At 46.8% G+C, this 131,176-nt stretch overlaps 2 protein-coding genes and 3 non-coding genes across 7 annotated transcripts; 4 read left to right on the top strand and 1 right to left on the bottom strand.

Annotated features, from left to right (window-relative positions):
* Positions 1-18,970: 18,970 nt before the first annotated feature.
* Positions 18,971-27,330, bottom strand: SUB1 (SUB1 regulator of transcription). Its single transcript, XM_044292674.1, has 5 exons — positions 27,221-27,330; positions 23,305-23,377; positions 20,250-20,381; positions 19,761-19,869; positions 18,971-19,217 (listed from the first exon to the last, which is right to left on the bottom strand). The coding sequence occupies exons 2-5, from the start codon at positions 23,374-23,376 to the stop codon at positions 19,138-19,140; spliced, it is 393 nt and encodes a 130-aa protein (XP_044148609.1). The 5' UTR covers position 23,377; positions 27,221-27,330; the 3' UTR covers positions 18,971-19,137.
* A 42,918-nt stretch (positions 27,331-70,248) lies between these two features.
* On the top strand, positions 70,249-129,661 carry ZFR (zinc finger RNA binding protein). 3 transcript variants are annotated; one of them, XM_044276405.1, is made up of 21 exons: positions 70,249-70,334; positions 82,753-82,892; positions 85,859-85,940; positions 88,447-88,729; positions 90,365-90,503; positions 91,651-91,872; positions 92,380-92,624; positions 93,031-93,222; positions 94,612-94,888; positions 95,897-96,084; positions 107,400-107,519; positions 107,614-107,759; positions 108,127-108,277; positions 108,769-108,974; positions 109,337-109,487; positions 110,535-110,676; positions 114,467-114,564; positions 121,311-121,406; positions 124,979-125,090; positions 125,639-125,736; positions 126,690-129,661. In XM_044276405.1, the coding sequence occupies exons 2-21, from the start codon at positions 82,856-82,858 to the stop codon at positions 126,867-126,869; spliced, it is 3,165 nt and encodes a 1,054-aa protein (XP_044132340.1). In that variant the 5' UTR covers positions 70,249-70,334; positions 82,753-82,855; the 3' UTR covers positions 126,870-129,661. The 3 variants fall into 3 exon arrangements, 2 of the variants coding, with proteins under 2 accessions (XP_044132340.1, XP_044132339.1); XM_044276404.1 differs by having other exon boundaries at positions 91,627-91,872; XR_006387445.1 differs by lacking the exons at positions 114,467-114,564; positions 125,639-125,736; positions 126,690-129,661 and having other exon boundaries at positions 91,627-91,872; positions 124,979-125,008.
* LOC122925277 lies at positions 86,023-86,157 on the top strand. The gene has a single exon (XR_006387590.1). It is a non-coding gene; the product is annotated as a small nucleolar RNA SNORA66 (small nucleolar RNA).
* LOC122925278 lies at positions 92,803-92,931 on the top strand. The gene has a single exon (XR_006387591.1). It is a non-coding gene; the product is annotated as a small nucleolar RNA SNORA66 (small nucleolar RNA).
* Positions 108,511-108,643, top strand: LOC122925276. Its single transcript, XR_006387589.1, has one exon. It is a non-coding gene; the product is annotated as a small nucleolar RNA SNORA66 (small nucleolar RNA).
* Positions 129,662-131,176: the final 1,515 nt, after the last annotated feature.

Below are 131,176 nucleotides of genomic sequence, written 5' to 3'. Positions count from 1 at the left end.
TATAGAGGATCTGCCGGCTCTCCTGTGCGGTGTAGTATAGAGGATCTGTCAGCTCTCCTGTGTGTAGTATAGAGGATCTGTTGGCTCTGCTGTGTGGTGTAGTATAGAGGATCTGTCGGCTCTGCTGTGCCGCGCAGGATAGAGGATCTGTCAGCTCTCCTGTGTGGTGTAGTATAGAGGATCTGTTGTCTCTCCTGTGTGGTGTAGTATAGAGGATCTGTCAGCTCTCCTGTGTGTAGTATATAGGATCTGTCGGCTCTCCTATGTTGTGTAGTATAGAGGATCTGTCAGCTCTCCTATGTGGTGTAGTATAGAGGATCTGTCAGCTCTCCTGTGTGGTGTAGTATAGAGGATCTGTCGGCTCTCCTGTGCGGTGTAGTATAGAGGATCTGTCAGCTCTCCTGTGTGGTGTAGTATAGAGGATCTGTCAGCTCCCCTGTGTGGTGTAGTATAGAGGATCTGTCGGTTCTCCTGTGTGGTGTAGTATAGAGGATCTGTCAGCTCTCCTGTGTGGTGTAGTATAGAGGATCTGTCGGCTCTGCTGTGCCGCGCAGGATAGAGGATCTGTCAGCTCTCCTGTGTGGTGTAGTATAGGGGATCTGTTGTCTCTCCTGTGTGGTGTAGTATAGAGGATCTGTCGGCTCTCCTGTGTGGTGTAGTATAGAGGATCTGTCAGCTCTCCTGTGTGGTGTAGTATAGAGGATCTGTCAGCTCTCCTGTGTGGTGTAGTATAGAGGATCTGTCGGCTCTCCTGTGTGGTGTACTATAGAGGATCTGTCAGCTCTCCTGTGTGGTGTAGTCTAGAGGATCTGTCGGCTCTCCTGTGCGGTGTAGTATAGAGGATCTGTCAGCTCTCCTGTGTGGTGTAGTATAGAGGATCTGTCGGCTCTGCTGTGCCGCGCAGGATAGAGGATCTGTCGGCTATGCTGTGTGGTGTAGTATAGAGGATCTGTCAGCTCTCCTGTGTGGTGTAGTATAGAGGATCTGTCAGCTCTCCTGTGTGGTGTAGTATAGAGGATCTGTCGGCTCTGCTGTGCCGCGCAGGATAGAGGATCTGTCGGCTCTGCTGTGTGGTGATCCCCTTATAGGTATTTGTAACTTACCAAAAGACTATTTAACTTTTAGAAAATAATTAGGGCTTTACATCTGACACATATACATGTAGTGAAGTGTTGCAGTCATTAGTGAGATCTGTATTTGTCTTCAGAAGCTGATATATGACAGAAGTTGAATCAGCTTCCTGTTCTTGAAAGACGGATGACTTAAGCGTATAACAGTAATTTATTAATTTACTAATTGTGGAAAATGAAAAAAGCAGCTGGGACTTTTCATAGTTTCAGTTCTTTCATAACCTTTACCATACCCAGTTTCACCCACATCATATATTAATATAAATCCAAAAAAAGCATGAAAATAATCCCCAGCAGTACTGATGGCGCTGACAGAATGAGGGTCTGATAACTACAAGAGATCTCAGACCAACCTAAGGGCCACAGTACCGCCATACTGTACCTCATCACTTTTATTATTATTACAAAATAGTGAAGGCACCACATGAGTGGCTATGGATCCATAGGGATTTCATGTGCCATCATACCGGCCTCGCACATGAAGCTTAAAAGGGTTCTCCAGGAATTAATAAAATGAAAATACGTAAATATTACTTTATTATAAATATATTCTCAAATACCTTTCATTAGTTATATTGGCTTGTTTTGTCTGGGGAGCAATGAATAGGAGAAACAAAATGGCCGCTGTCCTATTAGTACATACAAAACCTGTCCTAATCACACAGCAGGACAAGTTACTTCACAACACTGAGCTAAAGAGCTGCCTCTTCCTCCTTTCTGCTCTGCTTGTCAGGGATTATGATTCTGAATACAGTTTAATATGATGTTTAGCTGAATCATTGTGGGAATGGAGTTCATGAGGAGACATGAAGTACAGAAAGGATGGACAGGACAGATTGTGGGGCTGTGGTAATGGAGACTGCATACAAGAGCTGCTGCTCATTAGCCACATCTGCTCATAAACTCAATTCCAACAGAGACTCAGCTAAAGATCTTATCATCTGTATTCAGGATCAAAATCCTGGACAGGTAGAGCAGAGAGGAGGATGAGGCAGCTCTTTAGCTCAGTGTTGTGAAGTAACTTGTCCTGCTGTGTGATTAGGACAGGTTTTAAGTGTGTACTAATAGGACAGCGGCCATTTTGTTTCTCCTAATGATTTCTCCCCAGACAAAACAAGCTATTATAACTAATGTAAGGCATTTGGGAAGAACCCCATTAAGAGAAACCGGAGAGAACCCCTTTGTCACATTCGGACAGGCGTAATTCAGTATCTGTAGCGTAGTAATAAAACCTAGAATTTGGCCCCCAACTAATATGTTCAACTTATATCACTGTTGGGTGCTATGGTCATTTATAGTAGGTTCATTTAAATCTGAGAGAGTCATTCAGATGCTAAAATGCAGCCACATTGCAGCTTAAGACCAATTGCACACACAGGTAATACAGGTCACTTTAAGGCCAGAAGTCTCAGTCAGCCCACAGGGTGAATAGGACTAGTGTTGAGCGAAGCGAGCTTCGGATACTTCAACTGAAGTCGCTTCATCCAAAACTTCCGAATAATACTGTCTCCGTACAGTATTAGAATGTATGGGCTTTGGTTCCGACTATGGTTCAGTTTAAAGTTTTATAGTGGTTTTCCACTTTAATAATCAACCACCGAAGTTATTCAACAAAGTCACGCGCGACTTCGTGAATAACTAACTTCGGCTCATCAAAGCCCATACATTCTAATACTGTACGGAGGACAAAAAATAAAAATAAAAATCCTCATCCTCGGCCCCTTTATCAAAACTTCTGTGTAAGTAGTGTGGCAGCAGCTACTGCTATTATTCTCCACTTGCATCCTACATTTAGCGCCTCGATGTGGGAGTTTTAGCTTTGTTTTGCTCTGGCTGGCAGTTTTAGCGTTAGCGGGTTTGTTTGGGTCACAATACATGTGACTAACATATTCTTTTGATAGGCTAAAGCACGCCCATCAGAGCCGGTGACGTCACCGAACACACTGCCCGGCAGTGTGTTATTGTAAACAAAATAGCCCTTGCCCTGCGCGATCTAGCATAGGGCAAGGGAGTGCATCGGAGCATGAGATGCTCCGATGCCAACATCAGGGGGGCTGCCTAGGTGAAAATATGGGTATGTCCGGGTTCAGCTCTGAACTCGGAAAACCCCTTTAAGTCCTACATCCTTCCTTGTGCACCCTTCAGCCTATACTGTGTCAGATGTCATTTGAATTTGAATAATTATACTATTTGTGTGGATTTGCGATACTTTGTTCCCCCCATTTTAATCTATTTTCAATAAAGCATCGATTTTTAGAGCCTTTTTCCTTCCGTGATACCTAATACTAGTATAAGACGCATACCTCTTTCTATCATTTGTTAGCAGTGATTCGCTGCGTGAAAATGTTTTCACATAGGAAAGAGAAGCCCCATAGCAGTCGTGTGGTCTACCTCCATTGAAGGTATGTGTTACTGTGGGGAGTGGGGGAAACCCCCCACCGTGCGGTGTCAAAGGGTAAAAGGGGATCAGCCTGGCCAAAAGGAGAAATAAGGGAGCAGGTCCCCTCCTACAGCGTCCCTAATCCTCTCCCTAACTCCTCACCGTATGAGCGGACCCCGATGGTAGGACGGCTCATACTCAGGGTTCCTAGAGACCCTGAGTCGCCCTGGTAATCCCTCACCAAGGAGCAGGGAAGAGATGACCTGTTCATCCCAGTCATGGAGATACAGGAGTCTCTATCTGAGGCGAGGCTGCAAGGAGAGGGGAACACATACAGTATATGGAGATTGCAGGTAAGCAAAACCAATAACACACTTACCTGCCACAGACACACTGACTGGAACCCTTGCACAAGTGCTGGTGTCCACAATAACATTAAATGACACAGCACACACCACAAAACCACACAGGAACCCAGGACACCCATAGCTGCAATAAACATGAGACAGGGGAATGTCTAGCAAACATGCTGGACACCAACCACCACCAGATATGTAACACCAAACTAGACATACAAACACCCTGAACATAACCAACTCCATACAAATAGGGACAGGAAGGGAAGGAGACACCGGGATGACATTGGTGACCACAAGGGTGGCCCTCACTGGACAGATGGCACACCCTGGACTGGAGCAGAGCTCCAGCACCAACCACTGCTGAAGTACAACTGACTCCAGCCAGGAAACCACAGAAGATGTAAGCCAAGTGACCACACCCAGTCAGGGAGTTAACCCTTACAGCACCAGACAGAGGGAGGCTACAACTTAAAGGGAAAGTGCACACACAAGCATACTAAACCACATGTTACCACTGGCAACAGCATGCGTGGTAACCATGTCATGGCAATCACCCAGAAGGCCAAGACTAAACTTAAGAGGGCTGTCACACACAAAAAAAAAAAAATCTACATTGTTCCACTGGATGTGAATACTTTTGTAATTGGATGTAAAAATGTAGTATAGCCACTGAGTAATTCAATAAAAATGGATCTGTATAGGACCACCTGCTGTTTGTTATTTTGCCTATTTCTCTGTAACACCGCTGAGGTGGTCGCACATGCTCATTTCCGTTCTTCAACTGCCACCAGCCGGATCTACTGTTATAAGCTGTGACAGTTACAAAGAAGAGAGATGCAAATGAAAGGGCACCTCCCCCAAAGCTGATATAGGGAGAGAGCAGAAAGGACACACTCCTGAACTGCCAGCTTGAAATAAATCTAGAAGAACTATTGGAGCAATGAATTGAGGCAGGACAGATGCAAAAAAACTATTATGTAGTGACAAATCAATTAATAACATGTTGAGAATGTATGAAAAAAATGTAGAGTAAGCTGGCCATAGTAAGATTTTGCATAAAGCAATAGAACTTACACATAGTTCAATAATTTTTTTATGCATATTAAGGGGGATTCATACAGAGTTTTGTGAAGAAGGTTTTAAGGCAGATTTTTCTGCAGGTTTTTCAGACAAAGCCGGAAGTGGATCTAGCAGGAAGAAAATTTCTGACCCCTTTTGAATCCAAAACCTTCTCCTAAGAACTCTAAGTGAGCCGCCCCTTAGGGTTCCTTCACACATAACAAAATTAAAAAAACACCTCAAACATTGATGGCATATCGCTAGGATATGCCACCAATGTCAGATAGGTGGGTAGTCCTACCTCTGGGAGCTCCAGAAGCGAAGGAGAGCGCACTGCGCATGCACAGCAACCCTCCGTTAAGTTCTATGGGAGTGGCAAAAATTGTCAAAAGGTGTGCTCAGCTGTTTTTGGAAGTCCCATAGAAACTGCAGGTAAAATAATCCACTGCAGTTATTCTTGTCTGTATAGGATGGAAATTCGGATTTCTCGTTCCGGGGTGCATAACTGATGGATAGGATCCATTTTTTAGTTTTTTTTAAAGGATCCCTTTTTTTACAGGATCCTGTTTTGTTTTTTCTGTTCTTGTGACGGATCAGAAGAATGGAAAATGAAACTGTGATGCGAACTCTCCCTTTGGGGTCATACAGACGACCGTTGGCTGTTTTGCAGTCTGCAATTTGCAGATTCGCTAAACACGGATACCGACCACGTCCATTTCACGGAACGGCTGGCTCCATAATGCAGACAAGAGTAGGACATGTTCTATAATTTTGCAGATGGCATGCAACAGACTTATGGAGTGCTATCCGCATCTTTTGCAGCCTATTAAAGTGAATGGGTCTGCATCCAACCTTCAAAAATTGCGGATCGGATGGGGACCCAAACTACACTCATGTGCATGAGCCCTTACTTGGAATTAGCAACCCTGAAGTTTCCCCTTCAGGGTTGCTAATTCCAAGTAAGGGCTCGTGCACATGAGTGTAGTTTGGGTCCCCATCCGATCCGCAATTTTTGAAGGTTGGATGCAGACCCATTCACTTTAATAGGCTGCAAAAGATGCGGATAGCACTCCATAAGTCTGTTGCATGCCATCTGCAAAATTATAGAACATGTCCTACTCTTGTCCGCATTATGGTGCTTTCAGGTGCTTCTCAACATTTTTTTATTTATTTTTTACAAACTCACCAAGGGCGTACAGAATATTTGAAGCTGGTGTAAAGGGTTATTAACCTGCTCATGGGGGAAACGCATTTTGACAATAGGGCCTATTGCGGGAAGTTACAGAGGAACGTCTGCTAAGTTATCTGACAATCTCTCTTGTGTTACTCAAATGCTGGACTCTATGAAACTTTGCTAGAGGATAAATCAATGTTCTGCAGATTTAAAGTCTGCAACGCAGGTCAATAACACTGCAGCTTTTTTTTATTTGCAGCGTGTGGATGGGATCTCTTAAAATATCATCCACATTGCTGGTTCTGTAAAACATTGTGGATTTGCCATACACAAATCCAGCGTTTGTCCTGTTTGTCTATCTTTCTTTTTTACTATCTATCTACTATCTATCTATCTCTCTATTTCTAGGGTGGGGGGGCTGCTGGCACTTGGGAAGGGGTGTGTGTGTCTGGAACAGTGGGGGCCGCTGGCACTGGTGGTGGGGGCTGCCTTTATGGGGGGCTTCTGGCACTAGGGGGGGGGGGCGTGTGTGGCTGGAACTGGGGGGGGGGGGTTCTGCTGGCACTGCAATGATGTTTGTGGCTGAAACTGTGGTTGCTGCTGGCACTGCGGGGGTGTTTGTGGCTGGAACTGTGCGGTGCTTCTGGAACTGCAGGGGTTTTTGTGGCTGGAACTGTGGGGTCTGCTGGCACTGCGGGGGTATTTGTGGCTGGAACTGTGCGGTGCTTCTGGCACTGCAGGGGTTTTTGTGGCTGGAACTGTGCGGTGCTTCTGGCACTGCAGGGGTTTTTGTGGCTGGAACTGTGCGGTGCTTCTGGAACTGCAGGGGTGTTTGTGGCTGGAACTGTGCGGTGCTTCTGGCACTGCGGGGGTTTTTGTGGCTGGAACTGTGCGGTGCTTCTGGAACTGCAGGGTTTTTTGTGGCTGGAACTGTGCGGTGCTTCTGGAACTGCAGGGGTGTTTGTGGCTGGAACTGTGCGGTGCTTCTGGCACTGCAGGGTTTTTTGTGTCTGTAACTGTGGGGTCTGCTGGCACTGCAGGGGTTTTTGTGGCTGGAACTGTGCGGTGCTTCTGGCACTGCGGGGGTTTTTGTGGCTGGAACTGTGCGGTGCTTCTGGAACTGCAGGGTTTTTGTGGCTGGAACTGTGCGGTGCTTCTGGAACTGCAGGGGTGTTTGTGGATGGAACTGTGCGGTGCTTCTGGAACTGCAGGGGTGTTTGTGGCTGGAACTGTGCGGTGCTTCCGGCACTGCAGGGGTTTTTGTGGCTGGAACTGTGGGGTCTGCTGGCACTGCAGGGGTTTTTGTGGCTGGAACTGTGCAGTGCTTCTGGCACTGCAGGGGTTTTTGTGGCTGGAACTGTGGGGTCTGCTGGCACTGCGGGGGGTTTTGTGGCTGGAACTGTGCGGTGCTTCTGGAACTGCAGGGTTTTTTGTGGCTGGAACTGTGCGGTGCTTCTGGAACTGCAGGGGTGTTTGTGGCTGGAACTGTGCGGTGCTTCTGGCACTGCAGGGTTTTTTGTGGCTGGAACTGTGGGGTCTGCTGGCACTGCAGGGGTTTTTGTGGCTGGAACTGTGCGGTGCTTCTGGCACTGCGGGGGTTTTTGTGGCTGGAACTGTGCGGTGCTTCTGGAACTGCAGGGTTTTTTGTGGCTGGAACTGTGCGGTGCTTCTGGAACTGCAGGGGTGTTTGTGGCTGGAACTGTGCGGTGCTTCTGGCACTGCAGGGGTTTTTGTGGCTGGAACTGTGGGGTCTGCTGGCACTGCAGGGGTTTTTGTGGCTGGAACTGTGCGGTGCTTCTGGCACTGCAGGGGTTTTTGTGGCTGAAACTGTGCGGTGCTTCTGGCACTGCAGGGGTTTTTGTGGCTGGAACTGTGCGGTGCTTCTGGCACTGCAGTGTTTTTTGTGGCTGGAACTGTGGGGTCTGCTGGCACTGCGGGGGTGTTTGTGGCTAGAACTGTGGTTGCTGCTGGCACTGCGGGGGTGTTTGTGGCTGGAACTGTGAGGCTGCTGGCATTGGGGGGGCTGAGGGCACTGTGGGAAGGTTGTTTGGAACTGGGGGCCTGATGTCATTGTGGGGGGCTGCTGGCACTATGCGGGGCTGCTGTCTCTGGGGGTGTTTATGGCACTTGGGGGGGGGGATTATGGCTCCTGTCGGATTAATTATTTAAATCATTTTATTATTAGGGTCGCTCCAAAAAAAAAAAAAAGAAAATAAATTTAAAGAAACATCTGCGGTGGGCAAGCCCAGATCTATATTTTAAAAAGTAAGCATTAAAAAATAAAAAAATGTTGATATATGAGGAAATAGTGCTCTACAAGTTCCTTTAACGTTATCTGCATTTTGTCTGGTATTCTGTTGCGTACAGATGTCCTCAAATAAGACAACAATAGACTGGAAAAACCCACCCAGAAGGCGACGTCGTATCCAGTGGCCGGTAAGTATAACATCAACACTTGGAGTTTTTACTGTTTGATTCGTTGCATTAATCAGTATGTGCTCTTATTATAGATTTCTTCATCATCTGCGGAGGGCTCTCCCGAAGTGGCCGGCTCACCTGCCGCATCACCAGCGTCCAGGGGAGGTGGACCAAGCCCGGACCGGGGCTGTCAAGAAGTAAGTATACATATATACAGTATATATATATATCGTAATTTTTATTTTTTATTTAAGTACAGTCTTCTAAAAAAAAATATTTTTATTTAGCAATCTGCACCTAGAGCCGCCAGCGAGGATCCCCCAGTCGCCTCCAGAGTCCGCGGGAATGAGCGTGGCGGTCGTAGACGTGTAAGTCTTGAATTAAGTAGTTTTAATTTGCATTTGGTATTAGGATTTACATTAAATTTTGTATTTCCTTTTTTTCAGGGTTCCGTAGGCTCCACCAGGGAAGATGAGGAGTTCAGGGTTCCGACCATCGATAACCTGCTCCTCATCCAACTGGTGGAGGCGCGTCCAGCATTATGGGACCACTCCGACCGCCACCACGCTGATTATCGTCGTACCCAGCGGCTCTGGAGGGACATCTGTGCTGAAATTTTCGAGACCTGGGGGGATCTAAATGCGGCGGCTCAGGAGAAATATGGTAAGTAAAACAATATGTATTTTAATACATTAAAATATTGTTCTTTTCCTTTCATCATGCTGATTTTAGTTTTTATTGTTTTTTTCGATAGTCAAACTGGTTACAACGCGTTGGCGATCTATCCGGGACCGCTTCAGGAGGGATTATAACAAGGAGGTTCAGGCCCCGAGTGGCTCCGGAGGAACCTCAGGGGCCACCTACATCCATACGGCGGCCCTGGGGTTCCTACGAAAGGTGATGGCACCAAGAAGGTAAATATTTTTAACAACTGTTTGAAAAATAAATTGTAAAGGGACTGTCTGAGACAGGGTAGCGTTTGGCTCCCCTGTTTTGGCCAGCCCCCCACAGTCAGATGGACAACTGTTCTCTCTGTCTGACTGTAAGGGGCTGTCTGAGACAGTGGAGCGTTTGGCTCCCCTGTTTTGGCCAGCCCCCCACAGTCAGATGGACAACTGTTCTCTCCTGTCTGACTGTAAGGGGCTGTCTGAGACAGTGGAGCGTTTGGCTCCCCTGTTTTGGCCAGCCCCCTACAGTCAGATGGACAACTGTTCTCTCCGTCTGACTGTAAGGGGCTGTCTGAGACAGTGGAGCGTTTGGCTCCCCTGTTTTGGCCAGCCCCCCACAGTCAGATGGACAACTGTTCTCTCCGTCTGACTGTAAGGGGCTGTCTGAGACAGTGGAGCGTTTGGCTCCCCTGTTTTGGCCAGCCCCCCACAGTCAGATGGACAACTGTTCTCTCCGTCTGACTGTAAGGGGCTGTCTGAGACAGTGGAGCGTTTGGCTCCCCTGTTTTGGCCAGCCCCCCACAGTCAGAGGGAAAACTTTTCTCTCCGTCTGAGTGTAAGGGGCTGTCTGAGACAGTGGAGCGTTTGGCTTCCCTGTTTTGGCCAGCCCCCTATGGTATACGGTAGACATAGCATAGAACATGGATGTTTTATTTAAAGAACAATTCCTAACTTTCCTTTTTTTTTTTCCTACAGAAGTGCCAGCAGCACTCGGGAGCCTGACTAACCTCCTGAGGCGAACCGGAACAGATCGCCAGCGCCAGTCCTCCTGTCCCTCATGCATCGGCTCAGGATAATCCGGGTCCCCTACCGGGTCCCTCCGCTCAACAAAGGCTCTTAGGTTTTCGTCAAAATTTGAGAGGCCCTGGTGAGCGGGCAGAGATCCGGTAGGCCAAATCGAGCTGATTATGCGAACCTTGTAGAGGTCGTTTCCGACGCTCTAGAAGGTTTTGCCCAACATCAGATGGAGTTTGGTGCTGACTTGATTCGCCGCTGGGAGGAGTCGGAGTCGGCGTTTCAACGCAGCCCAAACTACCATTATGGGCTAAGCATGATCAGTTTGATGGACTCAATGACGCCCGAGCAGTTGCATGAGTTTAAGATCATGCTAGAGAACGGGTCATGGGAAATCATGCACCGCCCCCAACCCCCACCCCCATCCCCATCCCACACCTATCCCCCATCCAACACCTACCCCCCATCCCACACCAGTGGCCAGTACCGCCAACCTTTCTCTTCCAACCCCCCCCCCCCCCGAGCATGTGTTTCCTTCTGCTTCTTTTTCTTCTCCTGCCCCGTATTTTCCTCCTACTTCTTTTCAACCTCCCTCCACCTCTACACATGCTCGGGTCCCCTCCTCCTCAGACCCTTCCTTTCTCCACACCCCGCAATTACACCCTGCATCCTTTCCTGTGGCCCGTAGTTTCACCTCAGTGGATCGCCAGGACAGGGGGGCTACCATTGCCAGCCCCAGAGCATCGAGTCCACGACAGTCCACCTCCCCTCACAGTTTTGAAAATGTATTTAAAAAAAAAATTATGTTTATATTTTATTTATTTACTGTATTAAAAATAAAAATAAATTTATACTTTACTGCACTGTGTCTGTGTTTTTATTGTCCTGTACAGGGAACCTTGGCACTACATCTGTGTTGAAATTAAAACTACCCTAGTCTCACTACTGTGCGTTTATTACAACACCCTTGGTAGTTTTTATATCAAAACAGCATTAGTGCCAATGTCGTAAGATCCATTAAAACCTGACCATCAATAATGAGCTATCTTTTGGCTCTTTATTGATCGTAGACCCTATGATTGGAAATGCTTGTTCATTGTTCAATCTTGTGCCCTTTCATATGAGCCCTTGTGGGAGTCACGGTCCATCAGCATCATCAGGAATTCATTAATAAATTGTGATTTTAACGTTTAATGATTTCCCGATGACGCTAATATAACTAGTGTGATTACCACAAGGGACACGCAAGGGACATACAGTTTTTAAAGGGGTATTCACATAGACAATGGGGGGATTTCACTTGAATATGCCCCCATTGTCTGATAGGTGTGGGTAACATTGGTAGGACCCGCACCTATATCGAGAACGGAGCGGGGAGCACTGTTGCTGTAGGACAAGAAATTTCCCATGGTATGTCCACCACCAAGCGCTAATCCCCGCCTCTCCCATAGAAATGAATGGAGGGCGGCAGCACAGTGCGACCTCATCTACTTTCTTGGCTTCGTTCTCAATATATGTGAGGGTACCAGCCGTGGGACCCGCACCTATAAGACAATGTAGGCATATCTTAAAGTGGTATGCCCCCATTGTATGAGATGAGAAAACCCCTTTAAGGCCTCTTGCACACGACTGTATGCCCCAAGAGACATACGGTCCGTGAGCGGGCCATATGTCCCGTAGTGGCATTGATCGTGCGCACGAGAGTACACAGCATCATAGTGTACAATCATCCTGTGCAAGTTGAGCTGCCCGCGGGGATATAGTCTTGCACTAATAGATCATATGAGTGCGGGACAATAGCCCAGTTTGCGGCACAACATGGTCAGCATCATGATGCTCTGTACTCCCGTACGCACGATCAATGACGATCAGGGACATATGGCCCGCTAACGAACACTATACATCTTTAAGTGCATGTAGTCATGTACAAGAGTCCGAAAGGTGTGGCCCATTATCAAAGTCGGACCAGCTTTGGAACTTCAACAAGATAGCCCTGGAGAAATATAGGAGCATTACAACCCTATAGATCTGAATACATGAAGATGGAACGTAGAAATGCTTTTCATTCCAAAACGGATCCGCTAAACGGATGACAAAACGGAAACCAACGTGACAAATGGATCCGTAATACAGACGGATCCGTAGAAACGGATCCGTCTGAATGGCTTCCGTTTGGCTCCGTTTAGTCAGTTTATTGACTGATCCGTTTGAAATGCCCTTCAAACGGATCCGTGAAACGCAAGTGTGAAAGTAGCCTAAGATGTACCCTAAAAGGACGTTTGAGCCACTTGCAGTATTTATAGGTTTTCATCAGATCAAAATTTAACTCAGTTATCCACAATAGCCTTATCTACTCCTGGATGATCCTAGATGGATCCAGCAGGATTAAAGAGGGTGGAAGGTATGGAAGCAGGTATTTGTATTCTATGAGAGCGGCCTCCCTCGGGCCCCAGGACCAATGCAGCCCAGCGCATGAGCAATGTATCCTTGTTCTGCACAATGAAGAGGGAGATGAGCTTGCCATCCTTTACACGCACAGTGACTATACACTCGGCACCCTGAGCTCAAGCAGAATGCTGGACATATGATTGTCTCTTTTATCCATCTAGCCAAGGTCTGTGTTGAGGACTCGCTGCCTCTGTTCCTTCCACCGAACTGAATGAAAAGATTAGCCGATTTTCTCCAGGATTCTGTTCTCTGAAGATATGCCAGGATTATTCTTCTGATGTCTAGACAATGGAAACGCTCCTCCTGTACCTTTCTGGGGGAGGCACAAAAGGAAGGAAGAATTATTTCCTGTTTTCTATGAAAAAGAGAGCCCACCTTTAGTAAGAAAAACAGATCCAGCCTTAGTATTATACGGTCGGCTAAGATCTTCAAGTATGGTTCAGCAATCGACAAGGCCTGAATCTCTCCTATTCTACGGGCCGTAGTTATAAGTACCAGGAATGAGGCTTTGATGGACAAAAGCTTATCAGATGGTTCAAACGGCATATTACGAAGGGCATTTAGGACTACATTTAAATCCCACACTGGAACAGTCTGTCTGAATGTAGGTCTCATCCTAGACACTGCCTTTACAAATCTTTTTATCCATCTATGTTCCGCCAACGGAGTGTCCAGAAAACAGGCTAATGCCGAAGTCTGAACTTTTAGGGTACTAGGTTTTAGCCCCATATCAAATCCCATCTGAAGAAAATCCAGAATGTTACCTATTGAGGGGAAAGCATTATCTGGATGATTAAGAGACAACCATGATTTAAACTTCTTCCATATCTTGTTGTATATGGCCGAAGTTACTGGTTTACGACTGTTCTGTAAAGTCGATATTACCTTGTCTGAGAGACCCTGCCTTTTCAACGCCTGCCTCTCAGGATCCAGGCTGTCAGATTTAGCTTCTCGAGTTCCAGGTGTTTTTAACCCCTTAGTGACGAGCCTATTTTGGGCCTTACTGACCAAGTGTTTTTCTTCCTTTTTTCATCGTGGCGTTCCAAGAGCTATAACTTTTTTATTTTTTCATTTATATAGCTTTATGAGGGCTTGTTTTTTGCAGGACAAGTTGTAGTTTTAAATGGTGCCATTTTGGGGTACACATAACTTTCGGATTAACTTTTTGTAACTATTTCTGGGAGGGAGATGGGAAAAACAGCAATACTGCCACTGCGTTTTTACGTTAGAGCAGGGCCGCGGCTCTCATGTGAGAGCTGGGTCCCCATGCAGTGCTTAGACTGGGTCGTCGTAATAAAGCGGCGGCCCAGCCTAAGGCCCCTAAGTGACCGTCGTAAAAACACGTATGGGTGGTCACTAAGGGGTTAAAGGACCTTGTAGAAGGAGATCCTGTCTCTTTGGAAGGGATATTGGATCTGCAATAAATATCTCCTTCAGAATTTAGAACCAACACCTCTTGGGCCAAGCTGGAGCGATCAAAATAGCGGAACTCGCTCTTAATTTCCAGGGATTAGTGTTAAAGGGAGTCTGTCACCACATTTTAGCATGTTAGACCGTTAAAATAGGGTTATGTGATCCAGCCAGAACATAAAAACGGTACCTTTGTGGTAGAAAACGGACTTTTCTTTTTGCCGAAAATGAAGTTATAAGATTATGTTCTGAGCCCTCTCAAGTGCCCAGGGCGGTCTCTCAATCCTCGGAGCCCCAGGCAGCACCTCCTAAACGGCTCATAACCCCGCCCTCCGTGCGCCTCTGCCCGCCCGTTTACTCCCCTCCCCTGTCCTTTTCCACTGCGGCTGTGCGGTCCAAATCGTAGCGGGCGCATGCGCAATGCGATGCCCGCTCCTGGCAGGGCATCGCAATACCTACTGCGCATGCGCCCGCTACGATTTGGACCGCACAGCCGCAGTGGAAAAGGACAGGGGAGGGGAGTAAACGGGCGGGCAGAGGCGCACGGAGGGCGGGGTTATGAGCCGTTTAGGAGGTGCTGCCTGGGGCTCCGAGGATTGAGAGACCGCCCTGGGCACTTGAGAGGGCTCAGAACATAATCTTATAACTTCATTTTCGGCAAAAAGAAAAGAGGGCTTCTTGTTCCTCCCTGACGTTTGAGATAGCAGACAGTGGTCATGTCAGAGAGTATTTTGAGGTGTTGGTCCTGAAATAAATGCCCTGCCGCCTTCAAAGTTTCCAGAACTGCTTTCAGTTCTCTGAAATTGGATGATCATTGACTGTCCTAGATGGACCATTTTCCCTGAAAGAAGCAGTCTTTCCAATGGGCGCCCCAACCTTTCTGACTTGCGTCCTTGGTGATTACCGCCGCTGGAGACATATTGCAGGGAACCCCCCTCTGTAGGTTTTTCAGATCCAACCACCAGGATAGGGAGCTCCTTAAGTTCTCTGGAAGGATAATTTTGGAATTGAGGGAGAGGTGCTCTCTGTCCCATCTTGATAGCACTGTCTCCTGTAAAGTACTTAAATGGAATTGTGCCCAAGGGACTATTGGGATGCAAGATGTCATTAGTCCCAGTATTTGCATGGATTCCCTTAAGGTACAATGTTCCTTTCTTCTGAAGGAGTAGATCCTTTCTCTTCTCTTTTCTTGTTTCAAACGAGGTAAATAAGAACGCTGCTCCTCTGAGTCTAGAAGAGTTCCCAGAAATATTTCCCTGGTATCTGGGTGCAGGTCTGATTTCTCGTAATTTGCTATCCATCCCAATTCTTTTAATAGGGATAAGGTCTGTTGAAGATGATCCTCCAGAAGCTGTTCCGATTTTGTTACGAGTAGAAAATCGTCCAGGTATGGCACTATCATTATGTGACTGCCTCAAATAGGCCGTTATCTCTGCCATCAATTTTGTAAATATACGTGGGGCTGATGACATTCCAAACAGAAGACATTGGAACTGATAGTGGTAGATTCTTCCTTTGATTCTTATTGCAAATCTCAGGTATTGTTAGTGCTGTTGATGAATGGGGATGTGATAGTATGCATACTTTAAGTCTATAGTGCACAAAAATGCTTCCGGAGTTATAAGTGGAGTTGTAGATCTTATTGACTCCATCTTGAATTTGTGGTATATAATCCATGTGTTCAGGAACTTTAAATTTATTATCGTCCTTAATGACCCATCTGGCTTTTTTTTTACGAAGAACAGTTTTGAATAATGTCCCTTGAATTCCTGTGGATAAGGCACCGGGATTATTGCTCCTAGACTGGCAAGTTTCTGTATGTCTGCTAGAAGCTGCTCCTGTAGAAACGTGGTCTTAAATTCCGTAATTTAAACATCATGGGGAGGACAACGGAATTCTAGTCTGAACCCCTCGCGGATAGAATCTAGAATCCACTGGTTGTGCGCAATTCGCAGCCACCTCTGCCAAAAGTAACGAAGCCTTCCCCCCACCGGCCCGGCGTCATTGTTTTCCTGTATTATTATTGGAATTTGGATTGAGGAGAAATCCTCTTTCTCCTTTAGGATAGCTCCATCTCCCCATCTTGCCTTTACCTCTAGGTGTTGTATTTTGAAACCAGAGCATTTCCGAAATGGCTGCAGCTTCCTTGACTTCTCCGGAAAGCCTTTCTTATCCGCTGCTCTTTCTGGAACAGTATCCAGGACTGGTCCAAACAGATAAGATCCAGAGAAGGGGATTGCACATAATTTATTCTTGGAAGCTATGTCCCCTGCCCATGACTTAAGCCAAAGAGCCCACCTTGCCGTATTTCTTAATATCTCATTTCGAGACGAAAACCGATAGACTCAGCTGAAGCCCTCTTCAACAGTGGTAGAGACTCCAATATCTCTTTAGAGGTTTTTAATTTGAGATGGTTTTCAAGCTGATCTAGCCAAAGATTCATTGCTCTGGCTACTGACGGGGCAGCAATATTTGTGCTGATAGACATAGCCAAAACTTCCCACGCATTCTTTAATAATCCATCTATCTTATGATCCATCGGATCTTTCATCTTAGATGCCAAAATCATAGTTTTTCCGCATCTTCCCACTCCTCCTTTATTAATTCTTTCAAATTTGAGTTTACTGGAGTTTCTTCTCTCTGGCCCCCAAACATCTCATCCTGAATAGTTTGGGACTGCTCCTCATCTTCTACCAGCATAGTTTGTCTTACTGCAGTTAGAAAGGGCTCTAGATCCTCGCAGGAAGAGGTACCTCCTTAATTCTTCCAAAGAGGAAGGGAAACGCTGATCATCTTCCTCCAAACCTAAGGGACCCCATTATAGTCTATGGGGCCCGTGGGCTCTTCTCGACTCAGTTATGTGCTGAATCCATTCGTTCCCTTTTCCTGCCCCTAAACAGGGCAGAATGTAAAGGCTGAACAGTGATGTGAACGAAGCCTTAGACACAGACGCCTGAACTTTCTCTTATCATAACTCAAGTCCGACAAAAAAAGAAAGGGAGAGAGGACAGGAAAAATAATTTATATAACCCGGGGGAGGGGAATCTGTACTAGCCTTTTGCTTTCCAGATACCTGGACCTCCATGATGCACAGACTGAACCCCTCAGCTGCCATCATATAAATGAACTTACCCATTTAGGTCCACCCCCCAAAGACGCATCACTCCTCCTCGTCCTGGGGGACTCATTCTATGGAAGAGTCAATGCCCATGCGAGGGATCACTAAATCAAGGCCTCCAGCATGCAACGACTGGCACTGCCATCTTCTTCCAGCCACCTGACCTGATCGGCAATCTCACACACAGATGCAAGCCCAGAGGAGACACAGCCAAGCCCAGAACTCCCTCAGGAGAAGCGGCATTGGCTTCCCCAATACCAAAGAGCTAGGGGTCCCCCACACCAACAGGCCCGATAAACATATTTAGATATTCCTATGCAGTCATGGGTCTATTAAAGTGTATTCCAATGATATGAGTACCCCCTGTCCGCATTTTAAACCATGTAAAGACAACTTTATATTCATCTGTCAATCACCTTCCTTTATGCCCAAGGGTCGGTTTTTCTCCTATCTTTGTGCCCAGCCGCACCCCAACTGTAGCTTCCTAGCGCCACCCAGCTAATTATTATTCACTGCGCTGGGCGGCTTTTACAGTCCCCGATCCTGCGCATGCCCAATAGAAACGTATGGGCATCAGCCTCACTTGTACCTTCTGAACATGAGCGCGCCTGCGTCCCTTATTCTATGCGGCGGCATCGGCATCTACTGCTGCGCCGACTCGGCAGGATCAGGGACTGTAAAAGCCGCCCAGCGCAGTGAATAATAATGAGCTGGGAGGCGCTAGGAAACGACAGTTGGGGCGCGGCTGGGCACAAAGGTAGGAGAAAAACCACCCATTGGGCATAAAGGAAGGTGATTGACAGATGAATATAAAGTTGTTTTTACATGGTTTAAAATGCGGACAGGGGGTACTCATATCATTGGAATACACTTTAATAGACCCATGACTGCATAGGAATATCTAAATATGTTTATCGGGGCTGTCAGTGTACCTTTAAGCAGGGACTCAGTCGCTTCCCTATCCCTGTAGGGACAAGAACACTGGAGAGTGGGGGCTGGGAGGGGCCTTTTAATCTCTCTTGCTTCCTGTCCCTACAGAGATCAATAGGACATCCTCCAGTGGTGCTGTCATGGAGGGACGTCCTGGAAAACATGGCTAAAACAGGTTGGATATTTACATGCAAGATCTCAGTTTCCCAGTTTAGGATAAGCATTGCCCTATGTAACTGGCAGCTGATCATCCCCATTGAATTAATGAGCATTTGGCCAAATATTCATGTTAGCTGAGCTCTGGACAGGTCTTTTTTTTCTTATTAGAAGAAACTAGACTTTTAAATCCTAGACAATTCCTTTATAACGGATGCCCAATGGGGCACTCAAGCTGTTGTAAAACTACAACTCTCATCATGCCCTGCTGTAGGCAGTCCAGGCATGCCGAGAGTTGTAGTTGGGCATGACTGCTTTATAATAAGTGAGCAATGACAGTGATTTGCGACACCCACCTTTCGACAATGGCCAATATCTCTCAGAAGTCACAGGTTTAAAACGCATCTCATCTAAGTTACTTTCATTGTATTGGTACTGGCTTTTATTGAATTGTCAAGATTTTACAAAACATTTCTAAAGAAAAAAAAAGAATTCAAACATTCACTTCAAAATAAGGACATGATCATCAATTTCTGGCCTACGCTGAGAACCTTTCGCTCCATTGTACTGTTAACAGTAATGAAATTTCCTACAGGAATTCATATAAATAACGTGATGCACAACTCTGCAGAAAACGAACACACATTGGATAAGCAGCAGCAGGAGGGTTTCTTTTCTCCAGTTGTAAATTGAGGCTCAAACTGCATTTCAAATTTGCCTTGTTTTAATGCACATAAAAATGCGTCATCATACAAATCATGTTGCAATCCAAAAGAATAATAATTTGTAAAACATAGTAGAAAACAAAGTTGCAAATGTAAAAAGAGTGCTTAAAACTAGAACAAGGAGGCTTCTCTGCCAGTGGATGGAGGGTTACAGTTTTCTTATTGCATCGTCAATGTCCGACATCTGTTCCTTCAGCTGGTTCCATTGCTCAGGGTTCAAAGAGATACCTGTAAAAAAAAACAACGATTTATCGGGCTGCGCTGGAGAGATCATCATACAAAAAAGCTACTGGGTCATTTATGGGAAGACACAGGGGTATTTCAGGATTGGATCCCTTCTAAAGTATGCCTCCTAGCGTGTGGTACCTATGAAAAGAATCACACTCACCCGCTGCCCACCACCCAAGAATCCCAACCCGGTTACAAACAACTCTCCCCCCCCCCTGTAGAGACACACAGGAGGTCAACAGTAAGGGCTCATGCACACAACCATAGCTTGTTTTGTGGTCCACTAATTGCGGATCTGCAAAACACGGATACCGGCCGTGAGCGGTCCACATTTTGCAGATGCCACGGAACGGACAACCGGATGCGGATAGCACACAGTGTGCTGTCGGCATCTTTTACGGCCCAATTGAAGTGAATGGGTACACATAAAAAAAAAAAAAAAAAAAAAAAAAAAGCAAATTGGATGCAGACTAATGTGCATGAGCCCTAATGCAATATTTTGCCCTTCAGCCCCAATCACAGTGGCATTGATGTACACATTACCTTTCCTTCCAGGCTTCATTTCTCCTTGGTTGTCCATAAAATATTCTCTGACGTCAATCAGAACTTTCCCCTTGAACTCACGAACAGAAACGTACCGCATTTTTCCAATCTGAAAAGGAAATTTTTTTTTTAAAACTTTGTTCATAGACATCTATGTACATAGTTTGAGAAGATCTATAATATGCCATCTCTCTCTCACTGATGCCAAGAATGAAGGGCCCACCATGCTGATTTCCAGCGGTTGCCCATTCAGTTTCTCATTGCACAGCAGCACACTTGTCATCTGCAGCAAGGCTCATTCACATGAACAGGCCGGCCTCAACTCCCATGTCCGGTACACATGGAGCTTACTCGACTATTGCAATGGTTTATCTCCTGCAAGAAGTTAGCCGAGCATGCATGTGTATATCTTCCAATTTGTTACACACAATTTCAATTCAATTCTTTGCGTTCACACAGCCAGGCTAAAGTTTTACAAAGGGAACATACCTGGAACATGTTATCCTCCTGGCTGCTACTGCTCTGTTTAGTGGAGGCAGAGCCTTTGGAGCTCTCTCCGGACTTCTGCTTCTTTGCTGGCTTTTCCTTCTCTGGTGGGGGCGGCTGCTTTTTTCTCTTTGCCTTAAAACAAAATAGAGGATTTAATGCAGCAATCTGTAATTAAACCCAGACAAGATGGCAGATGGGGGGGGGGGGGGGGGGGCGGACACACACACACACACACACACACACACCTGTTCAAAGAGGCCGCAGCGGTTGGGTAAACACTGCGTTCTCTAAACGATGCACCGGAGTAAGGCTAGGTCTACACGACGACATTTTGTTGCACCAATGTCACGCGACAATTTTTATAATGGCAGTCTATGGTGTCGCACTGCAACATGCGACATGGTGCGACTGCGACGCGACAGTCGCAGAAAATCCATTCAAGATGGATTTTTCTGCGACTGTCGCGTCGCAGTCGCACCATGTCGCATGTTGCAGTGCGACACCATAGACTGCCATTATAAAAATTGTCGCGCGACATTAGTGCAACAAAATGTCGCGCGACAAATGTCGTCGTGTAGACCTAGCCTAAGACTTTGCAAAATTTCAATACACATGCTTTTTTTTTGGTGCAGATTTTGCTAAATATATAAAATATATGTGCTAGCTTCACACATCATGCAAATATTTTGCTGTGGGAGGGGTCTAAAAAAACCTTACCAAAATCCACACCATGCCTATAATGTGGGGGTGATATTTTATGCCATGAATGAACAAAGGGCTTGCTAAAACTACATCCACTAACATTGTTCTGCTCTTTGTTGCAGAATTTCTGTGCAAATTAAGCAAACAATGGTTTTGCAGGAGCATGCGACGTGGGACTCCTCCAATACTGGTGGAGGATTTGGTAATTCAATACTAGCTCTGGGAGCTGGGTAACCTCCGTAAAGAGAACTACTGAGTATGAAAAGTCAGTACAACGGAAAATAGCTGATCACTGCACTCTATTTGTACTGACAATTCCGGCATCCCCCTAGAAATTAAAGGGGTCTCCCTGGGAATTTGATATTGATGGCCTGTCTTCAGGATAGGTCAGCAATATGAGACTAGGTTGGTCTGAATCTCTGATCAGCTAGTCAGAGGCTGCAGCACTCCGTGAGCGCTTAGTCCTGTTTGCTTGGCCATTGACGTCACCGCACATCGGTCACATGGCCTAGACGCAGCTCAGCCCCATTCTAGTGCAATACCAAGCACAGCTGATGTACAATGTATGGCGCAATGTATGGAAAGCTGCGAGGTGGCTGCAGCACTCACCCAGCTCCGAAAAAGCACAGCAGCCACTTCAAAAAGCTAATCTGCGGGGGGCTGACAACCACTGCATCTGATACTGAAGACCTATCCTGAGGCTAGGCCGTCAATATTAAGTTCCCCCTTTAAGGAAGCAGCAATGCACACACATGAGCAGCCTGCAGCTCCATTCATTTTGAGGGTCATCATGGGGTACAGAGCCCCCATTCTCATGATAGCCAGCCCCCCAACCAATCTACTAATGGACCATCAACCTGTGTATAGGGGATAACTTGACATAACCTGAATACCTCTTTAATAAAACTTGGAAATAAAAACTACTAACATGCTATATAAAATAAAAGTGGAGAACAAAATATGCGGAGGCGGTGTTCATATCATGTTTTTGTCACAAGTTTAACATCGAACGCGTTAAATGGATACAATACGGTATGCCACCGTATTGTATCCATTTAACGCGTTCGATGTTAAACTTGTGACAAAAACATGATATGAACACCGCCTCCGCATATTTTGTTCTCCACTTTTATTTTATATAGCATGTTAGTAGTTTTTATTTCCAAGTTTTATTAAAGAGGTATTCAGGTTATGTCAAGTTATCCCCTATACACAGGTTGATGGTCCATTAGTAGATTGGTCACCATAGGGTTTCATTGCAATAAAATACATCAGTTTAGCGTACACTTTTCATGGACTCCGCAGGACTGGGAAACCGTATACTAAGCTCTGCATCCATTTTTTTCCCTTATTAAAGGGGTTGTCCGAGTTATGAAAAATAATAATATAGCACTGAAAATCTGATATATAACTGAGCTAAGCAAGTTTTATGCAAAAAAAAATATTTTTCCTCATTTCCCTGGTTCTTTTCTGGCTCTTTGTTTACATGCAATAAAAACAATCTCTGCCCGTCCCCCTGCTCTGCTAAGGGAGTGGATACAAGAGCTGCCCTGAGTGACATGTCTGTCTGCTGGGAAACTCTGCAGCATGTTGTATGTGTAGGACTACAAGTTCCAGCTGTATAATGACACTGCTTAGGGAGTGGATACAAGAGCTGCCCTGAGTGCTGGGAGACTCTGCAGCATGTTGCATGTGTAGGACTACATGTCCCACCTGTATAATGACACTGCTAATACACACAGGATCTTCCCCCTACCTTCTTGTGTAATGCTCTCTCTAGTCATTCAGCTCCAGTGCCCAGAATTGTCCCTGCCTGCAGAGCTGTGCAGCTGAAAGGGTTAAGAATCCTAGCAAAGAGTAGATGGCAGTGAAGGGGGGGGGGGGGGGGCACAGTGAGTCTCAGGCTTGTAACAGACCTTTATCAGAGCAGAGAGAAGCTGACATCACAGGTCACGTGACCCTCAGTGAAATCTGAGAAACCAGCCACCGGAGATAGAGTGAGTGAATTCTGTTACATTTGCTTAGTTAGGAACATAGAAAGAACAAAAAAATAACTCGGATAACCCCTTTAATGTTAGGGCTCTATTCACACATCCACAATTCCGTTCCGCATTTTGCGGAACGGAATTGCAGACCCATTAATTTCTAAAATAGAACATGCCCTATTCTTGTCCGCAATTGCCTCACCTTTAGGCATATTCTATAAGTTCCGGCAATGTGCGGTCCGCAAAATGCAGAATGCACATTGGCAGTGTCCGTGTTTTGCGGATCCACAAAACACACGCAAATGTGTGAATGGACCCTAATCATGAGACAAAAACCATCATGTGAACACGTCCTAACAGACACTCACCTTTAGGTCAACCTCACTATCAGAATCACTTCCAGATGAGCTTGAAGAAACTAGTTCCTTTGATTTAGGCATCCTGAAAAATAAAATATATATATGAATTAAAAGGGGTTTACTGGACTTAAATATTGGTGACCTATCCTAAAGATAGGAATCTGACCACTACCGATCACGTATTGATGACCTGACACCCACCAATCAGATGTTGGAAGGAGCTGCTGCACTCCACTGCAGCCGCTTCCTCAGTCTGTGAGGTGACGTCCATTTGGGCCCAGGTTGCAATACCAACAACAACCACTATACTATGTAAGGCGCTGTGCTGGCAGAGCTGCCGGGAGCCTACATCACTCTGGTGAGCACGGAGGCTCCCTGAAACAACTGATCGGTGGAGGTGCCGGGACTCGAATCCCTGTCGATGTGATAATGATGACCTATCCTGAGGATCAGTCATCATTATCAATTCCTTTATAACCCCTTTAAATATTTCCTGTCATTGAGGCAAGGTAGTCCTAAAGCCTGCGTCCTCATGATGAGTTCCGACTCTCTGCAGAGAAGCACACGACTTCCGTCTCCATTATGAAACCTACACATGTTCAATTTGCATTGAACGAATAGTCTTCCTTATGTAACAGAAGCCATCGCAGCAGATTACAGCACACCCCCAGAAGTGCTTTCACATGTAATCACACCTGTAGACTCTACTTTATAGCCCCTTAGTTTAAAGGGGGTTATCCACCTTTTACAGACTGACGATCTATTCTTTGGATAGGTCATCAGCCTGTGATCTGTGGGAGTCCGACACCCAGGACCCCGTTGTTTTGCTGTCTGAGGAGGCACCGGCGCTCGCAGTAGTGCCCCAGCCATCTCGCTGCTCCCTGTAGGCCAGTGATGTCACGATTTATAGGTCACGTGACCTGGGGACAGGTCAGCTCCATTCACTTCAATGGGGCTGACCTGTGCGAAGGCCATTTGACCTACAGTCACTTGCCTACAGGGGAGGAGAAAGAAGGCCACGGCACTACTGCGAGCGCCGGTGCCTCATAAAGCAAATAGGCGGGGGTCCTGGGTGTTGAACTCCCACATATCACACGCTGATGATCAGTCTGTCTGTAAAAGGTGGATAACCCCTTTAAAGGGGTTGTCTCATCAAGGACAACAGGGGCATATCGCTAGGATATGCCCCCATTGTCTTATAGGTGCGGGTCCCAGCCTATAGTGAGAACGGAGCTCCGTAAGTGAAGGAGGGCGCAGCCGCCCTCCATTCATTTTCAATGGGGCTGGCTCGACCATTTCCGTAAGCCCCAGAGAAATGAATGGGAGAGGGAGCCGCGCATGGGCAGTATGCGCTCATTCACCTCTATAGGGGGCCGGCTTGGTGGTGGTTGGACCGGAGTCCTCCAGTCACCACCTTGTGGGGCTCCGTTCTCGATAGATGAGAGAAGCTCTATGACTCGCTATAGAGAAGAAATAAGGATTACATAACAGAAGACAGCCTCCCCCTCCCTTTAAATCACTGTCAGAGGGTGAATGAAAATGGAGCCTATAAACTGGATAACCCCTTTTAACTACATTTAAAGGGGTCTGTCACCACATTTTAACATATTAATGATATCCTGCAGTATCAAGCTTTTTGGTCCCTTTTATCCTCTGGAGCTTTGAAAATGAACAAACACTTGAGCCATATGCAAATTAGAGCCCAAAGGGTAGTCCCCAGGACTAATGATAACCCGGCACACCCCGCTACTCAACACCTCCTTCAGCTTTGTCAGCAAGTGCCTACATGAAATCCTGCACAGGCGCACTGCTGGACTGTCCTCGCACCTGCGCAGTCAGCGCCCTCCACAAGTGCAGAGAACTCGATGCGGCTGCCCACATAGGGCTACTGCGCACTTAGTACCCTTTCATGGACAGCAGCATCATCAAGTTCACTGCACATGTGCAATAAGCCAGTGCATGATGCTGACTGCGCAGGTGTGAGGCAAGTCCAGCAGTCCGCCTCAGCAGGATTTCATCTAGGAACTTGCTGAAGGAGGTGGAGAGAACAAGCCAAAGGGAGGTGCGGGGCTCCACATAGAAGGGCGAGCCCGGGCACCGTTAACCCCGGGGATAACCTCCCTCTTTTTAACAAATTTGCATATGACTCAAAAGTGTTTTCTTAGAGATACGAAAAAGAAAAAAAGACAAAAATGTTTGTGATGCTGTGACTTAGGGGTGGGCGATATAAATTTGTGCCACGATATGGATTTTGTGCATATCGCCAGACTGCGATATGACCACGGAGCGGTAGTGAATGATCGCGCTCTCTGCGCGCACCATGTTCTCCTGAGCCGATACAGTGGAGAAGGAGGGAGTTCCTCCCTCCCCACTGTGCGTGGCTGCCGCTGTCCACCAATAAGAACAGAGTAGGAGGGACTGTGGCCACTGCGCCAGGCACCAATGAATGCCTGAATACCAACGTAGCGCTCATGTGCCGGCCATATCCCGGCCACTATGACTGCACGCTGCGATCTGACGCAATTAACCCCTCAGTTTAGGGGTTAATCGCGCGGATCACAGAGTCCTGTCAGAGGTCGGGTGCCGGAAATGTTCCTCAGTCTCTACATTAGTGGCAGTGGGCAGTTCCGATCGGTTACCATGGCAGCCAGGACACTACTGAAGTCCTGGCTGCCATGGTATGTTAGTGAGCAGCATTATACTCACGTGCGCCGTGTGTGATGTGCAAAAAATGCTGATAGGATGTGGACCCAAAATATATGGGCATGTGCACGAAGCCTTAAAGCGCTTTTACATCCAAAGGACCATAATAGGCACTTCTATTAAGAAAACGCAGCATACACGCGGCCGATATCCCTGTACATTGCAGAATCGCCGTTTGCAGAACGCAAAATACACAGTCGTGTGCAGGAGGCCTTGCAAGCCGACAGGGTGCTCTACATCAGAGACCACTATAACACCAACCATAAAAAGTAGCAGATCTGCACATGTTTTCAGTTTCTGGGTGTTTCTATTCACTGACAGCCAGCAGTGAAGTTGAGGCAGTAAAATAAAGATTTTTAGAAACTTGCAAAACTGACTGAAACCTACTGTGCTCTACTTTCCACCTAAAATTCACACAATTTTTATCCTTTATTCCTCCCGTGTTATTTGCGCCACAATCTGCGACTTTTCCCCGGCCAAAGCAGGTCTAAAAAAATAAAAATGGCCAGACCCATTATTTTAAGCTTAGACAATGTTCTAAATCTACGCCTGCAAGAAAGGAGGCGTGGATTTAGACTGGCCAGGAGTTATTAAAACGCTGGTCTTAATAAATGTTAGCATTTTGAGAGGCGGTAAAAAGCACCCCTCCCCCTAACTAGAATGCATTGTCCCAGAGCCACCGCCCCCTCCCCCTTAAATAGAATGAGACCTCCCAAAGACACAGCTTCAAAGCACTCAATACAATGGAGGAATCCATTAGCTCCACAGATGGAGGGGGAGGGTCTGTGTACACGTGACTGTGCCTTGGTTCTGGGAGTCTACAGCACAAGGATGAGGTGTTGCCCATGGCAACCATATTACAGTACCCATCATGCCTTTCGCGGGTTTAATATGGTAGCTACGGACAATAGCCGGCATATTCTCTGTATAATCCCGCCGCCTCTCCCTCTCATTAGCGCCATTTTCCCTCTGCTGACAATATGGCACCTAGTCGGGAGCACAAGCCGCGGCTGACAGGATACATGCACGGGGCCTCCATCTATAGGGGGAGGGGGGTCTTCACTACCCTCATAGAGAGGCTGCTCCGCAACTAAACCTCCGCCAGACACTTTCCCGCCATAACAGGGCAGCGTTACGGATGCTTGCGGTCACTACACCCTCCACCCCTATCTGTCCTTCCCGTCACTCGGGGCCGCTGCTCACCCGCACACACAGCACTCACCTGTCTGCACTGCCTGAAGCCCGAATTACTAGAATACCGTCTCCGAGAGGAAGTGACGTCAGACCCCCGCTACACGAGGCGAAGAAAGAGCGTCCTGGCCATGCGCTGACGTAGCCACGTAACCGTCTGCGTAATTGGGGGGGGGAGAGATTACCCGGCAGCCATATTGTGGTTGGCGGTATTTAAAGTTGCCTACAGTTTACGTCTTGTCGAAAAAATGGCAATGTCTTTGCCAATTCAGTTTTGCAGCGCCCTATAGTGTATGGGCTCCCCGGAGCTTTAAGTCACGTGATAGTGGAACAGGAGGCGATGAGAAAGCCTTCTCCTAGCACCCCATACATTTGGTATTTAATTTGTACAAGCTACATTATATTTCCCAGTTTTTGGCCCACAGTCCCCAGGAGAGGGGATGGTGTATGCTGCCAATATATATAGATTTTTAAAACTAGACCACTCTTTTTAACATGCCCCCCCCCTCCCCATTTCTAATGGTGCCCGCTTAGGGTTGCCACCCGGACAGTCCGGTTTTGTAATCCTGTGCCCGGGTACAAGCCTTTCTCAGAACCGGGCACAGGATTAATTTCAAACTGCAGTGCAGACTGTCTGACTTGCTCGCTCATGGTCCTGACAGCTGGCGGCGAGTGAGCGGCGACGAGCTGTGAGTGGCCGGCGGCCTGGGATCGGCTCGAACCTGAAGAGGACGAGGCCACCGGTCAGGATGGAGTGAAAGCCGGAGAGCTGGGGGCTGCGGGTGGTCAGGAGCAGGAAGACGCCGCTGAGGGACAGCAGCAAACCCTTGCCCCACAGCATGGCGGCCGCACCGGGACTGAGCCGCTCTCACTCCCAGATCAGGCTGGATAACAATAAGAGGAGCCGCGGGCCTGCGCTCCTCCCGTCCCCGGCTCTTCTGCTGCGCTCCTTTCCTATCATGACACCTCCCCTCTCCCCCGGTCTCTGTTACCAGGCCCAGGAAAGCTGTCTGACTCTCACACAACACTCTACAGTCAGTGTGACGGCTCCCGGGGGATGAGGGCCACATTACTCTAACTGGGGGTCACTATGAAGGCATTATTCTTAATGGGTGGCACTAATGGGGGCATTATTCTTACTGGGTCACTAATAGGGGGCATTATTCATTCTGGGGCACACTAATAGGGCCATTACTCTTACTGGGGCACACTAATGGGGGCACTAATGGAGGCTTTAATATTCCTGCGGAGCCACAGTATGACAGTGACTTCACACCCCGTGTTAAGCGACGCCCCTACAACCACACCCACTTTGGGTGTGGTTTAACTTGCCCGTTATTTTTTGTTGGGAAAGGTGACAACCCTATGCCCGCTAGAGATTAGCTAATTTGTCAATAATTCGATTCGGCTAGTTCGCCAAATTTTCCGAAAATATTCAATTCGATCCAAACTTATTCACGGCGAATCGCGTTAAAAAACGTCTATTTCCTGGCTGCAGAGAGCCTGTATAGTGGTGTAGCACACTATGCCTTGCAGTAACACGCATAGGGAGTCTGCTGTGGTAGTGAAACAATACTGTGGGTCCGTATGACATGCAGATGACAGATGTCGCTCTTAGGCTGGTTTCACACGGGCGTTGCCGGAAAAGGTGCGGGTGCGTTGCAGGAACATGCACGATTTTTCCGCGCGAGTGCAAAACATTGTAATGTGTTTCGCACGCGCGTGAGAAAAATCGGCATGTTTGGTACCCAAACCCGAACTTCTTCACAGAAGTTCAGGTTTGGGATCGGTGTTCTGTAGATTGTATTATTTTCCCTTATAACATGGTTAGAAGGGAAAATAATAGCATTCTGAATACAGAATGCATAGTACAATAGCGCTGGAGGGGTTAAAAAAAAAATAATAATAATAATTTAACTCACCTTAATCCACTTGCTCGCGCAGCCGGCATCTCTTCTGTCTCTTTCTTTGCTGACTGCAGTCAAAGGACCTGTGGTGACGTCACTCCGGGCATCACATGGTCCGTCACATGATCTTTTACCATGGTGATGGATCATGCGATGACCGGAGCGACGTCACCACAAGTCCTTTGACTGCAATCAGCAAAGAAAGAGACAGAAGAGATGCCGGCTGCGCGAGCAAGTGGATTAAGGTGAGTTAAATTATTATTATTATTATTTTTTTTTTAACCCCTCCAGCGCTATTGCACTAAGCATTCTGTATTCAGAAAGCTATTATTTTCCCTTCTAACCAATGTTATAAGGGAAAATAATTAAATTTTATTTTTTAACCCCTCCAGCGCTATTGTACTATGCATTCTGTATTCAGAATGCTATTATTTTCCCTTATAACCATGTTATAAGGGAAAATAATAATGATCGGGTCTCCATCCTGATCGTCTCCTAGCAACCGTGCGTGAAAATCGCACCGCATCCGCACTTGCTTGCGATTTTCACGCAGCCCCATTCACTTCTATGGGCCTGCGTTGCGTGGAAAACGCACAATATAGAACATGCTGCGATTTTCACGCAACGCACAAGTGATGCGTGAAAATCACCGCTCATGTGAACAGCCCCATAGAAATGAATGGGTCAGGATTCAGTGCGGGTGCAATGCGTTCAACTCACGCATTGCACCCGTGCAGAAAACTCGCCCGTGTGAAAGGGGCCTTAGAATCACTGCACACTTCACTTATTTGGGCAGTCACGGGGCCAAAACTGACCAGATAACTCAAGTGTGAACTCAGCCTTACAGGTTGATGTTAGCGTCAGGTATAAAGAACCGTACAGAGACCCAAGATCCTACTATAGCGTGAAAGAGCGCACTCCTTTTATACCGTTGTCAGCTGACTCCACATAGATGTCTACAGAACCTGTTCTATTAAACACTTATACAAGTAGAGCCCCCGACAGAGTGGAGAAGGTGTCAGCAGTAAGTTTGTGTTGACGTCACTGATTATTTTACCCTTTGGCCTCATGCACACGACCGTTGTGTGCATCCGTGGCCGTTGTGCCGTTTTCCGTTTTTTTTCACGGACCCATTGACTTTCAATGGGTCCGTGGAAAAATCGGAAAATGCACCGTTTGGCAGCCGCATCCGTGAGCCGTGTTTCCTGGCCGTGAAAAAAATAAGACCTGTCCTATTTTTTTCACGGCCAACGGTTCACGGGCCCATTCAAGTCAATGGGTCCGTGAAAGAACACGGATGCACACAAGATTGGCATCCGTGTCCGTGATCCGTGGCCGTAGGTTTTAGTTTCATACAGACGGATCCGAAGATCCGTCTGCATAAAAGCTTTTTCTGATCTAAGTTTTCACTTCGTGAAAACTCATTTCCGACAGTATATTCTAACACAGAAGCGTTCCCATGGTGATGGGGACGCTTCTAGTTAGAATACACTGCAAACTTTGTACAAGACTGCCCCCTGCTGCCTGGCAGCACCCGATCTCTTACAGGGGGATATGATAGTACAATTAACCCCATCATATCCCCCTGTAAGAGATCAGGGCTGCCAGGCAGCAGGGGGCAGACCCCCCCCCCCCCCCCTCCCCAGTTTGAATATCATTGTGCGGCCCCCCCCCCTCCCCTGTTGTTAACTCGTTGGTGGCCAGTGTGCGCACCCCCCTCCCTCCCTCCCTCTATTGTTTTAATACATTGGGGCCAGTGTGCGCGCCCCCCCCCCCCAACCCCCCCTCCCTCCCTCTATTGTTTTAATACATTGGGGCCAGTGTGCGCGCGCCCCCCCAACCCCCCCTCCCTCCCTCTATTGTTTTAATACATTGGGGCCAGTGTGCGCACCCCCCCAACCCCCCCCCCCCCCTCCCTCCCTCTATTGTAATCATCATCGGTGGCAGCGGAGTAGAAGATTTTCATACTTACCTGCTTCTTGCTGCTGCGATGTCTGCGTCCGGCCGGGAGCTCCTCCTACTGGTAAGTGACAGGTCTGTGCGGCGCATTGCTGTCACTTACCAGTAGGAGGAGCTCCCGGCCGGACGCAGACATCGCAGCAGCCAGCAGCCAGGTAAGTATGAAAATCTTCTACTCCGCTGCCACCGATGATGATTACAATAGAGGGAGGGAGGGGGGGGGGGTTGGGGGGGCGCGCGCACACTGGCCCCAATGTATTAAAACAATAGAGGGAGGGAGGGGGGGGGGTTGGGGGGGCGCGCGCACACTGGCCCCAATGTATTAAAATAATAGAGGGGGGGTTGGGGGGCGCGCGCACACTGGCCCCAATGTATTAAAACAATAGAGGGAGGGAGGGGGGTGCGCACACTGGCCACCAACGAGTTAACAACAGGGGAGGGGGGGCCCACTGGCCACCAATGAGTTAAAAACAGGGGGGGGGGGTCTGCCCCCTGCTGCCTGGCAGCACCTGCCAGGCAGCAGGGGGCAGTCATGTACACAGTTTTTTTGTATATTCTAACCTGAAGCGTCTCCATCACCATGGGAACGCCTCTGTGTTAGAATATACTGTCGGAAATGAGTTTCACGATGTAGCTCATATCCGACAGTATATTCTAACATAGAGGCGTTCCCATGGTGATGGGGACGCTACAAGTTAAAATATACCATCGGATTGGAGAAAACTCCAATCCGATGGTATAACAGAACTCCAGACTTTACATTGAAAGTCAATGGGGACGGATCCGTTTGAAATGGCACCATATTGTGTCAACATCAAACGGATCCGTCCCCATTGACTTGCATTGTAATTCAGGACGGATCCGTTTGGCTCCGCACGGCCAGGCGGACACCAAAATGACTTTTTTTTCATGTCCGTGGATCCTCCAAAAATCAAGGAAGACCCACGGACGGAAAAACGGTCACGGATCACGGACCAACGGAACCCCGTTTTGCGGACCGTGAAAAAAAACGTCCGTGTGCATGAGGCCTTTCTCTGATCTGTCAGAGCAATAACCGCCTTCACTCAGTCAGCATTTGGTCAGTAATCCATCAGTATTGCTAATGCCCAAAAAAAACAGGAGTGGATCCAAAACAGAGATGACACGTGAACGGAATATTTGCATGTCTTCTATGTTTTGTACCCACTCCTGGCTACCAAATCATAAGCCAATTCTGATGCAAAATAGGGACCATGTCATGCAGGCCTTACAGCTGTTACACAGACAGGATCCGTTGTGCATCTCATTTTTCGTTCCTTCTGACAGATCAGAAGAAAGGTCAAATAAATGATGATGTCAGCCAGGCCGAAATGCAAAATAATGGCCCAGTAATAATGTGGGGAGAGTGGGAACAGCATGAGAAGACCACAGAGTGGCCCTATGACATAGTGTGGAGGTGAATTTAGAACATATAACTGCACCGCTGAACAGCAAATAATACTTTTTTTTTGCCACTAATACACGGCAAAAGGGGCTGTAATTTTGTCACTTCACCAAACAACGGCCAATAAGCCCTTTTTTCCAAACTAATACAAGCTAAAAAATGCTTTAGAACATGTAACTGCACCGCACAAGGGCAAATAAGACGTAGAAATATTTGCTAGTGATACACCCTGTTAATGGCTGTATCACACGGCACTTGCACCTCAATATCAAGCAAGGTTTGCTGGAATTACAGAGCTGTATAATGGCAATTCGGATCCCCAGTCAGTGCAGCAAGGTGTAATAGGATTGTTCCTATTACCCAGGCTGTACTGTGCACTCCCCTATTGGACCCTGTTCTCTATTTATACTGTGGAATAATTCCTCCCTATCCTTTCCCTATACTTCTAATGTTCTTTCCCTGAACATCTATTGAGCAAAATAAAACTTTTCAAGTTTTTCCTAGCACTGTCCCTAGCGCCTGCTGACGTCTCTCCCTGCACTAAGTGCACAGGAAAATGGCAGAATCCAAGATGGCTGAGGCTATTTATAGGGCTGTGACATCACAGGGCTGGCTGGCTGCTTGCATGGCATTATGGGTGATCCCTTGTTCCCAGAGTTCTTTGCTCCACGTCCTAACACATGCAGCAGCCATTTTAGGGACAAAATGCGATTCATTACCACGAAGCATGAGGAGATTCGGTGCGAATCAAATTTTTCCAGAAATTTGGATCGAATTCCACTTTGTCAACTTCGATTCGCTCATCTCTATTGCTCGCCCCTTTCTTGTGGCATCAAGCCTTCTGTATATACAGTTGAAAGCAGAAGTTTACATACACTATATAAAAAAAAACAATCACATAGCCTAAACAGGCTACCCCAGACCTTAAACTATAACTTTTAAAAAATCACTTAGGAAAAACAACATAAATTATTAAATAGTAATTTGTGAGCAATCAATGTGCGGGTTAAAGCTAGCTGATCATCACTGTGAGTGTGCTAAAAGCAATATGAGCTCGATGGTAGCTTAGAAGTATGTCATAGGACAGGCATGCTCAACGTACGGCCCTCCAGCTGTTGTAAAACTACAACTCCCACAATTCCTTGCTGTAGGCTGTTCGAGCATGCTGGGAGTTGTAGTTTTGCAACAGCTGGAGGGCCGCAGGTTGAGCATGCCTGTCAAAGGAGAATAGTGTGTGCTACAAATAGAGAGTTGCCGTAGGGAAGTGCACTCCCGACGGAAACCTCTGCACAAAACACAACATTGTAGCACCAACAGTGACCGTCAGCTAGTTTTAACCCGCATGTTGATTGCTCACAAATTACTATTTAATAATTGTTATGTTGTTTTTCTTAAGTTTATTAAAAGTTATATTTTAAGGTCTTGGATAAGAAAGGAAACCAGCCTGTTTAGGCCATGTGCTTGATCTATTATAAATCCTTTCCCAGATAGGGTCTCCTTTTTGGTGATTCACTATATAAAAATATCCTTTCCTGCTTTTCGTCAATTACGATTACCATAATAATTCTTATTTGCCAAATGCCAGAATAATGAGAGAGAGAGAGAATGTTTTAAGGCATTTTTATTACTTTTTGCAATGTCAAAAGTTTACATACACTAAGATTACTATGCCTTTAAACAATCCTGGCCTGCCCATGTGTTTGGACGCTTCTGTTAGGTTTGTTGGCAACGTCTGAGTTAGGCCTCTTGCCCACGAACGTAAGGGCTCCGTGCCCGTGCTGCGGACCGCGAATAGCGGTCCGCAATGCACGGGCACCGACCGTGGGGCAGCCGCATGCGGATCGCAGACCCATTCACTTGAATGGGGTCCGCGATCCGTCTGTTCCACAAATAGAACAAGTTCTATTTTTTTTGCGCAACGGAAGCACGGAACGGAACACCACGGAAGCACTCCGTAGTGCTTCCGTGGGGTTCTGTTCCGTGCTTCCGTTTTGCACCGCATCTCCGGATTTGCGGACCCATTCAAGTGAATGAGTCCGCATCCATGATGCGGAATGCACGCGGCCGGTGCCCAATGCATTGCAGAACCGCCGTATGCGGTCCGCAGCACGGGCACCTTAATTGGAGACACACCTGAGGATGTATGTAAATGCACACCTGATACACACGGCTTCTTTGTGTAGCATCATGGGAAAGTCTAAAGAAATCAGCCAAGATATCAGGAAGAGAATTGTGGACCTGCACAAGTCTGGCTCAACCTTGGGTGCAATTTCAAGATACCTGAAGGCGCCTCGTTCATCTGTACAAACGATTATACGCAAGTACAACCAAGATGGGAATGTCCAGCCATCATACCGCTCAGGAAGGAGACGGGTTCTGTGCCCCAGAGATGAACGTGCTTTGGTCCAACATGTGCATATCAAGCCAAGAACAAAAGCAAAAGACCTTGTGAAGATGATGGCGGAAGCTGGTAAGATTGTGTCAGTGTCCACAGTGAAATGAGTTCTGTATCAACATGGGCTGAAAGGCCACTCTGCCAGGGAGAAGCCATTACTCCAAAAGAAGCATAAAAAAGCCAGATTAATGTTTGCAAATGCACACAGGAACAAAGACCTACATTTTTGGAGACATTTCCTGTGGTCGGACGAGACTAAAATTAAACTTTTTGGCCATAATGACCATCATTAGGTTTGGAGGAAAAAGGCTTGGAAGCCTAAGGCCCCTTTCACACGGGCGAGTATTCCGCGCGGATGCGATTCGTGAGGTGAACGCATTGCACCCGCACTGAATCCCGACCCATTCATTTCTATGGGGCTGTTCACATGAGCGGTGATTTTCACGCATCACTTGTGCGTTGCCTGAAAATCGGAGCATGCTCCTCTTTGTGCGTTTTCCACGCAACGCAGGCCCCATAGAAGTGAATGGGGTTGCGTGAAAATCGCAAGCAAGTGTGGATGCGGTGCGATTTTCACGCACGGTTGCTAGGAGACGATCGGGATGGAGACCCGATCATTATTATTTTCTCTTATAACATGCATTCTGAATAATACAGAATGCATAGTACAATAACGCTGAAGGGGTTAATTTTTTTTTATTTAACTCACCTTAATCCACTTGCTCGCGCAGCCGGCATCTCTTCTGTCTTCTACTTTGCTGTGTACAGTAAAAGGACCTGTGGTGACGTCACTCCAGTCATCACATGATCTTTTACCATGTTGATCGATCATGTGATGGACCATGTGATGACCGGAGTGACGTCACCACAGGTCCTGTTCCTGCACACAGCAAAGAAAGAAGACAGAAGAGATGCCGGCTGTGCGATTAAGTGGATTAAGGTGAGTTAAATTTTTATTTATTTTTTTAACCCCTCCAGCGCTATTGTACTATGCATTCTGTATTCAGAATGTTATTATTTTCCCTTATAACCATGTTATAAGGGAAAATAATACAATCTACACAACCTTGAACCCAAACCTTAACTTCTGTGAAGAAGTTCCGGTCTGGGTACCACATTCAGTTTTTTATCACGCTCGTGCAAAACACATTGCACCCGCGCGATAAAAACTGAACAACGGAACACAATCACAGTCAAAACTGACTGCAATTGCGTACCTACTTGCGCGGGTTTGCCGCAACGCATCTGGACCTTATCAGGACACGCTCGCGTGAAAGAGGCCTAAGAGTGAACCAATTAATTGTATCTAGCCATACACACAGATATAGTTTGTATTGAACCCGTATAATTATTGGTGTAGTAGAAATTCTGGAAGCTATTCGTATGAGTGAGCGGCGTCCCGCTACTCTGAATATACAAGCAGCGTCCCACTTCACAGAAACTTGGTAAATAGACCTCTTATTGCTGGTCTTATTCTCATATAGTTTCGAATACAGTCTTTACCAGAATGTCATGCGATTTCTATTATTTCGTGAGACGTATTACACCTGGGTGTGATTGTTATAACTCACGATTTGGCGTCCTCACCGCTTCTCTCTCCCACGCTGGCTAGCACCGCACTCTGACCTCTGTCTGTGTTCCGGTGCCGGTTCGCAGTATGACCGATGCCGTCTTGCGCGCAGGTAAATCTGTATTAAGAGGTAAGGATAGCTCTCGCAGACAATTCCTTTATGCTGTATTAATAGACCAGCGGTATTAAATGGTAAGGGTCTTCTTAACCTTTCATGGGAGATTACACTAAATGGTTTGATTGAAAACATTGAGAGCTATCCTTACCTCTTAATACAGATTTACCTGCGCACAAGACGGCATCGGTCTTACTGCGAACCGGCCCCGGTTCAAAATACCGGGCTGCCGGATCCGTCCTTCCGGCCTGTGCATGCGCAGAGAGGTAAAAATGTAAAAAAAAGATACAAGACGGATACGTCCTTGCAATGCATTTGTGAGACGGATCCGCCTTCGGATCCGTCTCACAAATGCTTTAAAGGGAGCCTGTCACCGGGATTTGGGGTATAGAGCTGAGGACATGGGTTGCTAGATGGCCGCTAGCACATCCGCAATACCCAGTCCCCATAGCTCTGTGTGCTTTTATTGTGTTTTTTTATACAAATGCAAATGAACCTGAGATGAGTCCTGTATGTGAGATGAGTCAGGGACAGGACTCATCTCAGGTTAGTTTGCATATGTAGCAAATCGTTTTTTTCCCACAATAAAAGCACACAGAGCTATGGGGACTGGGTATTGCGGATGTGCTAGCGGCCATCTAGCAACCCATGTCCTCAGCTCTATACCCAAAATCCCGGTGACAGGTTCCCTTTAAGGCATTTGTGAGACGGATCACACTGCCGCAAGTGTGAAAGTACCCTTAATTGTATTATTATTTATTTATTTGTATTAATAAATTTATTTCAATTGACCCAACTGTCAATGAGTGCCCAGATGTTACTTTTATATGCAATTTTTATATAGAGTGGGTGAAACTATTCAACTGTGAGCACCACACTTTTGGCTATCTGACTCATTGGTGCAGCTTCACGCAATATATTTTTACAAATAATAATTATGGTAATCCTAATTGACCAAAAACAGGAAAGGTTTATTCTGATTTCATGTCAGATATTGAGAAAAACATGCATCTGTGTCTTTTTTTTTTTTTTTTTAAATATCTATTTTTATTTTCTCCCAATCCAAAGAGTAACAATTTATCATTGTCATCAGAATACCAGTACAGACATGGGAATGATAATAATAAGCATAAGGTGACATAAGAAAACATGAATGTGTGTATTCAGCATGTTACATAATAAGGAACATTAAAATAACAGTCCCCCCCCCTTCCCAGCATCAGCTTGAGCACCTCCTCCAGCTGCACCTGACTATATAGGCTCTTGGTTGGGCCTATGCCACCTTCAAAACCCCCAGCTTATCCTTTAGGTCTTCTACCAAATACCACTCCGTCAGCTTAAAGGAAGACATAATCCGAACATATTCACAGGGTTCAATATGACCCAATATGAATTTGCGCCACGTTAGGTACAATTTCTTCCCTCTAATCTCTTTATGTTGTTTCGCCTCCAGCCACTCAAGATGGAACATATGCCTAAGACGCGCGATGACCATAGAGATGGAAGGAGTCTGAGGTTTAAGCCATAGACTTAGCAAACATTTTTTTGCCCCCAGCAAAATTTTGTGTTCCAGTGGCAAAAGAGAAGCTGTTGTGTAGCTATCAGACTGGTCGTTTCTATTAATCTGGACGTGGATCGCCATTGCAGGGGTAATACCTGATTCATTCTTACCACAATTCTTTAGTAGGTCAGAGACATCATTCCAATATGACTTCAACTTCGGGCAGCTCCATGATCCATGGAACAAATCTGACCTGGAAAGATTGCACTTTGGACATGCAGTCAGCCTGTCTTGTTTTATCCCCGCATTATGAACATCAAACCCATATATTGCGTGGTGTAGAATTTTAAAATGGGTCTCACGCCAATTCTCATCCAGGACAGCCTGGTGCAGCGCCCCTATGCCTGAACATACTGGCTGGTGTAGATCCTTTATCTCCAGAAGCGTCTCCCACTTCCGAAACAGCTTCCTAGGGTCTACTCTCTCCCATTTGCTTCTAAGAGATTGATAGAGAAGTGAAATTGTCAGTCTGATTTTTAGCCGCAGGAGTAAGTCGAAATCATTCGCTCTCCATTCCTTTGTTAGGTCCTTACACAATCCCTTACCATACGACATGAGTTGCATGTACGGTAGGAAAGACAGGCCCTGCAATTCCCACTTCTCTCTCAATTCCTCCAATGACATCCACCTAGATTCCGTCTCATGAAATAAGTCACCCATTTTCATAACCCCTTTCCGTAACCACGCAACTATATCTCTGCTGCTCCTTCCTGGCTAAAAACTGGGATTAGCTGCAATTGGGAGATGTTTGGAAATTCGATAAGGCAATCCATACATCTTCCGCAGTACTTTCCATACCACAATGGTATCTCTTAGTAGCAAATTGGGGATGCTGGTGTGCAATAATGCCATCAGGTCCCAGGGTTTTGCTAACTGTTTCTCCAGACTAAGGTTGGTGTAGAAAGAAGTCTGGTTTGCCCAGTCCAATATGTATCTGCTATTACATGCAATATTGTAACCCCGAACGTCTGGGAAGTTGGCTCCCCCCATATCTCTTCTCAGTTTCAGTTTATCCAGGGCAACTCTTGGCTTCCTGCCCTGCCATATAAACCGCACAAACTTACTCTCTAGAAGTTTGACATCAGCATGTCGTAATAATAATGGGATAGTCTGCATCGGGTATTGCAATCTGGCGACCCCCATCATCTTTACCAAACAGCACCTTCCCATCAAGGATAGGGGTAGACCCTGCCATCTATCCAGGTCAGCTCCAATTCGGGACAGTAATGGTGGAAAGTTAAGTTGATACAAGGAGTGTGGATCCCTCCCTATTTTCACCCCAAGATATGTTATGCTAGATTTGGCTATACTGATTCCCTGATCCCTGCTCACCTTCCTTAAAGTATCACTCATGGGTAATAGAGGTAGGAGTTCACATTTGGGAATGTTTACCTTGAATCCTGAGTAACTTCCAAAGGCCTCCAGAGCCTTAAAAATAGCTGGAAAGTGCTCTTCCGGTTTAGCCAGAAACAACACTACATCATCGGCGAAAAGTGCTGCCTTCACCTGTGACGAACCCACCTCTACACCCTTATACCGTTCTGATGAACAAAGAAGCCGCGACATGGGTTCTAACGCCAAATTGAATATCAAAGGAGAAAGCGGACACCCCTGTCTAGTACCCTTTTCCAGTCTAAAGGGTTTGGAGAGGTAGCCCTGAGTATACACCCGCGCCTTTGGATTATTATATAGATTTGTGATAAACGTCCTAAAAGCTCCCCTAAATACCAGTTTGTCCAATACTGCCTCTAGCCATGCCCACCTTACATTATCAAAAGCTTTTTCAGCATCCAAGGTGAGCATGGCCAGAGATTCCCCTGGAAGAGGATCATGACGAACCCTATCCAGGACCGCTAGGACAGTCCTAATATTTTTGACCGCTGAAAGGCCCTGCACAAACCCCACCTGTTCAGCCCCTATCAGGGATGGAAGAAAAGAGGCCAGCCTCTCAGCAATAATTTTGGATAGGATCTTTGTGTCTACATTTATTAAAGATATAGGCCTATATGAACTAGGCAGAAGGGGATCTTTCCCTGGTTTGGGCAGGAGCTTAATGTACGACACATTATCTTTATCTGGTTGGAGCTTGCCCTTCAGTATGTCATTGTAGAGCTGCACCATTACTGGGGAAACCTGCGAGATCAATATCTTATAGTATTCTCCCGAGAAACCGCCGGGCCCCGGAGCCTTTGCATTATTTAGGCCCCTAATGACCAATTGGAGTTCCTCCACGGTCACGTCCGCGTTTAGTTTCTGAAGTTGCTCAGTCGTTACCGCAGGCAATGTCACACTGTCCAAAAGGGTGTCCACTAGTGATGTCGGGGGGCTGTCCTCATATAAAGCCGCATAATATTGACCTACTATGTCATTTATGCCTGCCGGATCAATGATTACCCTTCCCATGTCATCCTTGAGACTGGATATATACTGAGGCGCTCTCCTGCCTTTCGCTAGATTGGCCAGTAGGCGTCCTGCTTTGTTCCCATAACGAAACAACTTAGCTTCAAAATGGGTTTGTCTGAAAGACTCTCTGTGCCTTTCACTAGTTTCAAAGGCCTGGCGCGCACCTTCCCATTTTGCCTTATTTACCACCGAGGGCATCTCTGTAAACTGCCTGTACATCCATCTAACTTCATCACTAGCTCTTTCCAATGACCGCTGACACGCTTTCTTCCTGCTGAATACATAGCTCATGATGCGCCCCCTCAAGAACACCTTGGACGCCTGCCAGAAAAGTTCCGGGTTGTCCATGTGGATCTGATTACTGTCCTTGTACTCTTCCCACCAACCTATTAGTTTATTATGAAAATCTTCATTTCCTAATAGATTCGAGGGAAACCTCCATAGATAATCCGAACCCTTTGAGAAGGTGTCCCTCAGAACCAGGGTTACCGGAGCATGATCTGATATGATAATGTCACCAATATCAGCATGTTCCACCAATCCCGATAAAGAACCCTGAGTAAAGATATAGTCAATGCGTGACCATGAGTCCTGGGCATGAGAGTAGAAAGTGTAGGCCCTGTCATCAGGATGAAGCTGCCTCCAAGGATCTACCAATCCCACCGTCTCTATCATCGGCCCCAATACTGTATCATGAGCCATTGTAGTCCTACCACCCTTTAACTTGGTCCTTCTGTCTTCCTGCCCCATTACAACTGAATTAAAGTCGCCCCCCACTATCAAGTTTGAAGTCTTATCTAACAGTAATTCGCCTTCCAGTGCCCTAAAAAATTGCACATTGTTGGTGTTTGGACCATATACATTGAAAATAGTGTACTCCATATTCTGGACCCTTATCGATACCTTAACCCACCTCCCTTTGTCGTCTGCTACCGAACCCAGCAAGGTGAAATTGAACGCCCTGTTAAACAATATCAGGACTCCCGCTTTCTGCTCAGAGGAAGCTGATCCAATCACCTGACCAAACCACAGTTTTTGCATCCTCCCAAAGTCCCTTGCCAATAGATGAGTTTCCTGAAGCAATGCCAAATTAGGTTTCAATTTTTTAAGGTGACGGAGGATCATCCACCTCTTCTGCGGTGAGCGGAGGCCCTTTACATTCCAGCTAACTATCTTCATATTTATAGCAACCTTCAATATTTGATCTTCCAATGACCAGGATTATAGCTGGATAGACATGACCCATTACCAAGTGATTCCGGGGATAAGCGTCAGCTGATGCATAATAATGAACATGAATAGTATCGTGTACAACACCATAAACTACCCCCCTCCCCCCCCTACACCTGTTAGGAATATCTCCTAAAACTAAACTCCCACTGCAACGCATATACCCACTTCGTACCCTCCTTCCTTACTCCCTGACTTCTCTTTTTTCTGGGCTACAGTAATCAACCACCTGTCCCCCTTACTTAATACATTACTGACCGCAAAAAGTGCTAGAACATACCACTATGTAGACGCACGGGCAGTATTATAATGTCCACTTCAATGTGCGCCCTCGCGTCAACTGCGCGCCTTACCCCACGTCCATTGTAAACGCTCGCAACGAATGGGCCTCAGAGGACCCGCAACAAAATTCAACATAGCTACCAACAGTGTCCCCGTTATCGTGACCACGAGTCCCTTCTTCTTGTAGAGCGAGGCATCCTCTTGTCAATCGGGACCGGCTCCCAGTCTCGTCTCCGCCTGTTCGTAGGGGGTGAGTGTCTCACTGTTTCTCTGCTCTGTTGCCGCTGTCTCGGTGACCTTCCTCTGCGTCGTGGCTCACACTCCAAGTTGTTATCACGCAAGAACTCCGTCGCAGCATCAGAATCCTGGTAAGTTTTAACCTCGCCATCCGCAGTGGAGATTTTCAAAATCGTCGGGTACAACAGTTGAAATCGTATTTGCTGCCTATACATCTCCAAGCAGACAGCACTGAATTTGCGCAGTTTTTTTTGCCACCATTGCAGAATAGTCGGCGAACATTAGTATGGTGTGTCCTCTGACTTTCAGCGGTCCTTTGCGGGCTCTAAAAGCCCTTAGGATTGCTTCCTTATCATTATAATCCAAGAACCGCATAATGACTTGATGCGGTCTAGGTTGGAGGTTCTACGAGTTGGCGCGATTTTGTATCTGAGAGTCCATAGCAGGGCCTACTCTGTGAACCCTCTCCACTGTATGCCTCCCGTTCAAATTCAAGGCTTGAGGTATCTCGACCTCGCAAATCTCTTTCAGAGCAGGCTGTTTGATGCTCTCTGGCAAGCCCACTATTCGTAGGTTATTCCGCCTAGACCTGTTCTCCAGGTCCTCTAGGCGATCTTTCAGCACGATGTTCTGCTTAAAAAGGTCCTGGGCATCATGTGTAAATCTGGTTACATCGTCTTCCATTGCCGAAACCCTCTGCTCCAGCTCTTCAATGCTTGCCTCATGCCTCGCCACCGTGTTATGCAGCTCATGCAAGGACTGCGTGAGGGTCTTAGCAAGAGTCTCTTTGATGTCCGGGGCCAGGTATTTGGCTATTTCAATAGCCAGATTTTTGTAGTCTATGCTACTTATGTCCCTAGCCAGCTTACCGCTGTTATCCGCCACCACTGCAGCCCCTTGGCTGTTAATCTGGGTTTCAGGGCGGGAGTCCGCCATCTTGCCCGGCGCAGCACTAGCGGTCTGTCTTGTCCCGCTCACAACTTGTCGTTTGCCGCTCCTCAGCAAATATCGGTCCATGGACCGTTGACCACCGCTTTGTGGGATCCCCCAGGTGACTTTCGGGGCCCCTCGTTGTCGTCAGGATCGGAGCGCAGACAAAGGTACAGGGACAGGCGCCGGAGCTCACTCACTCCACGTCCTGCATCCCAGCGCCGGAACCGGAAGTTTCCATAGGTGTCTTTTTATATAGTGTATGTAAACTTCTGGTTTATTTATGCTTCGAGGCCACATCTAATGATGCAGCATCCCAGCGCTATGGACATCTTTGGGGGCATTTTTATTATTATTGCATTGTATGGTATTTATTTTGAGCTAAAATAATTTTTTTCAATTGGTCTTTATTAAAAGTTTGCAGCCCCTTTCTCTGTACAGCCTTGAGATTCTCTAGTACCCGACTCTGTATTTACCATCAGGCAGCTCAGCTGACGGCTCCTTTCTCTCAGCTCTCTGACCTCAAAAACACTCATTAGAGCTCAGTTCTTATCTTACTGAGAAGAATATGGTTTAACCCTTAGGACACCGGAGGTTTTTTCACTTTTGCTTCTTCATTTTTTCCCCTATCTTCCTTGAGCCACAACTTTTTTATATTTCCGTTCACATAGCTGTATGAGGGCTTATTTTTAGCAAGAAAAGTTGTACTTTCTAATGCCACCATTAATTATTGCATACAATGTAGTGGGAAGCAGTAAAAAAATTCCAAATGGGGTGGAATTGGAAAAAAATGCAATTCCTCCACTGTTTAACGGGTCTTGTTTGCACGGCAGTCCGTATGCGGCACAACTGACCAATGCCCTTTATGATCTGGGTCAGTACGATTACAACGATACCACATATGTATAGTTTTTTTATGTCTAAATAGTGTAAAAATAAATTTAAACTTTGAACTTTTTTTTACATCACCATATTCTGAGCCCCATAACTTTTTTTATAGTTACCGTATTTTTCGCCGTATAAGACGCACCGGCGTATAAGACGCACCTAGGTTTTTGGGGAGAAAAATAAGAAAATTTTTTTTTTTTAACCAAAAGGTGCGCTTTTGAACTAATTGTGGTCTGTGGGTGATGCACTGTTATGGAGGATCTGTGGATGACACACTGTTATGGGGGATCTGTTGTTCTGGGGGATCTGTGGGTGACGCACTGTTATGGGGGATCTGTGGGTGACGCACTGTTATGGGGGATCTGTGGGAGACGCACTGTTATGGGGGATCTGTGGGTGACGCACTGTTATGGGGGATCTGTTGGTGACACTTATGGGGGATCCTCTCTGGATGGCACTGTTATGAGGATCTGTGTATGACAGTTATGGGGGGGATCTGTGGATGACACATATATAGCATCTTATGCTATGTGTCATCCACAGATCCCCTCCATAAGTGTGGGGGTCGCATTTGCTTTTATAATGGGGGTGGGGGTCGCATCTGCATTTATAATGACAGCGGGGCCCGTGCAGTGACTATTCTACTACACGGGCCCCGCTTACTGTATAATCATATCCCTAATAGTTAATTGTGTGCATGTAATCGCATAATGAGCGATAATGATGAGCGCTATTACTTACAATTAGAAGCGCTCGCCGTTCGGAGCAGAGAGGAGGGAGGCCGGGAGGACGGGCGCTGGCAGTGTGAGTCATACATCATGCGCCCACGCCGCCTGCTTCATTCATAAAGTGGGCGGCGCAGGCGCGTGACGTATGACTCACGTTGCCAGCGCCCGTCCTCCCTCCTCCGAACGGCGAGCGCTTCTAATTGTAAGTAATAGCGCTCATCATTATCGCTCATTATGCGATTACATGCACACAATTAACTATTAGGGATATGATTATACAGTAAGCGGGGCCCGTGTAGTAGAATAGTCACTGCACGGGCCCCGCTGTCATTATAAATGCAGATGCCGCCCCCAGCCCCTCCTCCCTCACAGCTGATACACCCGCCGCACGGCATCGCGGCGGGTGTATCATTGAAAACTAGGCAAAATCGGCTACATTCGCCGTATAAGACGCACTGCTATTTCCCCCCCACTTTTGGGGGGAAAAAGTGCGTCTTATACGGCGAAAAATACGGTATATCTACTGAGCTGTGTCGGGGCTTATGTTTTTGCAGGACAATCTGTAGTTTTTATTGGAGTGCGTATGACTTTTTGATCACATTTTATTAAATTTTTTTGGGTAAGAGAAGCACTGAAAAAATTGCAAATTTTTTACCCTTTTTTCTATTACACCATTCGCTCTGTTGGTAAAAAAAATAATTATATTTTAATAGTGCAGGCATTTTCGGTCGCTGTGTTACCCATGATGTTTATATTTTTTGTTATTGAGGTATTAAACTTTTATTTATTTTTACATTTTTTTTGTAAAATGATTTTGAAGCTCGTATATGAGCATATAAATTGAACTTTTTATTTTTTAATTTTGAACAATCATAGATTTTTAAACTGGACTTATTACTGAGAATTGCTCATTTCTTATGTTGGCCTGCGACCTGCTGACCAAAAATAAGAATTGCAGTTTAAATGTTCTCAGCCTCTTCAGCAAGGCTGAGCACATTCAAACCAATTTCCGGCATCCCCATTGGCCGCAGGGGATGCCGGTAACACTTGGGTCACAGCATCTATAGGTTTTAATTACCGCGATCAGCATTATTGTGACACAGTGAGAGGTTTGGCCTGGGAAAACAGGTATTTTCCTCCCAGCATGTGCCTGCTGGGCTGATTTACAGCCAGATGAGGTCAAATACCGGACCGGATTTTAAATGCCGGGTCTTGGCAGCACCTGGCTTTCCTTAAATAGGCAGCTGGGCTCAGAAGCCATGTCTCTGTGTTGGGATCTGGGAGCCTTGTGTCTGGATGAAGGCTTGCTACCTTTTTGGCATGAAAACAGGTTGGTGCTGCTATCAGCAAGGACTCTTTGAGGCAGAATTGCCGCATGGTGTGAATTACCACCAACACCGCAAAGTGACTTTTTGTTTGAATATGACTGCTTGTTTTGTCACTTGCCTAATGTTTTAATAAAATACTGAACTGTTTGATCCAAAGAACTTGTTGCCTCTATACTGCGTCCGCTAATCCTGTCTACCAGAGTCCCCACAATTGGTGGAGGATGCGGGCAACAGCAGTGAGGCTGGCGTGAACGCCGATATTTTTGGTTTCTCCATTTTTCAGGCACGGTTGTATGTCGTACATTAAACCAGCTGTATTACAACCAGTGCCCCAAGACAAAATAGAGGCTGTTGTGAAGGCCCTCATGGAGGCTGATCTGCAGCAGCGAGAGACAAACCTGCAGCAATGTGAGGCTAATAAGCAGCAGCAGGAGACTAACCAGTTGCTACAACACGTGATGGCTTTGCAGACAGCAGGAGCATCCCTGAGCGTCCACGATGCCCGGAAAGCAGTCCGTGCTGCGATTCCTAAGATGACGCCCGCAGATGACAATCGACACCTACCTGGCGATTTACGAGTAGTGGCGATCAGGGAAAAGCTACCCCGTGACCAGTGGGCTGAGGTAGTCGCTCCATTCCTGGCATCCGATTCCCAGCGGGTGTATTTCGACTTGCCGGATGATCAAGCAACCGACTACCAAAAAGTAAAGGGTGAGATTTTGGCAAGACTGGGGATGAATGTGTTGGTCCGGGCCCAGTGGGTACGTCAGTGGGGGTTTAAGCCAGATGAGCCTGCAAGGACCCAGTATTATGACTTACTGCACCTATTGCAAAAGTGGCTATAGCCTGATGTGCGCAGTCCCCTGGCCATGCTGGATAGACTATTAGCCGATATGTTCTGGAGGGCTTTGCCATACCCTCTCCAGCACTGGATCGGTCAGATGTCTCATGGCAATGCCCTTGAGATGGTGAATCTGGTGGAACGCTATGAAGCTAACAGGAATCTAAAGGAGGGTTCTGTCGGGAGGGGGATCGGCAAACCCCGGAAATCTCCACCCCAGGCCCGGAGATTTGAGCCAATAAAACCTGCCCAGGATGTACCCACGGCGGAGCTGGCTCCGATAGTCTGCTGGCGGTGTCAGGAGCCTGGCCATGTAAGGGCTGACTGTCCCCATCGGGTTGAGCCCATGGAAACTAACTATGGCTACAGTCAGTCGCTATATGCCGAGGCTGTGTGCAACAGGTACCCCAGAGTCTCTAGATTACTTGTGTCTGGTTAAAGTGGGAGACACTCCGGCGGAGGCTCTGCTGGACTCAGGGAGTCTGATGACCTTAGTAAATGCTACCCTGGTGCGGTCCACTGAGTATACTGGCCAGAAAGTCGTGGTGATGTGCATCCATGGAGACTTAAAAGACTACTCCACCACGCTGGTGTCTCTAACCACGGTGGACGGTAGATGGACACAAGAGGTGGCTGTTGCCGCAAATCTATATTATGAACTCATAATAGAGAGAGACTACCCGGGCTTCCCGGCACTGTGGCCTGCTATGAGAGTGACTGATACCCATAAGACAGGGTTAACCCTAGCAGAGTGGCCGGGCTCAGGGGGAGACCAGAACCCAGGGAACCTTAGACCGAAGGGCCAGCGGTAGGGGGAGACAACCCCGCTAAGTGTGATGGTTGGAGACGTGGAGGACTTGCCGCCGGGTCCTGAATTGGCAGACCTCAATTTCTCCGGGGATAATTTTGGTACCGCCCAACGTCGGGACCCAACCCTATCCCGCGCCTGGGAAAATGTATTAATAGTAGATGGTGAGCCACAACAACCAGGGGCAGAGTCAGTGTTTCCCTGTTTTGTGGTTCATCAGGATATGTTGTATCAGGTAAACCAGCTACGGGGTGAGCCTATTGAACAGTTGGTGGTCCATAGTTCTCGGGGGTCACCTGGGGCTGCAGAAAACTCAGGATCGTATTCTACAGCAGTTTTACTAGCCCAACATATTCAAAGAAGTGGAAGAGTTTTGTAAGTCTTGCCCGACCTGCCAGATAACTAGCCCCAGCCACATTTCCGTAGTCCCCTAGTACCTCTCCCGATTATCGAAGTACCGTTTGACCGAAAAGCTATGGACCTCATAGGCCCAGTACCGAAGTCCGCCAGAGGGCATCAACATATCTTAGTCATTCTAGACTACGCCACTTGGCACCCGGAGGTGGTGCCACTGCGACATACCTCAGCCAAACTCATAGCTATGGAGTTAATGGAGATGTTTTCCCGAGTAGGACTACCTAAAGAGGTTCTGACCGACCAAGGTACCCCTTTTTTGTCCAAGGTGATGAGGGAACTCTGTAAGTTACTGCACATAAAACAACTACGGACGTCCGTTTACCATCCGCAAACGGACGGTCTGGTAGAACGGTTTAACCAAACATAAAAAAATATGTTCTGCCCTACCTCATGTTCACAGTGCAAGATGTACCCCAGGCCTCTACTGGGTTCTGGCCCTTCGAACTGCTATATGGCAGACACCCTCACGGTCTCTTGGATGTGGCCAAAGAGGCATGGGAACAACAACCCACTCCACATAAAAGTGTCATTGAGTACGTTACCCAGATGCAAGATCGGATAGAGATAGTGTTACCTCTTGTTAGGGAGCATATGGTGGCAGCTCAGCGAGCCCAGAGTCTGGTCTATAATCGGCAGGCTCGGGTCCGGATCTTTAACCTGGGTGATCGGGTTTTGGTTCTGGTGCCGACCGTGTACAGTAAGTTCCTGGCTAGGTGGCAGGGGCACTACAAGGTACTCGAGAAAATTGGAGATGTAAACTACAAGGTACACCAGCCAGGGCGGCGAAAGCCGGAGCAGGATTACCATGTGAATTTATTCAAACCGTGGAAAGATAGGGGAAACTGTACAGAAGACAGCCATGGCTGGGTTTTCTAGGAGAAGAGGTACCAGCCCCTCTGTCTGATGCAAGAGAGGTGGCTGCCCCAGTAAAAATTGCTGACAGCCTCTCCTCTAAACAGACTCAGGAGGCCAAGGAGTTTGTTAGTTGGAACACGGATGTGTTCTCGGACCTCCCTGGACGCACTTCCATAATTCAGCATGACATTGTCATTGAGCCTCAGGCAAAAGTCCGATAAAAACCATACTGGGTGCCTGAGGCTCGGCAACAAGCCATATCGGAGAAGGTGCAGCTAATGTTGCAGCTAGACGTCATTGAGAAGTCAAAAAGTGAGTGGGTCAGTCCTATAGTATTGATACCCAAGCCTGACAGGACGTTGCGGTTTTGTAACGACTTTCAAAAACTTAACGAGGTTTCCAAATTCGATGCGTATTCCATGCCCTGAGTGTATGAGCTCATCGAGAGGTTAGGACAAGCCCAGTATTTTTCTGTTTTGGACCTCACGACGGTACTTGCAGGTGCCCTTAACGGAGGCTGCCAAAGAGAAAACTGACTTCATCACGCCTGAGGGGCTGTATCAATATAAGGTCTTACCCTTTGGTCTGCATGATGCCCCCGCCACTTTTCAGCGACTAATGGACATTGTGCTTTGTCTACATCGTCGGTAAGCTTCGGCTTACCTGGACGATATTGTCATCCACAGTACCGACTGGGAAAGTCACCTACCCAAAGTGCAGGCTGTAGTAGACTCCCTTCGGAAAGCTGGCCTAACCGCTAACCCCCAAAAATGTGCAATAGGGTATATCATTGGGCACAGAGTCATCAAACCCCAAGTGAACAAAATAGAGGCGATATGGAATTGGCCCCAACCTGTCACCACTAGGCAAATAAAGTAATTCCTGGGAATGTTAGGCTATTACATGAGTTTTGTTCTCCACTTTGCTACTCTAGCCGCGTCCTTGACAGGACTCTTGAAGGGACACAAGTCAATGATGGTTCACTGGGATGATCGGGTGGAAGAGGCTTTCTCCCTGCACGGGTCCCCGGTTTTGGTGACGCTTGACTTCAAAAGGGAGTTTATAGTACAGACCGATGCCTCCGAACTAGGCCTCGGTGCTGTACTGTCTGAGGAAGTCAACGGGGAGGAGCATCCCGTTGTCTTACTTAGCCCTTAAGCTCACCCCAGCCGAAACCTGGTATAGTATAGTGGAGAGAGAGTGCCTGGTTATCAAGTGGGCACTCGAGTCTCTCCGCTATTATTTATTGGGGAGAAAATTCTGCCTGGTGACTGACCACTCCCCTCTCAGGTGGATGAGCCAGGCCAAGGACAGAAATGCCCGGGTCACCAGATGGTTTCTCTCCCTACAAAACTTTAAGTTTTCAGTGGAACACAGGGCAGGCCGGTTACAGGGAAACGCGGATGCCCTGTCTGGGGTACACTGTCTGGCGTGTGTTTACCCCCTCAGGGTTGAACAAAGGAGGGGGGTATGTGACACAGTGAGAGGTTTGGTCTGGGAAAACAGGTATTTTCCTCCCAGCATGTGCTGCTGGGCTGCTTGTATTATCCTAACGGGAGCGTTTTTGCTGATCCATGACAGTTCCAGCAAGAACACAGATGTGAAAGTAGCCTGAGTTCATTGTCACCCAGATTCCATAAAGTAGTGTACGTGAGGATACAGTGAGGTTTGATTATGTTTTGTTTTGTCTTAAGTACCATCCAGTCTTCTACTTCTCCTTCACCATGGACCCAAAAACATCAGCACAGAGACCAGTATACTCAGATTCCCCTGATGCCAAATTTCTTCCTGAGACCTCTGACGAGTTCTACCTTGAATACTGCACATTCATCCGCTTCTGGATTCTACTGATCATCACTGACCAACAAAGAAAACCAAGAAGTGTCCTCTTGAAAGTCTTCTACTCAACACCATGGGCAGCATGGTGGCTTAGTGATTAGCACTGGTGCCTTGCAGTACTTCATTCCTGGATCACCAATCTAACCAAGGACTACGTCTGCATGGAGTTTATATGTTCTCCACGTGCTTGAATGGGTTTTCTCGAGGTACTCCGGTTTCCCCCCACACTCCCAAAATATACTGATAGGTTAATTTTTTTCTACCAAATTGACCACATTTATTTAATATGTATTAAATAAACATGTCTAGCACATATGTGTATTTTCTTTTTTCGTTATTTTTTAAAGGCATTGTTTACACAGTGTGTTTTTACAGAGATTTTGGTGTGTTTTCAACTCCAAGAACAGTGTAAAAACTGTCCTTGTAATCTACTGGTTTAAAGGGGTTATCCCACGAAAGTTATCAAAAGGATGATATTTATGATCTGTACACATGATAGTTCTTAAGTAGCAGATGTCAGGGAGGTCCAACCACTGGAACTCCCATTATCCCCAAAATGAAGGGTCCCTGTGTTTCCACTTTGAATGAAGTGGTAGTCTATGTCACCCCATAGAAGTGGATGTTCCAACATGTGCACTGCCACTCCATTCAAAGAAGGGACTCCTTGTTCTTGGGATCGTGGTGGGTCCCAGCAGTCAGACCCCTGCAATCTGTTATTTGTCCTCTATCCTATGGTCATCACAGAGGGGGCCCTGCAAAAAGATACTCTTCTGTTACCTAGATGTGCTGTAGCAAATAACTCAAGGGGATTCTGGCCAACCACATGGTAGTACCCACTATGGGAGGATTGGCGATCCCATGATGAGCACCACTCAACTATATCAGTGCCCACCAGGACGCCAATACAGTTGAACTCTGTGGTAGAGCACAGAACTATAGCCTTCCTGCCCTACCACTTGCTTTTTGATTGATGAGTATCTGATCGGTAGGGGTCTAACACCCAGGAACCCTGCTGATCAGCGTCCCCGTGAGCGTTGCTACCTTCTCGCAGCATACCAAGCACAGCACCGTACATTGTATAGTGGCTGTGCTTGGTATTATATAGAGCTGCTTCTAGGCCACGTGAATGATGAACCTGAAAGAAGGCCGTGGCGCTACTGTGAGCCCCACTGACTTCTCAAAACAGCTGACCGGCGGAGATCCTGGGTGTTGGACTCCCACAGATCAGATACTGATGACCTATTCAGATGATAGGTCATCAGTATAAAACTCCCAGAAAAAAAAAAAACTTTAATGGTGCAGCTTAGATATGGCAAAGAGTAAAGACAAGGGCCTATGGGTAGATAGCCAAAGACCTGAAGTTAAACCAGACCAGCTAGCCTGCCACCAAGTAAACAGAGCATAGGCGGCTCACTGTGACCAGGAAAATCACCTCCTTGTGATGTCTCCTCCATTCAAATACACTGCACCTACACTAAACTTCCAACAGTGCAAGTGCAGATGGCAGGTGCAGTGTATTTGAATGGTCACATAACCCTTCATCAGTGGCCATCTTATGGACAAAACCTGTGTAGACAGCACAAAAGACTTTGTAAACAAGGGGGCATACCTTATGAAATATAGAAAAGGGTGCAGAATTTCAACAAAGGTTATTAGTAACTGCAATATATTCATCTCACAAACACATTGGTCAAAAGCAACCAGAAAGAGGCCAACCCCTTTAACAGTGGAATGCCATGGCTGGGTGGGGGTGGTCTTTTCAAGAAGGACACTTCACAGGTAGACAGGGAAAGTATCGGGACAAATACAGTATTAGAAACCTGGATCGGTTGGCCACAGGTTAATCCTACCTTTGACTTACGGTGCAAGAATCAGTAGAGCACATTGGATTACGCAGATCCTCTGCCATCAAAGAAAACATTCTCCCGACAAATCATAAGTGATCAGCTACATCTCTCTGCAGTGTATATCAGGCTCTTCTGTTGCTCTAGGAACAACAGGGGTGTTGCCATTACACCTAGGGGCTCTGCTCTCTCTCTGCAATGACTGCTCCTTCTCCACTCTGATTGACAGGGCCAGACATGTTTGATCACTTTTAGTGCACCCCAGAAAATGTTCTCCACTGGGGTTTTTCACCCTGTAGCTCTTAGATCCTAGGGTTACATCTAATCACAGGCACTAGCTCTTTGAGTATGAGACCCCCAAAAGCAAGCTGACAGGGGAATTTGAAAAAATACATTTGTCCGCACTGTGAGCACTAGAAGTAATTGGGCAGAGTGTTTTCTTTTTATGATCAGCGCTGTGTGGCTGATATTTGGTGCACTGTCCTCCTTATGTCCTGCCATGCAATACTCTATATCAGGGATGAGCAACCTTCGGCACTCCAGCTGCTGTGAAACAACAACTCCCATTATGCACACTTACTTGTCTGTTCTTGTAACTCCCATATGAGTGAAAGGTGGATTCTGGGAGTTGTAGTTTCAGAACAGCTGGAGTGCCGGAGGTTGCTGATCCCCACTGTATGTGATCAGTGTAGTGCAGGAAGATGGAAAGAGGTGAAAGCTCTTCTACTTAAACTTTTAACCCCCCTGTCACGGAAGGTGTACAGGAAACAAGACAATGCAAAATGAATATATGACTCACTGGATCCAAAACTAAGGAACAAAAGGGAGACCCCTGCATCAGACCTGGCTCTCTCCCTGTCTGGTCAGCCTATGCAAAAATCCCAATGGTGGATGATCGCATATCCACGTACCTCGACTATATACCACCTGAACACCCTACAATAGTGAGGGGACACGACCACCGGCTCCCTACACTAGACACGGAGGGAGTCAGGGTCACCTGGGATCCAGCAAACAGAAAATCACAAATAAATGTACAGCACTTATCTTGTAGAAGGCTGGAAGATAGGATCAGCATGCACACACACTCCAGGAAGTTGTATAAGCCGCACACTAATGCATTATGGGGAGGAATTTAAAGGGATGCAATCAGTCCAACTACATGACAGCTGAGAGAGGCTAACGAGATGAGGAACTGAAATTCAAAACAAAGAAAACTCAAGGAGGAGGTTCTGAAAGGCTTCTGTCAGAGCTTCTCAGCTGTCTGGTTGTGACAGTACCCCTCCCTCTACGAGTGGACTCCGGATGGGACCTATGGAAAGCCCTGATGAGATGAGTGGCCTTAATGTCCGTCACTGGGACCCACATCCTCTCCTCAGGACCATAACCCTCCCAATGAACGAGGTACTGGAGAGAACCGCGGACAAGACGAGAATCCACAATCCTAGAGACCTGAAATTCAAGATTCCCATCAACCATAATCGGAGGAGGAGGCAAAGGCGAGGGTACAATGGGTTGAACATAAGGTTTCAATAAGGACTTATGAAAAACATTATGGATCTTCCAAGTCTGAGGAAGATCAAGACGGTAGGCAACAGGATTGATGACAGACAGGATTTTGTAAGGCCCAATAAACCTAGGACCCAACTTCCAGGAGGGAACCTTCAATTTGATATTCTTGGTAGACAACCACACCAGATCACCAACATTCAGGTCCGGACCAGGCACACAGTCTCTTATCTGCCACACGCTTATATCTCTCACTCATGCTCTTTAGATTATCCTGAATCTTTTGCCAAATAGAAGACAAAGACGAGGAGAATCTGTCCTCATCAGGTAAACCAGAAGACCCCTCTCCCGAGAAAGTCCCAAACTGCGGATGAAACCCATATGCACCAAAAAATGGTGACTTATCAGAGGACTCCTGACGACGGTTATTTAAAGCAAACTCAGCAAGGGACAAAAAAGAACACCAATCCTCCTGATTCTCCGCCACAAAACAGCGCAGATATGTCTCCAGATTCTGATTGACGCGCTCTGTCTGGCCATTCGACTGCGGGTGGAAAGCAGAAGAGAATGACAACCGAACCCCCAAGCGAGAACAGAAAGCCTTCCAGAATCTGGAAACAAACTGCGTGCCCCTATCAGAGACTATGTCTGAAGGAATACCATGCAATTTGACAATGTGATCAATAAATGCCTGCGCCAGCGTCTTAGCATTGGGCAAACCAGGAAAAGGGATGAAATGCACCATTTTGCTAAAACGGTCCACCACCACCAGAATCACAGTCTTCCCCGAGGAACGAGGCAGGTCCGTTATGAAGTCCATGGACAGATGTGTCCAAGGACGGGAAGGAATGGGTAAGGGAAGGAGAGGACCTGATGGCCGTGAATGAGGGACTTTGGCACGAGCGCAAGTCTCGCAGGCTGCCACAAAACCCTCAACCGACTTACGAAGCGCAGGCCACCAGAATCTCCGAGCGATGAGATCCACTGTGGCTCTTGCCCCCGGGTGCCCAGCAAGGACCGTATCGTGGTGTTCCTTAAAAATCTTGTGTCTTAAAGCGAGAGGCACAAACAACCTCCCAGGAGGACAAAGATCAGGAGCCTCTGACTGGGCTGCCTGCACCTCTGCCTCCAATTCAGGAAAAAGAGCAGAGACCACCACACCTTCAGCCAAAATGGGACCCGGGTCTTCAAAATTCCCACCTCCCGGAAAACAACGTGACAGGGCATCTGCCTTCACATTCTTAACCCCAGGGCGGAACGTGACAACAAAATTAAACCTTGAAAAGAACAAAGACCATCTGGCCTGTCTCGGGTTCAGACGCTTGGCTGACTCCAAGTAGGCCAGATTTTTATGGTCAGTAAACACGGTAATAGGGTGTCTGGCTCCCTCTAGCCAATGGCGCCATTCCTCAAAAGCCAACTTGATGGCCAACAATTCCCTATCTCCCACATCGTAATTTCTCTCTGCGGAGGAGAGTTTCTTCGAGAAAAAGGCACACGGTCGCCATTTGGCAGGAGAGGAACCCTGAGACAAGACCGCACCCACACCCACCTCAGAAGCATCAACCTCAACTATGAAGGGTAGAGAAATATCAGGTTGTACCAAGATGGGAGCGGAAGCAAAACTCTCCTTGATATTAGAAAAGGCCTTACGCGCCTCTACCGACCAGGAAGAAAAATCTACCCCCTTTCTGGTCATATCAGTGAGTGGTTTAACAATAGAGGAATAATTCAAAATAAACTTCCTGTAATAATTGGCAAAGCCCAAAAAACGCATCAGCGCCTTCTGATTCTCAGGAAGCTCCCACTCAAGCACAGCGCGGACCTTCTCGGGGTCCATGCGAAAACCAGAAGCGGAGAGAAGAAACCCCAGAAATTGAATTTCTGGAACCGCAAACACACATTTTTCCAGTTTCGCATATAATTTATTCTCCCGCAGGATGAGCAAGACCTGACGTAAGTGTTCCTTATGAGTTTTGAAATCAGGAGAAAAAATCAAAATGTCATCCAAATACACTAATACAAATTTTCCCATTAAATGATAAAAAATGCTGTTCACGAAATGCTGAAAAACGGCTGGGGCATTCATCAAACCAAAAGGCATAACCAAATTCTCAAAATGGCCCTCAGGGGTATTGAAGGCCGTCTTCCATTCGTCTCCTTCTCTGACCCTGACCAGGTTGTATGCCCCTCTTAGATCTAACTTGGAAAAGACTTTAGCCCCAACAATCTGGTTAAACAGGTCCGGGATCAGAGGAAGCGGATAAGGGTCACGAATAGTGATACTGTTCAGCTCCCTGAAATCCAGACAAGGTCTTAAAGAACCATCTTTTTTCTTAACAAAGAAAAAACCAGCGGCAACAGGTGACTTCGAGGGTCGTATGTGTCCTTTTCTCAGACTCTCAGAGATATAAGCACGCATAGCGACCCTTTCAGGTTGGGAGAGGTTGTATAAACGAGATTTAGGCAGCTTGGCGCCTGGGATGAGATTAATAGGGCAATCGTACTCCCTGTGCGGGGGCAAATCCTGAACTCCACTCTCAGAGAAGACATCCGAAAATTCAGAGAGAAAAGATGGTACAGTCTTAGTAGAAACCTCAGAAACAGATGTCGTGAGGCAATTCTCTCTGCAAAAGTCACTCCAACCATTTATTTGCCTCGCTTGCCAATCAATGGTGGGGTTATGTTTAGTGAGCCAGGGTAGCCCCAACACAAGAGGAGTAGGTAATCCGCTAAGGACGAAACATGACACATCCTCAACATGAGCATCACTCACAATTAAACGAATATTGTGAACTATGCCCTTTAATGATTTCTGAGAAAGTGGAGCGGAATCAATAGCAAAAACAGGAATATCCTTTCCCAAAGTGCACACCTGGAAACCATGAGTTATCGCAAAATGATTATCAATGAGATTGACAGCTGCTCCACTATCTACAAAAATCTCACAAAAAATGTTCTTGCTCTCTAGCGCCACCCTGGCAGGCAGGACAAAACGGGAACTACAAGCAAACGGAAAACCTTCAATTTCCGCCTCAACCCTGCCAATAGTAACAGATGGAACATTTTTAAAAGATTTTTTCCTTTTTGTTTCTTTATTACTCCCAGAAAACTGCCTGAATCTCCTAGAGGGACAAACATTTGCCAAATGATTTATACCTCCACAACAAAAACAAACCTTCCCATGCGGGCTGAATCTTCTATTGTCAGAGGCAATCAACCCCAGCTGCATGGGCTCCTGCTCAGAAGGGGCTGACAGCGACTGAGACCCCTGCGCACTAGAATGAGACCGCTGCACTGTCCTGGGACTGAGTATGACAGGAAGGAGAGATCTCTCCTCTCTCTCTAAGACGCCTGTCAATACGAACGGCCTGAGACATAGCAGCAGTCCAAGGAGATAGGCCTCTCATGAAAGGCAAATGCATCTTTCAATCCCTCTGAAAGACCATGGCAAAATTGACTTCGGAGTGCAGCATCATTCCAACCAGTATCAGCTGCCCATCTCCGAAATTCTGAGCAGTATATCTCTGCGGATTGTTTACCCTGGCATAACAGACGTAGTCTAGACTCAGCCAAAGCAACACGATCCGGATCATCATATATCTGACCCAGGGCTAAAAAGAAATCATCCACTGAACGGAGGGGCCGTGCCCCCACCGGCAGCGAAAAGGCCCACGACTGAGCGTTACCCCTGAGCAGCGATATAATGATCCCCACCCTCCGTTCCTCATCACCAGAGGAATGGGGAAGAAGGCGAAAATGGAGTTTGCAAGCCTCTCTGAAACGCACAAAATTCTCACTACCCCCGGAGAACGTATCCGGGAGCGAGATCTTAGGCTCAGAACAAACTCCATGAACGCAAGCTGAACCGGTCACTAGAAACTGAGAAAGAGTCTTACGGAGATCAGCTACCTCCAATGAAAGACCCTGGAAACGTTCAGTCAAAAGTGAAACCGGATCCATGCTTGAGACGGTTTTGGCGGCTTATAATGTCACGGAAGGTGTACAGGAAACAAGACAATGCAAAATGAATATATGACTCACTGGATCCAAAACTAAGGAACAAAAGGGAGACCCCTGCATCAGACCTGGCTCTCTCCCTGTCTGCTCAGCCTATGCAAAAATCCCAATGGTGGATGATCGCATATCCACGTACCTCGACTATATACCACCTGAACACCCTACAATAGTGAGGGGACACGACCACCGGCTCCCTACACTAGACACGGAGGGAGTCAGGGTCACCTGGGATCCAGCAAACAGAAAATCACAAATAAATGTACAGCACTTATCTTGTAGAAGGCTGGAAGATAGGATCAGCATGCACACACACTCCAGGAAGTTGTATAAGCCGCACACTAATGCATTATGGGGAGGAATTTAAAGGGATGCAATCAGTCCAACTACATGACAGCTGAGAGAGGCTAACGAGATGAGGAACTGAAATTCAAAACAAAGAAAACTCAAGGAGGAGGTTCTGAAAGGCTTCTGTCAGAGCTTCTCAGCTGTCTGGTTGTGACACCCCCCTAGATGACGCTTCCTTCACTACCCTAGATGATTAAGGGTGTTACCAATTATCGAGCTCATGCAGGCGCCACCGATTATGGCTTCTGGGCAGCAGATCGTGTGGTCTTAACAGCAATCTGCTGCGCAGAAGTCACCCTGTCCTCCTACAGTGAAGAAGATTGTTGCATGTAAATGCGCGGTCTCCTTTACTGAACGAGCAGCCTACTGTTGGGAAGGAATGCTTTCTTCCCGACAGTCGGCTGCTGCGTCGCCTGTTGTGCTTTTTCATAGGTGTATAACATTTATATCTAAATATCCTAGTTATAGTGGATTTGATTATATATAAGAGGCCATATTATAATATATTCACCATTTTTGTATGTATTTTAAAGTCGGCCGAGAGAGGTTCATGGAGAGGACACAGTTCATATAATTTCTTCTCTGTAGATGTACCAGTCTGAGAAGAGTCATTCTTGTCTCCTTATAGATTTATGAATGAGATAAGGATATTCTCTAGATGCATCTGGTACTAATTATCCCTATGGTTTAATGTCTATTGATGAAGCAGAAAATCTGTGATATGTGTATACACGTATAGTGAACTTTAGTTTTTAGTATAAGATAATCAATAGGACACATGTATTGTACTATATTATTGGATATTATGAAGGACTTCAATGCATCTATTATCATATATTTCTCACTAGGAACGCATACACTCCTAAAGCATGATGAGAAGAATTTTAAGTGTAAACTTTGTTAGTAAGATAGTGTTATTTTAACTAACAATCAATCAACCGTTGGAGTAACAGAGGAGACACACATGTCTGTGAGAGTACAAGGTCTATTATATTCTTATTGGTACCATAAATTTGATTAGTTTATGAGATGTCTAACTGGTACCTGATTGTCTATGCTTTAATTGGTATATGTGTCAAAGTTAATTCCTGTAGCTCTGATTTAGGATTCCCTATGTTATATGTATCGAATGTAAGATGAAATCAGACCTGGACATTTAACCCTTACTAGTGATGATGCTAGTAGCTTATGCAATAGTGCCACCTAGGTACGAATGAGTAACATTACACCAACAGCAGAAATGCATTCTGGGTAATACAGTGACATCATAGTCATTAACATATGTACACGCCTAACCGACAATGATTGAAAAACTCCAAGTTAGGAAGGTGTGTCTAACTGATAAGTTTGTGATCATAAACCACACACACATGAAGGGATGGGGTACACAGAGAAACAGAGAAAGAAGACAAAGAGAAGAAAGAGAAAGGCGGGACAACCCAGGAGGAAAATCCCAATGATCAGAGCCGACTTCCCATAGACATGTGCATATCATTTGCATTCTCGGGTAACGTGTATCTTTATTATGTGTAGTATTGATTGAATTATTTGGCTTGATATTTAGTAACTCCCCGCTGTAATACGGATGTATAATCTTAGAAATACTACATCAATATTATCACTATTCAGTAAAGATGCATATTACTGAATAAAAGATTTAATATTGATATCGGAGAAACTCTCTGATTGGGATATTCAAATTCCATAGTCAATATCTGGCCTGATAATTTATAAGTTGTGTAGCAATACTACCCGATATCCGGGTCATAGTTTGAGCAGAGGAAGGGTTCGTATCTATCCTTATCACTATTGAGTTTCATATCTCATAATTGTGGTCGGGACATTGTATTACGTTCTTATGTTTGAGAAGTAATAAGGAACACATGTATTTGTGTTAGAGCTATCTAGTAGCGAATTTAGGGCACTGCATATAACTGTATATTATTGCATATTATTGAGTTTTTTCTATTGATTAAGCTTTGATTGTATTTTAAGTTATTGTATAATAAATCATTTATATTTTTGCATAGACGCTTGTACCATGTTTCACTGATTGCACAATATAATTAAATTAATGACGATCTCTTTTTGAGGCGTTTTATATGTCCACCTCCAGGATCAATTCCCTTTGAAATTTTTCCCTTGATCCTTTCTTTTATATAAAGCATTTGCTTTATATCCCTGACACGTCCTGTCTAAACCCAACCAGTGACCTTATCTTCACTACGGATGATCAATGATGATAAATTATGTTACCTTCATTACCGTAGATGATCAAGAATGTTACCCTGACTATCCTAGAATACCAAGCATTATACCCTCACTACATTAAATGTCCCTTCAAGTTCACCTAGTTACTAACTTTGTTTTGGCAGTTATTATGAAACTACCTTGCATTGAATCTGGGTTAGGTTAATATCTAGCATTTCCTGGTTGATTAGTGCCAAATGCAGAGTCTATTTACACTTCTTAACATTGCAACACCACATTGCAACACCAAGAAGGACAAGTCAGAAGTTTATTAAATCGATGAAGTAGCAGATGCTGATAAAATCAGCAGATTATCAAGTTTTCAAGCACCTAGCTTCAATCTGTGGAATGTGGGAGGGGCATAAAAGCCAGATGGAAAGCAAAGTTTTCTAGCGACATAACACGGCAAAAATCGGATCAAGTCACAAACTGAGAGAGACAGAATCCTTGAACTGAGAGACCTTGGTTTATCACTCTGGTAGATCACTACCCGCTAAGGCTGAAATGACAGCACTGTTCAATGTTGTGTGCCCTGGTGGTTGGAAGCACAAAGACTAACTGGAATGATAGCAAAAGGTGTAAGAGAACCAATGCATGGACGGATCGTCTGATTAGAAGAAATCACTGTACTGCAAGTGAAACTGGATATCACATACCTAGCCTAGGGCAGCAAACACTTTTTTGCGCCCATCCTGTTATTGTGCAGTCCAGCCTTACAGTAAGTCCTGGGGATATCCGCTGAGTACCATGAGTCTCAGCTAGGACGTGGGAAAGGCAACTGATATAGGTGAAGTTCAGTTCTATGGTCTTGTGCAACACAAGCTTTGTTATGAGGCATGTTATCCTACCTTATTTAGATAATCAATGATGTTATCTTCACTACTTTAGATGACCAAGGATTTAGGCTACTTTCACACTGGCGTTTTGGTTTCTGTTTGTGAGATCCGTTTCAGGGCTCTCACAAGCGGTCCAAAACGGATCAGTTTTGCCCTAATGCATTGTGAATGGATAAGGATCCGTTCAGAATGCATCAGTTTGCCTCTGTTCCGCTCTGGAGGCGGACACCAAAACGCTGCTTGCAGCGTTTTGGTGTCCGTTTGACGAAACTGAGCCAAACGGATCCGTTCTGACACACAATGTAAGTCAATGGGGACGGATCCGTTTTCTATGACATAATCTGGAACAATAGAAAACGGATCCGTCCTCCATCGCGGACATAAAAACGCTGCAAACGATGTGGTGCGGAGCAAGACACACAATGTAAGTCAATGGGGACGGATCCGTTTTCTCTGACACAATAGAAAACGGATCTATCTCCCACTGACTTTTAATGGTGTTCATGACAGATCCGTCATGGCTATAGAAGACATAATACAACCGGATCTGTTCATGACGGATGCATGCAGTTGTATTATTTTATTGGAAGCGTTTTTGCAGATCCATGACGGATCTGCAAAAAAACGCTAATGTGAAAGTAGCCTAACCTAGTTTCCTCCTTAAACTACCACGGAAATAATCATTAATCTCTTCCCATCCTACCTGACCAGGGATGAATCCATTAACCCAATTACGTCCTTAGATTTAAGGAAGTATTATTATAAGGTCTATGCCATTATTACTTGGGGCAGTGAATTTCCATAAAATGTGAGCACTATATGTCATTATTAAGAGGGCTTGCATGGTAGCTGTTATTTGGGTATTGTACGTGATGTGGCTATTATATATGGTGGCATTATGTGGGTTACGCCTGGCTGTATTATGTGTACATTGTATGGGAGAATAATTTCTCTTTGTATAAGGATATTCCAACATAAACATTTGGGCAACCAGCAGGGGTCCACAAAGGGAAAAATGGTACTCTGTACTAAAGATTAAAATGGGTCCTTCCTTCTAGTGCTGGTCGGGACAGGACAACTGTTAGAAAGCAGAGAACCCCTTTAACATATTTTTGCAGATTTATGTGCCTATTTTCTCACATGTGCTAAATTTGTCACCATTGTATAGTACATCCCTTCTTTTTAGGGCTATTTTGGCATATTTTTGTCCATCATTTCCAGACAGTGCATTTGACATTTGATTGTAGATTGAGGTGTTTCCCACTCGTTTGCTACTTGTACAATTTTCTTAATAAAAAACTGATTTACCTTAAATTTGTACTGGCTGAAATCGGCCTCTGACATTCAGATAGGATAGCTACCTGCCAACGGGTGGCATCAGAGGCACAGCTTTCTTTTTGCAAAGAGAACTAATATGTATATCTTTTTCGTAGTGGAGAAATGCACGGCCTATAAGACACCTTGTACTAGTAGGTGTTCTCCACAAGGAGAAGTAGTACCTGTTACTGACAGACGGGCCCCTGTTGTATCCGTCAGCAATGGTGAAAACGCAGATGATGAAATATTAGCCCCTTAAATGCCCTGGTCAATGCGGACTGCTGCACATAAGGGGTTTGCATAGGGAGGGGGCTGCCTATCTGACCCCATTGGCTCCCTGTGATGCTAAGGCAGCCCCAAGCTTTACCTAGGCCTCAAGGCCTGCCAACTACGGAAGCCTATTAGGCCCAGCCTCCAAGCTGGGTCTCTTAGGTGAACTGTCAGTGTAAGGCCTCATGCACACGGCCGTTGTTTTGGTCCGCATCCGAGCCGCAGTTTTTGCGGCTCGGATGCGGACCCATTCACTTCACACTCCGTGTGCTGTCCGCATCCGTTGCTCCGTTCCGTGGCCCCGCAAAAAAATAAATAACCTGTCCTATTCTTGTCCGTTTTGTGGGCAAGAATATGCAGTTATATCAAAGGCTGTCTGTGCTGTACCGCAAATTGTGGAACGCACACGGACGCCATCCGTGTTTTGCGGATCCGCAATTTGCGGACTGCAAAACACACAACGGTCGTGTGCATGTAGCCTAAAACTGATAGTTCAATGTAGTACAAGACAGCATGTATTGTACTGCACTGAAAAATGCATCAGACCCTGACAAACTGAAGTCCCATAGTTGGACAGCAATCACAAGTCCAAAAAAAGTGCCCTGTAATCTCATCAAACTATTTAAAATTAAAGAAATATGAAAAAAAATATAAATAGACATATAAGGCATTGCCACATCCATAACAACCAACAAAATATCACATGATTTACCATATCAGGTGGGCACCACAAATGTTTTTATAAAAACGGTGCTAAAACAGCAAATTTTAGTCACCTCGTAATATCCAGTGATCAAAAAGTACTATGCACACCAAAATGGTAACAATGAAATCATCACGTCATCCTGCAAAAAATGAGCCCTCACCCAAGACGATTGTCAGAAAAAAAATAATAATAAGGCTTTCAAAAATGTGGTGACACAAAAGCAAGATTTTTTTTCTTTTCAAAAATGCTTTCATTGTGCAAAATGGAACAAATAAAATAGACATATTAGGTATAGCCTTGTCCGTAATGACCGGCTATAGAAAAATATCTCATTATCTACCCCATCAGGTTAATGCCATAGAAAATAACTAGAAAACGGTCCCTGAACAGCCATTTTTTAGTCACCTTGCCACACAAAAAGCATAATATCCAGTGATCAAAAAGTACTATGTACCCCAAAATGGTACCAATTAAACCGTAACCTCATCCTGTAAAAAACACGCCCTACAAGACCATTGCCAGAAAAAAAAAAGGATGGCTCTCAGAAAGTGGTGATGCAAAAACATTATATTTTTTTCAAAAATGCTTTGTGTAAAAGTGGTAAAACATAAAAGAAAAACTACATAAAATTGGTATATCTGTAATCATACTGATAAGCAGAATAAGGCCTCATGCACACGGCCTTTGTTTTAGTCCACATCCGAGCCGCAGTTTTCACTTCAATGGGGCCGCAAAAGATGCGGACAGCACTACGTGTGCTGTCCGCATACGTTGCTCCATTCCGTGGTCCGCAAAAAGAATATAACCTCCGTTCCGTGGTCAGTTTTGCGGACAAGAATAGGCAGTTATATTAAAGGCTGTCCGTGCCGTTCCGCAAATTGCGGAACGCACACGGATGCCATTCGTGTTTTGCGGATCCGCGTTTTGCGGACTGCAAAACATACAACGGTCGTGTGCATGAGGCCTAAAGATGATATGTCATTTTTCCTGCACGGTGTACGCCACAATAACAAACCCCAAAAAGCTGGGACAGAATTGCTGCCATTTCATTATCCTGCTTCCCAAAAAGCTAAATAAAAAGTGATCAAAAAGTCGTATGTATCCCAAAATAGAACCAATGTTAATGCCAACACATGCCACAAAAAATAAGCCCTCACACAGCTCCATCGAGGGAAAAATAAATGTATGGTTCTCAGAAAATGGCTGTACTGGTCCCCAGAGGCTGTCCAAAAAGCAACATGGTGCCCATAACCGAATCCTTTAAAATCTGCGCTCTAAAAGCCAAAAGGTGGTCCTTCCCCTCTGACCCCTGCAGCATACCCCAACAGCAGTTTACATCCACATTTATGACATTTCACTACCCAGTAGAACCCGCCTAACAATTTAAGGGGCATTGTGTGTCTCAGATGGCATACAGTGGGCACAGCATATTTGGGCATTAAGATGTGATATCTGTGGAAAACGTGCAATTTTCATTTTGCATCGTCCTTTGCTCATTAAAATGTTCACTGCACCCCATAATAAATACTTTGAGGGGTGTAGTTTCCGACACAGGGTCACTTCTCGGGGGTTCCATTTATTATTTCACCCCAGAGCCCCCACGGTTATCAGCACAGGATGTGTAAATCCCCACATTGGGCCTCAAATGTGCATGGTGCCCTTTCACTCCTGAGCCCTGTTGTATGTCCAGGCAAAAGATTAGGGCCACAAGTAGGGTGTTTCCAAAACCATGAAAGCCCGGCATAAGAACAAGAGGGTGTGCTTTTCACATTGGCGCACGATGGGCACAACATATTGGGCACTGAAATGGCATATCTGTTGAAAAATTGCAATTTTCATTTTTCACCATCTGCTGAGAATTGATAATTGCTAAACACATGTTGGGTCAAAATGTTCACTTGACCCATTGCTAAATTCTGTGAGGGTGTGGTTTCTAAAATGGGGTCACTTCTTGGGGTTTTTTATTTTTATTTGACCTCATGGCCTCTACAGTTGTCGGCCAGTGCTGTATAAATCACCAAACTAGGCCTCAATTCTGAGCCCTGTGCTGTGCCCATACATCAGTTCACGACCACATATGGGGTGTTGCTGTATTCAGGAGAAAATGAGTAATGAATAGTGGGGTGATTTTCTCCTGTTACTCCTTGTGAAAATAAAAAACTTGGGCCTAAAGCAACATGTATAATTTTTCATTTTCACAGCCGAGTGTTTCTAAGTTCTATGAAACGCCTATAGGGCCAAAGTGCTCACTTTGCCTCTTTAAAAAAATTCCCTTGAGAATGTAGTTTCCAAAATGGGGTCACTTTTTGGGCCTTTTTTTGTATAATTTTTATTTAACAAGATAGATAATAAAGACAAGTACTAAGTTGAGGCCACAATGCGGCTCAAATACAGACAGTAAAACAGTAGCCTTGACATATTTTGAATTAGGATACTTTCACATTAGCGTTTTTCTTTTCCGGCACTGAGTTCTGTCCTAGGGGCTCAATACCGGAAAATAACTGATCCGTTTTATCCCCATGCGTTCTGAATGGAGAGTAATCCGTTCAGGATGCATCAGGATGTCTTCAGTTCAGTCTTTTTGACTTTTCAGGATGGAGATAAAACCGCAGCATGCTACGGTTTTATCTCCGGCCCAAAAAACTGAACACTTGCCTGAATGCCGAATTTCCATAAGAAAGTATTAGAGCGGATCCGGCATTCGATTTGCCGCATTGACGGATCCGGTATTCCGGTCTGCGCATGCGCAGACTTTGAAAAATAAGAAGAAAATAAATACTCGATCCGTCTTGCCTGATGACACCGGAAAAACGGATCCGGTATTGCAATGCATTTTTCTGACTGATCAGGCATTTTTTAGACTGATCAGGATCCTGATCAGTCTGAAAAATGACTGATCAGTCATAAAAAATGACATGCGTTTGCATACAGAACTGCCTGCCGGAATCAAACGACGCAAGTGTGAAAGTACCCTAAGGCTACTTTCATACTTGCGGCAGAGTGATCCGGCAAGCAGTTCCGTCGTCGGAACTACCTGCCGGATCCGTCAAAACGTATGCAAACTGATGGCATTTGTCGGACGGTTCAGGATCCTGATCCGTCTTAGGGCTCTTTCACACCTGCGTTATTGTCTTCCGGCATAGAGTTCCGTCGTCGGGGCTCTATGCCGGAAGAATCCTGATCAGTTTTATCCTAATGCATTCTGAATGGAGTGAAATCCGTTCAGGATGCATCAGGATGTCTTCAGTTCCGGAACGGAACGTTTTTTTGGCCGGAGAAAATACCGCAGCATGCTGCGCTTTTTGCTCCGGCCAAAAAAACTGAAGACTTGCCGCAAGGTCGGATCCGGAATGAATGCCCATTGAAAGGCATTGATCCGGATCCGAGCTTAAGCTAAACGTCGTTTCGGCGCATTGCCGGATACGACGTTTAGCTTTTTTAGAGTGGTTACCATGGCTGCCGGGACGCTAAAGTCCTGGCAGCCATGGTAAAGTGTAGCGGAGAGCAGTATACTTACCATCCGTGCGGCTCCCGGGGCGCTCCAGTGTGACGTCAGGGCGCCCCAGGCGCATGGATGACGTGATCGCATGGCACGTCATCCATGCGCATGGGGCGCTCTGACGTCACTCTGGAGCGCCCCGGGAGCCGCACGGATGGTAAGTATACCGCTCCCCCGCTCCAACTATGGCAACCAGGACTTTAATAGCGTCCTGGGTGCCATAGTAACACTGAAAGCATTTTGAAGACGGATCCGTCTTCAAATGCTTTCAGTACACTTGCGTTTTTCCGGATCCGGCGTGTAATTCCGGCAAGTGGAGTACACGCCGGATCCGGACAACGCAAGTGTGAAAGAGGCCTTAGACATGCCTGAACGCCGGATCCGGCATTTTTTCCCATAGGAATGTATTAGTGCCGGATCCGGCATTCAGAATACCGGAATGCCGGATCTGTCGTTCCGACATGTGCATGCGCAGATCGGTAAAAATTTGAAAAAATTTACAAGACGGATCTGTCTGTCAGCATGACAAGCGGAGAGACGGATCCGTCCTTGCAATGCATTTGTGAGACGGATCCGGATCCGTCTCACAAATGCTTTTAGTCAGCGGCAGATCGTTCTGACGACGGAACTGCCCGCCGGATCACACTGCCGCAAGTGTGAAAGTAGCCTAAGGCCTCTTTCACACTTGCGTTGTCCGGATCCGGCGTGTACTCCACTTGCCGGAATTACACGCCGGATCCGGAAAAACGCGAGTGAACTGAAAGCATTTGAAGACGGATCCGTCTTCAAAATGCTTTCAGTGTTACTATGGCAGCCGGGACGCTATTAAAGTCCTGGTTGCCATAGTAGGAGCGGGGAGCGGTATACTTACAGTCCGTGCGGCTCCCGGGGCGCTCCAGAATGACGTCAGAGCGCCCCATGCGCATGGATGACGTGTCCATGCGATCACGTCATCCATGCGCCTGGGGCGCCCTGACGTCACTCTGGAGCGCCCCGGGAGCCGCACGGACGGTAAGTATACTGCTCCCCACTACACTTTACCATGGCTGCCAGGACTTTAGCGTCCCGGCAGCCATGGTAACCATTCAGAAAAAGCTAAACGTCGGATCCGGCAATGCGCTGAAACGACGTTTAGCTCAAGGCCGGATCCGGATCAATGCATTTCAATGGGCATTAATTCCGGATCCGGCCTTGCGGCAAGTCTTCAGGATTTTTGGCCGGAGCAAAAAGCGCAGCATGCTGCGGTATTTTCTCCGGCCAAAAAACGTTCAGGTCCGGAACTGAAGACATCCTGATGCATCCTGAACGGATTTCACTCCATTCAGAATGCATTAGGATAAAACTGATCAGGATTCTTCCGGCATAGAGCCCCGACGACGGAACTCTATGCCGGAAGAAAAGAACGCAGGTGTGAAAGAGCCCTTACAAATGCATTGAAATGTAATCCGTTCAGGATGCATCACGATGTCTTCAGTTCAGTCATTTTGACTGATCAGGCAAAAGATAAAACCGTAGCATGCGGTCACTATCTGTCTTAAAATCTGAGAAATTAAAATTTCAAAAATTGTGAATTTTTATAAATTTTCTGAATTAAAAAAAAAAAAAAGATATAGTGACTGATGATTTACCACTAACATGAAGTACGATGTGTCACGCAAAAAATAAAAATAAAAAATCCAATCTTAGAATGGCTTGGGTAAGTAAAAGTGTTCCAAAGTTATTACTGCATAAAGTGACACGTCAGATATGCAAAACTGGCCAGGGTCAGGAAGGGGAAGCTTGGTCCTGTGCCCTCTGCAGCCAATCACTGGCCTCAGTGGTAAGATACCTGCCCACAGGACTGCAGCCAGGTTATATTTTTTTTCTAATTGGCCACAGGTTCCGACCGTTAGGTCTGTCAGTTCCTTATGTGTACAAACCCTTTAATGCCTCTTTCATACGAGCCTGACGGATTAGGTCCGGATGCGTTCGGTGAAATTCGCACCACTTTGCAAGCAGGTTCAGTCAGTTTTGTCTGAGATTGCGTTCATTATTTTCCACGTGGGTGCAATGCGTTTTTCACGCGCGTGATAGCAAACTGAAGGTTTACAAACATCTCCTAGCAACCATCAGTGAAAAACGCATTGCTTCCGGATGCAATGCGTTTTTCACTGAAGCCCCATTCACTTCTATGGAACTAGCTCTGTGTGAAAACCGCAGAATATAGAATATTACTGCATTTTTCACGCGATACGTGAAAAAAACCCACATGTACACAGACCCATAATAGAGCCCAACGTGGCGGTGCAGGATCTGCCAGGTAAGTACCAGCTCTTTATTGCAGGTGGATCCCAAGGGTTGGCCGAACCAACAACCCCTTTATTTATGAGGGGAAAAATAATATACACACGGAACACAAAAATTGGAAAAATTGTTGCCTAAAATAGAAAAATAACTGGATATAAAAAGTTGTGGCGCTTAGAACCATGAGGTAAAAACTGAGAAATGCGCGCCCTCTGACAAGGCCGAAACGTTATCTCCATGAGGCCGTCAGAACCGCCTTCCAGAATATTCCCAGCAGTCACCCCACGTGATCCCGCGACGCGCTGACGTCACTGGTTGGCAAGTCCAAGAGCCACAGACGCGCGTATTCGAGGCTTTCACCTAGCGACTTCTACTGTGGCCGCCAGTCACAACATGGCCGCCGTAACCGTCGCTCGACGTTACGCCCTAGCGCATTGCCCTCGTCACGCCGGTCCCTCCCCTTTCAGATTATTGTGCGACGACTCCGGCGGACGTCAGTTCCTGTTGAAGATAAGGCCGGAGACGGACGGAGGCTGGCAAGAGCGGACAGGTGTGTAACGTGTGCGGGCGGCTATGGGGAAGGCCGCGTTGTAGTGTGGGGTCGGGTGAGGTAGAGTTTGGCGGGAAGATGCGGCCTACCGGCTGTGGTGTGGTCAACGTGCTCCTCCATAGGGGGGAGTGGCGAATCCGCTGCAGAGGCCTAGGAAGGGGGAGGTAAAATGGCGCAGGGTGACCGGTGTTGTTAGGCCCTATAACCCCCATCATCCTCCTTCCTGCTGATTATGGTCCCGTCCATTGCGTCTCTCAGACATGTGCAGGCCGCATCTCCCCTGTCTCCTCGTGTTACATGTCCTGACAACCATACTTCTTCTCAGCCTTACCATCTGCCCCTATGATGGGCTCTATTAGGCGCTGGTCACATCAGCCTAGGTCAGGGGTCAGCAACCTTCTTGCACTCCAGCTGTTGTGAGACTACAACTCCCAGCAAGCACATTCGTAGCGTTGAGCGAATGGAGTTCGGATACAGCACCTGCTGCCCTCCAGCTTGTTGTAAAACTACAACTTCCACCACGCCCTTCTGTAGGCTGTCCGGGGATGCTGGGAGTTGTAGTTTTGCAACAACTGGAGGGCCGCAGGTTGAGCATGCCTGGGATATAGCAATCCAAACTTTGTGGATCCAGCTCTTTTTTTTTTTTTTTTTTTTTTTTTGTACCTATATCTGAAGGTAAAAGCATCGGAGACGTGAACCCAGGCCGGGGGTTCGGCAACCTACAACACTCCAGCTGTTGTGAAACTACAACTCCCAGCATGCACACTTGTAATGTTGAGCAAATCGGGTTTCGGATACAGCAATCCGAACTTCCGTTAACAATGTAGCCTCCGCCCTGCCTTAAAATGTATGGGCTCCGCTGAGGTCTTTGTGAAGTTGCCGCAAATATCGCAAGATGACATGACACTGTTTTTGCATCATTTACAGTGTCAAAATCCAAAGCTGTACTCTGCTTTGTGCCTCATTGAAGAAGCCGAGTTCAGCTTCGGGTTTTGACCGTAATTGATGCCAATAAACGAAGAGTCACGTCATAGACGCGAGAGGAAGCCAGCAAAGACATCCACGGAGCCCATACATTTTACAGTAGGACGGAGGCTACATTGTTAACTAGGTTTACAAATGAATCGGGTTCCCGATTCGCTGAACACTACACACTTGCGCTGTTCTCAGAAATCCTATAGAAGAGAATGCAGCATGCTGGGAGTTGTAGTTTCACAACAGCTGGAGTGTTGTAGGTTGCTGATCCTCCAGCCTAGGTTCACGTCGCCATTGCTTTTGTCTTTGGGTATAGGTGCAGAAAAACGAGCTGGATCCACATGACAGACCAACGGTGCCCGAGGGGTCCTATAATGGGGTCTTATGGGTTTCAGATTTTATTTTTTTGTCTGGAAGCTGCGACAGAAGTCCTCCACCGCAGATGTGAACCTAAGCAAAGTGTCATCACTTCTGCACCAGCCCTGTTGATTTCAAGGGGTATTTCCATCTCAGACATTGATGGCCTATTGCTAGGATAGACCATCAGTGCTATACATGTGGGTCCCACCTCTGAGACACGCACCTATCTCCAAAACGGGCTGCCCGAAGTGAAGGGAGAGCGACCGAGCATGTGCGTCCACCCTGAGTTCACCGCTATGGGAGTTCTGAAAATAGCTGACAGTCTGATAGTGGTGAATGGAGAGGGGGAGTGCTCTTCACTCTTAGTGCTATAGGGCTTAGCAGTGAATGGAGAGCACACCGCGTACCTCCATTTTGGAGATGGGAGCGGGTCCCAGAGGTGGGACCCGCACCCCTCTGACATTGGAGTATCCTAGTGATATGCCGCCAATGTGTTAGAAATACCCCTTTAAGGCCCTTACGGCTATAATTTGGGACGGACACTCATATAAAAGTTTATTCCTGACTAGGGCTGCACTGGGTATCGAATTATTGATACCCAATCGATACTTTTGTACCGGTATCGATTCGGGGATTTGACATTTACCGATACTAGGCTGCGCTACTGCACCGCCTAATATCAGATAACATGGCGCGCCGCTCTTAGCGAGCTCCATGTTCTCTCCCCCGTGCCACTGCTGCCAATAAGAAGAGAGAGGGGCGGAGGAGGGGAGGGGCTGTGGCCAATGCGCCACCAATGAAGATAAGTAACCTTTTAATACAGGAGGCGAGTGCTTGCGGCAGAATCACATAACCGGCACCCGACCTCTATGACAGGGAGCTGTGATTCTCTGCAATTAACCCCTCAGGTGCCGCGCCTGAGGGGTTTATTGTCACGGGTCACAGCGCCGGCTATGTGATTCTTCCGCCGGCACTCGCCTCCTGTATTAAAAGGTTACTTATCTTTGGCGGAGTGCGCCTCCAACTACAGTGTTAGTCGTTGGTGGTGGTGATCTCTATTAGGGTGAATAGGACAAGGGAGCAAAAGATCCCAGGTTCTAGCACCTAAGGGGGGAAATAGTTATTAAATAAAAACTAAAGTTTAAAAAAAAAACATATTAAGTACAAATCACCCCCCTTTCCCAATTTTAGATATAAAATATATAAACATATTACATATCGCCACGCCCAAAAGTGACTATAAAAATATTTTTTTTTAAATCTCCTATGCGGAAAACAGAAAAAAAATAAAAACCGTGCGATCAGACTGTTTGATTATAGTATCGAGTCAAAATTTTGATATGGTGACAACCCTATTCCTGACCATTGCTCCTTGCGGAAGTGCCTGCGATTGCCCGATTTGTCGGGCGGTCGTGTCCTTTTATGCACCCTGTAAGTTTTTGGCTCAGTGGCAGCACATTGTCCTGTGTGAACGGGATGAGCTGCCAACAAACAAGGGACCTGTATGGGGTGAGCAGTCGTCCTGTATGGGGCTGGTGAAAATAGCAGATCACTTGTATCTGCTGCTCCATTTCAGTGGTAAGCGCCCCCCCAGTCTTGTGATCAGTTGGGGTCCCAGCCACTGGGCCCCACTGATCTAATAGTTATCCCCTATCCATACTTCATCCCACAAGAATACCCTTTTTAAGGCCGTGTTCACATTAGGCCTTATTCATGCACACTGTTTTGCATCGGTGTAAATGTCAGTGTGGTTTCTGCGTGTCCGTTTTCTTTATATATGTCTCTCATTCACATGGACAGCCGTATGTGTTTTGCGGTCTGTGAATTGCGGATCCATGGAACACTGATACCGGCCTGTGATCGTTCCGCATTTTGTGAAATGCACAACCAGTTCTATGATAAAAATGTCTCTTCTTGTTTGCAATTGTGGACAAAAACAGGACATTCTCTATCTTTTTTGCGGTATGGATGCAAACATTGAAACGAATGGGTCCACATCTGATCCGCAAAATTGCAGAGATTGGATGTGGACACCAACATACGGCCGTAGGAACGAGCCCTTTTTTTTTTTTTTTTTCTTCTTTTTTTTTTACATTTGGGCTATCTGCACACAGTGCAGATTCTCGTGCGGTAAAACTGCATGTACCAGCAAAGTGTATGAGAGTAAACAAATCGCGTGGACGCTGCTTTTTTTGTTCAAATTGACCTGCTGTGTGCGGATTTTGAAATCTGCAGCGTCAATTTGAGATTTTTTTTTGCATTTTGTGCATAATTTACCCTTTTCAAGCAAGAATGAGATCTGCGGAAAATCCGCAGCAAAAACCACAAGTAACCCGTGGTGTGTGTGTGTGTGTGTGTGTGTATATATATATATATATATATATATCTCTATATCTATATCTATCTATCCTGCACAACCCCTTTTAAAAGTTTCATAAAAGGCATTCAAGTTATACTCCCCGTTCAAATCGCCTGCACTGCGGCGTGAACGTGTCTTTAAAGGGGTATTTCGGCCATCACAGGGTATGTATCCACCGGATGGGTGCTATCTGCTAAATCGTTGGCTTCGGACTGCTTGGAATGGGAGGGACCTCTTGTAGTCGGAGGTTTGCATGATGCTGAGCATGCACATTGACACTTCATTCACATCTGTGGGGATAAGATGGCCTAATGCAGTGCAAAATCCACAGCTTAAAGGGGTTGTCCGGGTTCAGAGCTGAACCCGGACATACCCTTATTTTCACCCCGGCAGCCCCCCTGAGCCTAGCATCGGAGCATCTCATGCTCCGATGCGCTCCAGTGCCCTGCGCTAGATCGCGCAGGGCACGGGCTCTTGTGTTTTGAATAACACACTGCCGGGCGGTAACTTCCGCCTAGCGGTGTGTTCGGTGACGTCACCGGCTCTGAGGGGCGGGCTTTAGCTCTGCCCTAGCCGTTTTACTGGCTAGGGCAGAGCCAAATCCCGCCCATCAGTGCCGGTGACGTCACCGGGGTTCCTGTCAGCCCCATAGAGAGCCCGGTACGTCACCGGAACTCAGAAAAATGCCTTTGCCCTGTGCAATTTAGCGCAGGGCAAAGGAGAGCATCGGAGCATGAACTGCTCCGATGCTCATGTCAGGGGAGCTGCCTGGGTGAAAATGGAGGGCTGTCCAGGTTCAGCTCTGAACCTGGACAACCCCTTTAATTTTCCCCTACGCCCATGACGGCACCATTGAGAGACTGCCTCCATCCAGGACAGGAAACGGGAACTTTCGTGGAGAGCTCTTAAAGGGAACCTGTCACCCAAAAATCGCCTATTAAGCTGTTTACAGTACCTTATAGTGCTGTATAGTCGTTTCCTGATGCACTTTTTGTTAGTTTTGCAGCATGTATGCTCAGTCAGAAATCGATGTTATATTCAGCTGCTGCCCCGTGCTTCAAGTCAGGCTTGAAGTCACGGGGGCAGCGGCCTCGGCGTCTTACATGGCCCTCTCCCCGCCCCCTGCCTCTGTGACTGACAGCCGAAATCCGATTCCGGGACCGCGCTCAACGGCCGCATGCGCAGTAAAGGGCGGCAGGAGCGCGGTCCCGGCTGCCGCGCGTACTACGCGCCGTCTTACTTTCGCTGCGCATGCGCCCGACATCCTGTATCAAATGCGCCCGCGCCCAGATGCCGGGCGCGGGCGCGTTTGATACAGGATGTCGGGCGCATGCGCAGTGCGGCGAAAGTAAGACGGCGCGTAGTACGCGCGGCAGCCGGGACCGCGCTCCTGCCGCCCTTTACTGCGCATGCGGCCGTTGAGCGCGGTCCCGGAATCGGATTTCGGCTGTCAGTCACAGAGGCAGGGGGCGGGGAGAGGGCCATGTAAGACGCCGAGGCCGCTGCCCCCGTGACTTCAAGCCTGACTTGAAGCACGGGGCAGCAGCTGAATATAACATCGATTTCTGACTGAGCATACATGCTGCAAAACTAACAAAAAGTGCATCAGGAAACGACTATACAGCACTATAAGGTACTGTAAACAGCTTAATAGGCGATTTTTGGGTGACAGGTTCCCTTTAAAGGGGTTGTCTAGGTTCAGTGCTGAACCTGGACATACCCATAATTTCACCCAGGTAGCCCCCCCTGATGTTAGCCTCGGAGCAGTTCATGCTCCGATGCTCTCCCTTGCCCTGCGCTGGATCGCGCAGGGCAAGGGCTCTTTTATTTACAATAACACACTGCTGGGCAGAAGCTTCCGCCCGCCAGTGTGTTCGGTGATGTCACCGGCTCTGATGGGTGGGCTTTAGCGCTGCCCTAGTTGTTTTACAGACTAGGGCAGCACTAAAGCCCTCCCATCAGTGCCAGTGATGTCACAGAGCTCACTGCTGGGTGGAAGCCTCCGCCTGGCAACCCCATGGAGTGCCCAGTTCGTCACCGGAACTCCAGAAAATGCCTTTGCCCTGCGTGATTTAGCGCAGGGCAAAGGAGAGCATGAACTGCTCCGATGCTCAAGTCAGGGGTGGGCTTCCCCTGTAGCACCAGTTCTGGTTATCTGTCCTATGGATATAGGACCAGGTCTCTGCTCGGAGTGCCTTTTTTGATTTCCCCATTGCACAGATTTTTTGGTGGCTATCACCTCAGCTAGGAGAGTGGCTAAGATTTCTGCCTTTTCAACCTCTCCTCTCTGTACTAACATCCTGGAGGACAGGGTGCTCATTAAACCGGACCCATCTTTTTTGCCAAAAGTGGTCTCTCTTGTTCATAGGTCCCAAGATTGTTCTCTCATCTGTGTCAATCCCTTAAGGGATTCAGTAGTTTCAGTAGTGTTTCTGGTTCCGTTTTTCCGTATGGCATATACAGTAATTACATGGAAAAAATTGGGCTGGGCATAAAAGTTCTAATGGATGGTTCCGCAAAAACGGAACGGATATGGAAGACATACAGGTGTACATTGCGTATGTGTTTCGTTTTTTTTTGCGGACCCGTTGACTTGAATAGAGCCATGGAACGTGATTTGCGGGCCATAATAGGACATGCTCTATCTTTGAATAGAACGGAAATACAGAAACGGAATGCACACGGAGAGACACTTCATTTTTTTTTTTTTTGCTGACCCATTGAAATTAATGGTTCAGTATAAGTAACGCATACTGAACAAAAAAAAAGGCCAGTATAGTGAACGCAAGAGGCCTGAGAAGGAGAGGAGGCTCCATTGTCTAGACCAGTGGTCAGCAACCTTCGGCACTCCAGATGTGGTGAAACTACAACTCCCAGCATGCTCCAATCACTTCTATGGGAGTTTTGAAAACAGCTAAGCAAGTGTGCATGCTGGGAGTCGAAGTTTCACCACAGCTGGAGTGCCGAAGGTTGCTGATCCCTGGTCTAGACGTTAAAAGATGCCTGTCTCATTATCTGAATGTCACCAGTCAGCGGAGGAAATCCTCTAGGCTTATTGTGCAGTTTGGGGGGAAAAAGGGGGTAATAAGGTTTCATCTAGAACCCTAGCCAGATGGGTAGTGGGGGCTATCGTTATGGCCTATTCCTCAGCAGGCCCCCTGGAAGTCTCCATGTACTGTCTTTTTTTTTTTTTTTTTTTTTTTTTTTTTCTCATCGCTACCAGTTAGATTTAGACTCTAATGATTGTCTATCCTTCGGGAGGATAGTGTTACAAGCGGTAGTCCCCCTAGTTCTATTTTAGTCGTCTCTCAAGGGTGCTGTCATGGACGTAGGGGCAATTAAGGATTGCCTACCGGTAATCATTTTTCCCCGAGCCCATGACAGCACCCGGGATTTATTCCCACCCTATGTTTTCAGTTTCATATGCATGAAATACTTATGTAAATAAATATAAAATAAATAAGTGGTGCAAAGTCCCCCCAAAAAAACGGTGTTTAGGACAAGTTCTGGTGCTACAGGGGCAGCGCCCCTCCTTAAGAACTCTCCACAAAAGTTCCTGTCCTGGATGGATGGAGACTCTCTCTCTCAAGGGTGCTGTCATGGGCTCATGGAAAAATGATTACCGGTAAGTAATCCTGAATATTTCGCAGCATCTAGAGTTGCTGTGGTACAAACCTTTCCTGATTCAAGAGTAATGTTTATTTACAGGAAACTCCTGGTTAGGCTCTGTTCACATTGAGGCAGATTTCCAAATAAAAAAAATACATCAGAATTTGGAGCACCTGCCCTGTGTCTTTTGGTTTATTGTAATGAAATGGGACTCATTTTTCTATACAAATGAAGGTTCTTTAAAGGCTATGGGCACCTTAGTGTTTTTTTATTTTTTATTATTGCATTCTACTCATTTTAGACTAAAACGTCATTATTTCAGTTCTTTACTAAAGGTTTGAGCCATTTTCCTGGTGTAGGTATCTGCTTCTGTGTATTTGCAGAGTAACAGGCTTTGGGTGCGTTCACATGACAGCCATTTTCAGAGATTTAGACGTCTATGGGGCTATTCACATTGCCATTTTAACCCTTTCCTGATGCGGCCATTTTCTGTTTAAATTTTTCATCCCTGATTTAACTTCTTTTTTTCTGTTCACTTACCCTTACAAGAACTATTTTTTAGTGGGAAAAGTTGTGCTTTCTGCTAGAGAGATCGCCTTGTCGTTGGCGGACAGGCACAAAGATGTTTGTACAAAATGTATTTGCCAAGAATCTCACATTTATAACGTAGCATTAGTACATTTTCTATATAGTGAGTCAGGGGTGTGGAATTTTTTATTAAAAAACTACTTGTCGAAGGACTAAAGCGGGCCCCCCCCCCTCCCATTGTTATATGGTGGCCACAGGGTCCCATCCCCTCCATTGGTGGCAGATTACACTGCTGGGGCTCGGATCGTTACCATGGCAGCCAGGACGCTACTGGAGCCCTGGCTACCATGTTCAGCTCCCTGCTGCTGTGTGCACAGGGCAGCAGGGAGATGTGTGAGATCCTATTCACCCTGATAAATCTCTATCAGGGTGAATAGCAAAAGGGATGAAAAGATCCAGGTTCTAGTCCCTAAGGGAAGAAATGGTTATTAAATAAAAAAACACACCAAAATACTAAAAGTTTAACCCCTTAAGGACTCAGCCCTATTTCACCTTAAGGACTTGGCCATTTTTTGCAAATCTGACCAGTGTCACTTTAGGTGCTTAAAAACTTTAAAACACTTTGACTTATCCAGGCCATTCTGAGAGAGGTTTTTCGTCACATATTGTACTTCATGACACTGGTAAAATGAAGTAAAAAAAAATATTTTTTTTTGCATAAAAAAAATACCTAATTTACCAAAAATTTGGTAAAATTAGCAAATTTCAAAGTTTCACTTTCTCTACTTCTGTAATACATAGTAATACCCCCAAAAATTGTGATGACTTTACATTCCCCATATGTCTACTTCATGTTTGAATTATTTTGGGAATGATATTTAATTTTTTGGGGATGTTACAAGGTTTAGAAGCAAATCTGAAGTCACTTTGCGAGGCTTACATAATAGAAACCGCCCAAAAATAACCCCATTCTATAAACTACACCCCTCAAGGTATTCAAAACTGATTTTACAAACTTTGTTAACCCTTTAGGTGTTCCACAAGAGTTATTAGCAAATGGGGATGAAATTTGAGAATTTCATTTTTTTGCCTAATTTTCCTTTTTAACCCATTTTTTCCACTAACAAAGCAAGGGTTAACAGCCAAACAAGACTGTATCTTTATTGTCCTGACTCTGCCGTTTACAGAAACACCCCATATGTGGCCGTAAACTACTGTACGGCCACACAGCGGGGCGTAGAGTGAAGGGTGCGCCGTATGGTTTTTTGGAAGCCAGATTTTGCTGGACTGGTTTTTTGACACAATGTCCCATTTGAAGCCCCCTGATGCACCCCTAGAGTAGAAACTCCATAAAAGTGACCCCATCTAAGGCATCTTTCACACTTGCGTTGTCCGGATCCGGTGTGTACTCCACTTACCGGAATTACACGCCGGATCCGGAAAAACGCAAGTGTACTGAAAGCATTTGAAGACGGATCCATCTTCAAAATGCTTTCAGTGTTACTATGGCAGCCAGGACGCTATTAAAGTCCTGGTTGCCATAGTAGGAGCGGCATACTTAGTCTGTGCGGCTCCCGGGGCGCTCCAGAATGACGTCAGAACGCCCCATGCGCATGGATGACGTGCCATGCGATCACGTCATCCATGCGCCTGCAGCGCCCTGACGTCACTCTGGAGCGCCCCGGGAGCCGCATGGACGGTAAGTATGCTGCTCCCCACTACACTTTACCATGGCTGCCAGGACTTTAGCGTCCCGGCAGCCATGGTAACCATTCAGAAAAAGCTAAACATCGGATCCGGCAATGCGCCGAAATGACGTTTAGCTTAAGGCCGGATCCGGATCAATGCCTTTCAATGGGCATTAATTCCGGATCCGACCTTGCGGCAAGTCTTCAGGATTTTTGGCCGGAGCAAAAAGCGAAGCATGCTGCGGTATTTTCTCCGGCCAAAAAAAGTTCCGTTCCGGAACTGAAGACATCCTGATGCATCCTGAACGGATTTCTCTCCATTCAGAATGCATTAGGATAAAACTGATCAGGATTCTTCCGGCATAGAGCCCCGACGACGGAACTCTATGCCGGAAGACAATAACGCAGGTGTGAAAGAGCCCTTAGAAACTACACCCCTCAAGGTATTCAAAACTGATTTTACAAACTTTGTTAACCCTTTAGGTGTTGCACAAGATTTAATGGAAAATAGAGATACAATTTCAAAATTTCACTTTTTTGGCAGATTTTCCATTTTAATATATATTTTTTTCCAGTTACAAAGCAAGGGTTAACAGCCAAACAAAACTCGTTATTTATGGCCTTAATTCTGTAGTTTACAGAAACACCCCATATGTGGCAGTAAACTACTGTACGGCCACACAGCGGGGCGTAGAGTGAAAGGTGCGCCGTATGGTTTTTGGAAGCCAGATTTTGCTGGACTGATGCACCCCTAGAGTAGAAACTCCAAAAAAGTGACCCCATTTTAGAAACTACGGGATAGGGTGGCAGTTTTTTTGGTACTAGTTTAGGGTACATATGATTTTCAGTTGCTCTATATTACACTTTTAGTGCGGCAAGGTAACAAGAAATAGCTTTTTTGGCACGTTTTTTTTTGTTATTTACAACATTCATATGACAGGTTAGATAATGTGGTAATTTTATAGAGCAGGTTGTCACGGACGCAGTGATACCTAATATGTATACAATTTTTTTTATTTGGGTAAGTTTTATACAATGACTTCATTTTTAAAACCCAAAAAATGTTTGTGTTTCCATAGTCTAAGAGCCATAGTTTTTTGGCGATTATCTTGGGTAGGGTATGATTTTTGCGGTAGTGCAGAAAAGGGTGCAAATCGGCATTTTGGGCATTTTAAAAGTTTATGATCCCCGCGGTCGCGGACATGACCCCCCCCCCCCCCCTGGCGTTGTGACAGGATGCCGGCTGAATGATTTCAGCCGGCACCCCGTTGCGATTAACCCCCGTGGCGCCGGAATGCCTAGTTAAAGTTAGGACGTTCCGGTACGCCCTGAGTCCTTAAGGGGTTAAATGGCCCCCTTCCCAGTTTTACCTATAAAATTCACAAAGAATAAACATATTACATATCGCCACGTCCCAAAAAGTGTGAGATATTAAAAAATATTTCCGCTCGGTGAAGGCCGTAACAGAAGAAAAAACTCTAAACCACGCAATTCGCCATTTTTAGTCACCTTGTCCCCCAGAAGATGTCCCTGGATGTGAGAGCTATGTGGTTTTCTCCTATATGTAGTGCTGGCTCACTGCTGTGACCTCAAAGTCCTTTTTTATTTTATTTTTTATTATATGCATTTTAAATTTGGCGACTAAAATCCTAAATCTTTTTAGTTTAGGAGCCAATGACCCCCTGGTTGGTCATTGTTACTTTACAACAGAGCAGCCTTTGTGTTAGCGGCTCCGTTAATTTGAATAGGATTTTTCCACGGACTTTCCATTGTCTTTGGTTGGCTGAGAAATGTACTCTGCTACACTGTAAAAAAAATAAAAATAATCTGGGCCTGTATTAATAAATCCTGGCGGGGGGGGGGGGTCCTGTTAAGCATTTTTAATTAAATTTTTTTTATTAGCCTATTAAAGTTTTATTTTTATTTTTTTTCACTTGAATGGGTGCTGAGCTGCAGTACACCGCTACCACACAATGGAGGGTGTTTTCCGCGTCCGGCTCTGTCACAGGAGGTGCGTTTTTCTGTGCACTGTGTTTGGCATACCTGGAATTTATTCTATTTTTTTCAGTAAAGGATTCCATTGTTTTATCTGGAGGCTGGAATTAACTTTCTTTTCAAGTTTGCCTTTGTTGGAGTGCCCTGGACCTCTGCATTGGAGCTGGCCGTGATTATCTTTTGCTTGGTGTTGGAACTCCACCCATCTGATATTGATGTCCACTGTGGATAGGTCAGCAGTATCTGATCAGTGAGGGTCCGACACCTGGGACCCCTGCCAATCAGCTGTTTGAGAAGGCAGATGTGCTTTATATCGTAGCTCAGAGATATTCACGGTGCCAAAGCCAAGTGACTGATGACCGTGACATCACGTGGCCTAAGCTAAACTAAGAAAAGGCCACGGTGCTACTGCGAGCCCCACTGCTTTCTCAAACAGCTGATCGGGTGTCTGACCCCCAATGATCAGTGATGTAAGAAGTCCCAGAGAACCCCTTTAACTGGAGTTTTTGCTTTTATCTTTGCTCGTCTGATTGCCACGTCTGTGCCTCCTTGGTCCTGCCATCGTCCATTTCTTTGGTTCTCGTTCTGCCGTGAGCATTGATGACCTTGTGTGACACGTGTTGGGGGGCAGTAATGAAGCTCGTGTTCCTGACTGCATCATTAGCGATGTGACTGGCTTGTTTGTGCCACGCTCGGTTTGTCATTTGTTTTCACGCAGAGCATTTGGTTTCTTGATTGAAACAGAGTTATGTGACCTTCTCGTTGTGATGAGGGAAATCTGCGTCTCCAGATTTCTCATCCTCCTCATCAGCTCTGAGAAGGCAGTAATAAGACGGCAGATTAGATATAAGCTGCTTGCAGCCCTCTGTTCTCGAACTGAATGTGTTCCTCTCCTTCCTTGCAGGTTTCTGAACAGGATCCGTGACTTCTCGCTCCTGTCTGTGTGAGTTATGACCAGGCTTTGAAGTTTTTTTTTTTTTTTAGCTTGATACCAGAAAGAAGAACCCATGATTCCTATCTGCCCTGTAGTTTCATTCACCTATGGTAAGTACATCTTTTATGCCACGCATCTAGTGTTTGCTCGGCTGCGTGCTAGATCTGTGCCCTGAACTGAATGTACATCGATGGTTCAGCTTTGGCAGTGTAGTAAATTGTAGCTTCTTAAAGGGCTTCTGTCACCCCACTAAAGTCATTATTTTTATTTTTTTTGGGCTAGTTACATTCCTTATAGTGCGATATATGAAAATATAATGGTGTTACTTACTTTCATTCAGCCGTTTCTTATAAAAACGAAGTTTTATAATATGTAAATCAGGTCTCTACCAGCAAGTAGGGCGTCTACTTGCTGGTAGCCGCCGCAAAAAAAGCCCCCTCGTCGTGTTGACAGGGCCAGCCGCGATCTCCTCCTCCGGCCCTGTCAGCATTTTAAAAATCGCGCGCCTCTGTTCATTCGGCGCAGGCGCTCTGAGATGAGGAGGCTCGTCTCCTCAGAACTCCCCCAGTGCGCCTGCGCCGATGACGTCTTCTCTTTCGGTGATGTCATTGGCGCAGGCGCACTGAGGGGGTTCTGAGGAGACGAGCCTCCTCATCTCAGAGCGCCTGCGCCGAATGAACAGAGGCGCGCGATTTTTAAAATGCTGACAGGGCCGGCCGGAGGAGGAGGTTGCGGCTGGCCCTGTCAATCAACACGACGAGGGGGCGGTTTTTTGCGGCGGCTACCAGCAAGTAGACGCCCTACTTGCTGGTAGAGACCTGATTTACATATTATAAAACTTTGTTTTAATAAGAAACTGCTGAATGAAAGTAAGTAACACCATTATATTTTCATATATCGCACTATAAGGAATGTAACTAGCCCAAAAAAAAAATATGACTTTAGTGGGGTGACAGAAGCCCTTTAACGTCGCCTTATCTTTGGAATCGCTTGTTTCACACTGCAGTCACACGAAACAGAGGAGCTGATAACATTTGATAGAAGCAAAAAGCCAACGTTTTGGTAGGAAAGTGTTTTCCTGAGTTCATATTTTAGTGTATGCTCCTTTTTGTCAAGAACTATATATACCATAACCACACAGCCTTGTGAATGAGTCCTTACAGGAATTCAGCAGGGATAGACCTCATGCACACGACCGTGCTGTTTTTTTGCGGCCCGCAATTGCCTTCCGCAATTTACAGAACGGGCGGCCCATTGTAGAAATGCCTATTCTTGTTTGCAAAACGGACAAGAATAGGACATGTTCTATTTTTATTTATTTTTCTGCAGGGCCACGGATGCGGACAGCACACTGAGTGCTGTCCGCATCTTTTGCAGCCCCATTGAAGTGCATGGGTCCGCACCCGAGCTGCCAAAATGGAGGCTCGGATGCTGACCCAAACAACGGCCGTGTGCATGAGGCCATAAACTGATAATACAGTGTAATGTCTGTAAGGTGTAACGCCTGGGAACACATTCAGTAAAGTCATGCTCCATGACCTCAGGCCCTGTAGTAGGCATAACGCAGGTCATTCTGTCTGATGTGTAACTTTTTTGTAGGCCATATATATTGATGACCTATCCTCAGGCTAGGTCATCAATATCTGATGGGCGGTGGTCTGGCACCCCCACTGATCAGCTGTTTAAAGAGAAGGGGACACTCCATGTGAGCGCTGTTTTCTGTTAATTACATTGCCCGTTGTCTTGGAAGTGCAGTGTAAATCACTTGAATGGAGCGAGTACTTGTAATTACACCATGCCTCCGCTCCACAGAAGACGACACGTAGTGTAATGAAAAAGGAAGCTGCGCTCTAATGGAGCCCTGCCTCCTCTTCAAGCAGCGGGTTGGCGGGGGTTCCAGGTATCCGGTTTCCTATTTGGTTCTTTATAGAGCAGTGCATCTATGGGTGGAGATATCCACAGCATGGCGCCATCTGGTAGCACAGTGGCAGCAGCCCTGTGTGCCTCTGAATTTTATGTACCCTGCTGGTTCAGTGTCTATTAAAGAATTCACCTAAACTAGTAGGTTCATGCAGTGAATGTATTAACCAGGCTTGCCCATCTTTGACCTAGGTGGCATATCGCTACAATATGCCACCTATGTCAGTTAAGGTGCCGGTCCAACCTCTGTGCCCTTCAAGTGAAGGAGAGCACACCATGCATGTGCACAATGTTCTCCATTCATCTCTATGGGAGGTCCGAAAATAGCAGAGCAAGCATTCTCGGCTGTTCTCTGAAGTCCCTTAGTGGTGAATGGAGTTTGAACCGCCTAAGTGCAGAAACCTCTCCATTCACCTTCATGGGACTGCCGTGAATAGCCAAGCCAGCATTAGCTATTTTCAGACCTTCCATGCCGTTGAAAGGAGGCTGCACATGTGCAGATGCTCTCCCTTCTCTTCTCTGGAGGTAGGTGTGGGACCCGTTTCTATCTGACATTAGTGGCATGTCCTAGTGATAAGCAGTCAATGTCCCAGATGGGACAACCCCTTTAAATTGTAGGCAGTCTCCTAAGTAGTCACAGACTTCAACGCACACCAAGCAGAAATTTGATTGCAGCTCGTCTGAGCCAATGATGCATAAAAATATGCATGTGAGACAAAATATTGGGTCTGTCCAAGACAAGTCCTTTTGCAACTCGATGGTGTTATCCTATGTATTTTTACAAATTGCTGCCCATCTGGCTTTGCCTGGACCTTTGTGTCAGAATAAAATCTTGCGTCCTTCCCATCGTTAATATCATTGATCGCTGCAGTTGCTTGTGGTACAAGGATCGGGTTTCCTGCTTTGCCGAGCCTCAACTCAAGTAGCTGTAAAGCAGCGTTGAGGCCTTGGGTTTGCTGCTGTGTCACTTATCAAATATAATAATAGAATAACCGGCAGGACGCCGCAGGGTTCTCAATGTAAGGTTTAATGAGCCATGAACCTCAGTCACGGTCCTGAGCGAACGTGTTAACCCTATATCTGTTGTCATAATGTATTTTGTTTCGTCACATGAATAATGTGATTTTTATTCTTTTTTTTTTTTGTTTTCAATCAGTGCCCAGCCGGCTGGGTGAAGAAGCCAAAATGGCTACTGGCAACTACTTTGGATTTACCCACGGTGGTGCAGCTCAGTACAGGTAAGATGTGGAGTCATCTTCTTAATGTTAATAGTACTGACGAAAGATGCTTTATAATACTTTGTACGTGGACATTTTTTCCTTGCAAACAAGATCACTAGCCCAGCATGCTGTTGCTGAAGCAAGGGGAACATGTTTGCTATAATAAATTTTGGTTCTAGAAGCGCCTGGCCCTTGGAAATGTGGCAGCGGTCCTAGCTTCTGTGCCAGTACATTCTCAGACAATTCCCTTAATGTTTATACACTGCAACTACATGCAGGTCTGCAGTGTAAAGCATGGTGGGACAACTGCAGACTGAGCATCTTATGGTACAAAGGTTTATTTCATACTACTATTAGACAGTACAGCCGATATGTAGTCACTGATCATAAATGCACCCTAAAGGGAGCAAATAACTAGCAGGATGGCACTTAGCCATGCTGGAAGAATCAGTACTCATCGCCTTTCTCCCCAGTCCTAAGGGCTCCGGTCATCTTCCTGGCTGCAGCTGTGATGTTCCATGCACATAGGTCGCCACTGGCCTCAGCAATACATGGCTGCAGTGGTGACCTGTATGCACCGAACATCACCGCTCTGGCCTTGAAGACAAACAGCAGTAGGAAAGACCAAAGCTCACCACTGGAAGCAGCAGAGGAGAAATGGGATAGTTATCAAGTATTGTTATTTTACTACATGTAAAGGGGTTGCCTGCGTTTTCATTCAACTAGGACAGTCCTTTCAAACATGGCACTGGCTCAGAATTTTATCAGGAGCATAGCACATTGCTGCTCCTGTCTGTGCCTGCTCTGCTAAAACCTTGGCCTGCACATATATGCCAGGCTTTGAGCAGGCCTTTACAGGCAGCAGCAGTGATGCTCTCAGTGTGACAGTATAGGAATGTGTGCACCTGAACTTCATGACGTGTCACTGATGTACAGACACTACCGGCCAGTCAGCAGTCGCAGAACCACCCCTTTAATAAAGAATGCTCATGAAATGCTGCACTGCTGGAATCGCACAAGCAGTTTTTAAGGAAAGGTAAATGCTTAAAGGGAAGATTTACACTGCTCATTTCTATTGAATTCACTCTTGGCTTTGGCTCATAAAATGACATTTAAAACAGTGACAGGTACAACTCACTTGATTCTTTGCGTTGAATGCTGTGTATGGCAGCGTCAGGTGGGCGCTGTGTATGGCAGCAGTGGTCTTATGTATAGTGTATGATGTTGGATAAATGTAAAACTGTCTACTTTTATTTCTGCATGGGAGACTAGCAATGGTTTCCATGCAGAAATATATAATTTTATTCACAAAATTCATACTCCTCAAAATTAAGTGGAGTCTTTTTACTCTTCTGTAAAAAATGTTGGGCAACTTGTGGCTTGCACCATCACCTGCCCCAACCATTGCTCATCACCCGTCACTGACTTGATTTCCTTTCCTTCACTAAGTAAGCGTTTAAAGGGAACCTGTCACTGGGATTTTGGGTATAGAGCTGAGGACATGTGTTGCTAGATGGCCGCTAGCACATCCGCACTACCCAGTCCCCATAGCTCTGTGTGCTTTTATTGTGTCAAAAAAACGATTTGATACATATGCAAATTAACCTGAGATGAGTCCTGTCCCTGACTCATCTCACGTACAGGACTCATCTCAGGTTAATTTGCATATGTATTACATAGTTTTTTTTACACAATAAAAGCACACAGAGCTATGGGGACTGGGTATTGCGGATGTGCTAGTGGCCATCTAGCAACCCATGTCCTCAGCTCTATACCCAAAATCCCGGTGACAGGTTCCCTTTAAAGACCTTTAGTTGTGCAGTATGGTCCAACAGTTATTTGCTTTTGAAGCTTTTAAGTAGGGGAGAATATGGCCAGTCAGACATGGGTATGGGCCGCCCTTTTCTTACAGTTTGAAGAGAAAGCATGAGAAAAGTAATGAATTATTACTTAGTTACATTTATCACATATTGGTAGGGTGTTGACCGAACTTAGGGCTGCAGCTTTCGACTATTTTTGTAATTGAGTATTCTACCGAGTACTCTAATAACAAAAAAATGTTTCTTTATAAAAACTCCTCACTCACCCCACCCTCAGTGCCATCAGCTGCCTCCTCCTAGCCGTGTCCCCAGTGCCACCAGTGAAATAAAGTACTTACCTCTCCTGTAGGGGCACCGCTCCACAGCTTGTCCATAATTTTCTCCACGCGCTGCACTGTCCTGACGTCACACAGCGTTTAGATCATAGTAAGTGCACGCTGTCCTGAGGATACAGTGCAGTGCGGGCCGGCAGGTGACCACGGAGCGGTGAGAAATGGCAAGCGCTTCACTCATGCTCCGTGGTCACATGACACAAACAAATCTGCATCGAGGATTTTTTTTTTGAAGAGTTACTCGATTCAATCGAGTAATCGTTTCAGCCCTAACCGAAATGTATATAGCTTCAGCAGATAGTCTTAATTGGGACTATATTGGTTTACGAGTTTAAACACTGAAAAAAAAAGTCATTTTTAATTTATCCACAGCCAACAGCCAGCATCAGGAGTTGCCTATTCCCATCCAACGACTGTGGGCAGTTACACTGTGCACCAGGCTCCAGTAGCTGCTCACACTGTGACAGCAGCATATGCCCCTGCAGCAGCCACCGTGGCTGTAGCCCGACCTGCACCAGTCGCTGTGGCCGCCGCTGCTACCGCTGCAGCTTATGGTGGTTACCCCACAGGTCATACAGCGACAGATTACGGCTATGCTCAGCGGCAACAAGAGGCTCCGCCGCCGCCACCTCCTGTCACAACGCAGAACTACCAGGTACTATAATATTTGGCAGAATAATTTTTACTCAAGGGTTGTATGGTTTATTGATTTTTGTGATGGCTCACACTGTAATTTATTAACTTTTGGAGGTTGATTTTAATAAAGTACTGCAAATTCCCTTTATGGGTTCTTCTGACCAGTCACCCCCCACCAAATTCCAGAAATTATTAGTTATGGCACTGGTTTTAAAGAGATATTCCGGTTATAGCAAGTTATCACCTATCCACAGGATAGTGAATAACTAATAGACCAGTGGGGGTCCTACGCCTGGGGCCCTTATGGAACAGAGCAGCAGGGTTCCTCACCAATCATGAAAACAGGGACTCTGTGCCATGCAGGACCCCTGAAATGAATGGGTCGGCAGGTCAAACATGCAGCACTGCTCTTCCATATATCTGTGTGGGAATTCCAGAAATTGTTGATTGATGTAAAACCTTGTCTCCGGAAACTCCCATAGAGATGAATGGAATGGCAGTGTGCATGTATGACCTGCCACTCCATTCATTTCCGGGGTCCTGTAGGGTTTGGGGTCCCTGTTTTCGTAATTGTTGAGGGTCCCAGCAGTAGGACCCTCGCAGAGCTAAGTTATCATCTGTCCTGTAGATGGGGAATAACTCGCTACAACCAAAATACCGCTTTAATGGTGAGCTTAAAAGGGGTTTTCTGAGATGTATTTTTACTGCTGACCTATCTTTTTGATAGGTCATGAGTATCTAATCTTGGGGGTCAAACACCTGAGACCCCCGTTGATCGGCTGTTAGCCACCTCCTGTGAACGCCATTGCCTTCTTATACATTTAATACAGGAGGCGGGTGTGTCGGCGCAGAATCACATAGCCGGCACCCTGTCTCGGAGCTGCATTCAGCGGGTGCAGTTAACCCCTCGGGTCGCAGCTTCCTGTCATATAGGCTGGGCACCGCCTCCTGTATTTGTATTAGACGTTAATCATCATTGGTGGCGCAGTGCGCCCGCCTCTTCTCCTTCCCCCGTCTCTCCTCATTGGCAGCACGGCACAGGAGCAGAGAGTGACTCCTTCTCCCCTGTGCTGCTGAGGGAACATGGCGCTGACAGCAGCGCGCTCATGTTCTGTGATAGCGCGCTGGATGCATTATCGGCATGGTTACATGCTGATCACTTTAAAAATCATGACTATCGGCAACTCTGATAATCTGTCGATCCCTAGTTATTACAGCTCGGCCCCATTCACTTGAACGTCTCATCAGTCAGCCTAGTAAAAGCAGAGAGAAGGCCGCAGCGTTACAGCGAGCGCCACTGCCTTCTCAAACAGCTGATCGGCAGGGGTCCCAGGTAATAGCCCCCCCACCGATCAGAGGTAGGTCATCAGTTTAAAAAAAAAATAAGGAAAAAACTGAAAATCCCTTTAATTTGCATGGGAAATTTTGTGAAAGTTGCGGTTATCAATATTTTGCCTGCATATCAGTCAGATGTATTTGTTATGGTTTCCACACTAGATGTTGTTAGGTATAATGTATAGGTTTCCGGCCAATATCTTTTACTGGATGTCTGCGTTCTCCACACTTAGATTTATAATAAATATTTCCGCAGTTGGACCTTTTCGGTACCTTTTACATAAATTACTCAAAAGCGCCATTTCAATTTTTCCTTTAGGATTCATATTCTTACGTGAGGTCTACGGCGCCAGCTGTAGCCTATGACAGCAAGCAGTACTATCAGCAGCCGACTGCAACTGCTGTAGCCGCTGCTGCCCAGCCCCAGCAATCTGTGGCTGAGTCCTACTACCAGACAGGTAGGTCATTTTGTAATTTTTTTCGGGGAGGGAGAATATCAATGACATGTTAAACAATAATAGACTTTAATCATCTAAAACTTAAGGGTTTAAAGGGTTCCTATCACCTCGTTTTGACATAATTAGCTATCGGACACTAGCGATCCGCTAGTGTCTGCGCTACCAAACAATGCTATTATAATACCTTTTGTGTGCAGCAGTTTGCCTAAAAAACGAACTTTTATTGATATGCTAATGAGCCCCTAGGTGCTATGGGGGCGTCTTTTCAGCACCTAGAGGCTCGGTCTACTCACACAAAATGCCGCCCAGCGTGTCCCTCCAGCCGCCCATCTCCTCTGGAATGCGATCCTCCCTCTGAGCCAGCGGACGAATTCTAGCACCTGCGCCGTGCGCGTCTGTATTCGGCGCAGTGACTGTCTGAACGCTCCCTGCGCCGGCATCTTCACTGCGCCATCTGTTCTCGGAGCACTCTGACGTAATCGGCGCAGTGGAGATGTCTGTGCAGGGAGCGGTCAGACATTCACTGCCCCGAATACAGACGCGCAGGCGCGAGAATTCGTCCGCTGGCTCAGAGGGAGGATCGCATTCCAGAGGAGATGGGCGGGCTGCAGGGACGCGCTGGGCGGCATTTTGTGTGAGTAGACCGAGCCTCTAGGTGCTGAAAAGACCTAGGGGCTCATTAGCATATCAATAAAAGTTTGTTTTTTAGGCAAACGGCTGCACACAAAGGTATTATAATAGCATTGTTTGGTAGAGCAGACACTAGCGGATCGCTAGTGTCTGATAGCTAATTATGTCAAAACGAGGTGATAGGAACCCTTTAAGTGAAGTCAGTGCCACAGAAGGGATGAAAGAGAAGAAGATTTAGACTAATACCTTGTTCAGTCTGCATTTTCTTTCTGCCCAATGACATGAGGACACCAGTAGCATCTGTATTAGCTGTCCAGCTTGTAGTATATGCTCAGAGATGGTCCTCTGTGACGATATTTTGGCCACTAGTGTTCTGGGTGTAAAATATTCTCCTAATTTTGTCAGCCTTGTACAAATATTTACTTATTTATAAACCATGCAACTAAACCACATTGTTTTCTGCAATACATCTTTTCTTCCTCTTGTGTACCAGCTCCTTTCGCCTTGTCTCTTCCAGTTGCTCCCAAGGCTGGCTACAGCCAGGGTGCTGCACAGTACACTCAAGCGCAACAGACTCGTCAAGTAACAGCAATCAAACCTGCCAACCCCAGTCCGGCTACAACTACCTTCTCTATTTACCCTGTATCCTCCACTGTGCAACCTGTTGCTGCTGCAGCGACTGTGGTACCCTCCTACTCTCAGAGCGCCACCTACAGCACCACTGCTGTTACTTACTCTGGTAAGTACTCTTCTTAGCATGTAGTGGTAGGTTCACACCTCGGCGCAACAGATTACAGCCTGCCAAAGTTCACCGGATCCGGCCTAGCCAGATACTGGCGTTCACCACCAGACCCCTTTATTGGAATCTGGTGGGCGTTGGGCTGCTTTCTGATAAAAGTGCTGTTTCTGTTCGGCCAAAATCTGTCATGTCACCAGAAAAAGGCCGGGTCCAGCGGTAAACAGCAATATCTGGCTAGGCTGGATCCGATGAACTCAATCAGTTGAACAGAAGTGTGACCTTACCTGTAATGCACGTTTTTGCCTTGGAGTAGGCAGTAGGGGTTAGCAACCTTTGGCACTCCCAACTGCTCTAAAGCTACAATACCCAGCATGCACTGTGTTTTCAGCTGTTGTATCTCCCAAAGGAGCATTCTGGGAGTTGTAGTTTCAGAACAGCAGGAATACTGGAGGTTGCTGACCCCTCGCCTTAGTGAGTTATAATGCATTTTTCTAAATTATCCAACAGGTTCAACCTACTCTGGTTATGAAGCTGCAGTGTATTCGGCTGCATCTTCCTATTATCAACAGCAGCAGCAACAGCAAAAACAAGCCGCAGCCGCTGCAGCTGCCGCCGCCACAGCCGCCTGGACCGGGAGCAACTTTACTAAAAAGCCTCCGTTTCAGACTAAGCAACTTAAGCCTAAGCAGCCGCCCAAACCACCTCAGATCCATTACTGTGATGTCTGCAAGATTAGCTGTGCTGGACCTCAGGTGAAGCTAATATTATTTTCCCCTCTCTAAGTGACCCATTTGTTTTTGTTTTTTTATCCGTTTACTTTTTTTGGGGAATAAGTGACCCATTTGTCATACATAGTCTCTATCAGTCAGTGTCCAGCGTTGTCATTGCGCCACACACTCCTGCATACATGCTTTTTATGTTTGTCTTTAGGTGCAAACTAGATCACTAGCCCTGCAGCCAGTTGCAGAAGCAAGGGGAACACGTTTGCTAGAGTAACCGATGTAGAAACTGAAAAGCTATAGAATTGATTCTGTGGCTTTATAGTTCTGCACAACAAGCTTTCGTTATACGAGACTGCAGTATATTTTAGGACTGTAGTGGCTTGCATTGATTTATTACATTTGTCTTCATATTATTTTTTTTATATATACACAACAGACCTATAAGGAGCATTTAGAAGGACAAAAGCACAAGAAAAAAGAAGCTGCCTTAAAAGCCTCCCAAAACACAACCAGCAGCAGCACAGCTGTCCGTGGGACCCCGAACCAGCTCCGCTGTGAGCTTTGTGATGTCTCTTGCACAGGGGCAGATGCATATGCTGCCCACATCAGAGGTGCTAAACACCAGAAGGTACATCTATGTTTCCTAATTCTGTAATGTCTGACTTCTGTATGCACTCTAGTGCTCTCTTCTTCTTTTTCTAAGTAAAAATCCATTCGAATTCCCTGTATTGCATTAAGCTGCTTAAAGGGGTTGTCCAAGTTATATTTATTGATGACCTATCCTCAGGATAAGTCATCAATATCAGATCGAAGGGGTCCGACACCCGGCACCCCCTCCGATCAGCTGTTTGAAGAGAAGGCGTGCGCGGTGTCAGCGCTGCCTCCTCTGAACTGTTTACCTTCTAGCCGTTGCATCTGCAGTGGTGAGCAGGTGTAATTACACCCACGCCTTCCTATTGAAATGAATGGGACGTCTTGGGTGTAATTACACCTGCTCACCACTGCAGATGCAACGGCTAGAAGGTAAACAGTGAAGAGGAGGCAGCGCTGGCACCGCGCACGCCTTCTCTTCAATCAGCTGATCGGAGGGCGTGTCGGACCCCCGCCGATCTGGTCAGGAGCCAACACGTTATAGTCCACACAAACCAGTTAAGGAGTGATTACAAATGTGTAAACCTAACACCCCTCCCCCCATATATGCATGCTCATTAGCGAAATATTGCAATGTAATAATGCCACCGATTGTACGATGTTGATTGCTCGTTCATCGGGCAATTCAGATCTTTGAGCATGCTGAAAGATTAGGATTTGCCCGCAGCAGATAGCAGGGCTCCAGATGGCGATGCGACTTAAAATTGCTAAATGGCGACAAGACTTTGTAGTCTTGTTGCCATTTGCACCTAGACCCTCCACTGCTCTGCTTCACACACGAGGAACTGACATGGGACGGGCTGCTGTCAGCGCATCCCATGTTCTTCTCAATAGCACTGGGCAGAAGGAGGCAGTCCCTCCCCCCTGTGCCGCTGCCACCAATGGGCTGATAGCCCCTCCCCTCCTCCCTGCTATGGCCACTGCACCACCAATGAATATAGTTTTATGCCTGAATACAAATGCAGGCTCCGCAGCAGATCGCAGTAGAATCATTGGTGGCAGTATAAAGTAGAATCATTGGTGGCAGTGGCCACAAGGTCCCCCTCCCCCCTCTTCATTGGTGGCAGTGGCAGTTCCGATCGGAGCCCCAGCAGTGTAGTCTGTCTGGATTTTTCCAATCACAATTTCACTACGCAGTTTTTAAATTACCACATGTAACTCATGCAGGCTTTGCAGAAGATTTTAAACAAATCCGTTTGCAGCAAGTCTTGAGACATCTACCTTAACATATTAAGAGGGACCTGTATATAAAGCCATGGTGAAGATGTTTGCTTTGTTGTTTTCTTTCATCTATAAACCTATTTGCCTTAATGTTAAAATTTGGACTTGCTGAGCTGTTCTAATGTATTTGCTGATTTCCCCTTAGGTTGTAAAGCTGCACACCAAGCTTGGCAAACCCATTCCGTCAACTGAACCAAATGTTGTGAACCAATCTGTCACTTCAGCAGCTGTCTCCAAGCCGGCTTCCTCATCCAACAGTACATCCAGCACGAACGGGAGCTCCACTGTTGGCACTCCTGCTGGGAAACTGCTTACGTCAACTTCTAGCTCCTCTCTTGGCTCTTCAGGTGCAAGCAAAATGTCTGCCATCACCTCTAACAGCCTCGTTAAGAAGATAACCACACCAAAAATAACTTTTGTAGGCAAGTGCAAATCTGACTATTGTTTGGGAAGGTGTTAGAATAATAACTACCCGAGGAGGACTGCACTGTACTATTATAGTGGCAGTCCTAATGCAACCGCAACCTCTGCTCTCTGTAGAGCTTCTTGTATGCCGCAATCAAAGCAGATTGTGGCATATAAAGAAAAAGATGGATCCCTGTGTCTTTGTGTCATAGGATTTACTTTCCAAGGGTAGACAGTCTGGGTCTGTTAAAGAAACCTAGAACTCTGTTTATAACTACTTAGGTATGCTCTAAAAAAAGATATTGGCTCTGTGAAAACATTCATGTGTCAGTGATCTGTCAAGGGTCTTGATCAGTTGGGGTCTAAACACTGAGAGAACATACAAGTGTGTTCCCCAAATGCTGAGTGGCAAGATCATATGATGTCATCAGATTTCATTTTATTGGCCTGATATGAAAGTGTAACGGTCGTTTCAGTTTTTTTAATACCATGTTGGGGCAGTGGTATTAAGTGTTTTTGTAATATACTTTATTAGGGTCCATTCACATGTCCACAGGAATGGGTCCGCATCCGTTCCCGCAATTTTGCGAAACAGGTGTGGACCCATTCATTTCAATGAGACTGCAAAAGATGCGGACTGTCTGCATCTGCACTTCCGTTCCGCGGCCCCGCAAAAGAGAGCATGGGCAAGAATAGGCATTTCTCTCATAGTGCTGACCATGTGCAGTCCGCAAAATGCGGAACGCACATGGCCGGTGTTTGTGTTTTGCGGACGTGTGGATGGACCCTTAGGGTAAAATGTTTTTAGTACTAGAAAACAGGATGTATAGAGTCATCTTGGCAAAGCTGTGAGTGTTTCTAATGAGAATCTGTCTTCAGCGCCTGTGTAATAACGGATGGAGACCCAAAATATATGGTTGTGTGAATGGGCTCTTAATCTGGGGTCAGCAAGAGACAGAGGTAACATTGTCTAATTAACAGATGAGAACCCTTTGTTTATTGATCATTCATTTTTGTCTGACTAGGTGGGAATAAGTTGCAGTCGACTGGAAATAAGGCAGAAGAAAGTAAAATGGCAGACAGTGTTAAAGTTGCATCAAATTCCAGCACACAGTCACAAGAAGTCAAAATGGATCCAATGTCAGAAGCTGCTCAGACCCTGGCGGCCCTTCAGAGTGATGTCCAGCCTGTTGGCCATGATTATGTTGAAGAGGTACATTGTCCTTTCTATGCTTTACGTTTTCTTCTTTCCCCGAGGTCCAATTCGCATTTTTGCCTTCCAAATGTCATTTTCAGTGATGTGAATGGATATCCCCTAGAGATGCAGTATGTATTTTAGCGCTAATATAACAAGACATCAAAATGATTTAGTATGCCTGCGTTATTATTTCTCACCCAGGTTACCAATAAAGAGTAAGTAGACTCTGCTGGGTCTTGATAAAATGTCATTCGACGCTTTCAAAACACCATATTGCATTGCTTCTTTCTTCTTCCTGCTTCCCACACACATAGCTGCTCTGCTTCTTGGCAGCTGTGTCTTAGCTCCTCCGCTCTTCTCTAATTTCCTACCGAAACCAGTTCAGAGTAAGCTAATATGAGAAAATGTAAAAAATATTAGTTATAAACCTGACGCTGCAGCAATCATTTCTGTAGTATTTGCTGAGCAGCAGAGTATATTTTATAAGTGACATATGCATTTACATGTTAAATTAAGTGCCGTATTTTTTGCTTTATAAGACGCACCCCCCCCCCCCCCCCAATAGTGGCGGAAAATGCATGTGCGTCTTATAAAGCTAACACTAGTATGAATTAGGTGCCGGGAGTTGGGAGAGGAGCACCGCAAGGGCTTGTAGTACTCGCCCTCCCTGTTCTTCCTTTCTGGGGCCAGTGCTTCACTGTCCTGACCGTGTACAGCGTCAGAACGTAGTGCGCGCACTATGACCTGACGGTGCATGCAGTCAGGTGACAGAGCAGCGCAGGCCAGGAAGACAGGGCAGCGCAACTTCTGCTGGAGGTGAAGAGGTGCCACGGCGCAGGATAGGTAAGAGGAGGTTTTTATTTTAATCTGATCTGAGGTCTGATGGGGTCTAACATTGAGGTCTGATGGGAGTCTGACAATGTGGGCTGATATTGGGGCCTAATCTGATGTCCTGATATGAGGTATTATGAAAAAACGAGATTTTTGTATAACTTACCAGTAAAATCTCTTTCTCGCTCTTTCCTTGGGGGACACAGAAGACCTTGGGTATAGCTCATCTCCCTAGGAGGCGTGACACTAAGTGAAAACTGTTAAGCCCCTCCTCCATCAGCTATACCCTCAGCCTGGAGAGAGAGACTGCCAGTTGCGTGTCCAAGTAGTGAGAAAAGGCAAAGTCCAACAAGTGGAAACAACAAGCCAACTACCCAACGGGTAAACAAAACTCGGAAACCGTGCAGAAAAAAACCAATGAATGGGTGGGTGCTGTGTCCCCCAAGGAAAGAGCGAGAAAGAGATTTTACTGGTAAGTTATACAAAAATCTCGTTTTCTCGCCCAATTTCCTTGGGGGACACAGAAGACCTTGGGACGTTCAAAAGCAGTCCAAGAGGGGAGGGACCACAGCACCAAGGCGAAGCACCCGAAGGCAGCAAGGAAATGCCACCTGCAAAAACCAGGCGGCCCAAGGCAGCAGCCGCCGCCAGAGTACGCACCCAGGAAAACCTGGTAAAGAGTGCAAGGAAGACCGTGGCCACCCTGCACAATGACATGGCTGAAGCCCAATGCCTCCGGCCCCGGAGGCACCAACCGCTCTGGTGAAATGAACGGTGACACCAAAAAAACAGAGCCCTGCCCTTGAGCAGTAACCACAGCAATAGCCATGTGGTTAAGCGGAGGAAAGCACCCAGGAGCCGTGAACCTTGGCGCGGACCTCCTGGAAACAAGAGACCGAGCGTCGACAAGAGTCGGAGATGTCCAAGCAAAAAACTGCAGACACTTCAAGTAACAGAGTCCCAGTCGCAGGTCCAGGCCAGACTGGAGAAGACCGAATCACGGGAAGAGAAAGGCAGAATTGGGTGAATGCCCAGCATGCTAAAGAACCCCAGGGAAGACCCTAAGTCAGACAACAGAACCTGGACGAAGCACGGCCGGGAGCGAACACTAGTGTGCTCGCTGGACTCGTCTGGGCAGACGGGAGGAAATCCAATGCGAGTAAGCGCAAATCAGTGACACGGCAAAAAGGTTGGGAAAACCGGTCCCGTCGGCCCCCGAGCAACGCCGTCCCGAATCCACGCGGAGTGGGGGAGCAGATGGACAAACGGAAGGAACCGAACGGGACCCGGACAGTTTCCAACAGACTCCAGGACAAGTCAGGCTAAAGTCCTCGTCGTTGTAGCCACCACAGTAAGGTGTTCTACAGACCCGAAGTGGGGGCTTGAAGGGTAATCTTGACAGAAGAAAGTAGGCACGCCAGGTTACCGAGAAGGTAAAGTCCAAGCAGGACCAGCGCCCAGAATGGTAAAAGTAATCTGCACCCAGCGGGAGGACAGAATGCGGCAAACCCGGTAATAGGCACACAGCTAGTACAGCCAGTGTGAACAATGGAGACAGTACGAGGTCATAAGGAACACCGGGACCATCCATATGAACAACCATGGTCTCCCCAGGGGGGAGGGCAGTGAAGGAACAGCCTCTGAAGCCTGGCCGGGGCAGAAGCCACATCGGAGTAAAACTGACCCAGGAGAAGCCAAAACAGAGCCGTCGAGAGAAAAATAGCCGAGAAGACGGATGACACCCTCCAACCGCAAGGAGGAGTGGGCAACAGGGAAGCCACAGGACCGCTCAAAAGCAGAACTCCGCTACTCCGAGATGTCCGGCTCACCAATTCGCAGAAGGCGAATACCCTAACGAATCGAAAGTGGAGGTCCCTGAGACCTCGGTAATCGAGCAACCAAGAGAAGTTGGGCGACCTGCTCGAAAAGAGCGGCTAGAACCTGGTAGCAAAACAAACTGAAGCACGGAGGGTGCCAACAGGAAGGACTCAAACCAAAAACGCATCCAAGAGGAGGAATGGCAACAGGCGAGGGAACCGTAATGCGGCCAGAGCCAACGTAGACTGCGAGGGACGCTGGAGACAGCACTCTCGACCATGCGACCGCTTGCGCTGGGAAGCAATGCCACAGGGTAACTAATGGGTACGCATCCAGGAACCACAAACACTCCCCAGGCGGAAGGGCCAACGAATATGGTGGATACCGTCACAACGGAAACACCAAATATACCCTCCGAACAGAGAATGGATACCACCCAGCTCGCTGCAGTAGAGAACAATAGAGCCCGTCCAGGCCAGGTGAACAGAAAGATCTCCTCAGAGAAGAGTACCAGGCCGGTGGCAATCACCGTATCCCAAGAGAAAAACGACAAGTCGCAGGAAGAATGGAGGCATACGTACAAGCAGCCCCATAAGCAGTGAGAAAGCCAACCCACCTACGGAAGGAGAAGGCATACACGGCCCAACAACGCACAGAGTAGCAGCCCCCAAGAGCGTCCGCCCACTGCGAAATAGTCATACAGCAAGGAGGGCCAGCCACAGAAACCACAGAAGTGCAAAGTGCAACCGGAAGGGGGGACATACACAAGACTAGTATGGCATGCGACGGAGCGCAAGCAGTCCGCCCAGAAGAGAGGGCAATGTACTTGGCAAACAGTGCGGGCAGCAAGCGTGCAAAGCCCGCCCCACAAGGGGGTGATGCCCAAGACCAGCACCTACTTCAGAGAAGGAAGACATACCATATTCCGCCCAGAAGAGCGCCATGCACATGGCCACACCGCATCCAGCAGGACGTCCACCTAGTGAAAAGGGGACATGCACAGGGTAATCCTAGCATTAAGTGAGTGTGCAACAATCCACCAAACACCGAATTTTGTGAGAGTACAACTACTTCGCCAATGAATGGGGACAAGTACAAGTCCAGCACAGCACATACAAGGACAGTAGTGAGTCCTGTGAGCGTACAAAAGGTCCACCCATGGAATGAGGGGTGGTCACGCACAAGGCCAGCACCGTATCCAATGGGAGTGCAAGCATTCCACCCATCTTAGAGGCCAGCAACGTATCTGGTGAGAGTGCAGTATGCCGCCCAGAAGGGGGAGCCATGCCCATGGCCAGTATTGCAACCAGGGAGAATGCGAGCACCCCGCCATGGATGGGGGTCAGGCACCTGGCCAGCAGCACACTGGCGAGAGAACAAACACAGTCAGTGAGAGTGTGTGTATGTTGCCTGAGGAAAGGAGACATGTCCATGGCCGGCAGCAAATCCAGTAAGAGTGCCGTACACCGCCCAAGGAAGGGGGAACATGTATATGGCCGGCAGTGGATTTAGTGAGTTGCAAGCGTCCCACCATGGAAGGGGGTCCTGCACGCGGCCAGCAACTTATCAGCGAGAGAACGACCCCAGTCAGTGAGGGTGTATGCATGGCGCTTGAGGGAAGAAGGCATGCCCAAGGCCGGCAGCGAATCCAATGAGAATGCAGCATACCGCCTATGGAAGGGGGTTATGCACATGGCCGGCTGCCCAGCACCATAACCAATGAAGTGCAGTATTCCGCCTAGAGGAAGGGGGTCATGCACAAGACCGGCAGCGAATCCCGTGAGTGCAGCATTCCGCCCCTGGAAGGGGGTCATGCACAAGACCGGCAGCGAATCCAGTGAGTGCAGCATTCCGCCTATGGAAGGGGGTCATGCACAAGACCGGCAGCGAATCCAGTGAGTGCAGCATTCCGCCTATGGAAGGGGGTCATGCACAAGACCGGCAGCGAATCCAGTGAGTGCAGCATTCCGCCTATGGAAGGGGGTCATGCACAAGACCGGCAGCGAATCCAGTGAGTGCAGCATTCCGCCTATGGAAGGGGGTCATGCACAAGACCGGCAGCGAATCCAGTGAGTGCAGCATTCCGCCTATGGAAGGGGGTCATGCACATGGCCGGTATCAAATCCAGTGAGAGCAGCGTTTCGCCTATGGAAAGGAATCACGCACATGGCCGGCAGTGAATCCAGCGAAAATGCAGCGGTCCCCTATGGAAGGGGGTCGTGCACCAGACCAACACCGTATCTGGTGAGAGTGCAGAGTCCACCTATGGAAGGAGGACATGCACAAGACCGGCAACGAATCCAATGAGTGCAGCATTCCGCCTATGGAAGGGGGTTGTGCACATGGCCTGCAGCGAATCCAATGAGTGCAGCGTTCTCGTGCACATGGCCAACACCGTATTGGGTGAGAGTGCAGTATTCCACCTAAGCGGGGGGTCATGCACCAGGCAAGCCTGCAGCCCGAGAGAGTGCAGTATCCCGCCTAGGAAGGGGTTGTCTGCACATGGCAGTTACCATAGCTGGAGGGTGACTAACTCTGCCAACCGAAGAAAAAGGAGAGCGCATGCACTTGGCCAGCGCTGTATCCCGGAGAGGGCAAAGAAGGGAAACATGCACCAGCCGGGGAGTGCGACACCATGCCGCTCATGGAAGGAGCACGCATACAGGCGGCGCTACTGAGATAAGGCTGCAGCGTCCTGCGCCGCGCACAAGAAATCCATTAGCTTAACCATGTTATGCATTTCTAAATAAAAATAGCCTCACTGAGGCAGAAGAAGTGCCACCATACAGGTGCCCAGCATAGAAGTAGAGGGGGGGGGGGGGGGCGCCAGCCATATAGGCCCATCAGCCGAGCAAAACAAACTGAAGCACGGAGGCCGGTACCCGAAGGGTTAACAGCCAACCAACCTTGAAGGGAGGAGGAGGCGGCGCCGCGATCCCCTGGGGGCGGGGAACCTCCAGGCGGGAAGAATTCGCGCCCGGAGAAGTTCCCGCCCCCTCCAACAGAGGCCGGAAGTTTGCGGCCTAGCAGGCCGTGAAGCCGGGGCCTAAATTTTCTGCGGCACCCGGCTGACCGGGGCCGCACAGGAAACCGGAGCGGACTGCCTGGACAAACCGGCCGCGGAAGCCCACCCCGCGGACCGGAAGCCAGGGGCCCGGGTTGAGCGCAGGAATGCGGCCCAGTAGGCCCGAAGCCTGGGCCAAAATTTGCGGCGGCCGGCCGGAAGTCGCCGACGGCCGGCCGGAATCGTTGGAGCATCGTGCTCAAGCCAAATGCCGGCCGCAGGAGTCCACCCCGCAGGCCGGAACAGTCGGGGGCCGGGAAGGAAGTGCGGCCCAGCAGGCCGGGAAGAAGCGCCGGAGGTGCGGTCGCCCAAGCAGCACTGCCGTCAGGAAAAGGCCCCCGGTCCAGAGCAGCGCATCGGTGAGGGGATGGGGGGACCCTGAGACCAGGTGCCCGTAAGGATGTGAGCACAGCGTTCCCAGGAGGGACGCTGATAAGTGAAGGGAGGCGATGTGGCTGCCTATTCGCAGCATTCTGCTGCTAAAAAGTCCCATGAGGGCCAGAAGGGAGGAGAGGGAGCAGGGAGTGGAATGTCGCCCCGCAGCACCCCAGGGGCCAGCCTAGGTCCAGCAGTGACCGAAGGGTCCAAGTATGGGGGGTCAGGCACGCAGGAGACCAGGGTGGGGGGTGGGGGACGTAGGGCTGGAGAAGCCACTCTCTCACCATAGTCGTCTTCACCCTCGGTCCATTCCAGCAGGGTCGCCCCTTCAGCTACTGGCACCGTAGTGGCAGGACGCTGGGAGAGGGACTTGGCGTGCGGGCGACCCTTGCGCTGGCGGGATGTAGGGGAGCTGGGCTGCCCTGATCCACCTTGTCTTCTGTGGGGGAGGCAGCAGTGCGGGTGACCGGCACTGGCGCAGCTCAACCCCGGGAGAAACAGAGAGGTCTAGTGCGTCTCTGTTGTCCCTGATGATCTGGAACAAAAAGAAAAGAAAAAAGTAAAAATCAAAATTTAAACAAGGAGAAAACAGCCCTGCAGAGCAGGGAGTGTCTTGCCTCCTTGGACACTAAGCAAAAACTGGCAGTCTCTCTCTCCAGGCTGAGGGTATAGCTGATGGAGGAGGGGCTTAACAGTTTTCACTTAGTGTCACGCCTCCTAGGGAGATGAGCTATACCCAAGGTCTTCTGTGTCCCCCAAGGAAATTGGGCGAGAAATATTTTTCTCGCCCATTTACCTTGGGGGACACAGACCTTGGTATAGCTCAGCTCCCTAGGAGGCGTGACACTAAGTAAAACTGTTAAGCCCCTCCTCCATCAGCTATACCCTCAGCCTGGAGATAGAGGCTACTAGTTTTAGCTTAGTGTCCAAGGAGGCAAGACACCCCCTGCTACTGCAGGGCTGTTTTCTCCTTGTCGTTTTGATTTTTTTCTCTAATCACGTCTCTCCGACGGGTGTCTGAGTTAGCGGCTCTTTCTTGCTCCGAACCTTTCCTGGTCTTCCACCAGGATAAGGTTGTGCTTCGGCCTGTCCCGACCTTCCTGCCAAAGGTGGTCTCCGCCTTTCACATCAATGAGGACATCGTCCTTCCGTCGCTCTGTCCCTCTCCTTCCCACCCCAGAGAACGGGAACTGCACCGTCTGGATGTGGTCAGGGCGTTGAGGATTTACTTGGAGGTCACCGGATCCTTTCGGCGCACGGATTCCCTGTTTGCTCCGTATGCTGTGCGCCGCACAAAATCTGCTGACCGGGCGGAACTGGACTGGGCCTGTGCCTTATCCCGGGCAGTGGAGGACCTCTCTAAGATATCCCAATCCACCCTCGCTCTCCGGTAGCACGCCTGGCCAAGCACGCCGCCATACCACTGGCTGATGGCTCAGCCCTTCAGGATCCCGTTGATCGCCGCATGGAATCTTGGGTGAAGTCCATCTTCGCGGCAAGTGGCTCAGCGCTCCGGCCAATGTTCGCCTCCGCTTGGGTGGCTAGGGCGGTCTCTAAGTGGGCACTCCGGCTAGACCAGGACATGGCAGCGGATGTTCCACTCCCTGAACTCCAGTCCTTGGCTCTACAGATCTACAGATCTCACAGGTGAGGAAGTGCCTCTGTGAAGTGTCCTTAGACGCAGGGTCTCTGGTTGCCCGCTCATCGGCTCTCGCGGTTACATTGAGACGCAAGCTCTGGCTGAAAGTTTGGGCAGCAGACACCTCGTCAAAGCGGTTCCTTACAAGCCTTTCTTTTGCTGGCTCTTGGTTGTTTGGGGCCCGGTTGGATGAAATAATCTCCGAGGCCACGGGTGGTAAGAGTACCCACCTCCCACAGGGCAAATCCAGACGCATGTTTCGCGTTAGGCAGACTAATGCCCTTTTGTAGCTTAACCGGCATGCGCCAGGCAGCAGAAGCTCCTCCCAGATCCTCCACGCAGGACCAGCGCAAAAAGCTATTTAGGCCTCAACCATCCTGGCGCCCATGGACGCAGCCCGCCCGGCCGTCCTTCGTCCGGTAAGCAGCCCTTTGCATGAACAGGCGCCCCACACTCCCGGGCGGGGGGGTCGCATACTCCTTTTTTAGGAAGTGTGGCGGGCCCACTTCTCCGACGTATGGGCGCTCGAGATTGTAACCTCGGTTTACAAAATAGAGTTCGCATCCCCTCCTCCACATCGTTTATTCCCCTCCCAACCTCCCAGGGATCCAGGTCAGACGGCAGCCTTTTTCGAGCAACACTTCAGAATGGATTCCCTTCGCTCTGTGATTGTTTCTCTGGAACGGGGTGAATTCCTCTCTTCCATAGACATTCGGGATGCGTACTTACAAGTCCCAATTGCTTTGGCACATCAGCGGTTCCTCCGCTTTTTAAGTGGGCCCCCACCACCATCAGTTCGTCGCCCTTCCCTTTTGGCCTGGCGCCGGCGCCGCAAGTATTTACAAAGGTTCCTGCTCCTCTCCTGGCACTTCTTTGGACCAGGGGCATCGCTCTGATCCTGTATCTGGACGACATCCTGGTCAAAGCGGCGTCCTTTGGGCAGAAGAGGACAGCCTGCGTATCACCCTGGATACCATGGCGCAGTTCGGGTGGTTGGTGAACTTCCAAAAGTCTTCACTGCGTCCTGCCAGACGGATCACCTTTTTAGGTATGGTCCTCGACGTGGCAGTGGTGCGCCTGCCTCGGGACAAGAGGCTGGCCCTTCGTCGGTCTATCTGTCCTCTACGTCAGTGCAGGACCCCGTCATTTCGGTTCTGCATGAAGGTCCTGGCGGCAATGGTCGCTTCTTTCGAAGCTGTTCCGTTTGCCCAATTTCTCACACTGTCACTTCAGCGGGCAATCTTGTCCCTTTGGGACAAGTCGCCGGATTCCCTGGACCGTCATAGTCTTACCCCCCAAAGGTGGTGGCTTTCGACCCCCCAACCCTTGAGTTGGGAAAATCCTTTCTTTCGATCTCATGGACGGTCAGACCCGATCTACTCTCTATGGGTCCTGTCTTCCACCAGCATTTAGAGTCGCTACATTCGGCAGCGTGGCTTGAAACCGCCATTCTGAAGCAACGTGGTTTCTCTTGACAGTCATCCGCACCATGATTAAGGCCAGGAAGCCGGTGTCGTCCAGGATCTACTACCGGACCTGGAAGTCCTTTTTGCCCTTCTATGAAAGCTACTCTTCTCTCTTCCTGTATTCCTCTCCTTTCTGCAATCGGGTCTGGACTGGGCCTTGCCCTCACTTTCTTGAAGTGTCAGGTTTCAGCGATTTTTATTTTATTTTTTTAATTTTTTTTTATTTTTTTTCAATTTTTATACCAGCGCCCGCTGGCGCTACAGTCTCCGGTTAAGACATTCCTACAGAGGGTGGCCCACACCGTCCCTCCTTATTGTCCCCCCTTGCCCGTGTGGGACTTGAAATTGGTGCTGGGCTCTCTCCAGTCGGCTCTGTTTGAGCCTTTGGACACAGTGCCCCTCCGTATTCTCTCGTGGAAGGTGGCATTCCTGGTGACCATCACTTCCATCAGGCGTGTTTCAGAGTTGGCAGCACTGTCCTGTTAAGAATTCTTCCTTATTCTGCATCAAGACAAGGCAGTACTCCGTCCAATGTCCACTTTTCAACCGAAGGTATTCTCTGCCTTCCACGACAACGAAGACATTGTTCTTCCGTTATTCTGTCATCTCCTTTTGCATCCGAGGGAGCGGGCTCTCCACCAGCTGGAAGTGGTTAGAGCCCTAAGGATTTACTTATCTGTCTCAAGGACTTTCCGCGGGACGGACTCTCTGTTCGTTATTCCGGAAGTTCCTCGTCAAGGTCTGGCAGTCTCCAAGGTGACTATTATCAGGTGGATCCGGTTGGCAATTGCTGAGGCTTACCGCGGCATGGGGCAAGACTCCGCCCCTCGGTGTCATGGCCCACTTGACCATGGCGGTGGGCGAGTCTTGGGCTCGCTTCCACCAAGCTTCTGCCTCACAGCTGTGCAGGGCAGCGACGTGGTCATCCCTGCACACGTTCACCAGGCTTTACCAGGTGCATACGTTGGCATCGGCAGACGCTGCGCTGGGTCGCAAAGTCTTGCAGGCAGTGGTGTCCTCAGCTACCGCGAGGCTGTTTCCATGGTGGTGTGTTTAGGTCCCGCCCCGTGGACTGCTTTGGAACGTCCCACAGTCCTGTGTCCCTCAATGATACGAGTGAGAAAACGAGATTTTTGTGAACTCTCCTGTAAAATCTTTCTCGCTGAGTTCATTGGGGGGCACAGCACCCACCCATTATGCGGTTATAGCCGCAAGTGATAGCGGTTGGTTTGCCGGGGGGTGTTCCTCAGCTTGGTTCACCCCGTCCGGCATTCATTGTTTCTAGTGGTTTTTCTTTTTCTTTCTCCTCTCCTACTGCTTGGGCACAAACTTATAGCTCCTCCTCCACCGGCTATACCCCCTCCAGCCAGGAGAGAGCATAACGTTTTTTAGCCTAGTGTCTCCTCCTAGTGGCAGCAGCAAGATATACCCACGCTCCTGTGTCCCCCAATGAACTCGGCGAGAAAGAGATTTTACAGGTGAGTTCACCAAAATCTTGTTTTTTCTTTTCCTCCTCTTAAACCTGGGGTGCGTCTTATCATTGGGTGCATCTTATAAAGCGGAAAATACGGTACTTTGTTTTTGTCACATGCACGGCATATGTTGAGGATGCTGGACAAGAACACCCCTGAGCAGCATGCAGCGGCTGCATCAGGATGAGCATGCAGAAACTGTCACATAATTAAGGTCCATGAAAGGACCGACCCAAGACCTGTCTGGCCATGGTTATGGCTGTCTTGTGTTAGTTTTTTTTTTTTTTTTTATCTTTTGTGGGTAACAGCCATGCCTGAACAGCCTGGATTTGAAGCAGTTTTTCACCCACTGTTGATGATAATTTTGTTCAAAATAGAATTGTTTGCCTGGGACCACCACTAGGGGGAGCTTAGGAGTTTACTGGATACATTTAACTCAATGACAAAGTATGCAGTAAGCACCCTCTAGTGGTGGTTATAGAAAAGTCTGTTTTTTTGCTTTTAAATCTGTAGTACTGGAGATTGAGTTGAGGTTTAGAAAAAAAAGTAATATTGTGAACAATTGTAACAATGTTGGAGGAGAAAACTGATATGGTGCTAATTGTGACTGGTATTGAAAGTGTGGTATAGGGGCTGACCTTGGGTGTGAAATTATTTTTCAGGTTAGAAATGATGAAGGAAAAGTTATCCGATTCCACTGCAAGCTATGTGAATGCAGCTTCAATGATCCAAATGCGAAGGAGATGCATCTAAAAGGAAGGAGGCACAGGCTGCAGTACAAGGTAAGTGCTGAACAGTTTTCTAGCACAGGGTTAATTTTCCACACTTGCAGCGTTTGTTACTCATACACATCATATTTATATTGTCATTTATTAGAAAAAAGTCAATCCGGATTTGCAAGTGGAAGTAAAGCCTAGTATTCGAGCCAGGAAAATTCAGGAGGAGAAGATGCGGAAACAGATGCAGAAAGAAGAGTACTGGAGAAGGAGGGAGGAAGAGGAGCGGTGGAGGATGGAAATGAGGTGAGAACAGGTGCTTGGACTACAGAGAATGCAATATAAAAATACAGCGTGGTCTTTAAAGCAGATCTGTCATTCTACTGAGTGGCAATTGGTTAATTGACCCCAAGACGACTGATATTTGTCAGCTGTGTTCATATGGAGATTGCTGTCCTGCGTCGCTGACCCATGATTGATAGTTTCCAGGGATGCATGGCAGCCATCGGGGGAGTTCCGCTCATGAACACAGTGGACCAATAACTGAGTCACTCTTTATTATTAGGGTATGTTAGCCACGTGATGCGTTTGCATTTTTGCTAGCAAAAACGCTACATGACTGCAAAGTGTAATGCAATGATGAGTCATAACCCTTCCAATTTCTTCTTTAAAGGCGCTATGAAGAGGACATGTATTGGAGGCGTATGGAGGAAGAGCAGCATCATTGGGATGACCGACGAAGAGGCACGGATGGCGGCTATCATCATGGCCCACCAGGATTATTGGGAGTGAGACCAGGAATGCCCCAACCTCAAGGACCTGCTGTGAGTTCTGTGTGGTGGACATTCATTCATTATAATTATTGCTGTATCTTCCTATAATTGGTCATTTTACATTTCAGTGCATTTATTTAACTTAATGCAGAGTTGTCCCTGCGGAATATTGGTTTCTGCAGCTCACAATAAATTCAGTGGATGCTGCTAAATTAATAGATGGGTTTCAAATGTATTAAAACAGTTTTCTAGATTTGAATTTATTGCACTGTTTAGTGCTTTTACTGCAAACTAGATCACTAGCTCTGCATCATGTTGCAGTTGCAAGGGGAACACGTTTGCAAAATAATTTGTGGAGGGTAAATTTTGGCCTTAAAGGCCTGTCTTTAGGCTGATATAATACCTTCCTCAACAATTCATTCTCTTGTGAACATCTTCGAATTATTTTGTTTGGTTATGTCTTCATTTAGATCGATCTGATATTTATATATTTTTAGTATTTTACGTAAATTGCTGACTAAATCATTTGGATGTGTTTGCAGCCGTTGCGCAGACCAGACTCTTCTGATGACCGATATGTTATGACCAAGCATGCTGCAATATACCCAACCGAGGAAGAACTTCAGGCTGTGCAAAAAATAGTGTCCCTTACAGAGCGAGCACTTAAGCTGGTGTCTGACGTAATGGCGGACCAGGACAAGAGTAAGGAGAAAGAGACTGAGGAGAAGAAAGATCCAACCAAGGAAAGGTAATTTAAAATTTTGACAACCCATGGTCTTAGTTGTCAGTTTTTTGGAAGCTACAATCCATAGAAAACCCTACATGATTAATGCACTGATAATGTGCACAGCCGTACTGCAGCTGATAAACAGATGATAAATAATGCTCACATAAGGCTCCATTCCCCATGGTTCATCAAAAGCTAGATAGATTATTATTTCCTATCCAACAAGATCGAACGAGTCTTGTGGATTCATGGAAACAAGACTATTGCAGCTGTAATATTGGGAAATGTTGCCGTTTGCCAAGGAATAAGAGACTAGTCTAGTAGATTTCTGTTGTGTGTGAAGAAATATATTTTAATTCTAGAAATGTTTTATTCCTTTTCAGAGCTCTGAAAGGAGTTTTGCGTGTTGGTGTTTTGGCTAAAGGCTTGCTTTTACGCGGCGACAGAAACGTCAGTCTGGTACTGCTCTGTGCCGAGAAACCAACTAAGACTTTACTAACCCGAATAGCTGAAAACCTTCCCAAACAGCTTTCCGTAAGTGGTTATGTGAGGTGCTTTCATCTGTATTGCTAGTTTTTACTTATGAGTGACATCATAAAATTTTGAAGTCTATAATCTTACACTTGTATAGTGCTGACTAATTCCGCAGCGCTTTACAGACATTACCATCAATCTGTCCCCAATGGGGCTCACAATCTAAGGTCCAAATCAATATGTCTTTGGAGTGTGGGAGAATGTTGTAAGCCCTTGTTATCACATTCTGAGATAAGCCAGTATATTGGACCATTTTTTTTATTTGCTTTTTTTTTTTTCTTGATGGAAAAACAAAAATGTCACTGAGAAAATAGTCTTGGTGATTAACGGGGTTAACTATTTTAGTGTATATATTATTTTTTTTCTATCCTATTTAAGGGAATGTTAAACCAAGATCTTTCACACTTTATTGCTCCACAGACAGCACAAATATCCACTGACTTTAATGTGTGCATTCACACGTCAGTGGATTGCCATGGACTGTGGTTTCACCACGGTTGCATGCAGTATTTTTGTCCGTGATTATAGATCCTTCACACATGGGTCTGTGAAAACCACGGATGCGGTTAATGTGTGGTTTTCACAGACCATTGGTAGGAGATGCTGTGGAAACAAATTTTTAGGCCAGCATGGTCTATGGCAGGGATGCCCAACCTGCGGCCCTCCAGCTGTTGCAAAACGACAACTCCCAGCATGCCTGGACAGTCTACAGCTATCAGCCTACATCAGGGCATGATGGGAGTTGTAGTTTTACAACAGCTGGAGGGCCACAGGTTGAGCATCCCTGGTCTATGGAATACGAATGACACATGGAGAGCAAAAAAAAAAACTAATACACAGAACCAAACATTGACCATCTTGTCACAGACGTCACCATGAATAGGCCTTATTCTTGGCAGGTTTGAGAACCTTTGTTAGGTCACCGCTTAGAGTATAAAACTGTTAATCTGCTGATATCACAGTGCTGAAAGGGTTTTAACAGTCTGGATAGTTATACTTTGTAGACACCCTTGTTCTTATGCCTTATTCTGTGTATTCTTCCTGCAGGTAATAAGTCCTGAAAAGTATGAGGTGGACTGTTCTATTCCCGAGGCGGCCATTATTCTGAATTCTTGTGTGGAGCCTAAAATGCAGGTCACCATAACCCTGACCTCTCCAGTTATAAGAGAAGAAAGCATGAAGGATGGAGGTTGGGAAATCAACATTGCTCTTAACAGCTACATTTATTCACTGTATATTTCTTTTTTGGATGGTATATAGTAGTAAAGACAAGCGCACACATGGTGTCATCTCTGCTCATTTGAGATGCAGAAAGATAATATTTCAGTGTATCTGGGGGCAGGGTCATGTGTTCACTTTAGAGTTGTTCTTTTAATATAGGAATTGGGGTGGCTTTTAACACAATTTTCTACTTAGTTTAAGTCCAAACTTTAGGAGAGTTTGAAAACTTTTGCATCTCTGATAAGAAATGATGTGACACCAGTGTGGCTGTCCCTGGTATATTGTGTAACACTCGAGACCTCCACAGGCTGTGAAGCCAGAAGCCGCATGGTCAGTGTCTGCAGTATGTTGGGTCTGTTGCTATGTAGGTCAGATGGAATGACATTTTGTTTCCTTAGTAGGTGGTTAGGCCATTGCCTTAAGGCATGCAAAAAGTGTAATAAATCTCGATGCAACTGCCCCATCCGTTTATATTGTTAGATATAGGTGACTCATTACAGGCATGCCCATAGAGCTGTAGTCACAAGCTGCACATAGACATTAGATTAAAGCCTTGTTTCATTTCTGCTATTTTGGACAATGCCTGATTTATGTTTCGACAGTCGGTGCTCCCCGGAGCGTTTTTCAGACTGCTCATGAATATATTTTGGCCTGTGCATTTTAGGTGGGAACAAAAGTCCACTAGAAAGACTTAAAGGGACACTATTGTCAGAGTAATAATTTTACAGGGTGATCCAGTATGAGAGGAATCTATTTATTTTTTATTTATTTTTTTGCCCCCTCAAACTAGCACTAGTTTTGCTGCTTATATCCATTCAGTTGACATCCCCTTTACATAGGATTTTCCATTGTCTTCGTGTAGAAATACAGTATGGAATACTGCAGGTTTCCATATTGCCAAAATGTACTTGTATCACTAGTTGGCAGAGGATCGGCAACATAACGACAGGCTTTTGGAAAGACACAATGGAGGAAATACAGAGCAGTGGGGATGCCTTGGGATGTTGTTGCCGCTCTCAAGTTCCCTGTCTCGGGATCTCTCCTGCTGTGAAGAAATAGCAGCACGGTTCACTTAAAGGAACGCTAAACCTAGTAAAAGATGACAACGGTGATCTAGCCTTCACAGTTTGCCTGTAGGATATTTTATGTCCTGCTGAAACGGTCTTGTAGAAATCCTGCAGAGAACTCTGGTTAGTTTCTCATTGACCCTTTTATCTTCAGCTAGGGTTTACATTTTTTATTTTTTATCCTGCAGCCAGACACGGGACACTGAGTAGCAGGAGGGGGCATAGCTCTGGGACTCTGAGAAGACGTCTTAATATTTTTAAGTTTTAATTGAAAAGAGAGCTAAAATGGGATCAATGAGGAGGAGAATGAGGGAGGAGCTGCTGTGATATTTTTCATTGTGGCAATAGTGTCTCTTTTAAAAAAGATCTGTCATGGGCTCAAAAAAATGAAAAGTACATGTGCTGACATCCTGAGATCTGCCCCCCTCGTAGTATTCGGTGCACAATAGTGTGGTCAGCCATCAGGGTGGCAACCAAATCTTTTGTGTAGGTGCTGTCCAATTAGAGCAGACAGTCTCTGAGGGATACAGCAGCATCGATGGTGGACGAAGGCTTCAGAAGACCAGTCCTTGGTGTGACTGAAGTTTGAAGTCTCCTTCTGCTTCTGATCCCGCTGTTCTGCTTTACTTGGGGAGCAAGCGGCTGTACGCACATGTACATACTCTGCCTTTTTAAGCCCATGGATACAGCCCATACAGCTGATAAGACAGTTCCTGGGAGCGGTGACTGATCATAGTCCTATGTGATCCTGCAGACTTTCCTCTAATGTTTGACTGCCCTTGCATCATTCTGTAGGAACTGTATGAGCACTGTAGTTCTCTAGTTTACTTTGCAGACCTTTCATTACATCTTATTTTATCATTGCATGCTCGATTCTGAGAAAGAAAAAGGAAAAAAAAAAAAAGGAAACAAAGCAGTCGTTTGTCTGACCTAGTGTGGAATCAGGTGCTGGCGTCATACTAAACTCTCCTGGGAGCTTTTCTGAAAGCCACCATGCAGATCTTCTGCTCCAAACAATTCCCATTGTACCTTCTGCTTCAATAAGGTTTTCTGCACCGCGCTCTGTCTGTCACCTAATCTCGGGGAGGCTTTGTCTGAACGACCACCATAACTCAACTAGGGAGTCATTTCTGCATGTGTAGATATTACGTGCCTGTTACCAGAAACCTGAAGTCGTCTATATGGCATTTGCACATGAATTGGTACTGAACGGATTTAACCCTCGCTGCTGAGCCTTTCAAGCAGCTTGGTACATTTTGTGTTTTTCTTCCATCCTTATAGCTTTTCCTCTACAAAGCCTTGTAGCAGAGAATTGATCCTGTCAGGAATTGCTGCCAAGACATCGGAAGGATTTTTGACCAAGGTTTTCTTAGCTCAGTGTCACACCAGCCTTGTCTAATATTAGGAGGGGGTTTGGTTGCATAGTGCAGGCATCTGCTTCTTCTTCCTCCTCCTTCATTCCTTTGAATTAGAAGCAGTGTTCACACTATTTTCTGTTGTGATGGGGAACGAAATGCGAGTAAATGGATGTGTACGGTTACCTGAAGATTACGCTGGATTTGCTGGAAGAAACCGGAGGTTTAAGCTCTCTGGATGCAGTCATGGTTACTTTGCATTGCACACTGCTTAAGCTCCTGTTTTTTCCCTGACATGAGCATGAAATAGTGTGGGCACAGCAGTCTTTTCAATGATTAACCTCTTATCATAATGGCCATTCCGAAATTGTACTGAAGTGATGTTCACTTTTTTTATTTATTACATTTTTTGTATGTTCTCCAACTGATAATCAGATGATTTGCAAATGGGACACATCGTTGCTGAAGTCCGAACATAATGAAGGAGCATAAAGCCGGCCCTAGACATAAGATGGAGGTTGGGTGTTCCAACCTCTAAGATCTTTCCCATGAAAGAACTTTCCATAAGCATGCTCTGACAACCCGATAGAGCATCTTGTTTATGTCTATGGAGGCAGTAGAAGGAGTCTTAGCTAGGCGACCCCCCTCAGAAATCATACAGGGATCACTTTCCTCTGCAGCACTTTCCCAGAGTTGTCTGTCTCCCCCCCCATCCTGCTGAAAACAGCATCCCTATTGCTATAGTCACCTAATGTATGTGGAAATTTTCACCCAATAGCGCTATGGTGATTTGCAGATCATCTTGTTATGAATTGGAGGATATAGGTTTTGCAGAATTTTGTGGATTTTTATTTTTATTTTAAATTGAGCCTTTAAGGGGTTGATCAATACAATGTTAAAGGGATGCAGAAATCCACACGGCTATGGTGGTCCATGCACAGCGCGGGGGAAAAGCAAAGTTGCCTGCTGAGCTGCGGTGGATTTCTGCATCCTCCCTGTCTTGTGATCTTTGTACTAGTGCATTGTGTACAACCATCCTTCCTGGAAAACTTGCATTCTCTGCGGCTGCTGATTGCGGGCGTTTTCTACCACACAAAAAAAAGTGACTCTCTGCACCTACGACAAATCTAGTCACCCGCGTTCCGCTTTCTATATTTCATTGGCTGATTAGCATTGTGCCTTGGATCCATCTCACCATTAGGGTGTGTCTGTAAATTCTCTCCTCTGAATGGCTTGTGTGACACTGTAGCTACATAAAAAAAAAAAAAGATGTGTCTTGCTCACCTGGTCAAACACCCGTCCCTCACTGCACTTTTGCCAATTCAATTCATTTTAGATGTAACCTCGGTTATGGTGAAAGACCCACCGGACGTCTTGGACAGGCAAAAATGCCTTGACGCTCTGGCTGCTCTACGCCACGCTAAGTGGTTCCAGGTTCGCAACATCATTTTACTTTCTTCTTGTAGCCTTATGAGAGAATAGCACGATCAATGTTTAATTTGTTGCACTTGTCCATGATAATGTTACGTTACATTATTATTTTTTTAAATGACCAGAAAAAATGTGGACGGACGATCCTATAAATGTTTACTGTTACTTTTTGTTAATATATATTATATTATTTTAGTATCCCCCCCCCCCCCCCTCATTTATGTATTTTATTTTATTTCCTTTTTTATTTTTCTGGTCATGGAGTAGTCATTACTTAAAGACTAACTCGTATATTTTCAGCATCCCCCCCTCACCTTCATAAACTGTGTTGTGAATCTGTAATATTCCATAAGGCTGCATAGTATCTTTGCTTAACAAATTAAATGTGTTAACTGCTTCCTGTTTAGCTTTGAAATGTTCCTCTAGTTCAGCGTAGGAAGTGAAAGGTACCGGGAACCCGTTTGGTATTGTGAGCAGTCCCAACAATGCACCAAACGGATTCTGGCCACCTTCCAGTCCCTACCTCTGTTTTTATTTATTTTTTATTTTTTTATTCCATGTTTTTATTCATTTATTTTCTTGCACATGTAATGAAATTTATTATTTTATTTTTCTCGCTAGTATCATTGGGGGACACAGACCGTGGGTATAGCTGCTTGCTGCCACTAGGAGGCGACACTAGGCTAAGAAGTGATAACTCCTCCCCCGCAGGCTATACCCCCTCCAGCCTGGAGAGAGCATATCAGTTTTTAGCTTAGTGTCGTAGGAGGCAGACCTCCCTGCTTTTGCAGGGCGGCTTACCTTTATTATTTTATTTTTTTCCTCTTTTAGGTTGGGGAAACAGAGTCGCCTAGCCACTCTGTCTACCCCGGGAGCAAGGCCGGTGTCGGAATCCCTCACCGCTCGCCCTCCCCAAGAAACGAAAGTGGACCAGGGCAGCCCAGCTCCCCTGCTTCCCGCCAGCCAAGGGGGTCACCTGAATCCGGCGAGACCCTCCGCCATTCCAGTCTCCTGCCACTTCGTGTGCCAGCGGCTGAAGAGGTGACCCTGCTGGTACTCTGAGAAAGGGTGAAGAGAAGAGGATGAAGATGGGGTGAGTAGTCCGTATTGGGTAAGTACCTCGGCCCTTCCCCTCCCCCTTCTCCCTTCCCCCCCGGTCACCTCATCATAAGATGGAGGTCCTTTTTCCTCAGGTGGGCCATTCAGGGTGAGGGCCCCCACATTACCTCAGGCCCAATGTAGGTTTGGGCTTCTGTCCATACGGGGGGCCTGGGTTCTCCTCAGTACGGCCTGCGGGGTGAGCTCCCGCGGCTGATGTTCAGCCAGGGCACTTACAGAGCGCCGCTCCGGTCACTCCACTCCCGGCCGGCTATTCGTTTGGCCGGCGCCAAAAATTTAGCCCCTGGCTCCACTTCGGGCCTACCGGGATTCAGCCCGTGCAGTTGTTTTAGCGGCACGGGATGGGTTCCCGCAGCGAGAGTGGACACTCCCCCTCCAAATCAGTGGGCAGACATCGGCGGTTGCTCTTCAGGCCCCGCTGTGGTAACCGGCTGGCAGTACCGCCCGGTCGGCTGTGCGCCGAACTTTATGTCCCGGCTTTTGCGGCCTACTAGGCCGCAACTTTCATTCCAGTTATGGAGGGGGCGGGTTCGTCCTTTTGGCGCGGATTCTCCCCGACTAGCTGTCGCTCCTCCCCCAGGTGCCCCGCTGAGCTCCGCATCTGGTCCTCTGAGCTGGGTTAACCCTTTGTGGCAAGTCGTTTGTTTGCAGCCGGCACTGCATTATCTGAGTGTCCCCTTTCTGCATGCCAATTACCTTAGATTAGGAAGTTAACCCTAACCCCTTCCTGCCGGCATGTCCACCCTGGTGGTGGGGTATGGGGCTGGGCCCATGTCCTATCTGGACAGGGCAGGATTGCTCACAGTTTCCCATTCCGCCCTCCGGGGCTGTTTAGTTGAGAATGCACACATGAAGAATTCCCAGACCACCTTCTGGGTCGTCTGGTGTATAGGCCACCACAGGTGAAATCCAGGGGAGCACATCTGAGGGATTCCCAATCCGCCATACGGGCCGTTTGGTTGATAATGCTCCACCTGCACAAATACAGGGGAGCACATCTGAAGGATTCCCAATCCGCCCGCTGAGGCCGTTTGGTTGATAATGCTCCACCTGCACAAATGCAGGGGAGCACATCTGCAGGATTCCCAATCCGCCCGTGGGCTGTTTGGTTGATATTACTCCACCTGCACACATACAGGGGAGCACATCTGGAGGATTCCCAAACCGCCCGCTGGGGCCGTTTGGTTGATAATACTCCACCTACAAAAATACAGGGGAGCGCATCTGAAGGATTCCCAATCCGCCCTGCGGGGTCGTTTGGTTGATTAATGCTCCACCTGCACAAATCCAGGGGAGCACATCTGAGGATTCCCAATCCGCCCGCTGAGGCCGTTGGTTGATTACTCCACATGCACGGATCCGGGGGAGCACATCTGAAGGATTCCCAATCCGCCCTACGGGGCCGTTTGGTTGATAATGCTCCACCTGCACGGATCCGGGGGGAACACAGATGCAGGATTCCCAATCCGCCCTACGGGGCCGTTTGGTTGATAATGCTCCACCTGCACGGATCCGGGGGGAACACAGATGCAGGATTCCCAATCCGCCCTACGGGGCCGTTTGGTTGATAATGCTCCACCTGCACAAGCCAGGGGAACGCAGCTGCTGGATTCCCAATCCACCCTCTTGGGTCATTTGGTTGTTAATCCACATGCGCAATCCAATGGAGGACCTCTGGCAGTTCCCAATCCACCCTCCTGGATTGTGGGTCGATTGAGTACCGCCCACACAATCCTGTGAGCGGTCAGGTAGGGATGCCGATTCCACCTCCTGGGTGTTTTGATGGTTATATCACCGCTGTCACAGCCTGCAACTGCCGTGGCTGGATGCTAAGAGGTAGAGCTGCGCACGAGCAGGACATTCCTCCTCGGTCTCCTCCGCACCTCCATCCTTCCTCATTAGGGTGATATTCAGAACCCTCCCTTCTGACAGGGGTTGGTTCTGAGGGAACAGGGAACAGTTCTGCGGACTCTGATATGAACCTTCTAGACTGCATCCATGCTACCGGCAGTACTGATTGTCTGCATTGCCCCTTCCTTAGGCGGCATTTGCTTTGCTACTGGATACAGTACTTACCCTTTGTATTCCCTCCATCCACAGGTGGACTGACGGCACTTGCACTGGTCAGTGCCAGCCATTTGCGTCTCCCCTTTCAGTTGTTGACGGATTGCTGTTCCACTGGGTACAGTACTGGCGTTATGCATTAGCCTCTCTTATAGGAGGCGTTATGGCTTTATCGCGGGTGGCAATGTTTGCTGTAAGTATTACCACCTTGCTTAGGTGGAGGAATTCTTTACCCACCGGGAACGGGACTATTCGTATGCATTATCCTCTTCGATAGGGGTGTAATTCTCTGCCATAGGGGTCAATTCCTACTGGGTGCATTACCCCCTGCCATAGGTTAGGTACTGGCGCTAACCTCAGGATACAGTACTCCCTATATATTTTTCTCCCCTTCATAGGTGGAGTGGTTGCACTTCCATTGAGGGTAGTGCTTACAGTACGCGTTACCCCCTCCAGGGAGGGGGTTGTTACACTACCGTGGGATGCGGTTCTGTTTATCTCCCTACCTTCCTTCCTTGACGGAGGGTTGCGCTACCACTGAATACTAGTCAACAGTCGTGGCATTACCCCCTTCTACATCTTACGGGAAATCTCTGGGCATCTATGCATGCTTTAATTCAACTAAGCCTCCGCACTAGATGCCGTGGCTTCCTTCACGGGTGGGCCGCAGCAACAGTCGTTGCCATTGGTGCCTGGTACTCTTCATCTAGAGGTATATGGATACTGGGACTGCTCCCATACTGTATCCTCCCGTCTCTTCTGGTACTGGTGGTTGGCGCAGATAGGTCGTTCCTTGTTCTCTTAAGGGAGTCGCTCAGCAGCTCTTCAGGTGCCCTAGATTCCCATCCCTATGGGCCTCCACCGTTCAGGTCGGTCAGAACTTGGTCCTCTACAGCGTGTGGGTGCACGCCATTATACAAATGTTGGGATTACGACCCAGCGAGCCCAAGGTTGCACTGACTCTGTATTCTGGGCCACCACTCTTCCTCATTAGGTGAGGGTGTTTTGCTGGCATTCTGCATTGACTACTACAGCGTGTTCTCTAAGTCAGGATGGCCGAGTGGTCTAATGTGCCAGACTCAAGAGTTAATCTCTTCCGTGTATGGGTGTTCGGGTCTCCAAATGGAGGTGTGGGTTCAGATCCCACTTCTAACAAAAACAAAAACAAAAAAAAAAAAAGCAAGGGTAGTTCTCACAAGGGCCGGAGATCGAACTCATGGCAGAGGGTCATCCCCCGCAGATAGGGGTTCTACCCTGACACTGCTTCGGCGGTTGCTCTGGTTTTGCCCCCTTTTTAGATGGAATGCCTCAGAATGGCTCTGGTTGACTGAGTTAGCTTGGTTCCATGCTACTTCTGGGTGTCCTTAGGCCTCTCCCTCAGTTTTACGCTGGGAGGAGCAGGCGGTAGCTATTACTGTACAAAGGGTATTTGCATCTCCACTACATGCTAGGGTTCCTACTGAACATTCCTATTGCACAGTTCCTTCGTCAGACGGCGGTTTCTTCCGACTCTGGGATTGGTATCCTGTACGGTGTGGCATCCTCCTCAACTGGAGTGTGGCCTTTGCGTTACTCTGGCAGCTTCCTTTGTATGGGCTCCTCCTCAAGGGTGTATTTCATTACCAAGAGATCTGTACAGTGTCAGTCCCTGATGGCAATGGGCTTGCCCTGACCTCTCATTGGTCTTCATTACTGTTAACTGTCCGTTGCTCTGTCGACTATTGTTCTTGTGTCGTCAACTCGGGTTTTGCATTGGCGTCAGTGCCATAGCTATCAGCACCTTACTTGGGCGCGCTCGACTGGGTAGCTTAGTCCCTGTGGCACTCGTCTACCACTACGGTGATACTGTCCGTCAGATATGTTTACTTGGTCCCTGTGGCACTCGTCTACCACTACAGTGATTCCTTCCTTCAGTTATGGTTACTTCTGTGTCACATCAAGCGATGGACTACGGTCCCCCCAAGCCAGGCTGAGCGGGTGACTGTCTCACCTTGTCACCACTGGTAGGGATTTCGTTCCTTGAACGGAACCCCCCTATTTTTCTTTCCTGTCCTTCCTCTAGCTGGACTGCTGACCACCTTTTCCCTTCGGTCTCCTCGACCGGTGGCAATGGGTTGTATAGCTATGGAATCCGGGATCTATTTTTTTCCACGGAGAGTATTCTCTTATCTTGGTCTCTGCCCGGAAGTCAATATATGTCAATTATGGGGTTTTTTCCATTACCGGTTTCTTTTAACCAGAGGAGGATCCTGCGAACCTGGATTTTGGTTCCGCTCCCACAGTTGTGGTCTACAACCGACTTCGCCCCGACGATCGGTATATCGCTGGGGGCGTTTCAGGAACAAACAAGCCCCCCCTCTGGGACTTCTTCTTCTTCTTCTTCTTTTTGTACGTCCATTTGTCCTTTGTCATTGGCATCAGGCAGTGCTCCGCCAGAATTTTCTTTCTGGCGGAAGGTCACCGCTTTTCGGGTCTTCTCGGACATGGTTTTTCTCTTCTTTCTCCCTCGTATTTTAAGGGCGGGCTCTCCATCAGCCATCTATTTTGGCCTCGGAGATTTGCTGGTCCATATCTGGCGCGTTGGCGCGTTCCGCTGTATGGGTTTTCTGCCTGATTTTCTTGGAGGTCCTTGTCATAGCTGGCGTCTTCCAACGGGATGCTTTTTTTCCTGGGATGTCTGCCTGTCGGTTGCTTCCTAGCGGAGTGATGGCCTGGCCGTCCAGCGGTCGTCATTTCTCGGGTTCATCTACTCCAGACATCGCTTCTAGAGGGCAGTGTCTTGGTCTTCCGGCAAGTTCACCGAGTGTTTCGGGGGTCTTTCCTAGCCATCATCTGTTGCTGCTCCAGGCAGCAAGATCTTGCAGGCGGCAGCGGATGCCGCATCCTCGAGGGCGTTTTTTCTCCAGGGGCGTGTGATTTTTTTCCCTCCCCGTGGACTGCTTTAGGACGTCCCACGGTCTGTGTCCCCCAATGATACTAGCGAGAAAACGAGATTTTTGTGAGCTCACCTGTAAAATCTCTTTCTCGCGTAGTTCATTGGGGGACACAGCTCCCACCCAGTTTCGGTTTGCCGCACATATTGGCGGTTTGTGGGCCAGTATGGTCCTCAGTTCTGGTGCATTCCGACTGATGTTTGTCAGTTGTGGGTTGTGTACTGTATTTTCATTATTGATTTTTTTCTCCTACTCCTATTGCTTGGGCACAAACTGATATGCTCTCTCCAGGCTGGAGGGGGTATAGCCTGCGGGGGAGGAGTTATCACTTCTTAGCCTAGTGTCGCCTCCTAGTGGCAGCAAGCAGCTATACCCACGGTCTGTGTCCCCCAATGAACTACGCGAGAAAGAGATTTTACAGGTGAGCTCACAAAAATCTCGTTTTTGTCTACAAGGCTTACAAGTGAAATTTACAGGAGATGACAGCTTTTATTTTTTAAAAATATATAATTGCGTGTTTAAAATGCCATCCAGTTTGGCAGCTCATGATTTGGGCTTCCAATAACGATGGTATTTTAGTCTTTTTGTTGTTTTTGACGATGGCACTAATTTGCTTTTGTTGTTGAACACAAGGCTAGAGCTAATGGATTGCAGTCCTGTGTCATTATCATCCGTATCCTGAGGGACTTGTGCCAGCGTGTGCCCACATGGTCCGATTTTCCAAGCTGGGTATGTATTAGGCTTCGGTTCTGTTTGTTGTATTTTGCGATTGCATATCTAAAAAGCCACTCTGTTTTATCTCCTCTACAACAGCCCTGTGTTTTTATGGGGCTGTAGAATAATTCTCCCCTGGAGTCAGGGGTCCAGCTAGCTAATAACATCTTAGATCCTGATCTAATGGCCGGAATTGGAGGAACCACGGATCCTGGCTGTATAACCCTTTGATTGCTGCGTGGTTGTGACATTATCCAAGGGAACTCCACTTTTAATTGGGTCAACCGATTTCATTGGTGCCGTGACTAGTGGGGACCTAGAAAAGACCCTATTGCTGTCTGTTCATTAAAAGGGTTATTCGAGAGTATAAAATTCCCCCCCCCCCCACTGAATATGCTTACCTCGCTCCCTGCGCCACTCCTGGTCCCCGCACTGCCGCTTCTCCCTGTGCGCGGATGAAAACATCCAGTGTCTGCAGGTGATAAACTGGGATGAGGCCTCCCTAATGTCACCTGCGATGCTAGGGAGGCTTGTCCCCACCTGTAATTGGCTGCTCCCCTTGACACCGGATGTTTTCATCTGCAGTGTGGGGACCCTGACATATGGGGGGAATTTTATACTCTCGGATAACCCCTTTAAGCCTCTCTTAGCATACAGGTCGTCTTTAGTGGGATTAAAAAAAATAATTGAAAATAATTTTAAAATATTCAATTTTATAAAATACACAATACATTTTCTTGAACGTATTCATTTATTTTTTGAATGAATATAATGTCATATGTTCTGTATCCGGTTCGATGTCAATGTATCTTTGCTCAAACATAAGACCACTTTGTTAATTTGTTTTCATGAAATAATAAAAATAATGTTAAAATAAAGACCTATCCATGTGACCGTAATAACCTGAAGAATTAAAGGGATCCTCGGTTACTAAAAATGTTCATAAAGGCAAGATCTGTAGTAACATAACGAGACCGTACTTGCCTGTTTTCAGAGCTGCTGCTCCTCTGCCTCCCTCCAGTCTTTGTTTACCTGGCTGAAGAGGTGGCGTTACCGTATATACACACGACTGCTGCAGCCTATCACTAATCTCAATAGTAAATGGCACAAGACCATTGAGACTAGTGATTGGCTGCAAGATTTACATATATATATTATATATACATACACATCACCACTGCAGTCAGATAGTATTTTTATTTTTTTATTTTATTCCCTGCCTTTTTGACATCTCGATTAAACATTACAGCGGTCATAAAAAAAAAAATGCGGAGTCAGAAAGGAATAGAATTTAGTGCCATTAAAGGGTTAAAAGCGTTGTTTCATGAGATCACCGGTTTGCCCATATGGGTGCCTAGAGAGGGCACTGCTTAAAGGGGTTGTCTCATCTCATACATTGGTAGCATATTGGCAGGATGTTAGATATACAATTTGAATATGAAAAACCGTCACTCTTCACCTGGTCAATACGCAGAGAGCAATATAGATAAAATATACATTTATTTTATTTAAGAATCAATCGTGAAGAAAATCACTTGGAAAGGAAAAAGGGGGTAATACCCTTGCATAGAAATCGTACATAAAAATTATGCATAAAACTGGTGCATGAAATTGTGGTTAAAAATGCGTACACTGGATTCAGCCTTTCAGTGGGGAGGGGGGGGTTCCCCGTTATTCTGGTACCACGTCGGTGGAAGTGGGTACTCGATTAGTGATGGCCAGTAGTCAGGCGTATATAGTTCTTATAAATTAATTTTGTAGATATGCAAATATGTGGGTGGCGGAATGAATGGTCATTCAGCATTAATCTCCACCATATATTATCTATTGATGGAGTTTTCCAATGGGCGAATCGGTTGTTTATATTTGATTGAGGAATGCCACTTTGTGATCTCTAAAATGATGAATTTGTCAATGCGCTTCAGATCATTTTAAATACAATTGGTTGATTGATTAGTAGGTTAATATGTTAGTATATTCATCATTTGTAATGCTGCCTTACTGTGAATTGTTAGCCAGTCACTGTTAATGATGGTATTGGCAGGGTGTTAGTCTGTCAGTCGGGTGCTGTACCTGGTGTGGCGTCCCACACCCTGACTACACGTCAGTTGCGGCCGCTGGTGCGCCTTTCGGGACTCTGTGTTGCGGATGTTTTCCTTCGGCGTCCCACGTGGGTATGACGTCACGTTTTGTATGGCGTCTCAAGCCGATCCGCGTTCACTGTATAGCAATCTTTAATCTGAAAAAAGAGAAGGTTGTAATTGGAAGCGCTTCCAAAGTATCCAATAGTCGTGTCCATCCAGCGGTACAACTGCGGGTTTATGCTTTCACCATACGCGTTTCGGAGGTCTAAGCTGCCTCCTTCATCAGTGGTTACCCGCTGTCTGCCATTGAGTTAGTTCTTATTCCAGACCATTGTACCATACAATTCCGAACAAAACAGTCTTGCTTTTTTCCCGTGTTGTGTGAATATTGCCAGGATGTGCCACCAATGTCAGATAGGTGCGGTTCCACTTCTCGGACCCGCACCTATTTCCAGAATCGGGCATAATCCTAGAGACATGCCACCAGTGTATGAGATGAGAAAGAGCCCCTTTAATAAAAAGGTTTTACCATTACTTTAATATTCATAGCCTATCCTCAGGGTAGTCCATCAATATCTGGTTGGCAGGGATCTGACACACCAGATGTGCTGCAGTAGTGCCAGCGTCAGAATTACACAGCGCCGCTCCGAAAGAAGTAACCAGCTCCATCTACTACAGCTGTGTAGTCCCAGCGCTGGAGCTACTGTCAAACAGCAGATCAGTGGAGGAACAGAGAGCCAGACCCCAGCCAAGCAGCTATTGAGGTCCTATCCTGAGGACCGGGCATTAGTAGAAAAGTATCCTTTTAATACTGCATTGGCCAGGGCTACACAGAAACAAATATATTCCAAAAGGCAAATGAGGTGACAACCCAAATAACATAAACCAGCATACCATATACAGAACACATAAAATCATGGCAAATAATCTCTCACCAATTCCAGGCGTCTTCATTCATCCATATTCATACAAGTTTGTTGTCTATCAACGTTAAAGAAGAGCTGTCGCCTCTCCTGACATTTGTTTTAGCAACTACTTGCATCCCCCATGTAAATATTCTGGAGCCTCTATTATTTTGTGCCATTCCTTTATTATTCCTGCTAGAAGTTATGAAAAATGACTAGCTGTTTGCAATGAAGGTCCAGCTTTGGGTGTGTCCCTGCACCAATCTGACACTGGAAGGACTTGTTGGAAATTGTCAGACTGCAGGGACATGACCCCAACTGGGTAACACCCAGCTGGACCTTCATTGCCGATTGCTAATAATTTTTCATAACTTCTAGAAGGAATAATAAAGGAATGGTGCAACATAGTAATAAGAATAGATGCTCCAGAATTATTACATTGGGGAAGCAAGTATTTAATGAAACAGATATGTCAGGAGAGGTGACAGGTCCCCTATTAAACAGGCAGCTATACAGAACACAAAAAAATACTCTCACATAAAATGCATCTCCTGAGGAGAGTTCCTAGCAGTGCTGACGGGGATCTTATGTTTTACAGGCCTTGGAGTTGTTGGTGGAGAAGGCAATAAGCAGCTCGTCGGGCCCCCAGAGCCCTGGTGATGCGTTGAGGAGAGTCTTTGAGTGTATTTCTTCGGGCATTATTTTAAAGGGTGAGTGGTTCTGAAGAATGGCAATTATCTAATGGATGCCAATCACTTTGCACCTTTGCAGTGGACCCTGATTCAGATGGTGATGTTAAGGTCTGCGTTACGGCTTCAGCTATCGATTTTATATTTGTAATCAAGTATTCTACCGATTAATCGAGTACTTAAATAAGGGAAAAAGTAATTGACGGACCGTGTTCCCCGTGGCATCAGGTCCCCCCCGCAATCAGCCCCAGTGCTCTGAAATGTAATTCAGTAATCTAAGTAAATAGCTGCCATGTCCATGAACCATTGTGTACATTGTGAATTATTCCCTAAAGAGGGGAAAGTTACTCCCCATGAACCACAGTCAGGAGATGACTAGTTCCCTCAGTGAGTCTCCGTAAGCGACTTTACACTGTGCATCATGGTCATGACATAAAGGGAATTCCATCACTTGAGGCATATAAAGTGGGTAAGCACATGCAGTCTGCATCACTGGTGGCAACGTGCCAAGAGTATTTCAAGAAATGCTGCATTTCCACACGGTCATCATTTTTTCTTTTCTTTGACAGGTGGGCCCGGTTTACTTGACCCATGTGAAAAAGATCCTTATGACACTTTAGCTACTATGACTGATCAGCAAAGGGAGGATCTCACTTCCAGTGCACAGGTAACGTTTCTGTATTAGCTTAAGGGATATGTTTTTTTGCCTGCACATTGGTCTCTGAAGGAGATGGGTCTGTGACTCGGTGATTACTTTTTGTCCAGTTAAGATCAAGAGGCGCAGAGATGCACATTCTGGAACCGATTTTATTATTCCTGTCCTAAATTTAGACCGTAAAAAAAACTTGTGCCACCTCTAGATCTTATTTTGCACCAGTTCTTGTGCCAAAATAATGGTGCATACTATTAACAAATGTGGCAATCTTTAAAACTCCATGCTATCTTCTAGACGCTTTTCATATGTCTAGTGAAGTTTCTCAAACACATAATAAATTTGGCACATGCCATGTAAGGCTTTTTTTTGTGTGCAATTTGAGCCAGAATGGGGCATTTTCTTAGTAAACCTCCCTCATAACGAATATGCCTGCAGAGGTTAAGTGGGTGCACTAGCACTTGATCTACTTTCTTTAGAACGTATTGCCACTTGCCTCACTTGGTAGTTTTTGATCACAATCAATGCCCTCCGAGACATAGTCCGTGAGCGGGCCATATGTCCTGGAGTGGCATTGATCGTGCACACGGGAGCACACCATCATAGATTACAATGATGCTGTGCATGTCGGGCCGCCCGCGGGGTTATTGTGAAGCACTCATCATGAGTGCGGGCAGCCTGACGTGCACAGCATCATTGTAATCTATGATGGTGTGCGCACGATCAATGCCACTCCGGGACATATGGCCCGCTCACGGACTATGTCTCGGAGCGCATACGCTCGTGTGCAAGAGGCCTAAAGGTGCGTTTAGATGCACAGACAGAGCAGGCAATTATCAGGAACCGTTCCTGAAAACTGCCTGCTCATCACCAGCACTCTGTTACCCTGTAATTCATTTTCTCATACTTTTATATTTCAAATCTGGTGCTGTTCATGTTCCAAGACCGAATCTCTTGTCTTCCCGCAGTTTGCACTAAGGCTGCTCGCCTTCCGACAAATCTACAAAGTGCTGGGCATGGATCCACTGTCTCAGATGAACCAGCGCTTTAACATTCACAGCAACCGCAAGAGACGGCGAGACAGCGACGGCGTGGACAGCTTCGAAGCAGAAGGGAAGAAAGATAAAAAGGATTACGATAACTTCTAAATGAAAAGCCGAGCTTCATGAGGCATCTCGTCTCCTGGAGAAATACATTTCCACTAACAGGAGAGGTTTCATCCCGTCTGCTGCAGGGTTACATGTCCTGATGCCTTCATCTTGTTGTTACCTTGCTCCAGGCTCTGATGTTTCATCTCCGGAGTTGTTAATAGGTTAAATATTTGTATAGTTGTTAAAATTGACGCGTTCCTTTCCCCTGCCTCCATACTGCTGGTGAATCTGTCCTGGTGCCGAGGATAGTGTGCGCCCACACAATGACTTGACATCGGGACAGCTTTACACTTTCCATTTTAAGCTTTGGGTGGTCGGTGTCTCTTTATAGGCAGTAGTTGTATTTAATTTTCAGCCGTGTTTTTAAGTTTCGTGTTGTGTTGTATGACATAGCCGGCAGGGGGAAGCCTTCTTTAGTTGTAAGTTACATGAATAGATATGGCATGTGTCCTCACTAATTTCTTATTTTATGTTTCCTTGTAAATTGAATCCACTTGGATGCATTGTGTGAAGACTAAAACACATTCTTTGCTTTTGTTTCTCTTCCCCCCCCCCCCTCCTACTTTTGCAATTTTTAGCACTCAGAAGTAAACGTCTCTGGAAATCTTGTGGCATTTTGTCTCAATGGGTTGAATATATATATAATTGTAACTAAGGCAGCTTTCTATTTGCGTTTAGTTGTGCTAGGGACTGTGTAAAGCGAATCTATAACCATATTACACAGTTTTCTGGCACCCAATGCTCTTGTGATGCATGATTATCACTTTAAGTTTGCTTTTATAACCATTAGATCTGTTTGCAAACTATTCCTGTTTTGATATATAGAAAACCTAACGTGAACAAGGCTCCAGTTAATGGTAAAGAGAAACCAGTACATTGTAGAAGCTTGTGTGTTTACAAGGTCTGCAAGCTGGGTGTGCTGGGAATTGTCTCACAACTCCGAGCATGCGCTGACAGTCTCTGGCTGCGAGGGCATGTTGGGAAATAATGATGGACAACAGCTGGAGGCCCGTAGGATGCATTGACGTGATTTAGAGAATGGGGGTTCTCAATAGGTCAACTCCTGTGTTGTAAGGCCTGGCATTCATAAACTGAAGGTAACCTGGGTATGTAACATAGTACATAAGGCCAAAAAAAAGACATTTGTCCATCCAGTTCGGCCTGTCATCCTGCAAGTTGATCCAGACGAAGGAATTGTGGTTTCAGCAATTCCATTATATAATTAATACATTCAGAAATACTGCAAAGCTGCTTTGAGGATCTGTTGGAAGATCTTTTTGCGGTGGTCTATAAGTTAGATCCCATTTGCTTTAGTAACTTGGTAATTAAACTTGGCCATTCTCAGCCTTCACTTCAACAAGTCTCCATATTAAAGTCCTTTTCAACTGAGTTCACCAATCATAGACAAGCTCAGCCTTTCCTGTGACTGCTTTAGGGGTAGGTTCACACTGAGTTTTGTTTTTTTGGAGCAGGTTTTTTTTCCAGACAAAGCCAGAAGTGGATTTGAAATGAATAAGAAATATCAAGGAAGGACTTTGTATTTCTCCTTCCTGCTGGCTTTGGTTGATAAACATGCCTTAAACCTGTGTGAACTTACCTTTTTGTACTTGAGTAGTGTGAATTATGTGGTCCCCTCTCCACTTTTTTTTTTTTTTTAAGCTGCCCACATGACACCTGAGCTCCCGATATACCATAAAGGTCTATGGTGGGAATACTACTTTAAGCTGGTTGATGTCAGTCTGCAGCTTTTTGTGAATGTAGCAAAATTGATCCATCATTTCCTGCTCTGTTCACCAAAGCCCGCCCCCGAGGAGCCGACTGCTTGACACACAGGTTTTCTTTATGCTTCTCTTCAATCGTTTGTAGTCACACTCCTCCATAAGATCAGAACTCCTACTGAAATGGCAAAACCCAGCAGCTGCCCCTAATGCTTCCATGGGTTTACCATTCACCACTGTGAAGGGGTCATGGTCTCTGTGCCACAGGCCACAAAATAACATGCCTTAGACTGCAGAAAAAGGACAAATGATTTTCACATTAATGGCTGACCTGACTTTTTGGTCTGCTTCATATTGTCCAATCATTTGGTGCAGAGACTTGATACAATCTTTTGCACTGGCCAAACACATACAGCAGCTGTCAGCTCACCAGGTGTCCACCCAGCAATCTCCATAAATTAATTGTGTGCATATATTTCTCGGTGAGTAGAGCGAGACAAGCTGACAGTCATGGTGGTGGTGCAGTTTCCACTATATTATCTTTGATTTATTTTGCTAAGGCTAGGGTGACACAAGTCACAATATAACTGTAGGATAACTATAACTTGTCACATCGCTTGGAATTCTTTCAATGATATTGGGTTACTGGGTCATTGTGGGTTAGGGCTGTGGAGTCTTGGCCTAAAGCAGTGATACCCCAACATTTGGTTCTCCATCTGTTATAAAACTACAGCTCTCAGCATGCTCTGGGAGATGTAGTGTTGCACCAGCTGGAAAGCCGTAGGTTGGGAATCGGTGGCCTAAAGGAAATGTGTCCGCCCTAATGATCCGTTCTAGTGCAAATAGTGAGGCGAGTACAGTGCGTCAGTCCAGCCTTACTGCTACTAACTTTCTACCTGTTTTTAGTGTCCCAGCAAAGTTACTTGAGCGTCTGAAGAAGCTTTTGGTTCGGCCTTTGTTCATCAGGGATCTCATGCGGGTTGCATCATATGCTGTCCATGTGAACTCTGCCAGTAAAACCATTTGTTGTCAGCACAGCAGTGAAATAAATTTGGAAGTGGACAATCTGGAGCTTCTCTGTGTGTTTAGTTTTTTCTTTCAGACTCTGAGGTGATACGATACAGAGTGGAGGTGCAAGCGCGGTCCAGGGCTCTCACTCGCAGCTTTCTCTTGCTTCCGCCTAGTAGGAAAAGTGTAAGAAGTCTGTATGGCATACAGGCTGATGTACAGAAGATAGAAACGTCCTTTGCCACTTAGGATGTGCCCATGTGCTGCAGCAAAATCCTCATGTATCACATAGGGGGTTGGGTTGCACATTTCCTCCCTTTGTGTTGCAAAGGGTGAAAATCTACGACCGTTCACTTCAGGGATTAGAAAAGGAGCAGCATACCCTGAATTCCACGTGATTTCTTTTTCTATATATGGATGTGCTTTTTTATTATTCCAGTTACGTCCCTCTATTGTACTCTAAATTGGGGTGAATTCCACAGCGCATGAATTCACACTAAGGGCTCATGTACACGACTATGTATTTTGTGGTCTGCAAAAAATACAGATGTCTATGTTGCATCCGTGTGTTTTTTTGTTTTTTTTTGGGCGGATACATTAACAACGGCTATTCTTGTCTGGAAAACGGACAAGAATAGCACATGCTTTCTTTTTTGCAGAGCTATGAAACGTTCATACCCATTGAAATCCTATCTGCAAAAAAAACTTAATGGACACTGAAACAAAATATATTTGTGTGCATGAGCCTTAAAGAGGGCCTTTCACTAGTATACAAACTAAAAACTATCTGTGGGCAGAGCGGCGCCCAGCCAGGCTATGAGCTGAGCGCTGCGATTGGCCAGCCCTGCAGCAAGGGACACGCCTCCTACAAAAAAATCAGTCCAGTACAACAGACGGAGTGGCGCCCAGGCATACTAGTAAGTGCAGGGGGACCCCTGGGCGCCGCTCTGCCCGCAGATAGTTTTTAGTTTGTATACTAGTGAAAGGTCCTCTTTAAGGGTGAATTCACACACTGCTTAAATTTTTTTTTATGCAGTTTTTCCAGCAAGACCTTTGAGTGGATTCAGCAGTAGAGAGAGGTATGAGTCCTTTCTTCATAGTTCGCATTCCTTTTAAATCCACTTCTACCTTTCGCTCAAACGCTTAAAAAAAAAAAATACAAATTTGTGGGAATCCGTCCTACACTCCCATTCACACAGCATCTTGGCACAGGCAGCTGTATGGACTCTGCCTCCCATTGGTCTTCATGGGAGGCTGTGCTGCTGTGCATACGATTGCGGTTTATGGCTCATGCACACAGACGTATTTCTCGTCCGCATCCTATCTGCATTTTTTTCTGCGTTGGATGCGGACCCATTCACTCCAATGGGTCTGCAAAAAATGTGAACAGCATACTGCATGGCTGTTCCTTAGCTTTTGCAAAAATGTAGAATACGTCCTGTTTTTGTCCGCGTTACAGACAAGGGTAAGACTGTTCTACTATGGCCCAGACGTTCTGCAAAATGCAGAACACACACGGCTGCTATTTGAGTTTTGCGGATCGCAGAACGGCAACGGTCATGTGCCCTTATAATTGTA

The sequence above is a fragment of the Bufo gargarizans genome, chromosome 1, assembly GCF_014858855.1.
Source record: "Bufo gargarizans isolate SCDJY-AF-19 chromosome 1, ASM1485885v1, whole genome shotgun sequence".
In the NCBI taxonomy this organism is placed as follows: Eukaryota; Metazoa; Chordata; class Amphibia; order Anura; family Bufonidae; genus Bufo; species Bufo gargarizans.
Note: the sequence above shows the minus strand (reverse complement) of the source record. Positions and strands in the feature narration are given on the sequence as shown.

Bases quoted from the DNA above. Each gene is read 5' to 3' on its own strand.
- SUB1 (XM_044292674.1), bottom strand. From the start codon at position 23,376: ATGCCTAAATCAAAGGAACTAGTTTCTTCAAGCTCATCTGGAAGTGAT. The intron at 20,382-23,304 runs GTGAGTGTCTGT...TTTTGTTTTAAG, and splicing joins ATAGTGAGGTTGACCTAAAG to GCAAAGAGAAAAAAGCAGCC. The intron at 19,218-19,760 runs GTAATGTGTACA...TTTTTTTTACAG, and splicing joins AATGAAGCCTGGAAGGAAAG to GTATCTCTTTGAACCCTGAG.
- ZFR (XM_044276404.1), top strand. From the start codon at position 82,856: ATGATTCCTATCTGCCCTGTAGTTTCATTCACCTATG. The intron at 96,085-107,399 runs GTACATTGTCCT...ATTATTTTTCAG, and splicing joins GCCATGATTATGTTGAAGAG to GTTAGAAATGATGAAGGAAA. The intron at 109,488-110,534 runs GTAAGTGGTTAT...TTCTTCCTGCAG, and splicing joins ACCTTCCCAAACAGCTTTCC to GTAATAAGTCCTGAAAAGTA.